The following is a 144,179-nucleotide window of genomic DNA, read 5'->3' on the forward strand; positions in this document are numbered from 1 at the left end:
CTTGGAAAAGAAGAAGGTAGACCACATGACGAGAGAAAAGTATACCCAGTTCCTTAGGGGGTTCACTATTAGTAAACTTTCTGTATCACACGCTGTGAATTTTTCACATGAATAAACATACCCTTTTTCTATTCAATCTATGAATACCCCCTTTAAATGGTACCCTTCTGTATGTAAAACATATGTAAAAAAGGAATTTTAAAAATCCACGTGCTACGCTTATATATTTATGAGTGATCCCCCGGTGCCTTGTTCAAATCGTTTTTGGGTTTTTTTCTAGTGTGTTACTAGCCTTGGGTCAGTAGAGCCAGGCTAGTAGCCAAGTGAGTATCACACTGAGAAAAAAAACAAAGAAAATACACATAGTTATAGGGCACTGCGCGCCTAGCTCCATTGTGTTGTAGTGTATGAAGATGTATAATATATATAACATATTTACTCTACTTCAAAATGTCTATACGTGTTTAGTTAATTTAGTAAACTCCCTAGAACATCCATATACCTAACACCTATTTGATAACTTATATACTTTCCCCTCTCTACCCTCTCATTTGCATAACAACAACAACATGGCCATCCTTCCCATCTTCTATAGTAGTACACTTATACATCAATCTACATGCTTAGCCCTCTTAACCTTTCCATATTCCATGAGAACAACATGACTGTGTCATTTTGTGTACCTTAAGGTGCTACCCAAATACATGGCTTCTAGAGCTATGTATGAAAGCAAGGGTTGTGTCTAGGAGCTAGTAGCTCGACCATAGCTTGTATCACAAGATGACATTCATGCAAAAAAAATGAGAAAAACGTTTATCCCTCCCTCTCCCTCCCCCCCAGAATCTTCTATAGAAGAACATGACTATCGTTTTGTGTGCTTTGAGATGAGTTTGAGATGCTACCCAAATATATGTCCTCTAGATCTATATATGATAGTAAGGGTTGTCTAGGAGCTAATGCAATAGCTCTTGTCTCATAAGAAGACATTCATGCAAGAAGATGACAATAGTATTTCTCTCTCTCTCTCTCTCTCTCTCTCTCTCTCTCTCTCTCTAAATTTAAAGGCATATAAATACATTTTAACTCCAAGAAGTCACATGGAGATTTAAAGATCAAAGTTCAAAGTTTTCGTACGGTAAATTTTCCATTTGTTATACATAAGTCCCAAAACCTCGGCGGGGATTTCACCTAAAACTATGTAAGTATAACACATGAGTTTTTCAAGAGGGGTATATTAACTTAAAAAATTACATAATTACATTTACATGATGGGTTTTTAAAACAAGTTTTGAAAAAAAAAGTAAGTTTATGAAGAAAAAGGGGTTATTTTATTCATAAAAGTATGCAAGTGTAAGGGGTTTTTTAAATACCCATTGAACTCACACGATACCTCTAGCCCAAAACACAAATTTAAACATTAAAGTCTAATTTGGCTCGCATTCTTGATTGGATTGAAGATTATTCTTCGATTACTTTCATGGGTTCTCTCCGCTAAAGATGGCATGGCACATTGATCAATATTTGAATTCAGTGATCCTTAGAGATTTATGAGAAAAACACATCACCTAGTTTATGAATCCTCACTTACAAAATTCATTATTGTTAATTACACTACAGTGCTATCAAAATAGAAACACCTTCGTCTTTATTCTTGGTTATATGAACTTCCGTTTTGTAGCTCATTATCACACTTCACCAACCAAAAAAAAAACACACACACACACAAAAAGAAATAAATGCGAAGCTAATGTAGGTACTGAAAAAAAAAGACCATAGGTTTCTAGTTTTTACGTTTAAGTCCATCAAAAAAAAAAGAAAGAGAGAGAAGAGGAAGGCTGTATCCTTTATAGTAACAGTCATCACAAGGTGGCAGTAATATAGAGATCCTCCTGCTCCAAAAAGAGTACTGGAAAGCATGTTCATATCTACAACAAGAAGAAGAAGCTTTGCTTTGGTGGTGGTGGGATAATAATGTGGTAACACACTCTTGCAGATGTCGCTGCCCAACGCATGAGCGCAGCGCATCATCATCGTATTGTTACTCCTCTGTATTATAACTGGGGAACAGCTCTAGCCTGCTGCCATTAAATCGCATGAGAATATTGGGTAGGAAGCACCATACAATATATTGAATAATAATGTGTACCCAATATATCAGAATTAGACGTACCCAAGCCGCAAAGAATCCTCTTCTTGGGCTGCAGATTCCGGAGCTCCCCTCCGCCGCCCACGCGAGCTGGCCGGAGCTGCTGCTGCTGCTGCTGCTGCTGCTGCTCTAGAGTGCGTGGAGGACGAGTTGTTACTCGGATCACTCTCTTGGATGGTACTCTGAGTGCACATGAAAACTCGCGAGGGAACGTTCATCCTAAATGCAGTAGCCTCCGCTAGCTGCACCCCCCCCCCCCCCCCCCCCCCCCCATATACACCTCCTTATATATCCATCTAGTTACTCCAATTAATACATAACTAGTTACTCCAATTAATACATAACCACCATAACTTCTTACCTTCAGTTTAAGCACATTGTTTTCCTCTAGAATTCTTGCTTCCTGCATGCACACACACACTCTCTCTTTAAAACAAACCAGAAGAGCGCTTACAATTTCCACAGACTTTGGCCAAACCAACCTAGATTTTATTTTAACGACCCTCAAGGCTCCATACTATCAAGTGCCATAGTACTCAAGTAGGGGTTCCGGATATTAATTTTAGTGAGCCTTACATCAATCCTTTTCATCATGGATTGAAGAGGAGATTGTCATTTTCAACAACAAGCTTTTTCTTTATACAAATCTAAATATAGCTAAATCTTGGATTCTTTCCTTCAATTTGAAAAGGTATTTTACAAAATGAATAAGTTCTAGGTTAAGACGAATTTGTCTTGTCTCGAACCCTCCACAAAGTAATACAACAAGGTACTAAAATCAGAGCCCAAGGCCAAATTTTCTATCTATCCATTGCATATTTATATATTCCAAACATAATTAATTAGCAAACCAAGTTCTTAGGGTAATTCCAGTTCTTCGCCACACTTTGTATTCTCCAAAACTCCTAATGTTAGGATTGGTGGGATATGGTAGGTGACCATCTTATTTATTCTTCTCTTCACGATATCAAATCATAATGGAAAATTTACACCACAAACTTAATAACAACCATCTGACTCCTCCATACCTCATGTATACTACTAAATTGTGTCTAGATTGAAAAGAGAAGAATATGCTTTTTTACTTTATGTGATCGTGTAGCTTTGATCTTCTGCTTCGCATGCCCTCCAAGAAAAATAAAATACTCATTGTTGCCATATCACAAGGTGTGTTATGAGAGAGATTGCTAATGGTGATTGATGCCATCTAGTTCTCAGGGCACTTGGGGTATGAAACAAGACTAATACAGATACAAAAACAATATGAGGTTGGATAAGATGTCTATCAATTGCAAAGCTAAAAGTCCTAGTATTGAAGGTGGGGCAAGATATTAAGGGTAGGATTAAGAAGTAATTAAGGTTAGCTCAATAAAGATGTGAGCGATTTAGGAGGCAGTACAGGGTTACTGAAGATGTCTATCGATTTGCAAAGGTAAATGTCTTAATATTAAAGGATGGGTAAGATATTAAGGGTATGATTATTAAGAAGTAAGTTCAGATCAATAATGATGTGAGGGTTTGTAGGAGATAGGCTTGTAGCCGAGCATGTATTGGTAAGGTTAAGTTTTTAGTACAAGAAGTAATTAAGATCAACTCAACATAGGTTACCTACATAATGGATAAGGGTTGTATATATAATGGATAAGGATTGTTATGCATAACTATGGGTAGGTAATATGCATAATGGATAATGATTGTTTCGCATAACTATGGGTAGGTAATATGCATAATGGATAAGGATTGTTGTGCATAAGACCTATGTCTAAGGCCTCATGCATCATGGATAGGGTTGTTGTGCATAAGAGCTATGTATAAGGCCTTATACATCATGCATAGTGCCTATACATATAGCCATTTTCATGGAGCAATTTATGTAAGGCTCTATGCATAAGGCTTTATGCATAGCCCTATGCATAATGCATAGCATCATGTGTAAAAGGATCTTTACATAAGGTCTTATGCACATAGCCTCATGCATAAGCTTTAAGCATTTGACCATATGCATATAGCATACTAGTTCTATGCACATGCTCTATGCATAGGGCCATATATATAGGGCATGCGTAAGACCTATGCATTGATCCTATGCAAAATCCCCAATACAATATATAATACTATGTTGGCCCAACATCGAGGCTATTTTTTGACATTATCTACAGACTTAACCAAAGTTTTTATAAAAGAATAAAATAATTGTAGGACTCTATATTCAAGGCGAGCCTTGAGGCTAATACTAAGGCATGTAATTACTATCCTTTTTAGCAGCTAATCATAATCATAGAGTTGACAATAATAGTGGTACACTATAAAAGGGTGGACAAATCCTCTCAATGATCTATTAAAAAGGGAGAATGCCAATAGTCCTTTCAAATCAAATTGAGAACATGTGTGTGGGACTCAAACTTGGTAAGATCCCCTTACCTTGTTCACAATATAAGTACTCCACTAAGAGACTACGAAAAAACTCGGAGGTCCATGTATGTAAATATGGTGGGGAGGTTGATACGAAATTATTAGATTTTAAAGAGTATCAATTATCAATACGTTCTTAATGACACATTTTTAAGATTATTTTACAATTACAAGTACTCTTTGTATCAATTAACTTTCTTATTGTAATTGAATAAGTATGGATCTTGTATATTCTTTTCACATAGGAAGACTCAACAATAATTGTAGTATTTTCAAGTGCAATTGAATTTAATTGAACTTGCACAATCTACAGGGTGGAAATGTGTCTCTAGAGACTTACAAGGAATGGAGAAAGGACAATGTCTCAGATGCTCGAGGAGCCATTATAGGAGATGTTAGCTTAATTCCCATCCTAAATCAAATATATTAGAGAAGGAGGTAAGGATATAAAGTCCAGCATTAGATGTTTTAATATGAAGGAGTAAAAACATCTAAGTTAAAAATGTGCCTCTTAAACCTTAACTTGCAGTCAATGTATGGACGATCCACAACACTAGTTTCTTTCTACTTTTTAGGTAAGTATTGATATCATTTTTGAATTCTTACAAATGTGAAATCAAATTTTCCCTTTCTTTCTTTCATAGAAAACTACAGAGTATATTTCTCAAATGTAATACCATGCTTGAGACATAAGATGAAGAAAAAATGATTCTAACTACTATATGTATGGATTATAATTTTTATTAAGGCATGACTAAATGGTTGCATTCTATTGCAACATGTCTTTGTGAATGATGTAATCTATCCAAAATATGGCACTCATTGGCATTTCCAAGGCTTGTAAGGAAAGAAAATTCTTACAAAGAATATTGAGACATGTATTTATTGATCATTCCTTGAAGAAAACACATATTCAAGTGCAAAACTCATAACAAGCCTAATATTATAGAACTACACAAAGCACTTTAGTAATTGTAACTTTGGCTAGGAATAGATGGTGTATATCTATTCTGATTAACCAGCATCTGATGCTTGCTCTTGTTGTGTTATGAACTAGAGAATATGAATGTATACATGGCACCATATGTAAGCCTTCTGGTAAGGCAATAATGTGCAACTTATGTCAAGATCTCATAGAAATCAAGGAGGTAAAATAATAATAAGAAGGTTATATTGATATGGACCTTTCACATATCCTCTCATCTCATTGTTCACATCCACATCCATTTCATTACATCACATCTTATCACATCCTATTTTCATCTTATCACATTCATTCGCATCCTATCGCATCCTATCACATCCATTCACATCCTATCACATCTCATACACATCTTATCACATCCATTCACATGCTATTCCCATTTAATAGCTTTTTCTAGGTTGATCCCGATAATGAAACTTTTTCTAAATTTTTGCCAATTGCTTGGCCTAATCAAAGGTTCTTTTTCTCGATGACTATTTTCATATTCCTTCTCAATTCCTCAATTGAATTATATTCAATATTCCTCTTTTGAATGAAATAATTCATGGGATTTGTAGAAATCAATCCTACCCATATTTTCACTTTTGGTAAATAATCATAAATTGAATTATACTAAAACTTTCTCTTCTTCCCATTTAATTTCTTGGATCTCAAATACCATGGGAATTCCTCTTTTTACATTTGATTATTTGCATTCCAATGTCATGGGAATTTCTCTTTTTTCATCAATTATTTCTCATAAATTTATCTAAAATAAAATATCCATTATTTCAATATGTTAGAAATTTCTCTTTTTCCATGTAAATGGTGGAATTCCAAATGTCATAGGAATTCCTCTTTGAACATTTAAATATTTCTCATAGATAAAATAAATTTATCTAAAATTTATCTTTGAATTTAATTAAAATACTCATTAATTTCAATATGATAGAAATTTCTCTTTTTCCATCTCAATGAATGGAATTCCAAATATCATAGGAATTTCTCTTTTAACATAAAAATATTTCTCATAGATAAAATAAATTTATCTAAATTTTATCTTTGAATTTAATTAAAATACTCATTAATTCCAATATGATAGGAATTTCTCTTTTCCCATCTCAATGATGGAATTTCAAATGTCATAGGAATTCCTCTTTAACAAAAAAATGAATTACTAGAAATTTCTCTTTTGCTAATTACTATTTATGCATAAACATAAAAATCAAATTTTCCATGATTATAATGAGAATCATTCAACTAATCTAGGATGATTAATCCTAGAATATGGTAGGAAGTCCTCTTTTCATAATATAAATGAAAATGATTTATGTATTTATTTTTCAAAAATTTTGTCATAGCTCCGGTGCTATTACTGATAATTCTCAATAAATTTGAAAGAATAAAGTTTAGTATTATTCATGTGACTAGAATAACCACTAATTGGATCATTATCTAATTTAGAAATTACTTTTAGATTAGAGAAATGCTTCATGAGAAGCTTCATTTGAATTGAGAATAGGTCATAGGAATGACCATTCTTTGGTGGAGAGAGAGAAATGCTTAAAAACCATTATAAACTAAGCATAAATGGAAATTTATGTATTTCTTCATTACAATACATTAAAGAGCTTCAATAGTATTCAAAAGCCATTCAAATTAATACTTCTCAAGCTTGAGAGGGATTGAGAAGAGAAACATTTAGAGATTTAAGAAAAAAAAGATAATAATCCACACTTTACCTCCTAAATTACTTGACTCTTTGATCACAGTAGAGGCCCCCAACCAATCAATTGGTTTGGTATGCTGTTGGAGTTACCAAGGAAGATTGAAGAGAGAGAGAAGCTCCAATCTCTTTAATTTGTAGAGGATTTTTAGAGAATAAAAGAAAATATCATTATTTCAGTATAATATTGGCTATAGTTCTCATATTTTATTACAAAGGGCTAAGATCTATTTATAGGTGAGGGAGTCCAACTAGTTTCTAGAATTTTTCAGGTTCAGTTTTGCTGAATTTGGACAAGATTTGGACCTAGTTTGGCTCCCTTTTGATTTGGTTTGATCTAGGAGAGAGGAGAGATAAAAATATCACAATATTTTTGAGTTTAAAACTCCACCACACAAGTGAAATAGGCGCCTCCTTGAAGAGCTCCCTTCTCCTTACCAAGGTGTCAAAATTGATTCATTATACCCAAAATATCTCATTTTTTTAGTAATACTCATGGTTTTTTACTAATAAGCCTTGTCCTTAGTCAACTCTTCATCTTATGTGAGCATTTACTCATTTTTGGGAGTTTTTCTTTTATAAATTGGATTTATCTCCTCCCCACAATTGGATTGATCCAATTGGCCTATAGGAATCTTAATTAGACTATAATTCAAAAATTTCTGAAAATCTAGACCCTTAGGCTAAGGTCCTTTATACTTCTTTTCAATTAATTCCAAATGCACATTGGAAAGTTCTTTTTGAATTTCTGTTTCAAGGGAAACCATTTTAGATACTAGGAGGATTTTTATATCCAAAAATATCTTAATTTTGGATTATCTCTCTCTCTAGATATTTTCTCTCTCTAGGTCAAAACAGGGTAAAATAGAATCTTTCTTTTATTTCAAAGAGGAAAATAATAACAAGATCAGAAGGGGAGGTTCTTACACATGTACACCTCAAAAGCTGGAGGGAGGAATCTTACAATGTGAATTGTGAATAGATGTGAATAGGAATGGTGTTGCTCTCCCTTCTCATTGCTCTCCACCTTGTCTTGTTTGCATATGATTGGCATGAGGTAGAGGTTAAGTTCTCCATATCTCCTTCCCTCTTGCTCCTACCTAGTTTACTTGGATCTCTCTTTGGGTGACACAAAGAGAGTGTAGAGAGTGAGCCCCTATAGTGGCCTCACATCGGGGAATTAACCCTAATAGGATTGGCCAAGTGCAAAGCACCGGATTTACCCCTTTCAAGCACTCTCTTCTTCTTCTCTCTTGTGTTTATGAGGTAGTATGTTAAACTATTAACATCTTTAGTGCCGTTCTAGGAATGACATTTAGCTTAGGGTCCTCTACTTGATTCATTAGCTAGAGCTTAATTTTTGCCGGTTGGTTGATTAACGTTATTTGTTTTGTGTTTTGTCAGAGATTACCCGAAGGTTGGATCATTGATTGAGCATCGGAGCATCCGAGTCTTCACCGAGAGCAGGGAAGAAGCAAGTAAGTGCCCCTATTTGCCCTCAACATTCAAGCAATTTTTAATTTTTATGTTTTTCATTATGTTTACACTTTTGTTTGATCATTCAATTAATCTCAATCCATTAGCTGAAACCATGCATTGTAGTTATCAATAAGTAGCTAGAGACTAGCTCTAACTCTTTGTAAAAACAAAAACATCAAAAGACCCTAGGAAGGTGCCTAAATCAGCTTCTTTTGCTCTGATTGGAGAGGTTTCTAGGAAAAATTCCATTCTGCCAAGCATCTCTAAGAGTCGAACGTCCTTGGCAAGTTTAGGGAATGCCCGTTCCAACTCTGCCAGGCCTGTTCCTTTTGCCTGCAACCTAAATCTGGTAGATTTACTGCCTAAATTTAGCAGGAGCATTAAAATTAGTTTAATTACATTTAATTAGGCCTCATGTGCATTGAAGTGCATTTAAATAAGAAGAATTTGTACTGTCTGAATGGCTGTTAAACCTGCAGAGCAGGATAGTTAACCTTAATATAACTCTTTGAGGATGGGAATGAGGAAGAAATCCTAGAGACTCCCACTTATGAAACCCGAGAGCCCATGAGTCCACCCTCACAAATTCGCAGTTATACAATGTTATTGTAAGATTCCTCTCCCAACCCCTCAAGATGTCCAGTTTCTCCCCCTGTAATCAATTCCCTTTTTAGAATAATAACAGATCTTGTTTCTATCTGTTTTGGCCTAGAGAGAGAAAATATTCTTGAGAGAGGTAATTCAGTTTCTAGATATCTTTGGATGCAAAAAATATCCTTTCTTGTTAAAATGATTTTCCATGAAACAGAAATTCAAAAAGAACTTTCCAGTGTGCAATTGGAATAAATTGAAAATAAGTAAAAAGGACCTTAGCCTGAGAGTCCAGATTTTTTTAAAATTTTGGATTAAGGTTTCTATGGACCAATAAAATTAATCCAAATGTAGGGAGAAGATAAATTGAAGAATAAAAGAAAATATCCCAAAAATGAGTAAATACTCACATAAGATGAAGAGTTGACTAAGAACAAGGTTTATTAGTTAAAAAAGAAGAGATATTTAGAGGAAATGATGCATTTTTGATACCTCAGTGTGGGGAATTCTCCTCATGAAGGAGGTGCCTATTTCACATGTGTGGATGGGTTTTAAACTCACAAATAATGAGATATTTTCATCTCTCCTCTCTCCTGTTTCAACTAGATCTAAAAAGTAAGCTAAACTGACCAAAAAATGATCAAAAAGTGACCAAACTGATCTGAAAAATTCTAGAATCAGTTTGCTTGATTAGAGGCTCACTCTTTCCTATAAATAGAAGCCTCCCCCTTTGTTACTCTGCTCCTCCACAGATACATTGAATTCACTTGATAATTTAATTATTTTTTACTAAATCCTCTCCAAAAGAACTGGTGGCCACTCTTGCTGCAAACAAGAGTAGAACCCTCAATCCCTCAAGCCAAAGAAAAGCTTACAAACTCCATGTAAGATTAATTCTTACTTATTGTGAATTTTAAATCTATGGTTTTCTTAAATTTTATGATTTAAAAATGTTTGAGTTAAAATCTCATGCTATGCCTTGATGGAAAGGCCACTCCCTTCTCTTCTTTACAATTCAGCCCTTCTTAATCCTAGAAAGTTTAATTAAATGATTGATTAAACTCTTTTCATTGTTTACTCTCTTAATTTTTAAAAAATGGAGTAGATTAGAGATATTAGAATTCAAATTGGATTAATTCAAGTCATAAATTGAATGTTAAAATTGAGAAATGGTCAGCCATACAAAGGAGGTTATGGTAAAATTTTCTTAAATTTTATGAAACTAAAGTTTATCATTAGGTTATTCTAAAAGAGTAATTCCTTCCGTTTGTGCATTCTAAAAGATTTATTTTATTTCAAAAGTGTCATTCTCAATAATTTTAATTTTATGCATAGAAAGATGCATAAAGAAATTTATTTTTATTTCAAAAGAGTTATTCTCCTTAATTTTAATTTTATGCATAGAAAGATGCATAAAGGAATTTATTTTTATTTCAAAAGAGTCATTCTCATTAATTTTGATTTTATGCATAGAAAGATGCATAAAAGAATTTATTTTTATTTCAAAAGTGTCATTCTCATTAATTTTGATTTTATGCATAGAAAGATGCATAAAGAAATTTATTTTTATTTCAAAAGTGTCATTCTCATTAAGATTGAATTTATACATAGAAAGATGCATAAAAGATTTATTTTTATTTTAAAAGTGTCATTCTCATTAAAATTAAATTTATGCATAAAAGATTTATTTTTAATTCAAAAGTGTCATTCTCATTAAAATTAAATTTATGCATAGAAAGATGCATAAAGAAATTTATTTTTATTTCAAAAGAGTCATTCTCATTAATTTTGATTTTATCCATAGAACGATGCATAAAAGATTTATTTTTATTTCAAAAGTGTCATTCTCATTAATTTTGATTTTATCCATAGAACGATGCATAAAAGATTTATTTTTATTTCAAAAGTGTCATTCTCATTAAAATTGAATTTATGCATAAAAGATTTATTTTTATTTCAAAAGTGTCATTCTCATTAAAATTGAATTTATGCATAATAAGATGCATAAAAGATTTATTTTTATTTCAAAAGAGTTATTCTCATTAAAATTGAATTTATGCATAAAAAGATGCATAAAAGATTTATTTTTATTTCAAAAGAGTTATTCTCATTAAAATTAAATTTATGCATAGAAAGATGCATAAAGGATTTAATTTTATTTCAAAAGTGTTATTTTTCTTAAATTTGAATTATGCATAAATAGATGCGTAAAGAATCTTTATATCAAAAAATTAGGATCCTCTTAAATTCTATGTTTAAATTCTGTGAATAGAGGTGAATAGATGTGATGAGATAAGATGTGAATCAGATAGGTAATTGGATAGATGTGATGTGAATAGAAGTGATGAGAATATGAGATGAATAGATGTAATAAGATGTCATGTGAATCAGATAGATGGGAATGAATGAATGGATAGATGTGATGTGAATAGAGATGATAAGAATGTGAGGAGAATAGATGTGAGGAGATGTGATGTGAATCAGATAGATGGGAATGAATGGATGGATGGATGTGATGTGAATAGAGATGATGAGAATGTGAGGAGAATAGATGTGATGAGATGTGATGTGAATGAGATAGATGGGAATGAATGGATGGATGGATGTGATGTGAATAGAGGTGATGAGATGTGATGTGAATCAGATAAATATGAATGAATGGATGAGATGTCATGTCATGTCATGTGAATCAGAATGTAAATAAATGATATGAGATGTGATGTGAATCAGATAAATATAAATGAATGGATGAGATGTCATGTCATGTCATGTGAATCAGAATGTAAATAAATGATATGAGATGTGAGTGAATGTATGTGATGATAATGGATGTGAATGTGTATGTGAGGAATGGATGTGAATGTGTATGTGAAGAATGGATGTGAATGAGTATGTGAAAGAATGGATAAGGATGTGTATGTGAAGAATGGATGTGAATGTGTATGAGAAGAATGGATGTGGATGAGTATGTGAAAGAATGGATGTGGATGTATGTGAAAGAATGGATATAGATGTGTATGTGAAAGAATATGATGTGATGTAAAGAGATGAGATGTGACATGAATATATGTGAATGTGAAGTGATAGATATAAATGTATGAATATAAAGATGTGTATGTGAAAGAATATGATGTGATGTAAAGAGGTGAGATGTGACATGAATATATGTGGATGTGAAGTGATAGATATAAATGTATGGATAGACGCGAGTAGTCGTACATGTGAATGATTGGATGGATGTGGATGAATGAGATGAGATGTGTATGAATAAGATATGATGTGGATAGAAGTGATGTGATGAGAATGAATGTAATGGATATGAATAAATGTGAATGTGATGGATATGAATGAATGTGATGTGATGGGGTGTGAATCGGGATAGATGTGAATGAATGAGATGTGAGGTAAAATGAATGAGATGTGATGTGAGTGAATGTGATGTGGTCTGAATGGATGAGATGTGAGTGAATGTGATGTGGTCTGACTGGATGAGATGTGAATGAATGTGATGTGATGAGATGTGGATATGGGTAGATGCGAGTGGATAAGAACTGATGAGAATAAATTGAGGAAAGATGTGATGAGATGAAAAATGATGTGATTGAATGAGAATAGAAATCCTTGTGAAATGGTTATGGAATTAAATAATGTGGGTTGATGAGGAGTAGTGTGGAAAGATGAGAGTTCGTTATAGAAGCTGTATTTTTGAACTGTTTTTAAATGGCTGTTTTATGTCCAGAATACTGGAGAAGCATTTTGACCATCTTGTGAATGAGATCGTGGTGGAGACCTAATCTGATAGTTGCAATAGCTGACAGAGAGTCAATGGAGGACGTCTCGTGTAGCAAGGTCGACCGAGGTCTTGACCAGCCTCGGTTTGATTAAAATGGCGAGCTTCCGGTACGGTGGATGAGGGACCAAGGAAGTGGCCTATGAGTGAAGCGCTAGGTCACTTGTGAAGAATCCTAGAGGGTGCTGACCATACGGTGCTCAGACTCTGGGTCGCTGACGATACCCACACATGCGTCGTGGAAGATATTGGAACAAGGAGTAAGAGTTGTTTTCTAAATTCGGGCATGGATCTGGTTGATTGACCTTGCTAGTCCTCAACGGATGAGTCCATGGCTCTTTATATGGATCCGTTGGTTGATCTTGCTGATCTTCAATGGAGATTCCATTTTGATGTATGAATATATTGCCAGTTACTATGAGCTAGGAACTATCGAAAAGGCCCCTGAGTGGACAGGTGCTGAGCGTTCTGGTTACCGATGATGCCATAGGTACACCGATGAAGGAATGATTGGAAATAAGGATTTAATAGGAGATTTTAAGGATTATGATCAATGACACAATGGTTTCATTAAATGATTGTTTTTAAAGATAGCTGATTTTGTGAAAAAGGCAATTTCATATTGGGTGTGTAAGTGGTGTGACTAGTTTTAAGTTTGCATGAATATCCGGCTAAGGGGCCTGGGAACTCTTTTCCTTGGTACCCAGGATAAAACCTAACCAAATTCCTAATTGGATCCCATCACTACAGTGGTTGGGTGGTTGGCTAACCCATGGGTGAAGTAAATCTCGGATAAAAATTGTTCTATGGAAAAGAATCAACGAATGTGCCTCTCTATAAGGAAAAAAGCGTTGGTATCTATGATCCAAGTGCAATCTTTTCCTTGATCTGACTTTGATACTATGGGCTCGGTCAGATCAGTTCACTTAGTTAAGGCTTTTTACTACGTTAGAGAAAAATTTATCCTGGAGGAATCGCCCGTGCTTTCTGGGCAAGGGAAGTTTTTTTGGTTTTGATTTTGGAAGAACCGATGGATTAGTCTCTTGTCCGGATATCCGTGGGCGAGGCCCCGAGTGTGGGACCCTACCCCACGTAAGAAGTGCTACTTCCGCTGCTAGCACCTTGAATTCATTGCGGAGTGGGAACAGGGATCTAACAGTTATGGAGGGTGATCAAATGTATCCTGTGTACTTAGCAGCCCTAATATCGCAGGCTAGGGATATGAATCGAACAACAAAAAGACTGCCCATACAGTGTTATGATTGTGGTGGACCTCACCGAGTGGCAGAGTGTCCCAACAGGAATAGCGCAGTGAGTGCCCCAACAGGTGCTCTAGCCCTTGACTCTGCTGTGCATTGGATATGGTATCGACCATATGTACAAAGACTGCCCGTGCTAAGATCCAAAACAACTCGAAAGTCTCATGAAATTAATCCCAACACCAGCCTTAACCTGTTGAGTGTTAGAGATGGTTTCATTCTAGCAGTCCCCCCCTTAACGTAGTAACCAAGCTGTAGAACAGGCAAAGGGCTGCAGCACATGCTGTTGCAGAGGCATCAACCTCTCAAAACTAGGAACAAGCAAGATCCTCTGAACAAGCCTGAATAATGCGGCGCTTACGAAAGAAAGCCACCAAGGTTGGGAAGGGAGAAAGCCGAGTGATTATCAAAAGCGGTTCTGACTTAGGCACAACAACTCATCCTTTAACTTCTTCATCTGAAGAAGAAGATATGCTACGTGTAGTCTCCCATGCCCAAGAACCCATTGACCCCCATCAGCTATCTAAAAAGCTTAAGGAATATCCCAATACTATTGAGGAAAAAGAAAGACTCCTAGCCATCCAAGAGTTAGTCTGTGAGAGTGCCAAGCTCAGATGGAAGATGATCCTCCTACTGCCTACCTTGAACCATGCCCGTCAATCTCAAACCCAAGACCAGTGCATGATGCTCAGGTTTATCCTTGCGAACTTCTACATCAACCAATCCCTCAAGAGATAACAAAAGAAGAATCTACCCCCAACTGAAAGACAGGGTGGCGAAATATCTTAAAGACCTAGGAGATGGACATCATAGGGGAACAGCAAGAGGGAAGGCACTATGGAGAGCTCAACCTCTACCTCATGCCAAAATCGTATATGCAAACAAGACAAGGTAGAGAGCAATGAGAAGTAAGAGAAACACCATTCCTATTCACATACACCAACAATCACAAGCAAACAAACTACCATAAGCTTAAGAGAGTGAGAGAGAGAGAAGGCAAGACTCAATTGAGACAAATGGGATTGTCCCTTTTCATTTTACATAAAATTTCTCACTTTTTGACAATGGTTGGCCGCCCAATTACAAATGGGGGAGAGCAACACCATTCCTATTCACATATACCAACAATCACAAGTATGCAAGAATCAAAAGCAAGCAAACTACCATAAGCTTAAGAGAGTGAGAGAGAGAGAAGGCAAGACTCAATTGAGACAAATGGGATTGTCCCTTTTCATATTCCATAAAATTTCTTGTATACATGAGTTCACCATTTACAATGGCCGGCTGCCCAAATGGGGGCCCAAAACTAGTCTTCTTAGTTTAACTAGCTCTATGTACATCAATTCCTTATTATGACCAGCATTACACAAGCCGTAAGTTTGGTCATCCCTTGTCTTATTTATAATTGGCGCTTATGGCGATTACAAAAAAGATAGATTACAAAGGTAATATGGTAGCCACGCAAAAAGGTCATGTTAACCAGAGTGGTTAACATACCCCCCTCTCTATTGCAGGTCCATCCTTGGAACTGGTCAAAAAAAGCTATCCGTAGAGTAGATAGAATATGTGCAGACGAAGTCCCATATCAAGGTAGGAGTGGGAGGGGCACGATGGAAGATGTTGTAGCTCATCCAGAATGTCATCTCCATAATGTCTTCGAAAGTCTAGGGCCACCACAAGTAGGCATCCACATGATGTGTTTGTAGTAGTTGAACAGCTGCTTGATTGTGGGCCCTTTGTTGTTGTCAAAGGTGAGGCATTGGGCTCCCTCGAAGTAGTGGTCCCATGTCGGGAAGGACTCTAGTAAAGTGAATATAAGGTTGAAGAAGCGGATGGTTGCAATCACGCTGGGTCCTAGTTGTAAACAGCGCATGAAATCGTTGAAGTGCTTGACCATGGTTGGAAGTTGAATTGCAACTTCGAGTTCTTTTGCTGTTCATCATGGAAAGTTTTCCAGGCCCATCGCCTACAGATGGGGAGGTAATCCGAGCTGATCCTCAGTGCTGTGCGCGGGGTGTGTTGCAATAGACCTCCCAAATAAATGGTCTGCTTAGGAAAGGCCATCTCGCCAGGCCGGTTGCTCGCTCATGAGATCAAAGGTGATGGGATGAGCAGCGGGTGGGTGGCGAGTGGTAGACGCTATGGGTGATTACGTTGCCATGTCATGTGTTTGGCATCAAGGTACAGGCGAAGGACATGGAGATCGAGGCTGTCGGTGATGCGGGTGATGGGGTGATGGTGGAGCTATCGACTAAGCAGGATGGCGATGGCCTACTCAAACTCCATACGGTCTAGGGGATCATGCCAATTCAAGGGGTTTGGCAGAGGGTAGATGGTGGCAGTGGTGGGATTTCCCCTTCTTTGAGTGGTGCATTAGTGGGTGGTGGAGCCGGCGACGAGGGTGGAGGGTGGTGGATGATGAAGGTCAGGTGTGGTGAGGCTCGCATTGAGGAAAGGTGGGGGTCTAGCGGAGGTGGGGGGATATCCATGAATGTTGTGTGCATTCCCAAGTTAAGGAATAGTGAAGGTGGCGAGGGGGGTGTGGGTGATGGGGGTGGAGTGGGAAAATGAAGGGGGGGAGAAGAAGTTGGGGCACCAAAAAGTGGAAGTGTGAAGGTTCTTGAGGGGGGTGGTGGGGGTGGGGGTTGTGTGTGAGGAGAGGCAGACAAGGGTCTTGATGGTGGAGGAGGGGGTGGTGGTTAAGAGGCTTGAGGTTCTTGACGGGGGTGGTGGGGGTGGGGGTTGTGTGTAAGGAGAGGCAGACGAGGGTCCTGATGGTGGAGGAGGGGGTGGTGGTGAAGAGGCTTGAGGGTGAAGAGGCTTGAGGGTTTGGAGGTGGCAAGTTGCCCTACCCATCTATGCCATCATCGTTGTCATTGGCCAGCTCTGTAGAGCGGTAGCCTGAGGACCGTGGGCGTAGAAGAAGTTGACTGCAAGTGCAGCCTTGGCTAAACTCCCATGGAAAAGCGATGTGTGTGTCATCAAACTGGCATATGCCAATGGCCTCCATGACCTTGATTTGGGTGAAGCAACAGTGGTAGAGAATGAGGAGGCCAGGTGCTGAGTAGGGTGGTAGAGGATCATTGAGGAGGGAGATGTAGGTTTCATGGATGACATGCCAACCAGCCCGGGTGGAGGTACTGCAGCGCGGCCTCGCTGAGAGGAGTGGGAAATAAGGGTAGGGACAGACTCCATGTGGTAAGGATAATTCAATGAGGTCAGATGGAGTTGAGGCAAGGAAACCATATCAAAGCAATAGGCTCCAGGCTGTTAGGGTGGCTTGAAGGGGGTTGAATTATCCTTACCAGACTCCATCTGGTAAGGATAATTCAATGAGGTCAGATGGAGTTGAGGCAAGGAAACCATATCAAAGCAATAGGCTCCAGGCTGTTAGGGTGAAGGGGGTGGAAAGGGAGTTCAAAGAAGTTATGAGGGTGTTGGAAAGTGATCAGCCCCCCCTGGAAGAAAAAATGGGGGATGAGGCATAGCTTGTCAAGGGGGATCTTGGAGAGAGCATAAGTAAACTGTTGACGGGATAGGGACTCCTCTATATAAATATCGTGTTGGAGGAGGTTGAGGGGCGGATGGCTTGATACTACAAGTTGAGGAGCTGACAAGGGGATTGGGGGGGGATGCCAAATTAGGGAGCTCTATTGTGGTCTCCATAAGTGTGTCCACCTTATGATCTACCAAGCTAGATGAAGGGGATGATGGAGTGGTTGGCAGCACAGCTGGGCGGCCCCAATCAAGTTGTGGTGCCTTCTTGCAAAATCCATGGGCGGTGCGGGCGAGAGCTTCCTCTGCTATTTGGGCCCAGCCCATGGCCTCCTGATGTAGTCCTTCTATGACAATGAGCTCCTTGTGGGCTATGCGGCCGTTGTATAGGCTTGGTTAGCCTATTGCTAAAGCTCAGTAATTCTAGCTATTCTATTTGTTGATCTAACTTTTTTTGGAGTTCCATAAACTGAACATTTGTCTAGTATAACTCCTCAGACACTGCCCTCTCCTAGGCTTTGGCTACTAACATTTCTCACTGAAATTTGTGCCACTTCTTGTTGTTGGGAGATGCAGTCTGGATGAGCTCTCGAGCCATATTAGCAAATCCTTGAGCAAAATTGGGCACGTCTCCTTGGGCCACATGGATGCTTTTTGCATAATTATGGCTAGAGCTGAAACTACCAAGCGCGAGCCCACCAACGGAGAGTGTTGATGGTATTTTGGGTGTCACCAGGGAATGAGGCCCCGGCTTGATCATGAGGTGGCATTTATGTGAACCTGTTAGAGGGTAGGGTCTCATAAAGACTTTTGTTAAGGAATTCTTGCCTCTAACGATCCTCTGCAGCCTTCTTGGGAGCTTCCTCAGCTAAGCGGCAATAATCTCTTCTTACGTGGGCCTGGGGCTTGGGGGTAGCTCTGCCTGTTCTGTAGGTGTGGGTTTATGGTGGGGCCTCTTGGCTAGTGGGGAAATGGGAGAGGTTGATGGAGGGTATAAAGAAGCGAATGCGGCATCTAGTCCGCTCAATCGGATGGCTTGGGCAGCTCATCCCATCCCACTGCATAGTAATACAAAACCCCAGGTAAGTAATGTGGCGACCGACAACTTGCCTTGGGGGTTGGAGCAGACTGCACGGAGCTCCCGGAAGAGATAGTTGGCCCAATTGACCCACTGGCCTTGGTGCACGCGAGCTAAGGTTGTCAGACGGCACCTACTAAACATGTCTGTCCACCTTATCGTAACTGCAAGGTGCGCAAGGCTGGCATTACAAGGTCATCCTGGGCAATGTTGCCCCACTCAGCTTCATTCGTGTTGGCATTCCCCTTGTACAGGTCACGAATGAGCTTAAGGGCGTTAATAAGACGGACATATGGTTGTTCCACTTTTGTGGTGGTAGTGCTAGTGCCTCCCGCACAAGTCCTATGCTTAGCTGGACTGGATGTCATCTCCCCTCTTGATATCCAAGATGATACATGTATGCTGGTTTGCATCATAGGTCTCAGTGAAATGTAATGCATTGTACAAATCTGGCCCCCAAGGCTCCAGTGTGCGTACTCGGCCTAGTCCAAGTAACTCCAACTTTTGGACCATAGCTCAGTCAGCTTATACAACAGCTCTATAGCATGGCCTTGTGTAGTAAAGGAGCTTGTTCTCAACTTTACGTCAACTTTACGATGGTTCTTCATCAAGGAATGGATAGTGTGTCCACATTAACCTGCTTCATCAGGGCTTCACCCATATGGGAGAGCTAGGTGGGGTGCTTCGCGTACTCCTCGAAGCGCTGGTAGGTCTCTTCCTCCTCACGGAAGTATGGTGGAGCACCTCCAGGGAGGAGTCGGAAGCTTCAGACATCTTGAAGGTTGGCTCTGAGAGTAGGGGTGTGCAAAAATTATTTACAAGAGTTTGGCTAGGTTGAGAGTGAAAAGTGAGAAATAGGAGGAGGGGGCCCATATTTATAGCTTTGTGGAGAAGAAAAGTCCATGACAAGTTCAGGGAACGAGCATGTGACTATAAGCGTACGGGTGTGGTAGGTTAGGCTACAAGCAAATGAGCGTGGTAAGAAAATCTAACGACCGTGGGCTCATGGGACTATCTGGAATGGCCGGGGGCTTTTGAATAGAGAGATGGCACGGCCGTGGTAGTGTGCAGGAGAGGGAACATCCATTCCAAACTGGGAACGTCTATGGCAAGTCAGATTTTGAGAAGGGAATGGCTGTGCAAAACTTGGAACGGTTGTGGGCTTTGTGGTTGAGGAAGGAATGGCCGTGGGGCAGTGTGGATTCTGAGAAGGGAACGACTATGGCACTTTTAATTTTGAGAAGGGAATGACCATGGCACTTTGATGGTTTTTTTTGGGTGTGTACCCTATCATAGGTTTTGTACACAAAGGCTATGTTGCCAGCACCAGATTGAAGGTTTTGTACTGACCACGTGCCAAATTCGCCAAAGAAAAGACTTTATGCCAATTAGGTGATGGCGAAGTAGGGGGGGTAGCACTTCTTTTGTGAAGAGATTTTGATGTGAGTGGCAAGGAAGTAGTTGAGGCTGAGGGAGTTGAAGGGGGTTTTACGGTCCTATCAAGTCTCTGAATGATAGGCGGAGGAATTGCTGACATTGAAGGCATATTTGTAATGAAGTTTGTGAGTGGTGGCTTGGAGGTGATTGTGTCACATACGACTTTTTGCTTCCCTTTGTCTTGAGGAATCTTAACTCTATAGATGTTGGCTTGGGTACCCATTGAAGGGTAGGTGATTGAGGTATGACATGAGGTATGATCTTAGATAACCCTAATAGGGTTGGCCAAGTGCAAATCACCGAATTCAACCCTTGCAAAAGCACTCTCTTCTTCTTCTCTCTTGTGTTTGTGAGGTAGCATGTTAAACCATTAACATCAAGGTACTTGGGAGTAACTAGGTGGAATGGGATGCCTAGTGATGTGTGCTATGCCAATGTACGACTAATCAAAAGGAGTTGACCGAGCAAGGTTGAGGTTGTCTCATCCAAAATAATTTCTCAATTGAGTCGACAATCAAGAAGTAAAAGGAATTGGCCAAGAGAGTAAATGGTTATTTTACTTTTCATTGCTTATGGTATGCAAGATCGGTCAACTAGTATGTAAGGTACTAAAAGGTAATAGAACAATCTTATTTGGGAATTGTGTCTCACAGAAAGGAGGTTATCCATAAAAGATTGATTCTAGTTAGTGTATACAAGTGTGCACTAGGAAAAGGGTTGATGGTAACTAAGTAAAGCTACTAAGTTATCACGACACTCAAAAAGAGCAATGAGAAGTCATTAACTGCATACAAGCCTCTGATCAAGGACATATGAAAAGTTGGTGGACATAATTATATTGGTTTTTCCTCATGTTTAGCATCAACTAGAACAAAATATTCATCTTAGAAGAAGGTGTTAAAGCCAACCTCGTTGTTCTAAGGGCAACATAAAGTTTAACACCGTGTTAAACTCATATGGTGTAAAGACACTTACATGGACAATAGGTGTTTTTAAAAATAAAAAGATACTCTCTCGTAGAAAGGGAGTTTAAGAACATATAAACGAGGAAATAATTTCCTCTACTAAAGGAAGTGTTTCTATGATTAAAATACTTATATTTAAGAGAACTTATTCCAAGTTGAGTAGCTACACTGAAGAAAAGGTTTTCTGAGTTTGTTTTTGAGGACGAAAACTTTTCTGTCAAGGGGAGGAAATTTTATGAGACTAATAGGAAACACTATAAGGTAAGACTAGAAAAGATTATTTATATGTAAAAGGTTTGCATATAAATAAGGTTCATGATGTGATTTCAAATTGGAAATACCTAAAGTAGTGGTTAATAGGCATTAAGATCAATGTAAAAGGGATGTAGATGGTGCATAAGGGAAGCCCAAAGGCCATAGAAGTAAGCGCCTCCTTCCAGGGGGGGTAAGGAGGCATTGAATAATGAAAGAGTCATGTCTAACCATATTGAAAGGTCAAGGGGCTGAAGTTGGAAGGTCATGCATCACCTAGGCCTATATAACCATGTGTTTAGGGTCCATTTGGAAGATGGTTGGGTGGAGAATAAAAGTTCTAGTATTACAAGTCCTCAAGATATTAATGCAAGGAGCATTACAAAAATGGTTTGTATGTTTGATTAAATATTCTCTTAAGACTACTTCTTTTGCTAATTATCTACCCATGAAGATATTTCAAAAATGTGGCCTAAACACTCAAAACCTAACCATAAAACCAAGATCCTAAACCCTAAACCTTAAACCCCAAACTTTAAATTCTATACCATAAAACCCTATAATCTAAATCGTCGTCTCGTAAAATCCTAAACTCTAAAACTAAAACCCAAGACCCAAACCTTAAACATGTAATCCAAAACTTGTAAACCCTAAGACCTAAAATTTAAAATCCTAAAGGCTAAAATCTAAACTATAAGCCCTAAATCCTAAAACCTTAACCATACAACCAAGACCCTATACCCATGCCTTAGTGATAGCATCTTAACGATTTTGGCCCATTGTGTAGAATGGAAACATATAGAGGAAAAATAGTGAGTTTAAGGAGAAGCTTGGGCACGTGAAACTTAGTTTAAGAGTGGATGGAATAAATCTATTTTATGACTTCATTCCACAACATAATCCACATGGCGAAGTGATCTTAGTGTGCTATAGTACCACTGAGGATGAGTATCAAGAATGGAAATTTGACACTTTATCTTCTTTTATTATGAAAGTATAAAGTGGAAATAAATGTATACATTGCACCAGTGACCATTCGTATTATGGAAATATGAATGTATACATGGCACCATTATAGAGGATCTTCAAACCTTGTGGCAAGACAATCATGTGCAAGATATGCCCAAATCTCCTAGAGATCAATGAGATATGAATATCAAGGTTGTATTGATGTGTACCATGCACAAATATCTAGGTGATTTCTTAAGTATGTAAGATATGAGTAACTATACATGTAACCATTATAGAGGAGCTTCAAACCTTCAAACCTTGTGGCAGGACAATCATGTGCAAGATATGCCCAAATCTCCTAGATATCAACGAGATATGAATATCAAGGTTGTATTGATGTGGACCATACACGAATATCTAGGTGAGTTCTTAAGTATGTAAGATGTGTCCAAATCTCCTAGAAATCAATGAGATATGAATATCGAGGTTGTATTGACGTGGACCATGCATGAATATCTAGGTGAGTGCTCAAGTACAATGTTGCAAGGATGGGATAATTTATATTTTTAAAGTTCAATATACATGTCAAGCATTTCCATCTCCTAAACATATTAGTTATCCATGCATGTCCAATTTGTGGACCACATTTGGATACTCGCTATTCTAAATATATCCTAAAATGATGGTATATTTAGGGCCATGTCTATTGCCTTCTAGAAGTCCATCGCTTGTAAGGATATGACAACATTGGTAAGAAACCACCATATTTGAAGGCAAGCGATGAACCATAGAAAGTTCAACATAAGTGTTATATGCACATTATGAGTGCATATACTAGGAGGCTAACCCACATTAGGCTTGTGAGCATGGGAGCATGGGAACAAGCTCTAGTGGAGCATGGGTTAGGACTAACCTTAAGGGTTAAGGTTAGGGTCAGGCATCAAAGGGTCACACATGGGAAATGGAGAGTTAAGAGTCACTTGAGGGCCCTCCTATTTAATAGGGGCATGGGACACACTCAAGGGAGGCTTGGGGGCTTGGAGTCTTAGGCTATGGTCTCTTGAGTAGAGGTCCATATCTACTCACCTACCATTTCACACTATCGCTACATGCTACTGGATTGGAGTTATACCTCTTCATGGTATGGGACATCAAGGTAGAGGTATGATGTATCTCATTTATAATTCATGTGTGCATCCCTTGGGCTCAGGGGTGGTTAGGTGGATGAGTTTATGCCTGATTTATGCATGTTTATGCATAACTATCTGGAGAGATCTTAGGGTTTTAACAATAAGGGAGGTAATCAAAGAAGGAAAGTCAAAGCCCACTCACTACACAAGTGTAGTTAGAAGAAGGCTTTGTCTGAAAATGAGTAAACACATGTACGCACAATAAAAACAAGATTAAGATCGTACACACATACACACAAAGAAGGAAAGTCACACATACACACAAACACACACGCATGTGTGTATACACTTGATGCATACTTTGTAAATATATATTCAACATTTCATATAAAATTTGATAATGAGCCATGATTAAACACAGGAAGAATACATGCACACCTTTAGGAGAGGCACAAATTCCTTGTTGAATAAGCTACGGAGGGAAGGCATCAAGCTAGATTAGACCATCATAGTAAACTACACGAGTGATTTTTCAAATCCACTTTTTGAGTATGTACCTAATGCTTAATGAGTTCTCATGTTCCTTTATTTTTCATTATAATAGGGTATCTCAATTGATGAAGAAGAGAAAGGTGAAGGAGATAATGAAGGAATTTATGAGGAGTAGCATTATAGATAGAGCAAGTGGCTCGTCAAAATTTTTAGTTTGTATAGAAACCCCACTAGTGAAAAATATAGTTTTGAATGTATTCCATCTTAATTACAAACTTTGCTAAAAGGACCATGACTTGAAAAACCTTGATCAAGCCTTTAGTTCTAGTATTCCAAGGTTGAGAGTAGAGGGACATGGTAGCATCGTATGACTTTACCTAACAAGTTTTTTTGTATTTACACTTTTGTACAAGACACTAGGCCCTTACTTCTTTCTAACATAAATAATAAATTGGATTTCTTTACCATGGTAGTCCTCCATAATAAATATTGTAATGTAGGAAATTATGTTCTTGGTTGTACTACACATGCACATGTGGAATGAGGGCCTACGCACATGATATAGGGCATATGACTTGGGTTTATGGACAGCCCATGTGTAAAAGATCCACAAACTATCCCATAAGTGACTTATATAGTCACTTACTCCTAGGACATTTCACACATGGGATGCCCATAAACCCAAGTCCTATACCTTTATAATGTAGGAGATTACGTGCTTGGTTGTACTACACATGCACATGTGGGATGAGGACCTAAGCACATGATATAGGGCATAGGACAGGTTTATGGTCAGCCCATGTGTGAAAGGTCTTTTACATCTTTTTTGACATGTTTGGATATATCAACCATTGGGTCATATTCTTGCCTAGATCAAGCTTCCATGGTGAGCTTATCCCTTCTTGAGATCCTAGGATGGTGACCAATACTCTTATTTCTTACTCCAAGTATTGAGTGGGCCACCATCTTGCAGTGGTATATGAGAGCTCTTGTTTGATCCATTGTTTTTTCTATTTTCCACCATTTGTCATCATTTTTTGTATTTTCTTGATTTTATTGATCAAGAAGATGACTATGGTGATTGAGTGGTGGAATTCCCATTTCTATGGTCAATTCCTAAAGATTTTGGGCTTTGGACTTATTGTGAACCAAATTTAGAAATGAAAAGATGCAGGGGGAAGAGAGCTTGAGCTCTTGCAAGCACACACACACACTCACAAAACCCTAATAGAGAACACACAAGGTGAGAGGCTGAAATCTTCTTCTTCTTCACTCAACACTCAACACACCATATACAAGATAAGAGTACACAATAATATGAAAGGGTACTCAACCAATACATACACAGGTCCTCTATAGTGTGAACCCAACTAAATGAGCTGGCGCTATAACTATGCCAGTCTCTAGAATGGCTGTCACACAGCCTATCATCCCACTAGCCGCATATCACCCATGATCTCACCAACTATGCCAGTGGTGTAAGTGTGGGGCCTATCCCCCAGGCGGGTCATCAGTGTCCACCGCCTTACTAGACGAGCTCAATATCTCAACACTCCCCCTCGAGCTCAACTCCATCTCATTACATGGGCAATTGGATGAGCAGTGTCATCCCCTATTTCCACAAAACCTGGTCTTTCAAGGTTTTTCATCTCCTTGAACCACTCCCCATGACTTGTTATGTGGTTCGAAGTACCTGAATCAACATACCATACATCATCTTTATGTGCTGCTTCAATATTTTCAGACATGGCATTAACGATATGCTGCATAACAAATAATCTTTCATTATCCTCATTATTTCTGCTCGAGGATGCATAGTTGTTTTGCTGCAATTTCCTATTTTGCATGTCAACCTACTTCTTATAACAATCTGCCTGTGTATGTCTAGGCTTACCACAGTAAAAGCATCCACGTGTATCATTATACTGCCTTTGCCAATTTCCACGACCTCTTTGACTCCCCCGGCCTCTGAATTGGCCTCTTCCACTTGCATGTTGTTGTTGTGAATTCTGGGACTGTTGTTGCTGTTGCTTGCCATAATTCTGATTACCTATTTGGCCACCTCCTTGGCTACGTCCACGGCCACCTCCTTGGCCACCTCCTCTACCTTGTCCTCTTCCTGAACTTATGTAGAAGGCCTGTTGCTCTGAGCTATTTTTGTTTTTTGAAGACTGTTGGTCTTCACCCAAGCTCTTCTCTTCTGTAATCAACACAGACACTAAATTTGTGAAATTGGGAATGTTTTCCTGAGTTTGAATAGACGTTTTGAATGCCTTGTGTTGTGGCCTGAGACCACATAGATAGACTTCCACCTTGTCGTTTTCATCTACTATTGAAATGCCAATAGATGCAAGGGATTCCACAATACCCTTGATCTTCAATGCATATTCATTCACAGACATACTCTTTTTCTCCACGGTATGAAGTTCATTCTTTAACTGTATCTTTCGTGCCTTGGTATTTGTTTCATAGAGCTTTACCAAGGTGTCCCATCATACCTCCTCGGGGGACTTGGCATCCTGTGTCCTGTATACTAATAGAGAGCCAATACATAACTTTGTTGGCTCCTTAGTTCCGATCCTTGAACTCTTTCACATCTGCAACAGTCGGATTGATCTCCGGTATTTTCGATGCCTCTTCATGCTCACCTTCTATGTAGTCCCAGTAACCCTTTCCCATCAAGAAATTTGTCAACCTGAATCTCCAAGCATGGAAGTTATTCTTATCAAGCTTCTCAGCAACAATCTGGTTTATGCCATCATTTTACATCTTGCCAGACACACAAATTTACCAAAAACAACACTCTCGTTTGTCCTGCACAAACTGCTATATTTTTTGCAACGGTACTGTACTATACTCAAATTGTCACAACCAGTGACCTCAATGTACATACATACACCCAATGGCAACTATTGACCTTCTTGCAGCACACACAATGTCTGCACAACCAGTCTATCTTGCAGTTCTTAAAACAAAGTTCTACATAGAAACGATGACTTACCCACAGTGCTCGAAATCACCTGCTTTCTGAAAAACAGAGGTCCTAACGCGCCCAAAACGCGTTATTGGCCTGCAAAATGTCGTCCGATAAGAAAGTATAGTTTTCCTATAGCTTTACTCCCGCAAAAAAAGCTCCTCAATCAGAGATCGTTTGTCTGTGCCTCCCATAGAGCTCCCGACAAGGGTGTAGTCGCCAACACAATTAGGGAAGAGTAGTTGAAGCTCTTACCCTCATACCACTTCCTGTGCTTCTCTTGTTTGCAGCTCAGCCCTTAACATGAACCAGGCTCTGATACCATGAAGAGATGCAGGGGAGAAGAGAGCTTGAGCTCTTGCAAGCACACACACACTTACAAAACCCTAAAAGAGAACACACAAGGTGAGAGACTGAAAATCTTCTTCTTCTTCACACAACACTCAATACACCATATACAAAGATAAGAGTACACACAATATGAAAAGGTACTTAACCAAATATATACTAGGATTTTGTATAGTGTGAACCCAACTAAATGAGCTGGCGCTATAACTATGCCAGTCTCTAGAATGACTCACACAGCCTTTCATCCCACTGCCCGCATATCACACATGATCTCACCAACCATGCCAGTGGTGTAAGTGTGGGACCTATCCCCTAGGCGGGTCATCAGTGTCCACTGCCTTACTAGATGAGCTCAATATCTCAACACATCTCACGGAACTCCCCTTCACGTAACCACCTTTCATGTGACAAACTCTCACGGAACCTCATTTCATGAAACTAACTCTCACGAGATTCCATATTACGGAACTACCTTTCACGAAACTAACTTTCATAATAAAACTACCTCTCATAGGATTCCATCTCACGGAACTCCCTTTCACGTAACCACCTTTCACGTGACAACTTCTCATGACCTGTAAGTTCATGGGACTACTAAGATCTTACACCTTCATGCCATAACATTCACCTGTCAATTAACACACCTTGTTTATTTCTCCTACACTAACACACTTCTCATCTCAACTAACCGATTTACCATTAACACAAAAAAAAAGGTGAAAAGAAAAGGAATGGTACCTACCCCACTAGTCTGGAGACTGATGTTATTTTTATGTACAGATGTCAGCCTCAGAAACAAAAGCCATAGAGACCCCAGGAGGAGTCACCCAAGCCAGGGCTACAGGCTCCCCAGCAAGTCAGAAGAAGAAACCAGTTCGGGTACCATATGTCCAAGCCTTCCATGGGGCCATCATTAGCAAGGAGATCCTTATGATCCATGGAAAAATTGAACTGCATTACCACAGTCCCCTAGAGTGACTCCCAATCCTAGAAGAGACAGAGGTCAAGGAAAAGCTGGAGAAAGTGGGCCTAAGAAAAATCGTGCAAATACTTCCAAAGAAACATCGACACAAAGCTCTATGCTGAATATATCAAGACTTATGACAAAGGCACCAAACATGCCACCATCACGAAGGCCAACGGCACAATAGAGCAGCTCTCCTGATCATAGAAGAACTCATCCGTGATGCTCTGCAGCTCCCACCAGCAGTCAAAGTCCATGCTCACTCATTCAACAAAATACCTTTGGACGCTATGCTGAAGAAGAGTTTGTATAAGTCTAATGAGACAGAGTATGAGAATATCCTGGATGAGGTTACAGAGAAACCAAGCTGCCTTGGTGGAAACACAAGTCATTATGAAGAAGATAAAGAAAGGGAGGAAGAAGAAGAAAAAAAGAAAAATGAGAAGCATCATTCTAGACATAGCTGAGGAATCACAAAGACTAGAGGCTGAGCTGGCACAGGAAATCAAATCTTACCAAGAAGCATTGACAATGCAAGAAGCCATAGCCAGCCAGGCCACTCAAGAGCAAACGCGCAAGTTACTCCCCCAATGAGCTCGGCACAACTAATCTTCACGAACTTGTCCCCACTTTTAAGGATTCAGCCTTGGCAGACACACACGCAAGATAGAACCACAATCAGCAACATCAATTCCAATGCCGGCTAAGGAACCACAGGAAATTGAGAGAACAACGGTTCTAGTTCAAGATCCAACAGACCACATGGATACAAGTAAAAGGACAAGAGATGAAGAGCCATCAAGCCCAAGCAAAAGAAGGCATTTGGAAGATGAGGGAAGAATACCCCAGTAGTCCTTCCTACAAAATGTCAATTATAAATAGTTCATGTAGGAAACAATGGAAGGTTTGGATGAACTGTTAAACCTACCGCCTGCTGGAAGGCGTAAGCATAAGTGCACCATGGGAGCAAGATCAAAAAGTATGGCGTTGCCACCTCCCCACAACACACATACTGCATGATCATAATGCTACACTTTGGAAGCAGGTTAATGAGTCAAACACACAAGTGTGAACTTTAAAGGACCACTTGGTAGCAGAGACCATGCGCAGGGATGTCATAATGAAGAGTTTGAAGGACACTGAGGAGAAAGAGACAAGATACAAGGCACTGGAAAGCAATAATATGGTTCTTAGCCAAACCATTATTCAGAGAATCAAGGAAAATACAGACCTTAAGGCAAAGTTGGAATAGGCTAAAGAGCAGCACTAGAAGAAGGTCACCCACAACCACGAGCTCACAGCCCTTCATGCCTAGAAAGTACAAGAATTCTAGCAAAAGTCCATGGCCAAAGAAGAACAGTTGCAATGCAAGATTCAACAGTTATCCTCAAGTCTTAAAGAAGCAAAAGGCAGAACCACTCACTTACAACAAGAAAGAGAACAAGCAAACAAGGCACATGCAAAAAAAAGTGAGAGCACTTAACGATGCCATCGGTGCCAATCAAGTTGAGATGGATGCAAAAGATGGTATTAGCACACCAAGAGGCGATGGCACAAGTCACCAAAAGCAATTACAAACAGTCAGAAACTGGCTGTAGAAAGACTTTAGAAAATCATAGAAGCTCAAGAAAGAGAAGCTATAGTGTTATATGCACATTATGTGTGCATATACTAGGAGGCTAACCCACATTAGGCTTGTGAGCATGGGAGAACAAGCTCTAGTGGAGCATGGGTTAGGAGTAACCTTAAGGGTTAAGGTTAGGGTCAAGCATCCAAGGGTCACACATGGGGAATGGAAAGTCAAGAGTCACTTGAGGGCCCTCCTATATAATAGGGACATGGGGCACACTCAAGGGGACTTGGAGGCTTGGAGGCTTATGCTATGGTCTCTTGTGTAGAGGTCCATATCTACTCACCTACCATTTCACACTATAGCTACATGCTATTGGATTGTGTTATACCTCTTGATGGTATGGGACATCAAGGTAGAGGTATGATGTATTTCATTTATGATTCAAGTGTGCATCCCTTGGGCTCGGGGGTGGTTGGGTGGCTGAGTTTATGCCTGATTTATGCATGTTCATGCATAACAATTATCTAGAGAGATCTTAGGGTTTTAACATTGGTATCAGAGCAATCTCTATTTAATTATTGTTGATATTTTTTAGTAAATTATAATATTTTTTAATTTTTTAATTATTGTTGATATTTTTTAATAAATTTTAATATTTACTAACAAAAATATTATTTTATTGATTTGTGTTGATGAATTGCATGTGGATCGTCGATATGGTGATTGGAATGCGTGGTACTTCAATTCAATGGACGAATCGACGTTGCGCGGGAATTTCGTGAGTTTAATGCTATTTTTTCTTATTTTTATGGTTTAAAATAAGCATTAATGAAATTTTTACAAAAATACCACATATTTTATCGTAGATATTTTTGGTAGAATGGATTTCTTGAATCTCTAGAATTTTTAGGAATTTTTTTCTAATTTTTTAGAAATTTTTTGAGCATTTTTTTGATTTAAAATGAATTTTTTATACATTTTTGCGGGTTTTTCCATGGATATGCAATCAAATTTCTGTCGATTTTCTGCTGAAATGTAATAGGGGACAGTATGTTGATGCATTAAATGCTCTCCCATGTGTGTGGGACTCTCTCCACCTCTCAATTCTGATTTTTCCTTCCTTTTTTCGTGAGAATCTCTTAAAAATGGTTTTTTAAACATTAATCATAATTAATGTTAATTATGATTAAGTGAAGTTTAATTAAAAACTTTAATCAAAAGATTAAAGTTAACAGTTAATAGAGGAGAGAGGGGAGAGGAGGAAGGAGTGTTGGATGGAGAAGGAGAGGAGAGAGGGGAGAGGGAGAATTACCTCTTTTTCAAAAAAGCTTGGAAAAAAGCTAGAAAATGTGAAATTTGAGATAAAAATTCTCTAAAAATTTTCTGAAAATTTCTTCTTGAAACTTTTTGGCTATTCATCTTCCGGAAAACCTTTGGTTTTTCGTTTTCCTTTTCGTTTTCCCGAAACCTTTTGGCTTTCCGAATTCCGGAAAAACTTTTGGCCTTCCGTATTCCGGAAACCTTTGACCTTTCACATTCCGATTTTTTTTTTCTTTTCATTTTCCCAAAACTTTTGGCTTTCCATATTTTGGGAAAACCGTTGGAATTCCAAAATTTTTTGACCGTTCGTATTCTAAATGCATTCGGGGTAATTTAAAAATTTTAAAAAATTCTTAAAAATTAGTGAAAAATTAGACAAAAGGTTATTTTAAATTTTGGAAAAATGTGGGGTTGGTGTGGTGTGTCCATTCGGGCGGCCGTGACCATTCAAATTCCTTTAAAAATATATTTTTGATCCAAAAAAAATAAAAATACATTAAAATTATAAATTTTCATTGGATTTGAGAATTGTCAGGCAGAATTGAAAATTTCGTGAACGATGGGATTCTCAGGAAAAATTAGGAATTTTCTAGAAATTATTTTTAGAAATCCTGAAAATTTAGTATTTTTAAAATATCAATGGTATTTTGGTAAATTAAATTGCTAGATTTTTTTTAGAAAAATATAGGTTTGGAATGCCATAAGATAGGTTTGGTGGAATTCAAAATTATCGTATTTTGAGACCCTATAAAATTAGGAAAAATTAGAAAAAAAATCATGATAATTTTTTTTCTCGAGAATTTAATATTTTCGAGGGTTATTTAATGTTGAAGTACGTTTTCTCGTGCTGACAAGATGCGGGTTATTCGCATATTATTAATACGATTATATCTCGTATTAATGGATATTTATGTTTGGATTAATTCTAAACGATGTGTATTCATGATTTTTTACCATTGTATTCTTTTTGGATATGTTCCTTAATTTCTTTTGATGGTTATAATTTGTGTTCAAAGTGTGTTTCACCTTTAACACTTTTCCATGATAACTTATTCCACACTTGTTTAAGTGTGGATTGTGCTTAATTTCTTAAGCCTAAGATAAAATCTATCATGGATTAATTGATCCATTTGTTTTGGTGGATTTTTATTGGATGTTTTCCAAGTTTTATATGGACTCATCAGGTTTCGCCTAGATCACTTGTGTCTAGGGGTTTTTTATTGAGTGCTACATATATGTGTTTCACTTGCTTACTTTGGAGTTTTGCTTGAACGACTCAATGTTCATATACTCCGGATTGATGAGTTGCCCACCAATTTTAATGCTTCTTTTGGCATGATTAATGTCCATTAGATGGTATGCATTGATTTTTATGATCAACTATGGTCTTTATGGATTCGAGGAGCTTCCATGCTTTTATCCATGGTTTTATAAGGATCTTTTGATCTTTTGAATAATTACATGTGCTTTGAAGGTAGCATTTGCCTTCATTTTTTGCATGTAATTTTAGACTATGTTCCTTGTACTCTTGTACATATTCCAACTCGGATACCTAGTTGCTTATGTATCTAGGTGAGTTATTTTTTCTATCCTAACTTTATTGTGTTTTGGGTAGTTATCATTAGAAAGGTGGCCAATAATTCAATTTCTTTTCTAATGATGTACTCAGAAGGAGTTATTCCTTGATGTAGTCTCAAGTATATAGAGACGGGTTTAGTATGTGAAAGTCTAGATAAGGCCATCTTATTCCTTTTATACAAGATTTTATTCATATTTTCTAGATGGCATACTAGGGAGTTTTCAAATTGTTAAGGTATGTATGGGTGGTATCATGGTGGTATGGGACGCTAGTGATCCCTCACATATATTATCTTATGAAATAATTTGGGCTCAAGATTGTTGCTTTGCTTACATCACTTAGCATGTTGTCCTCAACATTCAAAGACAATCTTATTTTCTAAATTCACTAGAAGTTATAGTGTGGGCATTGTCTAGATAAACTTCTTTTATCTATAGCCTGCATGTTTTGATGAGGGTAATCTCGTCGACATTTTCACGTGTTGAAATCTCTTTCTTTAGAGTTCAAACAAATTTATCTTGTTGTGAGAAAATTTGGATTCTTCCTTTATTGGCATTTCTTTCTCTAGTTCCGTACTTTAGGTGATTTATATAGTCAACCTGATTGTTTATGGATGGACATATGTGACTCATCGAGATGCTGATGACTCTCTATGTTGATATGGGTAACTCGAGACGTCGATTATTCCATATGCAGATGTGGATATGTCGGGGCACCGATGAATCCCTGGTTTCTGCTGTTATAATGCCATGTTTTCCTACTTTATTCCGGTTTACAATGAGGAAGTTACTTTGAATATGAATTGCTATGATTATCTGTAATTTGATGGGCAAACAGAGCGTATGAATCAGATTGTAGAGTATATGCTTCGTGCATATGTCTCTAGCATAGTTGTCACGGTACGAAAATACGATACGGTACGGTACGATACCGTACGGGAATATTCGGTACGATATGAAATTTTGGGATACGGTACGATAAAATACGGTTTTTATTTTTTACACTTACAAGCTATGGAGCTTCAAGCTTGAATGTGAGGGAAGGTTGGGAGGGGAGGAGTCTACAGTGCTTGAGAAACCAGTACATGGATATGTGTCTCTCCCGGTTGGATCTCCCGATTGTCTCCAAAAAAGAACCTGGATGGGTAATGCAATACCAAAGGTCTCCCAGTGTAGCGTTTATGACTAAGGGACCATCCTTGCACAAATACGAGGAGTGCATCTAGGGTGATAAGTTTAGGGACTCCTCTCTAGATCAAAATGGCCATGTCCAAATGTTCTCCCTTGTGCATAACTTGAGAATCTAATTGTCTAGCCTACCTATACCAGGGATCCCCAAGTGATGTAGCAAGATTCTCTCATCCTACCAATCAAGTGTACACTACCAGTCTACCTCGCCAGATTTTTTAGGTCTCTCCACAACCCCATATGGAATACTGAGTGGACACGAAAGTTGCGAAGTATTGCGAGCATTTGGGATCTTCGTACAGCAGGGTTTCTATTTTTTTTTTGCATTTGGAATTTTTTTTTCAAGGAAAAAAAAATTTTGGGGGGGGGGGGGAAAAAAACCTAACTCGTACCGTACGATACCGTACGAATTCGTACGGTATCGTACCGTACGACTCGTACGTACGAATAGGTTCGTACGCGTACGAGAAACAACTATGGTCTCTAGAAAATCATCATATTGGGAAAAATATCTTTCAATGATGGAATTTGCCTATAACAGTTTTAAATATACGGCTATTGGTTTTAGTCCCTGCATACTTATGTATGGGTATCAACCCAGGGCACCTATTGATGTTGGTCTTAAGGACATCGAGCTTGATGTATCGAGGGATTTCTTGCGTGATATGTAGGAAATGCTGATCGAAGCTCGAGATTCTATCAAGAGTGCTCAAGATAGGGCACAGTTTTATGCTGATAGGGGACTCCCATCTCGGTCTTTTGAACCAGGAGCATTGGTTTATTTTAATGTTCCTAAAGACTCTCAATCTCTTTGTCAATAGAAAAATGCTCGAATTTATCTCCTAGATATTGTGGTCCATTTTCGAGTTATACATTGGATTGGCACGGTTGTGTTTGAACTTAAAACTACCTCCACATGTTAAAGTTCATCCAGTCTTTCATATCAATAGATTGAAAGGGAAATTGGGAGGTGAGGATAACACAATTACTCCTCAAGAACTCGTTTTGAAGTCGAAGATTTATCCTATGTTCCACAAGAACCTGATAAAGTTCTTGAATTCAGGGAAAGGAAACTTTCTAGTTGACTAATCCCTGAGGTTAAAATTAGGTGGAAAGATAGGAAAATTGAGGATTCGACTTGGGAGTCTGTTGAGATTATTCAGCGCAGTTCTCCTTCTTTTTATTGCAAGAGTGCAATGTTTTGAGAGAGGGGAGGTATGTTATATGTACATTATGTGTGCTATGTTATATGCACATTATGTGTGCATATACTAGGAGGCTAACCCACATTAGGCTTGTGAGCATGGGAGCATGGGAACAAGCTCTAGTGGAGCATGGGCTAGGAGTAACCTTAAGGGTTAAGGTTAGGGTCAAGCATCCAAGGGTCACACATGGGGAATGGAAAGTCAAGAGTCACTTGAGGACCCTCCTACATAATAGGAGCATGGGACACACTCAAGGGGGGTTGGAGGCTTGGAGGCTTATACTATGGTCTCTTGTGTAGAGGTCCATATCTACTCACCTACCATTTCACACTATAGCTACATGCTATTGGATTGTGTTATACCTCTTGATGGTATGGGACATCAAGGTAGAGGTATGATGTATTTCATTTATGATTCTTGTGTCTATCCCTTGGGCTCGGGGGTGGTTAGGTGGTTGAGTTTATGCCTGATTTATGCATGTTTATGCATAACAATTATCTAGAGAGATCTTAGGATTTTAACAGTGGTATCAGAGCAATCTCTATTTAATTATTATTGATTTTTTTAGTAAATTTTAATATTTACTAACAAAAATGTTATTTTGTTGATTTGTGTTAATGAATTGCACATGGATCATCAATATGGCAATTGGAATGCGTGGTACTTCAATTCAATGAATGAATCGACATTGCGGGGGAATTCCGTGAGTTTAATGCTATTTTTTATAGTTTAAAATAAGCATTAATGGAATTTTTTACAAAAATACCACATATTTTATGGTAGATATTTTTGGTAGAATGGATTCCCTAAATCTTTAGAATTTTTAGGAATTTTTTCTTGGACCTCTACATAATAGGAGCATGGGACACACTCAAGGGGGGTTGGAGGCTTGGAGGCTTATACTATGGTCTCTTGTGTAGAGGTCCATATCTACTCACCTACCATTTCACACTATAGCTACATGCTATTGAATTGTGTTATACCTCTTGATGGTATGGGACATCAAGGTAGAGGTATGATGTATTTCATTTATGATTCTTGTGTCTATCCCTTGGGCTCGGGGGTGGTTAGGTGGTTGAGTTTATGCCTGATTTATGCATGTTTATGCATAACAATTATCTAGAGAGATCTTAGGATTTTAACAGTGGTATCAGAGCAATCTCTATTTAATTATTATTGATTTTTTTAGTAAATTTTAATATTTACTAACAAAAATGTTATTTTGTTGATTTGTGTTAATGAATTGCACATGGATCATCGATATGACAATTGGAATGCGTGGTACTTCAATTCAATGGATGAATCGACATTGCGGGGGAATTCTATGAGTTTAATGCTATTTTTTATAGTTTAAAATAAGCATTAATGAAATTTTTTACAAAAATACCACATATTTTATGGTAGATATTTTTGGTAGAATGGATTCCCTAAATCTTTAGAATTTTTAGGAATTTTTTCTTGATTTTTTAGAAATTTTTTAAATATTTTTTTTATTTAAAAAATATTTTTAATACATTTTTACGGGTTTTTCCATGGGTATGCGATCAAATTTCTGTCGATTTTTTGCTGAAATGCAGTAGGGAACAGTATGTTGATGCATAAAATGCTCTCTTGTGTGCGTGGGACTCTCTCCACCTCTCAATTCTGGTTTTTCCTTCCTTTTTTCGTGAGAATCTCTTAAAAATAATTTTTTAAAACATTAATCATAATTAATGTCAATTATGATTAAGTGAAGTTTAATTAAAAACTTTAATCAAAAGATTAAAGTTAATCAACTGTTAACAGTTAACAGAGGAGAGAGGGGAGAGGAGGAAGGAGTGTTGGATGGAGAAGGAGGGGAGAGAGAGAAGAGGGAGAATTACCTCTCCCTCAATTCCATCAGGCGCAACGCGAAAGGGGGGGGGCTGCGCTACAGCCTGCCGGGCGAAAAACGCTCCCCCTCCTAAAAAAATCAAAACCAAGAAAAGCTTAAAGCTTTTTTTATTTTTTTATTTTTTTAAAAAAATAAGTTTTTTATTATTTAAAAAAAGCTTTTGAAATCTTTTTCAAAAAAGCTTGGAAAAAAGCCAGAAAATGTGAAATTTGAGATAAAAATTCTCTGAAAAATTTTCTAAAAATTTCTTCTTGAAACTTTTTGGGAAATTGGAATTCGACTTGGGAGTCCGTTGAGATTATTCAGCGCAGTTCTCCTTCTTTTCATTGCAAGAGTGCAATGTTTTTAGAGAGGGGAAGTATGTTATATGTACATTATGTGTGCTATGTTATATGCACATTATGTGTGCATATACTAGGAGGCTAACCCACATTAGTCTTGTGAGCATGGGAGCATGGGAACAAGCTCTAGTGGAGCATGGGTTAGGACTAACCTTAAGGGTTAAGGTTAGGGTCAGGCATCCAAGGGTCACACATGGGGAATGGAAAGTCAAGAGTCGCTTGAGGGCCCTCCTATATAATAGGGGCATGGGGCACACTCGTCGAGGGGGCTTGGAGGCTTGGAGGCTTATGCTATGGTCTCTTGTGTATAGGTCCATATCTACTCACCTACCATTTCACACTATAGCTACATGCTATTGGATTGTGTTATACCTCTTGATGGTATGGGACATCAAGGTAGAGGTATGATGTATTTCATTTATGATTCATGTGTGCATCCCTTGGGTTCGGGGGTGGTTGGGTGGTTGAGTTTATGCCTGATTTATGCATGTTTATGCATAACAATTATTTAGAGAGATCTTAGGGTTTTAACAGCCTACTCCTTGAGCGTGCCTCGGAGTTGGGTCAGTTTTGCCACCAGTAACTCCTCGGCCCCTCCTTAAACCCTTTCTCTATTTTTGTCTACACTAACCGTCTCCCTACTTCAATACAATATAAACCTGTCTGAGGACTAACCCTCATTAAGCAAAATACTGAACGCGATGCTGACCCCATAATTATAATGGGAGTTTTACGAGGGGACATAGTCTTATCTAATCCACAAGATATCTTCTTTTACCCATTACTTCCTATTGTGTTAAACCTTCGTAGTTGTTGGTGTCGGGTACTCCAAAACTCTAAAATTCTGGACAACAATGTCAAAAAATTAGACCTGTTTGTTCCAGATGACATTCCCGAGACACCGGCCAACCGAGGTGGTAGCACATAGTATCAGTGGATTATAAGCCATGGGTGGCTTGAAGTTTACAATACTCACCAACATCTTAACTTATGTGAGTCTACCTTATATCATCCATTTGGAATTCTAAAACTATACTCTAATATCTATAGCCACTTAGAATCCATGTTAACCAATGTACTCTACAATTTTTATGCCACCCATATTGAATATCCTACCATAAATCCTAAGGATATCCCTGACCTACAAGAGTTTATGAAATCTCACAAGCCTAGCTACCCACCCCCTAGCACAAGTCATGGTTAGGAAGAAGCCTCATCCTCATCTTCAATTTCCACTTACCCTGTATATTCTAATGTCGCTAGTAAACTCCTTAATCCCTATCCTAATGCCCCACCTACTAACACATCTCAGGCCGCCTACATATTCTCTACTTTTACTCCTCAACAGATAAATTTTTCCACTAACCCTCTCGCTCCCGAGGAGATACTAGCCCCTCACCCATCTCCCCAACGGCAACCTCAGGGAGGTATGCTGTCCTATTCCCCAAGAAAATATTAAAGCTTTCACTGATGATACAATTTTGGAATCATTGTCTAGTGCAGAATATGAGGGCTTCATTCGCGCTGGTAATCCTCTATTAATGCCCAAGTTGATGCTCAAAGTGCTAATGTAAGTAACACCCTTTGAACCAACTCAAAGGATTCTTCCAGAAGCCTAATCCAAGGTCACACCAACAAAAAAACATTATGTGCCATACCCTCTACGAGCACCTCGCCCGGATTTAGAGAAGAATTACTTCCCTTGGTTGGAGAAGGCACATTATGGGCTAATGTGGCAGGACACACAAAATTGGCCAATCCCCAATTGGCTGACCTACTGGAAAGGAGGATTGTCACTTTCATGATTAGCTATTGCTTTCATAAGTGGAGAAAGGCTCACGCCATACACACAAGAGACGGCTATGCCACAATTGTCACAGATGACGCACAACCCAAACTAGAGGATTTTGGAATACAGCCAGACTGGTGGAAAAAGTACTCATTAGGACTTGTTTGGGGTCTTCTTGGGCCCTTTAATTTGCCCCAAGCCTAATGACAGTCATTAAGGAATGGTGCAATGGGAGAAGGCCATGTGGAGAAAAATGTTGGGTTTCCCTGCCCCTAATATGTAGGGGTCAAACTTGAATCATACGTTTTTTTTTTTAAGAAATTGGGCTGAAAATGCAAAATCTTTCAATAAAATCAGATTTCCCACCTTTTTTTAATAAAGACAGCTCAAATTGGCATAAATGACCCCACCTCAAAAAGTGGGCTAGGGCCAGAAACGCCCCCCCATCATTATCCCTCATTTAAAGCTACTTTTCCCTCTCCCCACTCCCTCTTCCTCTCTCTAAAACTAGCAATTCGGTTTTGAGTCTCTCTCTAACTAAAAGAATCTTTTTTGGCCTCCTCCCTCCCCATTCTGCCTTCCCCTTCCCTCCTAAAGTTAGATCTATCTTTCTGTGCCTTCTTGGCTATGGAAAGCTTGGAAAACAGTCCACTTTTTCCCCCATCAAGTCCATCCTCTCTTGCTTGCACACATTCTTCACTCTCCTCTTGCTAGCTTATACACATTCTTGACTCCTCTTGCCAGCTTATATGCTCTGCTAGCATTAGGTTGCAGAGATCTTCTTGGCTATGGAAAGCTTGGAAAACAGTCCTTTTTTCCCCATCAAGTCCATCCTCTCTTGCTTGCACACATTCTTCACTCTCCTCTTGCTAGCTTATACACATTCTTGACTCCTCTTGCCAGCTTATATGCTCTGCTAGCATTAGGTTGCAGAGATCTTCTCACACACCTACAACTTCATAGCATTTAGCTTAGTCGGTTAGCCAAGCACAATGAGTCGCCGACCTCGTTCAAGGGTGGAGTCCTTTAGCAGCAGCAACGAACAAGATGACACTGGCTTGTGGGTTACAAGCACCTTTGCAAAAGGAATGTGGGTGACGATGCGTCCAAGCACAAGGGGAGCCCACAAAGTCTCTCGCAGATACATAGGGTTAAAGTCACACCATTGGAAGGGTCGCATAGTGGATCTCAAGCAGGGGGCTGACGGAAGCAAGCAAGTGATGATCCAACACGTCTACAAGGCATCGCAACTCCGTGTTGACAATGCCAATCACAAACGCTTTCCTGCAAATTGTAAGTTTTATTTGTGCTTCTTGTTTTATGGGCTGCACTGAGACATGCTAATATCATTTCATGTTACGGAAGCTTGATTTTTTCAAGTGTGTTCTTGTAATGTTCTGTGCAGACATCTTTCCGTCGACATTTGTGGAATGGGAGCCTTTAGAGGCCCTTTCTGGAACCTTTGAGGTGCACCACTTTGAAATTGGCAAGCTACTATATACTGGTTGTTCAACATCAGAGCTTTTAGAGCGCTCAGTTTTCTTCTTTCATGCAGAGTATATTATACCCACGTCAAGAGATGGTTCTGGGACTCTACGGAGGCTCCCTACACCAAGTCTCACGGACCATGATTTGCCAAAGCCCGACAATACTTTGGTTGCACTAACCAGACATCGGATTGAGATTGATGTGTGCAATGCAATGAAGTGCACCTATGGGTCACATCGTGCGACTCTCACGTTCTTCATGCCTTTACATTTGTTTGTGTTTTTGTTCAAGGAGGCTGATGTTCACCGGACTCCTACAATGTGGATTGCAAAGGGAGGCACAGTAATGAGTGCCTTTTTGCCACCTTCGTGGGATTTGAAGGTTATTCAACATCAGGGTGACAAGATAAAGTGCATGGTGGTGTCGGAGAAGATGGTCGTTCGGTACCAGCTTGGAAAGCAACAACTCTCTATTATCTTTCCTTACAGACGTTGGAAGCTGACTGGAGGCGAATGGCAAGCACTCGATTCGGACATCAACGATGCAGAACAACTTGATGTACATGTTAGCACGCAAGATGATGTGTGGGATATCGTAGTAAATGTTGATTAGAATATGGCGAACCTAAGGGAGTACTTAGGCCTTAAAGGTGACTTTTCATTTGTGATTGATAACACACCTCTACGTAAGAGGAAAGAGGCATCTTACTTTTGTAAAAGCATTCCCTTCCCCAGATGTATCCATATCAAGCAAGCTATGTAACAGATTTTGAGAGATTAATTCAAAACAATTTTGGCTACTCGCAATTTGCGTTCAATTTTGTGCACTTTTAAGTTTTGTCGCGTGTTTTTATTTTTTTGGAGGTTTTAAGTGAGTTTTTAAACATAAAAAAAGTTTTAAAGACCTCTTTATAAGTCACTTTTGGCCACTTTGAGTTCATCTCCTCACTCTCGGCATCTTTGCGGTCCCCTCGCCTTCTTCGCTACTCAAGCATGGCCACCCCCGCCCAAGCTCTCCTATCTCAATTGCACAAGCTTGACCTCGGTCACTTGATCGAGAAGCTTGCACCCATCTTTCAGACATCTATTGACATGGAAGGCACCGCCGAACTCCATAATGACGTGTTTGGGGCGTTCACTAGCTACATGGACACATACATGGCTGAATATTGTGTCAACTTTGAAGACGAGGAGGGAACTTGGGTGCCTGTGGATCTTATCAAGCATACCTACAAAGCGGACAAAAATTTCAGGTTCAGGCTTGCAAGATTCCTCAAAGGCCTTAGTAGCGCATATCTAAGGGAGGAGGAAGAAGATAACCTGGTAGGTCTTGGAATGGGCAACATTGGCACAAGTTTTTTGAGGTGGGACATGACTCTTGCCCTCCTGATCTTAGAGGGAACAGAGAAAAGCAAGGGAAAGAGGAAGGCCACTCCTCCAAAGAAAGCCACACCTTATCTCTTGATTAAGGAAGCTAACCCAAAGGAGGAGATTGTCACCCCAGTGCAAGAAGCATCTCTTGCACTTGTGACTCTGGCGGAAGAGCCGCAAGCTGAGGCTGTGAAACGGGACATCGAAGGGGACGATGTCATGGATGAAGTTCCAGAGCTCGAAGTGCGAACTCTACACCCCATCATAGTAGAAGGTGTAGAGTTCTTATTTTTGGATGACATCGCCCATGTCCTTGGGCTGCACCAAGATGAAACTCTCTCAGTCATTGCTATGTACGCGGGCATGCGAGACACACAACAGCCGTCCAAAGATGATGACATCCACATTGACTTCAGTTCCGCAGATGTCACAAAGGTGCTTGCTCTCCCGGAAAATCATGCCTCAATAGAGTCCCTTGTGGCAGAGACTCTTGTACAAATATCCCAGTGCAAGGATTTCTACGAGAGTGTGCCAGAAACTAGCTTTGCCCCTCACAAGCCGCTTGCCATTTCGGATTCCGTCAGCCTCGGGAGCATCAATATTAGTGATGCAGACCTTGCGGATCATGATGATGCCACTGAGGTAGTACACCCAATTTCTTCCCTTCTTAATTTGTAATTTTTTGAAGTCAACTCATTCTTCTATCTACTTTGTAGACCGCAAGAGAAATGGACTGGTTCGCAAGCCGAAAGGGTGGAGCACGAAAGGAGGTGGAGGGGAAAGATGCTGCGCTATGGCACTACATCCCGAGCTTCAATGCCGAGATGCTTCGCGTAATTCACAACGACTTTTCAAATGATGCGCAAGCTGAATTTTTGAAGTGCAGAGCCCTAAGCGCCATCCTGTCTGAAGCCCCTATAGCCCAAAATGCCCATAAATGTATTCTTGTAAATAGGGAAGCAGCTATCTATAGCTTTGGTGATAAAGGTGCAGGATCTTTCCTAGGATTTTGTGGCCTTAGCCTTGGACAAGGCATCACTGATGCCAAAGAGATAGCCGAACTCATTGGTGACAAACCATCAGTAAAGACTCTCACCCACGAGGCTTTCACCAAGCTCATCAAGCAAGTTGGCTAGATCCAATGTACTCATTTGCCTTCTGTGAAAATCAAACAATTAATGACATCAAGATGTTTTTCGAGCTGATTTTAAGTTTTATCTTCTTGATGTGTTTATATGTTGTTGTCGTATCCTGTCATGATGTTTCAATCAATTTTTGTGAACGCTCGTCTGTGAAAATCAAACAATTAATGACATCAAGATGTTTTTCGAGCTGATTTTAAGTTTTATCTTCTTGATGTGTTTATATGTTGTTGTCGTGTCCTGTTATGATGTTTCAATCAATTTTTGTGAACGCTCGTCTGCCACCGCCCGTCCGACTTTGGCTCGACTCGACGGGCCGATTTCTCCCGCGTATGGCCCCAGAAGGGTATATCAGCTGTGCGGGGTGCGCCGGGGCCGAGGGGGGGGGGCCGGTGCCGAGGGGGGGGGGCCGGTGGTCGCTCCGTGGAGCCTGTGTGCCACGGAGCAACTTTTGGCTGTTTGACCAGGAGTACGGAAAAGATTCTATTCGAGGCAAATGGAATTAGAAAACCCTATCAGTGACTATTTTCTTAGCTCCTTCACAAATTAGGATTAACCCTTCTCTCTCTTGATTCGATAAACAAGGGGCTAATGAGTAGTCGTTCGAGCCGTATGAGGTAGGAAACTCTCAAGTTCGGTTCTAAGGGAGGAGATCGTGAAAGAATCTATCCATCCTGACCGAGGGGAACAGGCCATTCAACAAGGAGATTCGGAGGTTTCAGAAGCTTGGTTCGATCAAGCTGCTGAGTATTGGAAACAAGCAATAGCACTTTCCCCCAGTAATTACATTGAAGCACAAACCAGGTCAAACAGCCAAAAGTTGCTCCGTGGCACACAGGCTCCACGGAGCGACCACCGGCCCCCCCCCTCGGCCCCGGCGCACCCCGCACAGCTGATATACCCTTCTGGGGCCATACGCAGGAGAAATCGGCCCGTCGAGTCGAGCCAAAGTCGGACGGGCGGTGGCAGACGAGCGTTCACATGAGGTCGAATGTACATAGCGACAACAATTACATGCAAAAGACTACAATTACCTTGACAAGACAACAATCACTTGCAATAGAAAATAACTTTTTTGAAAATAGACATGGTTTTTCATTAATCAAATTGAGATTACAAAACACGGTTTGTTGCATTACAAGGCTTCCCCTATCTAGTGAAAGAGAGCTTCCTCTCCACGGATACGCCTAGCTAGATGAAGATCAGATGGCTTCAAAGTGACACGTTTTGCATGCACCATGCACAAAACCGTGTCTTGGAAAAGCGAAACCAAAATATCCTCAGCACCTTGTTGCAGAGCGCCTAGTGCCGCCGCTTGCACACGATTGACATCCTGGCGCTGGTCGTGGATAATCTCTTTGACGAGACGCCCAAAAGGTGCCTTTGGAATAATTGCTGTGCAGGTCTTTTGATATTTGCGAATTTCTCTAAGGGCAACTGTCCCTGGTCTCCACCTTTGCTTCTTCTGCGTTGTTGGGGGCGGTGGTGCTTGCGCGTGGCGAGTCCAAGCTGGCGTGTCATTTTTAAACTTCTGTCGCTGCTCTTGGAAGTTATCGGAAGGGGGTTTTGTGCGTTTAGGAATGGTTTTCCCCTTCTTAGCCTTTGCAGGTGTTGGAGTTTTCTTTGCCTTTGCAGATGGAGTCTTCGGAGCTGCTCGCTGCTCTGCCTCCTTCCTTACTCGCTCCTCTTCATCTTTCCTGTCTTTTTCCTCACGAAGCCTCCGTGTGTTTGCTGCCCTGGCTTCTCGTTCAAGCTTCTGTCTCTTATTTTCTACTTCCTCAGCTGAGAGTTTTCTCTTTCCTTTACCAAGTGCACGAGCCAAGACTCTGTCTAGCATTGCATTGACAATCCTATTGCTCGGCAGGTGCTCCCTTTCTACTGTGTCTTCATTTCTCCTCTTTGTATATTCTGCTCGAAGACTTTGTATAGCCGCTTCCAAAATTGTGTCATCTTCGTATCCGGCCATTCGCAGGTCAGCAACAAATCCATGAGCTTTTCTGTTAAGCCAATCCTCCTCCGCAGCAAAGAATGCTAATCTTCTCTTGTTGCTTGCGGCGGCCTGAGCTTCTTCTACAGCCTTCTTATCTGCCTCCGCCTTCCTAACTGCCTCGTCTTCTTCCTCCTTCTTGGCAGCCTCATCCTCCTGTGCTTTCTTTGCTGCCTCGTCCTCTTGAGTTCTGACCGTCTCTTCGGCTTCTTTTCTTGCTCTCTCAGCTGCCTCCATGTCCTCTGCTTCTTTGTGTAATCTCTTCGCTTCTTGGCATTCTTGGGCTTCTTGGGCCTCTCGCTCAAGCCTCACACGCTCAGCTTCCAGATCCACTTGGGCTTGTGGGTAAATGTTTGGGATTGCAGTTCTATGTGCCACCAGTAAGGGCCCAAGGTCTTTGAAAATGTCATCCTGCGTATTGGAGGGAGGATCATTTGGGGGCTCCATGTGCGTGAGATATTAGTGCACGAGCGAGAGAGAGAGAGAGAGAGAGAGTGCGCGAGAGAGAGTGAAGGGGAGAGGAAGAGAGAGAGCTCACAAGTCAAGACTTTTAAAAATGACTATAAAACTCATTGATATTTATAGGGGGCCAAAATTACAAAAAAGTCAATTTACAAAATGAACGCGCCAAAAAGTGGCGAACAAGAATTATTGGGTGGGTAACCACACACGGCCATTTCTTAGTCGACCACTGTGCCATTGCCTCGCTCTTTCACGTGCCATTGACGCATTGCACCCTTCTCTTTCGCCTTGCACCTAACACCTTCATGATTTTGCGCCTCAAAGACAAATTTCTGGCGTGCTTTTGGGCCTTTCTCCCAGTAAGTGCACGGTAAAACCAATTGAACATTTCCTGAAATGCATTGCTGCGAACCTTGCCACCACCATGACCCGTGTTCTTAAAATAGGCCGCCTTGGCTTGGTAATGTGATCGTTCCATTCCTTGGTTGCTCCAGAGTGCAAGAGACCCATATTCATCTAGAAAGAAGGAACTGTGCGCATAGAGAATATGCATGTAGTGTGTTATATGAGTTTCCCCCCAAGCATCGATCATTTCTTCTGTGAATCTGTCAATCGAAGTCTTGAATGTAGCTATCTCTGCTTCATCAAGATACGCGCGCTCAAGAAGCCTCATCATCTCATCACAAGCTTCCCACACATGTGCACGCTTCAATCCTAGTGTCGCCTCATTACCTCGATAGGTTGTTACATCACAAATCTGCTTCCACAATTCAAAATGTGTATGGCTTTGAGCCTCACCATAGTTTGAGAGCAGGTGTCTTGCTTTTGCACCACCCATACATATCTTATTAGGGTTATCTTGGGTACTTGATGGGTTTTTGCGATCCTTAGAGAGGGTGACAGCACCTGCGTGAAGCCCCACGGATGATAAAACAACTTTAAGCTCTTGGATGCCCTGTTCTCGCCGTGACTCTGGCTCCATGTTCCAAGCATAATTGATGTGGAGCATCAACAATTTGTCCAGAATTCTAAGTCTTGCGTGCAAGGTACACACATGTACTCGCGACAGTGGAATTGAAAGAATAGGGTTCCAAGTAGCATCCTCCTCTGCGCGAGATGGTGCCTTGCTTTGATTGCAGCTCATAATTCCATTGAGCCAGATGTGCATACCCTTCCCTTTTTGTAATTGATTTGAGCCCTTTGCACTTGCCTGCTTACGACCTTTCACCTTGGTTGCTTGTTTGGCCTTCCCCACTGCGACACTTGGCATCCTTGGATGACAACAAAAGATGCATGGAAACAAAGTGTTAGCACCGCTTTTGGTTCCCAACATGCATTTGAGGGTCTTGAGATCACCACCAAGGTGCCACTCTATTTCAAAGTGACCAGTGCCAGGCACATGCAAGACTTCACCATTTGATTACCTGTGTATCACTCCTTGAATACCTGTACGGGTGAAGTACCACCTCAGACTGTCATGGTCCTCGTGCGGAAGGGTCCATGCCGCCTGCCACCATATGTTCTTCTCAGACTGCACTCCAAAGTAATCTTGCTTGCGTCGCTTTGTGTGCAAGTTATTCTCCGCATCACCTGTTTCATCTTCGCCGTCTAAGCTCTTTTGCTTCAATGCCCTGCTCATGAGTGTCAGACTTGTACGTTCCACCCTTTGGCCCTTTACAACCTGACATTCATCCAATTTGAGGACAAATATAGCCTTTCCATCCGTCTCCTCTAATGTCATATCATAAAACTGAATCATAGCTCGTTGAAGCGCCTCCACCTCGACGTAAACATTGTTAAACTTGTTGTAAGCAAAATCTTTTGAATTTGACATTGGCATGCTACCATCCACCCATCTGTAGCCGCCTAGCAAGTCGGCAATATTGTTGTTTGCTGACTTCCTTGCCATAACTATACTGTATGGTGTTGGAAGTATAGATCGTGTCATTCCTTTGCCTCGTAGACATGCTGTGATGCAAGTATACAAAGCCCTGTATCCCTTATCACTGATACCTGCTGTGTCGCACACAGTGAGCATGTCAATGGGACTGACAATCTGCTCGAATTCCTTGAGAAAATACTTTTGAATCCTGTCACGCAACGTACCATTTACTAGATTGGTTATCATATTGATTACTTTCTGCTCTGGAATAATGTGCTCAAGGATAGACTCCTCAGTATTGGAACAACCTAATATTGCTTTAGCACATTCCCTGGACATCACATAGTTCAGAGTCAATGACATAACTATATGAAAAAGGAATGTAATGCTAGTTTTGAAGCTGTGATTACCTTGTTTGACGCACACGTCGCTTGCGAGCCCCCCCATCTTTGGAAAGAAGACTCAGAGGCTTGCGCTTTCGCTGCCTTGCATTATATCCCACGGGGAGGTGAGTGAAATGATCGACACGTCGGCGAAGGTTCCGAGTTGAGTCTCGAAGACGGAGATAGTTCTCTATAGCTCGATCCCTCCTTTCCACACCTTTATCAAGCTTCATCTTCTGCTCTGCATCCTCCTTCTCTAGATCCTTGACTCGAGCCAGCATATGTTCCTTTGTGGCCATGAAAGTTGACGCACATTCTTCCTTTTCTGCCTTGCATAATTTTAGAAGCTTCCTGAGGTGATTTTGATTTGAGAGTTCCTGCAAGTACAAAGAATAGAGCCTCTGACAGTACCCTAAGAAACCATTATAACCATCACCCAAGAAGCGTACGACCTGCGTGATATTACGAAAAGGGGGAGGTGCACCAGTCTGTGGATCAAGGGGATAAATGCTTCCATCAGTCCAAAGATCAATGGCTTTTGCACCTTGAAGTCGTAGCACCTCAGCAGGAATACATCCCTTTGTTCGATTACTTCGCATTGTGGCATACTCCTCGTCTAAGTCCACGTGCAAGCGAAACTTTGATTGCTTGTTGGTGATGTCCCGTAGAGCCATTGTACCTAACAAATGGAGATGGAGATGTAGATGGATACAGAGATGGAAATGTGGATGGTGATGGAGATGGAGATGTAGATGGATACAGAGATGGAAATGTGGATGGTGATGGAGATGATGGAGATGGAGGATGGAGGTGGAGGATGGAAATGTGGATGGTGATGGAGGAGATGAAGATGGAGATGGTGATGGAGATGGAGGTGGAGGAGATGCAGATGGATATAGAGAAATGGAGGCCTTGAGGAGATAGATATGGAGAGCTTGTTAGTGATGGAGATGGAGAGCTTCAGCTTGCAAGGATGTGTAGATCTGTACCTTCACAAGAGGGGATGGTGAGCTCTTCCATGAGAGCTGGTGGAGAGGATGATAGATATGGAGAGCTTGCTAGTGATGGAGATGGAGAGCTTCAGCTTGCAAGGATGTGTAGATCTGTACCTTCACAAGAGGGGATGGTGAGATCTTCCATGAGAGCTGGTGGAGAGGATGATGGAGTAGGAGGTCCAGATCTGCAGGCCATGGCTCCTAGAGAGAGAAAAAGAAGCCCTTACCCAAGTAAAACACCCTAAATGCGTTTTAGAGAGAGAGTGTAGAGAGAGAGTGAGATCTGCAGCACCTCCAAAAAGGGAGGGAACAAAGTGACGAAAATTTTCAAACATTCTTTGTGAAAGGTACTTCACTACAAGACAAAAAGGCAGTTAGGTCCATATTCCTTCCCAAGGACAGAAGATCTAATGATTAGACTACCTTTAGGCCTATTTTCTTTTTTGTAGAAAAGGAAAAATGCATTTTCAGGCCTAGGCCACTAGCTTGGTCAAAGCTTGATTAGCATTTTAAGCATTTCACTAAGTGTCCAAATAAAAGGGCCCAAGAAAACCCCAAACAAGTCCTAATGTAGCGGGTTGACCCATTGTACATGCCCCTTAAGAGAATATGGACTCCACTAGAGTTTCATGAGGCCAAGTGGTATGACTCCCATGTCTGTTACAATTTTCTGGTCTTCATGCCAGCAACCTTTCCAGACATATGGGAGCAAAGGAAACAAATGCTTACTTGGATACAAGCATGGCGACGTCTCCCGGACCCAATAATCATGGCAAGTGTTTGATTTTTAAAATTGCTACTGGTCTTGATTGATCAACCCAAAGAGCCCTATGATGACTGTGAAGCTGAGCAATTGAAATTCGACATGAATTAAGGCCCATCTGATCGGGACATGATGCTGTAATACCATCGTCTAAGGTGTCTTCCAGCCTTACATGCATGTCACGTTCGAAGACATGGTGGACACAGGATTCTGGCACTCCCACTCAGCCTTGAGACGCACCCTCAGGAAGCTTCAGTTACAAAGAAATTTCTACTGACATGAGTTTGGTGACCAGGTCTTTAGACCTCGGTAACAAGTTCTGAGGACAAAACCCACATTAGGTGTAGGAGAGACGTTAATCCCATTTTGGATAAACAAGCATGCTCCTCCAATTGAGAACATTAATAAGTGTCATGAAATGGCACTATAAAAGTTGTACATTATGAGATATTGGCCATCCAAGGCCTAGTTAAGTAAGTTTTGGGTGTCCAAGTGTGAATAAGGACCAAATGTATATAAGGCATTTTCTCAAAAATAATGAAAAGACACAATCCCCCTTTGTGCTATAGACAGCTCTTCTTTGTGTCTTGAGAGAGATTGAGAGAGAGAGAGCATTCTAGCATTATGCCTCTTCTATGCTTGTGTCAGGAGTGAGAGAGAGTGATTGCCTTATGCGACGGTGAGAGCAACTCTACAATGACAGCATGGATGTGGAGCTTAACAAGTGAGCTTGAAGGCCTCAAGGGACTCAAGTTCGAAGCATTGGTAAGTGCCCTACGATGGTTATGATCTATTAGTCATCTTTTAGGTGAATGCATTGAGTTTCCTCTTGGAGGTGTGGTAGCCCATAACACTCATTCTTCATCGAATCTTGCTAGCTTGTGTTCTTGTAGCTCTTATGGCAAAATGGTGTGACACTAATAAGTTTATCAAATCTTCTTTATTTAATCAATGTCTATTAAAAATTCATTATTTTTAGAAAAACCACTTTAGTATGAGGAAGAGTACTATCATGTCTTTCCTCTATTACCTCACACTAAATCTCTTGATACTCTTTTGTCTACTTGTCTTGACCATAGGCAAGTCCTTTATTTCCTTTTTTAATATCCCAATAGAAGCACTCCAAGCTAATCCACCTCTTGTTATCTAAAAACGTTTTTTTCCCTAATAGTAATACTATTAAAAAACATATGAATTCATGATTTAAAAATACATTTACCAGTTTGTAATGTACATTTAGAAAATGAATCTTACCCTTTCACGCATGTTTTGTGCTTCTTCTTGCAGTAGTTGCACCTACATCGTCCAATATATAAACCATTGCAATTGAAGCTGTTAAAAAAAAATTTAGGGACACTTTTTCTCATGTATAAATCCCTATGTTGAAGTGCAAAAACCACTTGCCTTCCTGTATCTTATCTTGTTGAGTGCAATTTCAAGTCGAGTTTGAATCTTTTGAATCTCATTGAGATTCAAAGATATGAGATTCTCGCCCAACATGTAGCTGTGAAATTCTCAGAAAAATGACATATAATGTAACTTGCTTGAAACATGGTGACTTATAAATATACAAATGCTTTATAATTAAAACTTGGTTAAGTTATACAAAGGTGTTTTGGTACCTTTGTAGATTCTTGAGGTAGCATATTTGCTCCCTTAAAAGAACAACTTCACGTCTCCAATACTGTTTCAAAAAATAAATAAATTAATTAAGGCTCTAAATTTATTCAAGCTAATAAGATTATCTGATGATTTATGTGTTATGCATGTACTATTGTATAGAGAATATTTCTCAATAATGTCACCATAAAATAAATAATAAGAAGGTGGTTATCCCACATAAGGTACTGATAAATATTGTGTTGTGTGTTCTTTTCATTGAATGGTACTATATGGCCACCTAGTTATGAAATAAACATATATCCACCAATCTAGCATGCACATATAGAAATGAACATATATCCACCAATCAAGCATGAAATTAAGTAGCATATGTATGAACTCACTACAAAGTAGTGCTTCATTTGAATTATTAGCTAAATAAAATAGATATGTTCGTTTCATAAACAACGATATATATATATATATATATATATATATATATATATAGAGAGAGAGAGAGAGAGAGAGAGAGAGAGATCGTGTATATGCTTTTACGCACACCTGTCTATTTCACTCAATAGAACTTCAATAAAAGATTCTTTTAAAGAAATGAATATGCATTCAATATAAAAAATTATGATAACTCAAAACTATTTTTGAGCGAGCGAGCGAGCGAGAGAGAGAGAGAGAGAGAGAGAGAGAGAGAGAGAGAGAGAGAGAGAAGGGGGGGCAGAGATACCATGTATAAGCTTTTTACTAACAACTATCCATTTCACTTGAATAGAACTTCAATCAAAGAACCTTTTGAAACAAATAATATACATTCAATGTAAGAACGTATGATAATAAATTATATCTCAAAACCAATTTTGAACGAGAGAGAGAAACACACACACATATATATCAGTGTTCAGGGTGAATATTTTTTTTCTCAGATCTTAAAACTTGCAATTTTATAATTTACAAGTTTTTCTTCAATATTTACAATTTTTTTCACTAAAATGCTTAAAATTTTATCGATCTTTAAAATTTCAAAAATAAAATTCACAAGTGAGATCATGCATTTCGCAAGTGCGAACGTTTGCTGGTTTTTTGTGAACTTTGATATATATATATATAGAGAGAGAGAGAGAGCTGTAAATGCTTTTACTTACTCTTGAAACAAAGAGTATGCATTCATCAATGTAAGCACTTGTGATAATAAATGATATTTCAAAACCAATTTTGAGCTTGTGCTAACCATCCTTAAATTAGAAATTGCATTTTTCTTTAACATCTAATACTAATATGTGATCTAAAACAAGTTGATACTCAACAATATATAATACGAGGATTTTATAATCTACATTCAAACAATATAAGTTTGCAACATAAGTGTGTTGTGATGAGTGCTATAAACTTATATCATCATATACTATATGTTTCATAGAGTAAAGTGAAGATAAACAATAAATTACCGATTAGCTTTTATTGTAAATTATAATTAAGGAGGTTGGTTGAGATGTACCCTTTTTTTGGTAGGATAGGCAAAATGTTATTCCTTTGAGGGTAGTTTATCATACCTTATATAGCATGTAAGATATATGAGGATAGTTTACTAGAAGTAATTAGTGTGTCCTACCTAATAATAGTAAACATTTTAATAACTACCTAATCAGTAGTTTGTCCTACCTAATAATAGTAAGAATTTTAATATAAACCTAACTTACACATTATGAAATGATTTCATTATTTTATATAAGATTATTTCACAAATATTTCTTTGACCAATACAATGATCTTATACCTTAGACATGATAAAATGATACTTGGGTTCGAGGATATAAAGAAGTGATTTTTATTAATATCTTGTAATGATTTTATTATCGTATAAAGACATTATTTAAAAATAGTCATTTGACCAGTAGAGTGGCATCTACATAATCAAATGTTATGAGGGTTTGAAAGGATATGTAATCCTAATAGTGGCTTCAAAAAGAGGGGTTCATTTTATCTATTAAATATGTTACAAGAATCAAAAGTTTTTTTAATGCTTATTCTTTAAAAAATCCATTTTCTTTCAATATAAGAGATCATTTAAAGGACTACTCAAGAAATTTGACACATAAGTACATAAGGACTCAAGAGTTTAAGGATCATTTTAAGGAATCAAGGACTCAAAATTTACAAATAAAGGATAATTAAATACTGTTTTAGTGCATATGGTATGCAAGATTTAAAAAAACATGAATGATTATATATACATACGTACATATACTCTTAATAAAAATTAAACCATATAAACTTTATACTTATTTGCATGTATTTAAAGAAATACTACAAATAGAAATATCCAAAGAAAACTATCTAAGTTTAGTCTTTTGTGAATACATTTTGAGAAGAGAAGTGTCAACTATGTCTTCCACATCAACTCTAGTATAGCTTCTAAATCCACTCTAGTATGGCTTCCAAAGCCACTCTAGTATGTTTAAATCCACATGAAACTTCTTGTTAACTAGAAAAAAGTGTAAATATAATAAAAAGTATACCAACATGAGAAGTTATACTTCACTCGATAAAAAAGCAAGCATGATATAAGGTTCTATCCTCACAGTACAATTAAAAACTATGAAAATGGATGATTTACAACCTTGTACTCTTGTATTACAAAATGGATGATTTACAACATTGTACTCTTGTATTAGAAAATGGATGAGTTACAATCTTGTACTCTTGTATTAAAATTTTAAAATCCAATGGAAGTGGAAACAAATGTGTACATACATTACATATTTCTCACATACACAAACAGATATTTTATCACTTTTCTTAAGGCCCATATTTGCTTTATTTTAATCAACATCTTTGTTTTATGTGAAATCTCTATAATCCTAGTATGATTCTTGAAGTACTTACAAACTCTTAGATTAGCCTTTTCATATCTAGGTTTTACATCAACACCTATCTTATTGCATGGGCCCAAGCTCAATATTACCTTATTTATGTCTAGTAAATCTTTATTTTTTATAACTAATCCATGCCATGTAAGAGGATACAACATATATAAGAGAACACTCACAAGAAATGGGAGCTTTCACATTACAAAAGTTAAAGCTCAAATTCCATAATATCAAAGATAGACAAGAATATAGTATTATTGAAGTGATATAATAGTTGTAAAGCCCCACACCCATGTGCTCTAATGAACGCAAGATTTTAATGTGGTTGATCTATAATTGCTAAGATGGAGGTTGTATGGTAGTCTAGGGAGCAAACTCATAGTGATGGCTGTGTCGAGGAAGAGTTTACCATGTACCTATTTAGGCCTCTATATGTGGGGCAACCATGACATGACCATGTAGGTCTCCACAACCATAGTTTGTTCCCCCATACATAGTGTAGAATCGATCCATAAGGATGAAATACAAACTACTCTTATGTAGTTTCCACCTTCCATGGCCATATGGGCTCATTTTGGGCCCCAATTGACGGGCTCTGTAATGTCTAGACAAGAAATGTTAGAAAATAAATTTTTAGAATAAAGTCTACCAACTTCTTCATAAGGATGAAATGCAAACTACTCTTATGTAGTTTCCATCTTCCATGGCCATATGGGCTCATTTTGATCTCTGATTGGGCTCCGTAATGTCTAAACAAGAAATGTCAAAAAATAATTTTTTAGAATAAAGTCTACCAACTCCATGTTTAAACCATTATGAGCTAATGATCTAATGTTTCATGTAGCCTATTTGGTAGTGTGTTATCTAAAGTTGCCTTTAAAACCATCTAACCTCTTAGGCTACCTTCTTATGTTAATGCGATGATATTGAGGATGTGTTGAGACTGCTCAACTAACACTCCTCATAATGGAGTGTTAGAAAAACATTTTCTCAATGCTCCACCCTTGTGATGTTTTTGTGGGTGTGATAAATGTGCCCTATTTTGTAAGGCCCCCTTTATGAGGAGTAGCCATTATGGTGAGCACTCACGCACTTGACAGTTTCCAGTTAAGACACTGGATGGTGGTATGCTAGCTAAGTGTGGCCAGGTGGTTAGGAGATGGCTTATGTAGACTTGGCACCTTCATGCTTATAGAGAGTAAGTGATTGCATTATGTGGGCAAGTCTAGATAGAAAACCCAAGACATACTATGCTCGGGTTGTGGGAAGTTTATACTTCATAGTTCATATATCCCGTTAGTAGATACATGTGGTTGGGGGTAGGTTCTAGTAGGACCAACCTACAATATGGGATACTATATATGGAGGGATTTTTGGAACTCCATAATCAACAAGTTCATTGTTTTTAGCACTCTTGTTAGCAAGACATCCTCCATCCGGAGTCTTTCTAGATCACCATCAAATCTCCTTACTCAAAGCACACAAGTGGGCAGAATCCATTAGTTTGTAAATCAAGTTTTTACAAGCAATAATTTTGTTCAGTCTCCACTTCTTGCTTTAATTCAGTGCTTTATAATGTGTTGATCTAGCTTCTACTATAGTAAATTCTTATATAGTATCAGATTATAGACTCTACGCAAAGCTTTTTTTGGGTTGATCTAGCTTCTACTATAGTAAATTCTTATATAGTATCAGATTATAGACTCTACGCAAAGCATTTTTTTGGGTAGTTTTCTATTTAAATGTAGATTTGGAGAGATGTCCCAACTTCAAAATGTAACACAACCGCTCATGCCTACCCCCAAACTTTTGGTGATGAGAAGTTGGATGGGATAATTTACACTCTTTGGAAGTTCAAGATTAGGTTTATTCTTGATTCTAGGAAACCACAATAAGGGTTGAACAAAGCTGGGTCCTACTCTAGATCCAGTAGATCCACTACAGACTATACCACCAGATTTTATTCTCGCATAAAGGTGAAGGAATACAGATACACTATGCACCATTGTCACACCAGTGTCACTCATTTGGTGATGACCCTATATCAACACACTACTGTAGCTTTTGAAGCATGACAAGTTATAAAGAACTAGTATGAGACGAGAAATCAAACATGGATTCAAAACCTTGAGAATCATTTTGATAGAGAAGTAGCAAAGCTGCTCATATCATAGATGAAGAATCTATAAGATTAGATGTTGGTGGTGGAGATCACTAAGTCCAGTGAGGAGCTAGCACGTAGGTGCATTAGAGTGTTACCCCCAAACTTTGATATTTTGGTGACCTCACACTGAACATGTAGGTGCGCAATTTTCCTCTTACTTTTGAGGAGTTATGCATAATGCTGGTGGAGGAGGATATGTATTTCAAAGTGAGAGATGGTAGTGACACAACATTCTTTGTAAATGCAAAGAAAGGCAATGAGAAGGTATCTGGTAACCTCAATGCTTATGTAAAGAAGAAGAAATCTATGGCAAAATGTTTCTACTACGACAAGCCTAGTCACGTGGCCAAAGCATGTACATTGAAAGAAGCAGATGAGAAGAATGGCACTTAAAAGCCTTGGAAGGAGTCAAGGAACAATGATGAACTAGAATTGGAGCTATTTTTGGCAATAGAAAAAATCTGTGTAAAAGCAAAACATTTCTCAGCATCCCATGGTTCATGGATCATCCACAGTAAATCACCCTGACATATGATCTAGTAGTGGTTATGAACAATGCCAAATTTTCATCCATGTGTTGAAGTACCATTTCATTTGTTTCTAGCAATGGTGATACTAAGATGTTATCCAATTTCCTTTCTATTCCCGGACCTCAAGGGAAATTTGCTATTTGTTAACGGTCATGGCTGGACCATAACTTAAAGGTTTTCTTTTGATAAGGCAAGTGTGTGTAGTCATTATAGATGCCAGCAATCTAGCATAACAACTTGTATGAGATGTCAAGTTTTACAGCCCAAGTGGATAAAGAGATTTGATAGTTTCTCATATTCTTAACAAAACGGTGTTGCAGTTTTATAACTTGCAAAGCATAAGAATCACATAGTGGTGGAGATGGCACACAATATGCTCAAAGGTAAAGTATTACATAATTCTTATTGGGCCGAGGCAGTTAACATGCAATGTGATCTTCATATGTAATACACAACCTAACATTAGCTTTGTAGTTGGTTTCCTTTAAGGTTCTCAAATCAGTCTCGAGAAAACCATGAAAAGGTAGGGATGTAGGTGTTGAAGTATATTAAAGGCACCATTGGGTATGGCATCACTTACAAGTCACACAATCCGTATCATTATGTGTGCGAGCTTATCATGGCTAGAGAGATAGAGATTGTCTACTAATCGAGAAAAGAGAATTGTGAAAATATCTTCACAAAGGCTCTTGGGAGAGATTTACTAAAGTGCTATTTTCATTGACTTGGCATTTGATCAAAGAGGTAGTTCACCTATGGGGGGTGTTGGAAAAGCATTTGCTCAATGCTCCACTGTCATGATGTTTCTATGGGTAATGGATGTGTGGAGTAGTCATTGTGGTGAGCACCTGATAGTTCCTAATTTAAACACTAGATGGTGGCCAAATATGGCCAATTGGTTAGGAGATTACTTATGTATACTTGGAACTCTTCCAAGTAGTATGTACATTTACTCTTCTTTTCATACAATTTGTTGGCCCTCAAATCATCAAAAATGGCCTTTACATGTTTGAAGTGCTCTTTCTCACTCTCGCTATATATCAAGATGTCATCAAAGAACACAAATATCCACTTGTAAAAAGGAAGGGTTGAAGCACTTTATTCATTAATGCTTGAAATGTGGCCGGTGCATTACAGAATCCAAATAGAATAACCAAAGTAATGAGACAAAGGATTCTTTTATTACAAAAGCCATTTTAATCTCATTACCCTCTTTGATCCTTAACTGATGATATCCCAATGTTAGGTCAATATTAGAGAAGTAGCATGCACTCTTTAACTTGTCAAAACCAAATCATCAATCCATGGGATAGGGAATCTATTCTTGAGTGTGCACTTGTTTAGATCCTTAAAATCCACACATTTGAAATATGCCATCTTTTTTCTTAACTAAGAGTACGGGGGATGAAAAGGGTGATTGACTACTATGAGTGACCCATCCTATATCAATGAGCTCTTGTACATTCTTTTCTACTTCATCTTTTGTAACCTTTGACAACCTATATGGTGGTTTGTTTATGGGCTTAGCATGTGTCTTAAGCTCCATCCTATGATCCGCCTCTCTATGGTTGGCAAAGACATTTGTAATATGTCTTTATACTCCTTGAGTACCCTCTTCATGACTTCATGCATTTTTTTGTCCTTGTCACCATTGTCTTATTCCTTACAAATCTCTAACATGTATATACATCCCATACTCTTAATCTCCCTCTTGAGCTGTGTGGCATTAATCCACTTTACCCTTGGCATATGAGTTCTGATCAATGTAACCTCTTCATTACCATGTATACAACTCACATACCCAAGCTACAAATTTATTTATAAAAGACCAAAGAATAGCCAATTAATCACATCCCAATACAATGTCAATAGGACCCATGTCTAGTATAAGTAAATAAGTCTTGCAAGTGTAATCATTTGTGAGTATCAAACCCACATATTTTCACACCAATCACATCCCAATACAATGTCAATGGGACCTATCTCTAATAATCAATCTTGTAAGTGTAATCATTTATTACGAGTTCAAATCCACATATTTTCACAATAATGTGCAATCCATCTTTGCCCCATAAGCATAGTTATCATGGTCAAAAATACCATACCATACGATACGATACCGTATGAGAATTTTTAGTATGATATGAAATTTTCATATACCGTACGATAAAATACAGTTTTTTTTTAACTCTTACAACCTATGGAGCTTCAAGCTTGAATGTGAGGGAAGGTTGGGAGGGGAGGAGTCTACAATGCTTGAGGAACCAGAACATGGATATGTGTCTCTCCGAGTTGGATCTCCCGATTGTCTCCAAAAAAGAACCTGGATGGGTAATGCAATACCAAAGGTCTCCCAGTGTAGCGTTTATGACTAAGGGACCATCCTTGCACAAATACCAGTGCATCTAGGGTGATAGGTTTAGGGGCTCCTCTCTAGATCAAAATGGCCATGTCCAAATCTTCTCTCTCATACATAACTTGAGAATCTAACTGTCTAGCCTACCTATACCAGGGATCTCCAAGTGATGTAGCAAAATTCTCTCATCCTACCAATCAAGTGTACACTATCAGTCTACCTTGCTAGATTTTTTAGGTCTCTCAATAACCCCATATGGAATACTGAGTGGATAAGAAAGTTGCGAAGTATTGTGAGCATTTGGGATCTTTGTTGAGCAGGGTTTCTATATTTTTTTAAAGCATTTGGAATTTGTTTTTCAAGGAAAAAAAATTTTGGGAAAAAAAAAAACAAACTCGTATCGTACGGTACGAATGGGTTCGTACCGGTACGAGAAATAACTATGCCCATAAGCTAATTAAACTTCATGCTATCTTGACAGTAAAGCTATGAACTTCATGTTGCCACCATGAGAATGCACATAGATTTTGTGTTGATGAAGCTATGTGTGCTCTTGCTATCAACCAAAACATGTGCCACCCTTTCATTCGTGCATGCATTAATCCTCAATGTACTTGCACCCTTGCAAATGGCATAGGTATCACTTGAAATATTGCACAAAGTTTCTATATTGTCCTTGTTATCTCAAAAACACATAGAAAATGGTAATCCACAATCACAATTAACTTTCCTCTTCTTTGACCCACCCGGATGAAAAGGAAATTCACTCTCATTCTCTATATGTTTAACTTTCTTGGCATCTTCAAGAAATCCCTCATACTCCTCCACATCCTCTTTTGTGCCTTCATTGCAAGATTTGGTGAGGATCATGCCTAATGCCAATCTTCTTGGCTTTACAAACCTTCCAATAATCCTTATTTCATTTGTCACACCACACCTGAGGAACAATTATTGCTCTTTAAGTCATTGATTCGATCTTCACCAATGATCTTGCTCTTCTTGGCTCCTTTAGGAAGAGATGTACCAAATCTAAAATTTTATCTCCCACCTCTTCCATACTTGGTAGGGAATCTAGGAGGCCCAGGTATAAGGTGTAATAACTCTTGAAGGTTTGAACATGGGACTGAAAGCAAGAAAAGGTGGACCACTTACACAACTTTTTAACATTTTAAAAATCACCTTGAAAGTGGTCCACCCTACCTTTGCTTTAAGATTTATTAGAGTGTTTATGATGCTTTGAAAGTATAATAGATCCTAAAAGCACATTACCTTATGTGGATTTGTAGTTTAAGTACCCTAAATCACCAAAAAAAGTAGTGTAAAAGCAGTGTGGACACAGCTTTTAAGTCCACCTTACATTGCTTTCACCCATGTACGGAGTGTTTGAATTAAGCATCGCTCCTTACCTTGCCTGTCTTACATGTGCATATTTTGCCGCATAATCTTTTTCAAGTAGCATTGCCTCTTTGATATTGTCTAGTCTTTGAGAATCACCATCAACTTTGATGTTGTTTTACGACCCTTTTATTAACTTTCTCAATCTATACTCCTCACTCAAGCCTTCCACATGGATTGAAAACTTCATAATCCTTGATATTTCCCACTTGAGAGAGATCATCCCATTTATCCACCATCCTAGATTGGCTTAGGGATGAAATGAACATACATCTCATCTTATTCTTAAAATCCATGCAAGTAGTGATCATGAGCATTCAAGTGTTTCCATCGCATATGAGCATAACAAATAACACTTTGGCTCTATCACTCTACGAGGACTAAGCTCAAAGTAAAGCTCCATCTTATCGATCCATTCTTCAAATGCCTCAGTAGAAGAGCCTTTGCCTTTGAAATTTAAGAAGGTAATTTTATGCTTTATCCCTTTAAGCTCATCCCCATCATGTTCGCGTGGTCTAACCTGATTATTGCCACCAAACTCAATGAAGTGATGACCGACCATAGGTGATGCCTTCCAAGTTCCATGTATAGTTGGCTCATCTAAAGCTAAGCCCTTACCCTTGTCAATGCTTCTTCCTTGCATTCATAATGAGCCTTGTATCATAGTAATTTGTTGCATAGGCATTCCTTACATGCATGACCCACTGTAATGCATTGATTGTGGAGGAAAATTCACTTTTCCATGTGTAAAACCATCATTGACCTTTTGACCGTGGTCAAAAGGCCAACTAGCTTGTAAAGTAATTGATCCATTTGTATGCCTTGCATCCACAAATGGCATATGACGGCAAGATCACATTGGTCCAGTCCTTCTTACACAATGGAAGGGTGAGGGGAATCCACTAATATAGCATGGGGAGGTCGAATGAATGTCGGCCATGTCAATCCGCCACCACTAGTAATTGTCTAGCTTCTGCTACCAACTAAAACCCCCACCAACTTCATCGGGTCGGGCTATATTCTCTAACTTTACCTACTAGATAATAGATAGCCAGTTACCTACTAGATAACGGCTGGATATGATGAATGATTTTCTCTAGCCACTACCTACAAGCCACTAGAAGACAGGTATACTAGATAAGTAGTGTTAATCACTAGATATGTAGTACAATCTGGACGGAGTACTAAAAGACTAGATAAGTCATGCTAATTGCTAAAAACTAGAGCAGGTTACTCCAAATGATCTGCACCATTATAGATGGTTAAGCCACCACCTCCAACGCTAGTAGACAAGTATATAAAAAGCCATTCAATAGTGCCGATAAGTATGCATCTAGACCGATAAGTATGTAGTTGGGACCATCCTGAATCCCACCCCGATAAGTAGTTGGTTATGATCTTGTTCCATCGCGTTGAAAAAGGCTCTTCTCACCAATTAAGTTCTCAGTTCACCTCATGAGGTTACTTTTCATTCTTAAGCATGGATTATTCTATGATAATCTTTGTTTTCTTTTTTACTACTTTCCTACCAAACTACAAGATGGGAATGTTTCCCATTCTTAAGCATGGATTATTATATGATAATCTTTGTATGCTTTTTTACTACTCACAGCATTACATGCGGGGGTAGAGTTTCAACATACAATCTTTAGTTCATGAGCTTGACGATTTGGCCAAAAGAAAAGGAGAGGGAAAAGATACTACATTTGAAATAAAAATCAAAGGAAGAAGCTGAGAGAATCGTGGAATCCACTAGGAATGAGATCAAAAGGTTTTCTCCTGATGAGAAGAAGACTAGAAATAAGAAGACTGTCTCTAGAAAAAGAATGGAAAGAAGATAATCATTGTCTCTGGAAAAAGAATGGAAAGAAGATAATCATTGTTTTTGGAAAAAGTAATTAAAAAAAGACATTCATTTTAGGGGCGATCACAAATAAATTATCCGTCCTAAAACAAGACCTTACCTTATCATCAAATTTGCACAACAAGCTTAAGCTCTGGTGAAGCTAGATTGTCAATGAACGGGTGATCGCTCAGGCTTCCTTTGGGGAATCCTTTCACTTGCTAATGATCGCTCCCTTAAAGACCCCAAAAATGAATGTTTGAGAAGATTTGGTGCCACGTTTCATTGACTTGAAAGAAAGCCAACATGTCAAAGGTTCTTTAAAGGCAAGCTTGCCGAACAAGCAAGTTTGACCTTTTCATGAAAGAGTCTAAAGTTGATTTGTCGGTGGAATTGAACAGTAGAAGCCCACAAATGCAGGTCAGCAAGCTCTTCCAACTTTCTTTGGACTCCCTCCAATAGCCTTTCACTACGATCATTGGTCTCTGTAAATGACCCACTCTTGGCCAATTCGAAGAGCAAACTTGGAGGTGAAAGGTGATTGGATAATTGAAAGGTGGTCGTTTCGCTCAAGCTTCCTTTGGGGAAGCGATTTGCTCTGCTTGCCAGTGATCACTTTGGATTTTGGGGAACAGTTTGTTGATCCAGATCTATTTACTCAATTTTTTTGCATTGCAAAAAACTTACTTGTCAAGCTTGTGTAAATTTGTTACTAAGGGCAAGCTTGCCTTTGCGTTTGCCGGAACGACAGATACAATGCAAAAAATAGATCATTTCGAATCAACAAATAATTAAGGAAATCTCCCATCGCATTCATGGGAATCCAAAGCTTGCCCCAGTGAAAGGTGATTGCTCCGCTCAGGCTTCCTTTGGCTTCCACTTCCTTCTATCCCATCTCGGCTTTCATCGAAATGTAGAGCTTGCCATTTACACTTGCCTTCTAGTTCATCCCCACCTTCCACCTTTAAGGGGAGAGCTTTAGCCCTGATTTCCCCCACATGCCGAACCTTTTTTCATGAATGAAGAGATGCGTATAGCTTTTGAACTAATCATTAAATTAGCTTCATAACCAATTTTTAAATGCTAGGCCACGAAGGGGGTGGGAATTAAGTGAGAGGGTGGATTTGCTCTATGAGACTTTCGCAAGTGGTGAAATTGACATGGGCGTGGCAGTGAAGGGAACACATTGGAACGGGCATACGCTTTTGGGAAGGAACAAACATGGCACAAATGGAATGGCCGTTCACTTCCAATTCTCAAAGATGTTTTAGAGAATTTAATGCTGCAGGTCTAACTACCACCTACAATATTCTCTGACAGTGCAACTATACCCCCTTGGTTAAATGCAATTTATGCCTACTTAATGTAAATATTCTCTTTTTAATCCTAACTGCTAAATTAATGTCTGAAGATTTCCCAAGATTTTCCTAGGAGGAAAGGAAATGGCATGGCAAGTTTTCCATTACCGTGTCCTGCAAATGGAACAAGCGTTTGCTCTAGGAAGAGTGCGGGAGAGGAAGGCTTGCTTCTTTTCAGTGCCAACTTGGCAGAGGTGGGATAGGATTCGCACAACCCTGGTCCCCAAGGGAAGTGACAGTAGGCCAAGGGAGGTGTAAGCTTTATCCCATATATGAGTGAAATGTTAGCCCGAGAAGTGCGAATTTGATGTTCTTTATTTTTGTTCTTCAAAAGCCAAGAGCAACCCAAGCAAGCACTTTTATTTGAATTTGACTCGTTTCTGTCATGCTCTTGAGTTCGATGATTGAGATTTTATTGAGTGTAGGCCATCCGGATATAGAAGTGTTCCTTTGCTCGTCATCCCTCGATACCACAGATTTGTTTTTTGGTTGCTTATGAGAGCTTATATTTGTGTTTGATCGCATTGTTCAATTGCAGTAAGAAGGCAGGTCGTATTTGCCTAATATGATTGCACTGTGTTCTAGTCAGTGGCATATAGTCTTGTGTACCACTAACTTATAATTTTTTTATGCATATGCATGCTTTGTTAGCTTGAATGAGTTTTAAACTAAAAAAGAATGTGACATTTTTATCTCTCCTCTCTCTTGGATCAAACCGAATCAAAAAGGAACCAAACTAGGTCCAAATCAGTCCAAATTCAACCAAACTAAAATTTAGAAAATTCTAGAAATTAGTTGGACTTGGTTAGAGTCTTCCTCTCCTATAAATAGAACTTGAGTCTTTGTAAAAAAATAGGAGAATTATACTATGCCAAAATTATGCTTAAATAATGCTAATTTTTACTATTCTCTAAAATTCTCTCCAAATTGAAGAAATTGGAGCTTCCCTCTTTCTTCAATCTCCATTGGTGACTCCATCAGCACAGCAAACCAATTGATTGGTTGGGGGCCTCTACCGTGAACAAAGAATCAAGCAATTTGTAAGGTAAATGGTGAATTTTGATCTTTTCTATAAATTCTCAATGTTTCTCTCTTCTCAACCCCTCTCAAGTTTGAGAAGCTTAATTGGAATGGTTTTTGAATACTATTGAAGTTAATTGATGAATGGTAGTAAAGAATTACATAAATTTCCATTCATACTTGATTTTAATGGTTTTTATGTAATTTCTCTCACTCAAAGAATGGTCATTCTCATGACCTATTCTCAATCCAAATGAAGCTTTTCATAAAGCTTTTCCTTAATCCAAGATTAATCTATGCTTGAGACCAAATAAATAGCTTTTTTCTATGCTTTTAGTTTATTTATTTCATGAATATTGATGATTCAATCCATTATGGGTTAATGATCCAATTAAGAATCATTCTAATCATTCTCTTAATGATAAGCTTTATCCTTTAAAATAATTGAGATTTATTAGTCATAGCAGCAGAGCTATGGTAAAATTTTTGTAAAAATTACACATAAAATAATTTCATTCAATGCATGAAAAGAGGACTTCCTACCATATTCTAGGAATTATCATCCGAGATTAATTGAAAGAATTTCATTGAAATCATGGAGAAATTGATTTTTATGTTATGCATAATTGATGAATTAAGAAAAAGAGGATTTCTAGTAATTAAATTTTATGTTAAAAAGAGTAATCTCCATCGTATGAGTATTCTTAAAGGGTTATTTTCATTCTAGACATAGAAAAATGTATACTAGAAATATTTATTTATAAAAGTGTGATTTTCATCATAATTGATTTGTATGCATAAGCATATGCATAAAAGATTTTTTTATAGTGAGATTTTCATCCATAAATGAATTTTATACACAAATTAGATGCATAAGAGAAATTCTTTTATTCTAAAAGTGTAATTCCTACTAAATTGAATTTATGCATGGAAAGATGCATAAAGAAATTATTTTAACCCAAAAGTGTTATTCTCATCAATTTTGATTTTATGCATAGAAAGATGTATGAAGAATTTTATTTTTAATTCAAAAGAGTTATTCTTATCAGTTTTGATTTTATGCATAAAAGATTTATTCTAAAAGTGTTAATTTCATTAAGATAAAAATTTATGCATAGAAAGATGTATAAAAGATTTATTTTTATTTTGAAAGTATTATTCTCATTAAATTAGAATTTATGCATCGTAAAATGCATAAAAGGATTATTATAAAAGTGTTATTCCTACTAAAGTTATCTTTATGCTAATAAGATGCGTATGAGATGTGATAGGATGTGATAAGATGTGTATGAGAAGTAATAGGATATGATAAGATGCGTATGAGATGTGATAGGATGTGATAAGAGGTGTAAGATGTGCTAGGATGTGATAAGAGGAGCATGAGATGTGCTAGGATGTGATAAGAGGTGTATGAGATATACTAGGATGTGATAAGAGGAGCATGAGATGTGATAGGATATGATAAGAGGTGTATGAGATGTGATAGGATGTAATAAGATGCGTATGGAAAGTGCTAAGATGTGGTAAGATGTATATGAGAAGTGATAGGATGTGATAAGAGGTGTATGAGATGTGATAGGATGTGATAAGATGCATATGGGATGAGTTAGAATGTGATAAGATGTGTATGGGATGAGGTAAGAAGTGTATCTGATGGGATAAGATGTATATGGGTTGTGATAGGGCAAGAATGGATGTGATGTAAAAGAATAAATGTGAAGGCGTATGTGGTTATATGAATGAAAATGTAGAAATGGATGTATGGATGTGAATGTATGAATGTGAACGCGGATGTGAATGTATGATATAGATGTATGGATGTGGATATGGATGTGGATGTATAGATGTAGATGTGAATATGGATGTATGAATGTGGATGTAGATGTGAAAATGGATGTATGGATGTAGATGTGGATGTGGATGTGGATGTATGGATGTGGATGTGGATGTATGAATATGAATATGAATGTGAAAATAGATGTATGGATGTGGATGTGGATGTATGAATATGGATGCGAAAATGGATGTATGGATGTGGATGTGGATGTGGATGTGGATGTGGATGTATGAATGTGAATGGGGATATGGATGTATGAATGTGGATGTGGATATGGATGTGTATGAATGTGGATGTGGATGTGTATGTATGAATGTAGATGTGAATGTGGATGTAGATGTGAAAATGGATGTATGGATGTAGATGTGGATGTGGATGTATGGATCTGAATGTGGATGTATGAATATGGATGTGAAAATGGATGTATCGATGTGGATGTATGAATGTGGATGTGAAAATGGATGTATGGATGTAGATGTGAATGTGGATGTATGAATGTGGATGTGGCTGTGGATGTATGAATGTGAATGTGAAAATGGATGTATGGATGTAGATGTGAATGTGGATGTACGAATGTGGATGTGTATGTGGAATAATGAATGCAAAAATGTATGTGAATGGATATGAAGTCGATATGAGTGAATGGATGAGATAAGATATCATGTGAATCAGAATGTGAATGAATAATATAAGATGTGAAGAACGAATGAGATGTAATGAGAAATGGATGTGATGAGACGTAATGTAAATTAAGAAAGATAGGAATGGATGTTATGTGAAGTGAATGAATCTGATGTGATGGGATGGAAAATGATATATCTGGTCAAGAATGGATACATATATGAATTGAAATTGGGTTAAGTAATATGGATTGATGTGGAATAATCTGGAAAGACGTGAGTTCATTATAGAAACTGTATTTGTAACCTGTTTGTAAATGAGTGTTTTATGTCAAGAATGCTGGGGAAGCATTTTTGACCATCTTGTGATTAAGGTCGTGGAGACCTAACTGATAAAGTTGCAACTACTGAGATGGAGAGTCAATGGAGGACGTCTCGCGTAGCAAGGTCGGCCGAGGTCTTGACCAGCCTCGGTTCGATTTAAATGGTAAGCTTTCGGTACGGTGGATGAGAAACCAAGGAAGCGGCCTATGAGTGAAGCGCTAGGTGAGTGCAAATGATCCTAGAGGGTGCTGACTATACGGTGCTCGGCGGGCTTTGGGTCGCCGAAGATACCCATACGTGTGTCGTGGAAGATATTGGAACAAGGAGTAAGAATTGTTTTCTGAAACCGAGTATGGATCTAGTTGATTGACCTTGCTGGTCCTCAACTGATGAGTCCATAGCTCTCTTTTATGGATCTGTTGGTTGATCTTGCTGATCTTCAACGAGGATTCCATCTTGATTTTTATAAGTGATTATCTGCCGGGTACTATGAGCTAGGAACTATAGAAAAGACCCCTGAGTAAACAGGTGGTGAGCGTTCTGGTTGCCAATGATGCTATAGATACTCCGATTAAGGAATGATTAGAAATTAAGATTCAACCGGATACTTGAAAGTTTATGATCAGTAACACTATGATTTTATTAAATGACTCAATTAAATACATTGAATCTAGGAAAAGGGCAATTTCATATTGGGTGTGTAAGTGGTGTGACTGGAGTTAAATTTGCTTGAAAATCTGGCTAGGGACCCTGGAAACTCTTTTCCCTGGTACCCGAGACAAAACCTAACCAAATTCCTAATTGGATCCCAGGTTGGGCGGTTGGCTAACCCATGGGACTGGATGGGGTTAGGCTGGACTAATGGATCCGTAAATCGAGACTCAATTTCTGTTTAGTTCGATAGATGAAGTAAATCCCGGACAAAAATTGTTTTATGGAAAAGAATCAACGGTTGTGCCTCTCAATGAGGAAAAAAGCGTTGATCTCTATGATCCAAGTACAGTCTTTTTCCCTGATCTGACTATGGGACTTACGGGTTCGGTCAGATGAGCTCAGTTAGTTAAGGCTTTTGACTACGTTAGAGAAAAGTTATCCTGGTGGAATCGCCTGTGCTTTCCAGACAAGAGAAGTTTTTTCGAGTTCGGTTTAGAAGAATCGAGGAATTAGTCACCTGTCCGGATATCCGTGCATGAGGCCTCGAGTGTGGGACCCTACCCGTGCAAGATGTGCTACTTCCGCTGCTAGCACCCCGAATCCGTTGCGCGGTGGGGACAAGGATCTTACAAGGCGAGTCATCAATGTCTGCCATAGCACTAGTTGAGCTCGATATCTCAACACTCCCCCTTGAGCTCAACTCCACACACTGTACTCCAAGTAAGCTCCTAAACCTGTGGAGCTTCCATGTGCCCAATGCCTTTATGAAGATGTCAACCACCTGATCCCCTATGCTGACATGTACCAGATCTACATCTCTTGCTAGAACCTTCTCCCTCACAAAGTGATAATTCACCTCAATGTGCTTCGTTCTAGTATGATATACTGGGTTGGGTTACTAGCCAACTGTATGCTACTCATGTTGTCACAATATATGACAATTGCCCTATCTACGGGCTCTCCCATATCACTAAGTAGCTTCTGAAACCAAGCTGCCTCACAAGCTGCCATAGCAGCACCCCTGTACTCTGTCTCTGTACTCAACAAGGTAACTGTTAGTTGCTTCTTACTTCTCCAACTCACAGCAGCACTCACAAATGAGAACATAAAACCACTGATAGATCTCCTGTCTACAATACTACCAACCCAATCAGTATCTGTGTACCCATGCAACTGTATCTCTGTACAAGCCTCATAGAAAAGTCCATAATTAACTGTGGACTTTATGTACCTGAGGATCCATCTAGTCGTATCCAAGTGAGGCTTCCTAGGGGCCTGTATAAACTGACTCACAAGTCCAACAACATAGCTCAAGTCTGGCCTTGTAATAATGTTTATGTAGATCAAACTATCCACTATGCACATATATGTAGTGGGGTCCTCCAAAAGCTCACCTGTATCTACAGAAATCTTTGTGTTCTGCTCCAATGGCACTGAAATAGGCTTACAGCCTGTCATACCATACTTGGACAACATGTCCAAGCCATATTGTCTTTGCAATAGCAAAATGCCATGAGGTGATCTCACCACCTCTATTCTCAAGAAATACCGCAGCTCACCCAAATCCTTCATCTCAAACTTCTGCTTCAAAAGCATCATAACATCATGTATGTCTGCATCACTATCACCAGTGATAATCAAGTCATCCACATAGATGACTAATAGCATAATCCCTCTATCTATCTTTTTCACATATAGTGAAAAATCTACATTGGATATCTGAAATCCAATGGTAACAAGATACTCCCCGATCTTGTTTGACCATGCTCTAGGTGCCTACTTCAAGCCATACAAGGCTTTGCACAACCTACACACAAAATCTGGATGTGCATCACTCTCATAACCTGGTGGCTGCATCATGTACACTTGTTCTTGCAAATCACAAGGCAAGAAAGCATTCTTTACATCTATTTGATGTAAAGACCAACCCTTCGCTCAGCCATAGCAATGAAAGCTCTCACAATTGCCATTCTTGCAACCGGGTTGAATGTCTCTTCATAGTCTATGCCATAAGTCTGCGCATAGCCCTTGGCAACCAATCTTGCCTTGTACCTGCTCACTAAACCATCAGCATTGTGCTTGACTTTATACACCCACTTACATCCAATTTCCTTCTTTTCCTTAGACAAAGGCACTAACTCCCATGTTGCATTTGCATCCAATGCTGCCATCTCCTCATCCATGGCATCTTCCCATTTCTTATTTTCATCAATTGTTTGCTCAAAGCACGTGGCCTCAACCTCATATATTGCTCTTACCATGTAAGCATAATGATGGGCTGTATATCGATCATATCTCAACTTGTCAACAGGGTATCTAACCCTCGTAGACCTGCATAGTACATACACCTGGATAACTGTCAGGCGTTCTTAAAAAAGCCCTGGTTCTTCTACACTAGGACTAACCACAAACGGAATGCCAAGCTCCTTATCAAGGCTCTGCTCAGAGCCACTAGAGTCACCCACATATGGGTGACCTGCTGACAGATCAGGCACAAAAGGTTGATCTACCAAGTTCCTTCCCTTTCCATGATATATGTGTACTTGCATCATTCCTCAACCTGCTTGCTAACCATGGGCTAACATTGGATCCACTGTTCGAGAACTCCCCAGGTCCACTCAACACATGGGATTGCTGCTCTACATGTGGTGCAACATCAGCACTTCTTACATTTATATCTTCTATTGCCTTCACTACTAGTACATACCAGCTACTCATCTCATCGAAGACAACACATCTATATCTTCTATTGCCTTCAACTACTAGTACATACCAGCTACTCATCTCATCGAAGGCAACATCGCTGCTTACTCGCATCTCACAAGTGGGAGGGTTATAGCATCTCACAAGTGGGAGGGTTATAGCATCTCTAACCTTTTTTCTCCATAGCATAACTAATGAAGATGCATTTCTCTGCCTTTGGATCCAACTTTGTTCTCACTTCATCAGGAACATGTACATATGCAATATGTCCAAACACTTTCAAGTAAGACACATCTGGTCTTATGCTTATAAACTTCTGTTCAAGAGTCATACCATGAATAGCTGCAGTGAGTGTCTTGTTCATAATGTACAGCTACTACTTCTTCCCAAAAGTAATGTGGCATATTCTTTTCAGCCATCAAGGCACGTGCCACGTCTGCAGTGTGCATGTATTTCCTTTCTGTAACACCATTATGTTGCGGAGTGTACCTGCACGTAAACTACCTCTTGATTCCCTACTTTCTTAGAAAAGCGCTGAACTCATTCGAGAAATATTCTCCCCTACCATCTAATCTTAGGCATTTTATTTGTATACCTTTTTCCTTCTCGACTAAGGTTTTAAATCTCTGAAAGTGAGCAAACACCTCACTTTTTTCCTTCATGAAATAAACCCACACTTTCCTAGTGTGGTTATCAATGAATGTAACATAGTACCTGCAACCTATAATTGTTGCAGTCTTGGTCGGCAGTCCCCATACATCTGAATGTATGACATCCAATGGCCTTGCAGCACTGACATGCTTTTCATGTGGGAAAGTATGTTTGGCCTGCTTACCAAGTTGGCATGCTTCACATACCTTATGTATACTATCAACCTTAAACTTTGGTGACCTTACAACAATATTTTGAGCCTGCATAGACTTCAATCACTGTACATTCACATGACCAATGCACTTATGCGATATGTCAATATCTACAATGACACCTATTCCATGTGCAAACATGACTGCCATCTCATGCATGTTCACATATCTAAAGTAATATCCTGCCATTTCTATTACCCTTTACAACCAAGCGACACTTATTTTTAAAGTCTTCTACAAAACATCTTTGAGGATTAAACCTCACTTGTTGTTTGTAGACCCTGCTCAACCATCTATCCAACAAAAACTAGGTTCTTTGTAATATTCAGATATGAAGTACATCACCCAAGTACATCATTTTGTCATCCTACATAGACAATGGCACTTTACCAACATGCGTAATGGGATGCGCAGTATCATCACATGTTTCTACATAACCTGGTTTTTTCATTTTTTGCATATCTCTAAACCACTCAGTATGACTGGTCATGTGGTTAGAGGCACCAAAATCCACATACCATATATCTTGAGATCCTGAAACATCTCCTATTATGGAGCTAAGCATGTGCTGCATCACAAACAGCTGCTCACTTCTGTTATCACCTCCATGTTTGCTATAGATGATGCATAGTTATCTTACTACAACTTCCCACTTTTAATGTCATTTTGCTTTTTGTAGCACTCCTTTGTCATGTGTCATGGTTTGCCATAGTAAAATAACACTCTATGCTATTTGCATTTTGATTTCTTTACCAACCACCTTGGCCTATTGGTCTTCCCCCGCCTCTAGACTGGCCTCTTCCACCTATGTATGATTGTTGTTTGTGAATCATTAGACTATTGTTGTCCAGAATTCTGATTTCCTTGTCGGCCACCACCTTGGCCTCGTTCGACCACGGCCTTTACCTCTACCTCTACCTCTACCTCTACCTGAATTAGAGTAGAAGGCATGTTCCGATGTGTTCTTGCTTTGTGAAGAAGAATCCTCACCTAAAGCCTTTTCTTCTATGATCAACATAGATATCAAGTCTCGAAAGTTGGGAATATTCTCCCTAACTATAATGGAGGTCTTGAAGGGCTTGTTCTCTTTGCCAAGCCCATTTAGACACACTCACCAAATCATCAGCTCCACTAATACATATGTAGACCCAAGGGATTCAACAATGCCCTTGATCTTTAAGGCATATTGATTGATGGACATGCTTTTCTTTTCCACAGTATGCAACTCTTGCTTTAACTGTAACTTCCTTGCCTTTGTGTTAGTCTGGAACATCTAAACCAGATTCTGCCATGCAACTGCTGGAGTGTTTACATCATGTATGTGTCCTATCACAGTGTCTGTGACTAATTGAAAGCCAGTACATGACTTTTCTTGCACCCTGGTTCCAATCCTTGAATGCCTTTATATCTCGAGGAGTGGAATTCTCCTCAAATAACTCTGGAGGCTCCTCATTATCTCCTTCTACATAATCCCAAAATCCTTTATCCATTAGGAAATTGGTCATTTTGAACTTCTAGGCATGAAAGCTATTCTTATCCAGCTTCTCACTAACAATCTGTTTGCAAATTATTTGCAGCAAAATAACCTGCAAACAGACAACTTATGTATGCAACCTATAATACAACAGTATCTCCTGTAACTGCTGCAGCAATATAGCGATACTTCAGCATAGCTTGTGTGTCACCAAATGTGACTAGAGCACATGTACATACACCCAGTATCAACAATACATGTGCAAACCCTATCTATACTTCCAAATGCACTGCTACAGTGCAATAGCTAGATTTTGAGCAGAAACAATTCTCTACCATAACTTCTAGAAAACTATCAAAAGTACCCTGTAAAAGTGACGAAACAGGGTCCATAACGCGTCCGAAACATGAATCTGGCTGAAACACTCCATCCAATAAGATAATATAATGTGTAGCTCCCAGAGCTACTACGGAGGTGCTATACCTAAACCAAAAAAAGGAAAGAGATGATGGTGCTCTTACCCGTGTAGTACTGCTTCCTTTCTTGCTTGTTCTTGCCTCTTGCTTGCATCCTTAGCTCTCACACAAACCAAGCTCTAATATCAGAAAGAGAATGTGGGGGAGAAGGAGAGCTTCAAACCCTAGCAAACAAACACACACACACAAGAGAGAGCAAGACACAAGAGAGAGATAGATACAAGAGAGAGTAAGACACACACAAGAGAGAGCGCGAAACAAGAGAGATAAATAGCTGAATTTTCTTCTATCTTCTTCTTCTCTACTCAGCCAACATAACATAAAGATAAGAGTACACACTATATGGGTTATTAATCAACTACTACAACATACAAGGGTCAGTCCATAATGTGAACCCAACTAAATGAGCTGGTACTATAACTATGCTAGTCTCTAGTAATCCAAAATGGCTGTCACACATACTATCATCCCACTAGCCGCATATCACCCATAATCTCACCAACCATGCTAGTGGTGTAGATGTGGAAGCTATCACCCAGGCAGGTCATCAATATCTCTCGTAGCACTAGTTGAGCTCGATATCTCAATATACAGAACATAGTGAAAGTGTCCTAAAATTGGCATAGTGCACTCAGCTATATTTTCCAATGCATCAAAATGTTATCCAGAAACCTTAGACATGTATTTAAGAATCCCAAACTCAATCCATAAGCATCATATATGTACTTTATACACAAAAATTTTAGCATAACCTCCTTTGGATTTGCAATCAATTTCAAATCAAAAAGTGCAATGTATCCAATATCAAGTGTCAACAGCCATCATGCGCCAAATGTTCATCAATTACATTTGCTAAATACCAAGAGTGATATGTCAAAGAAGCACTCTTGCTTTTGCTGATCTCCCAACCAAGCCTTCTCATCCCCTTACCAAAGTTTATAGTTTGATGGTAAGGATTGATACCATGTCTTCACACCATGTACCTAATCTTCCATCTATTCACTTTTCCAAAGCAATCATGAATAGATGGATTTAAGACACACTCCCTTTTGGCCTCTCCTCCTAATGTTGAAGGTACCCTTTCCACATTGCTAAATAGCTTGGAATGAAAATAGCTTTGCAAAAATGAAAATCGTAAGGTTTCAATCTTACTTATAATCCATAGCATGTACTCATGCTCAATTAATCATTTCATTCTCATTTGGCATGAGCTCTTCAACTCCACAAGTAATTTGGTTCAAAAATCCCTTTCCATTGAGATAGGACAAAATGACAACCACCAAAGCTTATGCCATATTTGCCAATTCTTATGCTATGCTTTGTAATTCATCTTCTCACCAAATCTTGCCAAAATTTCTTGCATCGAGAATCTCTTCCAAATGCATTCAAGAAATCCCCATCATGGCACAAATTTGAGCAAATAGCATGTTCAAGAATAATGATAAGATTTAGGAAAAATGCTCATTAACTTGCTTTCTATATACAAACAAGACATAGCTAGGGTTTGTGCATCAAGAAAGTTTCAATAATTATGAAGATGGTAAGATTCTATCATACCAACTCATTAATAATATATATAAAGCACTAATGATAAGATTATGACCAAAATACTTGAGGGACTTTCGTAATGTATCTAAAGCGTCTTTGTGCAATTTCCATAGCTAGGGTTTGCATCTAACCACCAAGAACTTGTAGCACAAATCTTCATGGAAAATGATGTATATGCTTCTAGATATCTCCAAAACACTCACCAATGTATTGTATGGTTGATACTTTTGCTTCATAATCCCTAATACTACATAGTCGATGTTGATTCATGGTCTCTTCCAAATATCCCCAAATCACTCATCTCACCAATGTATTGTATGGTTGATACTATTGCTTCACAATCCCTAATACATAGTTGATACTTATTTGTGGTCTCTTTCAGTTAAAAAACTACTGTCGGCCAGCCCCTAATTTCTTGTAGGAGAGAAGCTCATGTTACGTTTGACCACAAAAAGCTTTAAAAATGCTAAGAAATGCTCACATTAGCCTTCTCCAATCAAAATTTGGCATGCGGACAAGTTAGGGTTTGTGTAGAGGATAAAAAACGTGTACAAAAATTTTGCAAAAGAGAAAATTTTGAAAATTTTAAGAGCAAACATATGGCTAAAATCAAGGGGCATTTTTCTCAAGAAGACTCCCAAACATAGCTGAAGTATGGATCTTGAAGAAACTTGACAAAAAGATATATAAAATTAGGGTTTGTAGGTTTTGAGAGAGAGATTAGGTTTTCCCTACAGTAAAGCTAGCAAGACAAATCAAAGCATGACACCGATGACATTGAAAGAAAGGGGAACACTTATGAACTAGAGTTTACACGGTAGCACTCATAGAGGAGGGCTCACTCATATTCTCAAAGGGGATAAGCCACTATAGCTAGGATTAGTAAGTTGTAATTATTATTAGCAAGTTATTAGTCACATCACTACTCTTTTTTTTACTTATATATACACAACCACCCTTTTACACCACACTTAAAATTGTCCATGGGCATGTCCATCCTATCCCCTAGTCCGTGACCCCTTTTATATACACTTATTCTTGGCCTTCGACCCAAATAGACATGAGACTCTTCCACTTTGTGAAATTTCTAGGTAATAGTAGTTTTTAAGTATAAGAATAAAAGGAATGTTACATTCTAAATACGTGTACGAATCATAGATACATTATTGTGGAAAATATTTCTAATACTTTAAGAATTAACAACACAATAAGAAATAATAGTGAGTCTTATGTAAACAACTTAATAAATTTATCATGTGTATGAATGATAAATAAATTGCTATGAAAAATATTGCTAATATTTAATAATTAATGAAGAGATAAAAATAGTAGTAAGCCTTATGTAAAATCTTAATAAATCTATCAAGTAACATTACAAGCACTTGCGCCTAGGCTTGTGCAGAATGGAAGCATGTGAAGGAGTTTGAGAGGATACATGATTACAAACAAAATTTAAAAAGCATCTATGGGCGAGTAGTTATGTTTCCACTCTTTCCCTTAGATCACTTTGAGTATAAAATAGAAGGGAAATTGACTTAAAAAGAATATAATCAATGGAGGGATGTATATTCCCTAAGGAAAATGAATGACTAGAGAGGCATTATAACTAACATTTAAGATGTCAAATGAAGAGGAAAATATAGTCAAGAGTATGATGGCTAAATGGAAGATGGATCTAACAATGATCATACATATTATCTCCATTCCCTTTCCCTTTAAAACCCTTTTGTTTTAAAGGAGAAATAGGATTTCTTTTTTATCTCTTTGATTGAAAGAAAGTAGCTAGCCTCATTAGCCTAGATTAGCGTAGAAAACATGGATTAGTAAATATTACAACGATAAAAGAGATTATTCTATGATTACAAAAATTAATCATAGATTTCCATGAGGAAAGTGGTTATCAAAGTTAGTTAGAGATTATTCTATGATTACAAAGAGATTATTCTATGATTACAAAAATTAATGATGATTTCCATGAGGAAAGTGATTATCAAAGTTAGTTAGAGATTAGAACCCATATTCACTTATATACTATGCCACCCTTTCAAACTACACTTAAAAGTGTCCATGCATGATCAACCCTAGTCCTAACCCTTGGCCCCTTTTGCATCCCCTTCATCCCTTGGCCTTGGGCCAGATTGACTTGAAGTCCCTTTTACTTTGTTATAAACCATCTCCATCCAAGAGATTTTGTCCTCTAAACCTTAGATATACATGTATAAATTTGCATGGATAGAGAATACCATCAAAGACTCATGTCAAGCAGCATTGTCATACATGAGCCATGTATGTTAGAGAAGAAAATACATATGTATGGCTCTAAATTATCTCAAATGCCCTTAAATCAAGCCATATCACATAGTCCATAATGGTATATACACTTCATGACTCTTCCACGCATTACACATCGAAAACCAAAAGGTATAGGGATGTCCACTACAAAGCATAGAACATGCATCCTCATAATGAATATCTTCATCATTGAGGATACCATCATTGTATCTTCATAGAGATCCTCGTCCTCATGATAAATAGTAGTACCATAATTGTCAACATCAACCACCAACATATTGTCCACATGGGTAACCAATGCACCATACGGAACATCCTTGTAAAGCCTAAAATCATAAATGTTTCAATCCTTTGTGAAGGATTGCTCAAACAATGCATTGCAATAGATCTTCCATGTGCATGGGTCGGCATTAAGGTTGCATCCTCTACACATGATACCTCAATTAATGTGTCATCAAACACTTTATCAAACACTCCTCATGATCAAGCTTCCTTACATATCATAAGCTGAAAATGCATTCATAGAAGAATTTACATTGGTTGTCCAAACATTCCCACTTTCAACTTTCTTTTCTCCTTTGACCCACAGATGCATACGATGTGTGTGATGTCCTTAAACTTGACCTCAATGGTACCCAAGTAGAGGATTTTATTGCAATTCTCTCATAATTTCTAACCATAGAAACATTGCAAATCGGCATCCCCTTTGTTACCTCATTGGCCATTTCAACATTGGTTATAGGCAACCTTTCTTTGGCATTCCTTCCCCTCTTTAATCTTTCAGAAAGAACTGGCACAAAATTTTCATCATCTTGTTAAAGGATCCCGGGTTGTTTAATCACATAAACCACCGTATTTTGTATGTCACCTTCCTTGCATCTCTTTGAAGACTTGTGAGAATGGATGATCTCAAATGAGCCACTTGGTCCAACATAAGCACAATCATCACTAAGCATAAACCCATGTTAATTCAAGGTAATCAAAGACCCTTTGTATCTAATTTGTTTCATAGGTGTTCCATACATGTGTGACCTACCAACGTGATCTACTTGGCTATCCTCTTTGTGGAAATAGACCCATCATACCTTGAACCATTGTCCATGCCCTAACTCTCCAAAAGAGAGACCTCCACTTTCTCCTCTTGCACTTCATCTTCACTTAAGAAGTCAAGGTTGTCCAGAAGTTCATTTTCAACCACAAAGGCATACGCATAAAATCTACTTTGCATACCACATTGATATCACTATCTTATTTTTAAACCTCCTCATAATAATTCTAATGTTCCAAAGAAGCTATGGACTAAAGTGAGCTACATATGGTATTCCCACAAAGTGATGAATGTGGAAGAGTCCACACAATGCCAAGACTTTGCCCAACAGCATGTGATTATCTTTCTCCATAATGCAACAAGTCATTTTCTTGAATCATTTGCCTAATATTTGTAAAAGTTCTTCAATGCTTGCCTTCTCTGTGAGATATGTCTCAAAGAAGGAGAGATACCAAATAATTAGGTAAGGAATGATCATGTAGAAATGGCATACAACCCTTTATAAACTCATTTCCTCCCAACCATCCATAAAATTTGCACATCATAGTCTCAACTTTCCTTACACCATTCAAAATATTGGCTCACTTGCAACCACCACTTCTTAGCTTTGCCATAAAAATAATAAGTAATCATTTCAACTTGCTCTCAGTCAACACAAAGGAAAGAAAAGACATAAGATTCCTAACTCCACATCCAATCTATGAGATATGAGCATCTGACTTCTTCTTCATCAAATGCAAACTTAGCATGTTTAAATGACATTCCATAGTCAAATCAAAAGCTTATCGGTTTAGTGGTAACCATATATGCCACAAAGTCTTCAATACTCATTGGTGTCAGTACAATAGGGAACACAACTTCATACATCAAAACCATTCTTGCGTCCTTGCGCTTGCTTGCATCCTCAATAGTCATTTGGCTTGTGAAACACTAGCTTGAGGTGAGCATGCTACATTTAAATTTGGAGTACCAATGGATTTCCTAATAGGTTGTGGTCCCAAGCTTGAGACACCATTGGTTCACTGCAAACTTTATCTTTGCCCATATCTTGCCTTAGACCACTCAACCCTTGTCTTTGACTCAAGCATTCCATAATCTTTTTAAACCTTAGAAATTTGTTTTTCTTATCACGTTGCATTTTGGTAGAAAAGTGACATTTGATCTCAACCTACTACTGCTACTAGACCCTTGTAGTATAGGTGTCACTTGTTTCCTCTCCATATTTACTTGTGCATTGATATTCCCTTGGACATCTTGCCTTACATCCAATGTACCACCATCATTCTCAACAACCTATTTTAAATTCCTTTTCCTTTTGACTTTGTTGCTATCATGAAAATTGATCAATTTCTAGTTAGATATGCTCTCAAACTCCAATTTATGTGTTCCTTAGCTCTATGAAGAGGTAATGGAGTGTAAAATCCATTACCTCCAATTTCTAGTTAGATATGCTCTCAAACTCCAATTTATGTGCTCCTTAGCTCTATGAAGAGGTAATGGAGTGTAAAATCCACCTTTGTGATTGCTTTCACCTTTGTCAATATGAAAGTACACTCTATTTTTACTTTTACAAAAAGTGAGTTGGTGAGGATTTCCCTCTTTTGGCCATCAAAACGGAATCCAAATTTCAAGTCCTTTAGCTCTATGGATAGCCTTAAGAGAATGCTAGATATCCAACTTTACTTGAGTCTAAACAGCTCAAAATCTATAGAAAGAGGACAACTAGTACAAAGTTTAGCATAGTTGAATTTTCAATTGTCCAAATGGTGAGGTTAAGGGCTTGATACAAAGCTTAAGGATGAGAAAAAAAACCGTATGCTCAAATTCAATTGAGATCAAACCCTTTTTTACTGAATCAGGGTTTTGTATACGATTGAAAAATTATCAAAACTACTAAAGCCCTCAATTCACCCCACCAAAGCACTCCATTATCTTTGACACATGTGCATAGGCATCCTTTTATCAATAGGGCAACAAGAAATTACTCAAGCATACATCAATCCAATGCTCCCACATGAGATTTTGGAAAAAAATTACCATAACCTCCTTTGGTTTTGGAACAAAATCTCAATGAAAAAAAATCAAATACAAAGCTAATAGATCCACTTGTCCCATTATACCAATGTAATAACAATTGATTTGTGTCGATGAAGTGTGTTGAAGCTTGCCAATTTCCCAGTCCAGGGTCTTCCAACCCTCTTAAACAAGTTTGATATCCAAGGACGAGTTTGGGCCAAGTCTTCACTACCATTGTACCTAATCCCTTTCCATATCGCTTTTCTACGACACTCAGCATGGAAAGTTTAATACACACTCTCCTTATTGCCAAGATACCCTCACCACATATCTAGCTCTCTACTTATGCAAGAATCAAATGAAATCTTAGAAATGGATGAGTGTAAATCACTTAAAAATATCACTTAGAGATGCATGCCAAATCATTACAACTCATAAGCATAAGCTTTACAATATATCCTTCGGTACCAAATATTTCATCCAAGGCTTAAGGAAACACATGAAAGCCATCCATATGAGTCATAACATATCTTCTATACACCATTATGCATGCAATGTTCCATAATCATTTCCAAATTCACCAAAGTGTAATCAATCTTGCCCAAGTAAAGCCAATTTGATGTAGACTCAAATTCAAAGCATGCATGTATGGCTATGGTAAAAAGCCCTTAATGCTTCAAGAAACACCATGGAATCTCCATACTGGTGATTCTTTGATCAAACAAATGATTATTGAAGACCCCTACCACTCGCAAATGGGGTATTTGACAGGAGTATTTCCATATACATAACTAAATAGGCGTGGCTTCTATTGAAGTTTCTGGTTCGTGGTTCTTCATAAATTATTGTTTCTGAAGAATAGACACTAATTGCTGGGTCAATTTCTACCTCTTTTACAAGATCTAAGGGCTACTTGTACCGTCGAACTAATTAGACCCTGAATTGTCTGATATCTATCTATCTAAATAGATAGATAGATAAATAGAATCTACCTCAATGTGGTGAATTCACTAACAAGGACATACATATATCCAACAGCTATTAACCCACTAGTAAAGAAATATTTTTTTGCTTATTTTTTTTTCCTCATCATCCCAATAATTCTCCCCCAAGTTTTAATTTTCAATTAAGGGGTGTCATAGAAAGAACGGGTTCGATATCATGATCAATTCCTTTTTCAAACCTGACTGCTGGCTGCATGAGCCCTTCCCACGTGCCATAGGTGGCCTACAAAGAAAAAGAATCCTAGAACGAAATGAGAAGTTGCCAAACAACTCCGAGGAGATACATAGTTCACAGCATTGATCTCGGTAGCTACTCCACCCACGGAGTTGAGAGAGCCCAAGGATGCATGAGTCATATACTCCGCAGATCGTCGCTCCTACCACGGTTGTATATCCCTCTTTAGCTTACTCAAATCTAAACCATTAGGTGCATTTAATCTTACATTAACCCTATTTAGATACATGTAGATGCAATTAATCTTACATTGGTTCTATTTTGGAAACCCTAATGTGAGAGAAAACCCAAGTTTATGAAGGAACACGACAAAACTTGATCTTAAGTGCTCATTATGCATTATAATGATAAGAGTAAGCATTAAACTTGGCCATTAGTTGCCTCATTAGCCTAGATTAGCCTAGTAAACATGGATTAGTAAAGATTAGCAAAGTTAAAAAAGATTAGTCTATGAGTAGAGAAACAATAATAATTTCCATGAGAAAAGTGATTATCAAAGTTAACAAGAGATTAGGACTCATATTTACTTATATTCTAGGCCACCCTTTCACACCACACTTTAAAGTGTCCATAGGCATGCCCAACCCTAATCCTAACCTTTGGCCCTTTCACGTCCCCTTCATCCCTTGGCCTTTGGCCCAAATTTACCCTTTTACTTTGTTACATTGATCCTAGCTATTAATGATTTGTATGAGAATTGAACAAGAGATAGAGTCTTAAAGCCCCCTTTTTGATCTTGAAAACTTTATTTTAAGAAATTATAAATCGAATTAAGTGAAAACAGTAATGCTCTTGAATGGTTACTTTGCCAAAAGTCTATATGAATAGATAAATTAATACATACTAGAGAATTTAGAATTCTAGGATATAGGATATACACCAAAATCAAAATTTCATATATTTGATCATTATTAGAGAGCTGGTTTTACTCACTCTGTCCTAGAATAATGTTATCCTACATAAACCATATAAAAATAGGTGCTACTCTTATATGATATTTCTTCTATTCAACTTGCTTATTTTTTGTTAAAACGATGCATATTTTTAGTAAGATTAGCATGGTCATCGTTATTGTAGTTATACCTTTGAGAGAAATCTTATTACTTTTTTTAATTCTAGTTTTACAAAGACTACATGAGGACATTTAATTGCTGCATTCAAAAATAATGTGTCATAGTGTTTACTTGATTTGGGAGCTAATTTAAGGGAGAAGCTTCTGAGTTCATACTCATGTGTTTTGTTCTTGTAGTAAAATGACGTGCTTATTGAAAGCAAAACCTCTCAAAATCTATAGAGTTATGTGAAGTCTTAAATCTAAATTATTATTTGACTCCTTTTTGAGATGCGACAAAACTACATCTTTGAGTCATTCTACTTTAACTAGAGTATGTGCTTATAGTCATCAAAGTGGGTATTCTTAGAGATTATGAGTTTATTTTATTTTTTGAATTGATGAGCTAAGTCTGTTATTTCCTACCAAATGTAACTCAGTTTTTCTCATAAGAGAAGTTTTTTTTAAGTTTTTAATAATCAAAGTATGATATAATACATGGTTTTAGAGGATTACTTTTCCTTTTAAATTGACATATTTATTTATTATCTTCAATAAATTTTAATGGCATATATAAAAATGATCATTAATGAGAAACCACCAATCTAAACTAGTTAATTCTACTTAGATTTTTCACATTTTTGCTATTATATTTTAACACTAGTTTGATAGCTCAACGGAACATACATGTCTTTTCAAGGGTTTGCTATAAAAAATTTATATCTTGTGAATGGGGGTAATATTTTAGCATTTCTCTTCTAAGTCATGTCTTCATGAATGTGGCAACCTTCGAAAATTATTAGAATGATCACTACAACACATCGAGAGCGCAAGAGTGTTTTTTGGCAGCGTTTTTGTAACGTTTTCGATCAATGAGAGAAGAATAATCAACTTGAAAAACTTCACTGTGGTGGCTACTATAGCTAGATCTAAGATTGCCTTTGAGGCATGAACTATGGTGAGCATGAACTGCTTTTACTTGTTGAGAGTGTCTAATTAGTTATGCTTGCAGTAAGGAAAGTTGTATACGAAATGCGAATCATGAGCCCACCTTTTTTGAGAATCTCTAGCAATGAACTTTTATTTGATTTAGCATATAAAAGGGATCAATGCAAAGGTGTCATAGGGATGCTCTGAATATGCTATCATAGTCCTTTATGGCAAGAAATGGAATTTGCCAGGCTTGTTGAATACCAAAGTTGCCCATTGCAACCCCTCCCTTAATTATGCTACCTAAATGGTTTTTACTTGGTTGCATTAGCTCAAGGAGCTCTTCACCCTGATTAAAGTTAGTTGAACGGATCACCAAATTGGGATCTCATGTTTCATTTTTATATTGATGCATCAAACTTTGCAATTGGATGTGTTTTGGCGCAATTATAAGAGCACAAGTTAGACGACCCAATCTAATTTGCAAGTCAACAAGTCAATGAAGTTGAGATGAATTTTATACCATAACAAAGAGGGAAGGGTTAGCCATGGTGTGTAGTGAAAAATTATCGACACTGTCTATTGGCTCATACATTCTTCTTTATGGATCATCAAGCCTTACTGTATCTTCTCAACAACAAACCTTGCACATGACTATGCAAATAATCGATTGGGCTATTTCTATTGATGGCATTTAATTTTATTATCATAGTGAGAAGAAAATATTCACAACATATATATGCACATCACATGTTGAGAATACCTAATGGAGAACTTACCGCCATGTGTTAATGATGAACTACAAGATGTTGTGCTATTCAAATTAGATCTAGTATTGGAGTAGAGTGAATAAATCTTTGAATATCTTGTCTTTGAATTTCCATAAGACAAGCCCTTGAATAAGGATAAGATACAAGGACTTATCAAGTTGGTGGCACCTTACCAATTAATAGTAATTGGTCATTGTATAAGTTAGGCAAAGATCATTTGCTTAGGTGATGTGTTAGGGAGGATAAATTTCTGATTATTTAAGAGAGGCACATAGCGGGATTGTTGGTAGACATTTTATAGGCAAAGTAACTACTCAAAAGATATTTAAGTAGGCTTATGGTGGCCAACTATGTTTGATGATGCCATGGAATTCATCAAAAACACTGTGATGCATCACGACACTTTAACGTTCCTCATGGACAAGGCAGAATACCTTTGATTGTGAGCATTATGCAAAAACATTTTGAAAAATAGGGAATAAACTTTGTTGGATCTATTAGCCGAGGTGCGTGTCAAACGTGAGCCTGATATATAATTGTTTCCACAGTCTTTCACTATTAGTAGACAGAAGCAGAAGCCACACAAAAGGCATATTCTTGTACAATTATAACATTCTTTTATGAGCATATCATATAAAGATTTGGGTGTCCCTCCCTAGATCTAGTTAGCGATAAGGGTTTCCAATTAGTTCATTGAACATTTGTTGACTGGATTTTTGATGGTGCACCTAAATTCATCATTGTACTATCCTCAAGCCAATGGGAAGGTAGAAAGTACTAATAAAGTCCTTTTAATATCCTGGCCAAGACTATAGAGACCAGTCTCATAAAGATTGGGAGCAATTAACAATAGCAATGTGGGCCTATCAGACTTCCTATAAGGTAAACATAGGACATACTCCTTTTTGACTCGCTTACAGGATTGAGGCAGTGATTCCTATAGAACATTTAGTGCCCAGCTTGAGGATAGCAGTGAAGGAACGTCTCAAGGAAAATTCTCTAGCTAAAAGGCTGATTGAATTAAAAAATCTTCATGAAGCTAAAGTGGTTGCTCTCCCTGGGATGATAGTGGAGAAGCTCAGGCACAAACAATTGTTTAATCAAAACCTATAATCTAAAGAGAATAGGAAGGAGACCTAGTACTTATGACAGAGTGGGTTCTTCTCCAAGAGAAAAAAGTTGATCTATCAATGGCAAGGGCTAGGGCAATTTTGAGTTATAGATCTCACCTTCCAAGGCATGGCTTACATTGAAACCATTGATGGATTTGAATGCAAGGCCATATAAATGTTACCAAACTCCAAAAATACTATGAGCCCTTAACCCAAGATATGTGGGAACAATTGTGTAAAAAGAAACAAGAAAAGCTAAAACAAGAAAGACTAAAAAAAGAGACATAAGAAGAGGCTAAGGCAAGGGAAGCCAAAGCAAAACCAAAACAAAATGGACTAATACTATAAATAAATATGGGTATTCTAACCTTGATCAAAGAAGAAGACCTTGAGCTAGAGCCTACTTATACTGAACGCTGGACACATGAGTGTGGACACAAATTGCATATAGGATGCCAAGGGCCAAGAATAAGTTGTATTAGGCCAAGTGGCCAAGTGTAAGTGAGGGACATAGGCTTATGTTCTAAAGGTGAAGTAGGGTGGACATTAATAAGTATGTGTGAAAAGGAGGCCATGGTATAAAGGCCAATGTGAACTGTTAATCACAGTTAACTCATACTAATCAAGAATTAGAAGGTAATAAGCTTTCATAGCAATCTTGACCTTCTCCTTACTCATGGATGGTTCTCCTACACCCATATTATCACTCCATGCTTTGAGTGGTCAATCATAGTTCATTGCAGTGGTATGAGAGCTTCCTATTGATCCTATTTTTCCCAAATTTTACTATGGTTTGCAGAAATTTCTAGCCCTTATGTGCTTTAAGCAAACCCTAGTTTCAACATCTCTCTTGCTTGAATCATCTCACCTTTGAATCTTATCATTTAGGCAACATTAGGGGGAGATCATTGAGAATAATAATCACCTTATTTAGGATTTAGAGAGGTGACAGAAGGCCGTGGCCATTTTCTGACAGGGCATCATTTTCATGAAGTGGGACTCCATTCAAGTGTTAATACAAGCTTAAAAGTTTTCTCAAGCTTAGCAATGGAATCTTCTATCATTTTATACCATTTTGGAGCCTTGTTTCATGATGAATTAAGGCCATTTTATTTTTCGAAGTCTGCAAATAGAGATTCATGTTTTTCATCATGGGAAGAGCATTTATCAACCAACACTCAAGCTTGAGGCTTCTTGGTAACATTTGAGAAATTGCTTAACATTTTCTTGCATCGATTGATTGATTTCTTGAATCTACACTTGCAATTTGTGACTTTCTTCCAAGAGACTATAATTTCTCACCCATTAACCATTAATCCATGTCATTAGAACTGTTTAATCATCATTAAAACTAATTAATGATGACATTAAGCAAAGCTTCTCACCATATACCTAATTAATCAACCATTTCTCTTAAATTTAGAGAAATTTTGGTAATAATGAATCATTTGCATTCTCTTGAGAAGCCTTGTGGTTGATTGGCAAGCTTTTGGAAAGCATTATTTGCCTTGCTATTGCTTATTGGATGCTTCAAATGCTCAAATGCATATAAATGGTATGCCAAATGTGCAAAATCTTAGCAAACCCTATGCTATAAAGGGACTTTGAAGATCATTAATGGTATGCATCAAGGAAAATGCATTGGGAAATTTGATTTGTAATCACTATTGGATGTCATTTTGGATGTGTTGAATCATTGGTGATAATCGATGGAGCATGAGTACATACTTGAATTTATGAACAATTGTAAAAGTATGAGTCATGCTTAAAATCAATTTATAAGTGATCTCACCACCTATTTAAGTTCATTCACTCTCCACATCACTTTGTAATACACCTTCTATTTCTAGCAAACTAGTGATGTGTGAGGGTACCCCGGTATATGGAGGAGAGACAAGGGGGAGCATGTCTTGAACTCACCGTGTCATGAGTGTCATGGAAAAGCGGTATGGTGAGAGATTAGGTACATGGTGGTGAAGAAATAGCCCAAACCTTTTCCCTTTGATTGTAAACTTGGGTAAAGGGCTTGGAAGAGCTTGGAAAGATATTGGCAAGCTTTAACGCGCTCCACCAACATACATCCTTAAGACAACATCAAGGAAAAACATAAAGATAAATCTTGTGGAAAAATAATGCATGGGTGAGGTATTGGGAAAACGTATGCAGTGATTTAGGCATACAAAAAGCCACTTACAATGGTCAAATGCACATGCAATTGGATTTCATTGGACATTAAGGAAATTTTGCAATGAGTGTATAAGTGTTGTTCATTACATTGATATTTTTCTCCGATTTCAAAGGAGATGCTCTCCAATTTTCCTCAGAATTCATATGTAGCTATAACAAAACCCAATTCAATCATCACGATTTTGAGAAAGTGGAAAGATATCTACATCATTGCAAAGTGCTTCTCTAGAGCTTTGAAACACACTATTGACTATACCAATTACATACCGAAAGTGGACCTAATTTAGAATTTCATTGGATTCATAAAATCCTAATTTAGTCCAAGTTTTAGAGGTTAAAAAAAGTGTTTAGATATGATTATAGTACTCCCTAAGACCTACCAAATTGCACAAAAAAACTTAGAATTGGATATCGCATGCTTGGTCAACACACAGTTGACTTTTTTACAAAATTCAAAACAGTGAATACTTATACTTTGATTTAAGCAATGGGATTTGGTTTAGGAATATTACTACTCAAGAACTTTTGAAAAAGGTATTGCCAACAAAATTCCGACCACATTTTAGGTTTTGGAGCCAAATTACTTTTTTAGGAGCGTTATACAAACCCTAAAACGGAGAATATTAGAGCTATCCAAAAAAAACATTGTTTTTACATATTTGGATACTACGCAACAAGAGATATCCATAGAGCCCTTGATCACCAATTTCCAATGCCATTTGAGCCTTCTACAACCATTTTCCATTCTTTGCCACTATGCCAAAGGGGCGTCCATCCAACCAAGCGGTGGGACTTTAAGAGATAAGGGAAGACGAGAAGACAAGGAAATGGTGAATGAGAATCATGTGGAGAGGATATGAATTTATAAGGTGAAAACAATAATGCAAATATGGCACATAGGACAAATCATGTGCAAATTGGGCCAAGTTTTACAAATGTGGCCAATGCATCAAATCAATTGGAAGGAGAAAACGCACAAGCAATGCCCGCTATGACAAATGACATGTCACAAATGATGGTGATGAGAAGCATGATGGAAACCGTGATGCAACCACTTGTTGTGGGAAAGCATGATGCAACCAATTGTGCAAGAGATTAGGGGTATTTATGATGACATAAAGAGCAATGATGAAGATAAGGGTGGACCATCTTACAATGTTTGACAAGCTAATGCTGAAGACAAAGAGAATTATCAACCAAGTTTTCATTCTACTTATGGTGCTATGCACAATCCAATGTTTCCATACACACCCCCAATGAAGGCAAAGGAAAGGGTCATGCATTTCCAAATAAAGTCTCAAGAGTCCCGAGTGATGGTCATGTTCCATTCAAGGAGAATACTCATCGAGGCGGTGCTTCAAGACCTCATGTTAAGAAATATCTTGTTGGTGAGTTTGAGGATAATAATGATTATATTGATGGGCCTATGCGTAGGCATGGTGATTGTTTTGGGGATGGAGATTAATTCAAGGGTGTGAAAGATAAGATTATCCTTTTAAAGTTTTTAGTAGTGACGGCACTAACAATGACATTTTTGAAGAGTGGGTGAACAAATTGGATCTCTATTTTGCGATGAAACCTCGAAGCAAAAAATCTAAGGTTTACTTTACTACCTTACACTTGGAAGGGTATGCTCATGCATGGTGGAGACATCTCCAATCACAAGGTTATGAGGCCAGAAGTTGGGATGCATTCAAGGAAGATATGAGAGAAGCATTCACTTACAAGATGCACAAAGATAAAATGGTTTGTAAATGGGACGATCTACAACAAAGATGAGTGTGAAGAAGTACACACATAAGTTTCTCAAACTTATGCTTCATGTTGAAGGGTTTAGTGAAGAGTTTAAAATAGTGAAGTATATCAAGGGCTTAAAGAATGCAATTGGAATAGATGTGAAGACACAAAGACCAACAACTCTCAAGGATGCAATGATCTTATAAGCCAAGGTATATGAGAAAACGTATGCAAGTATATGGGTGAATTGTCGGCCAGATTATGGGTCAAATGCTTTCACAAAGCCACCTATTACCACTGCCAATGTACCTAAATTTCCTATTGTTTATGGTGCAGAGGTATTCCAGCAAACCGGTGAGAAATGAGAGGGGGGTACGGATAAGGGCAAACACCGTCAGGGAGAGATAGGTCAAGTAAATCGGCGCGTTGAGTGATGTCGGATGGGAAGCCGTAGCAAAGGAGGTGGCTCCAGGCAGTGAGGGTGGATTGAAGAGGGTGCAGGGGAAGTTCAAAAAGGTTGTGGGGGTGTTGGAAGGAGAGAAGTCCCTGGAAGAAAAAGTAGGGAATGAGGGTTAGGCTATCGATGAGCATAAGTATACTGCTAGCGGGAGAGTGGCTCGTTGACATAGATGTTATGCTAAAAAAGGTTAAGTCTGATGCTTCAGAATTGAAGATCAAGGAGTTGGTAAGGGGTTTATGGGGGGAATGCCAAAACCGGGAGCTCGTGGCGGTTCCATGAGAGCGTCCACCTTGTGGTCTAGTGTACTAGAGGAAGGATCCAATGGAGTGGATGAAGGTCGGGCCTCATCGTCTCCGAGCTTCTCTTGCAAGTGGTGGAGGGTGGCCTTTGTTAGGTCCCGATGCTTAGCAAAATCGACGAGGTAGTGTGGGCTAGAGAATCCTCCACTGTTTGTGCCCAATTCATGGCCTCCTGATGCAGGCCTTTGATGATTGTAAGCTCATGATAAGTTCTCTCAGCCGCTGCATGGGCTTGGGTAAACACTGGGGGAGGAAGGCTTGGCCTTAGCATAGGATGGCATCTCTATGAATCTTTCGGGAGGTGGGGTTTCAAATAGACTTCTATTAAAAAACTCTTGCTTTTGCCTCTCCTCTTCATCTTCGGTGACCTTTTTGGTGGCTTCAACAAGCTACAACTAGATCTTTGTGTGTTGGCCTAGGACTGCGGGGTGGTGGCATGATAGCGGCATCTAGCCCACTCAAGTGGATTGCCCATGGCAGTTCTTCCCACCCAGCTGCATAATGAAGGACCCTCGTCAATAAGGTTGTTGCCGCCAGCTTGCCTTGGGGGTTCGAACATATTGCATGCAGCTCACAGAAAAGGTAATCGGACCAGTTCACCATATGGCCTTGGTGCATCAAGCTAATGTGGTTAAGCTACATCTATTGAAGCGGTCCATCCACCTTGTAGTGAGTAAAAATTGTAATGCACGGGCGGCCATGACTAGATCTTCCTAGGCTATATTTCCCCACTCAACTCCATCCTTGTTGGCATTGCCCCTATACGGACTGTAGTGAGATTTGTGGTGTTCTTGAGGCGTACATATGGCTGCTCCATATGGGGAAGTGCAAGCGCATCTTACACAAGATCCAAACTTAGCTAGGCTTGGTGCCTCTGCCCCTTGTCCAAGACTCCGCATGTGTGTTGATTGGCATCGTAAGTCTATGTGAAATACAATGCGTTGTACAAGTCCAACCCCCAAGGCTCCAAGATGGGCAGTCTTCCCAAGCCAAGTTGTTCTAATTTTTGTGCCACAATGAGATCAGCTGCAATAGCTCTATAGCATGGACCTGTGTAGTAAAGGAGCTTATGCTCTACTTTACGGTTGTTCTTCATCAATGAGAATAGACGGTATGCCCATTGACCTGCTTCATTAGTGGTTCACCCAGGTGAGAGAACTGGGTGGGGTGCTTGGCATACTCTTCAAATCAGCCTCCACGACAGGTCTCTTTCTCCAGAGAGAGGTGTGATGAGCACTTCTTGGGAGTCAAAAGCATCATATATCTTGCTAGGAGCCAACTGTGAGTGTGAGAGCTTGGGAGAAAAATTTACAAGAGTTTGGCTAGGGTGAGAGGGAAAAGTGAGGAAATGGAGGGGGGCATATTTATAGGCATGACCATGGCAAGTCCAGGGAATGGACATGGCACGGTGAAGGAACGGCTGTGGTAAGTCAGGCAGTGTGAGTGAACTGGTGCAGCAAGTCGGGCGAACGAGCGTGGGAACTTCATTGAACGGCCACGGCTTCAGAGTGGCTGACCAAACATGTGTGGGAACTGACTTGGAAAAGTGAATGGGCGTGCACTAGTGGAAACAAAAGAAACATTCGCGGGCTTGAGAGAAATGGTTGGAACAGCTGCGGGCTCACACAGCAAACGGCCGCGACAATGGCGTAAAGATAGAATGGCCGTTCCAAACTTGGAATGTCCATGGAAATTCAAGATCTGAGAAGAGAACGGTCGTGGTGGAAAACTTAGTATGACCGTGGTAGTTTTTTTCTTTCTTTCTTTTTGGGTGCACCCTAAAACAGGTTTTGAACACAGAGGCTATGTTACAAGCACCCCATTGCAGGTTTTCTTCTAACCGCATGCCCAATTGGCCAAGCAGAGGACTCTATTCTAATTAGGCCATTAGGACCTCAATGGAAGGCTTCTTGGGCCCTTTTATCTGGCAGTTTAAGGAGTCAAACCTTTTCTCTTAAGAAGAAACGTTTTCTAATTAGAAGCTTCAAAACGACTACTTTATTCGAATTTAAATTTTGGAGAAAAAATGGAATTTAAAATCTAGCAGACAAAACCATATCATGTAACATATCTATGGAAAGCTCTTGATGCGTAGATCACGGATCTATAATCTCCGCTCAAATCGGAGCTTGTATGTAGAAGTTATGGAGGTCCGAAAATTGTAAAATTGCCTCCCCCCCTTTTTGGGAAAAAAAGTGTACCCTTTGACCACTCTTACACCTCTCTTACAAACCCAACATTTCAGTCCACATGGCAACCCCCCATTTGGCTATTCCTTAATCACCTTGATTAGGCTTGGGTAAATTAAAGGGCCTAAGAAGACCCCATTCACTTTCTAATGAATGGCAAGGTAGGGGTTAGAAATTCCTCAAGGGATTCTGATGAGGGTGGTAAGGAAGTAACTGAGGCTAAGGGAGTTGATTGTAGCTTTTTGTAGTACTGTCGAGCCTCTGAATGATAGGTGGGGGGATCGCCGACGTTGAAGATAAATTTGTAAGGAAGTTTTTCAGCGATAGCATGGGGATGGTTGTGTGTCATACAAGACCTTTTGCTTTCCTTTGTCCTGAGCAATATTCACTGTAGATGTTGCCTTGGGTACCCCATTGATGGTGGGTAGGCGATTGTGGTGTGACATGAGGTAGGGGTTTAGGTTGGAGAGGTTTGGGGATCCATATGTTATGATTTCTCTTATAGAAATTTTGGGCATGGAGAAGAGGTTTTGGGATCCACCGAAAGGTTGATTGCATGGGTTGAGGGTTCGATCGAGGGTCAGAATGCCTTGAAGAGCGCTTAGGCTAGCATCGATCCGATACCCTATAGGATTGAGGTTGGTGAATGGGGGGCCTACGTTGGTGACAAGGAGCTTTGGGTGCCTATTGAGACGAGGGGGATGGTGGGACCTTTTGGGAATCCACAACTAAGATTCACCTTCATAGTAACCTTGTCTTGCAAGAAGTTTCTTAGGTACCTAGTCATGAGATATCAAACTTTGTGTAGATTTGTTAGTATGGTTAGCAGTGTTAGTTGGGTTAGTGTGACTCGGTGGGGTAGCAATTGGTGATTTGGCAATGTGAGTGAGTTTTCACTGTGCGTGGTGGTAGTGTGGATGTGAGAGGCATTGATGTGGTTGGCATGAGAAGTGGCCTCTTATTTGGGGAAATGAAGTGAGAAGGGTGAGGTGCCGGGGTGATTGTGGGTGGTGGATTGGGGAGTGCTTGGCATGGGAAAGTATCAGGAACTAGATCTTCATCCATCATGAGATTAATGACTTGGCCAAAAGCCAGTTGTAGGGTCACCGTCCATGCATCCTAGTCGATGCTGCATCTATTATGGTCCATCCATCCCCTACCTAGGAGGGTCTCTTCACGCATTGTTCTTGCAGGCATCACATAAAACTTCCCTTCCAAGGGATTATTTCCAATGTGGAATAAAAGTGTGACTGTGCCAATGCAATCAACATGCTGTGAGGCAACTATTGTGACAATGGCAAGGGTTACTTTTAGTGTAGGTTCCTCGAGGGAACGCCATGTTTCATATGACATTCAATTGTAGCTAGCCCCTATATCAACAAGAGCTAATTTTTGGACAAATCTGGTTGGGGTGATCATTCCTAACCACAACCGAGCTGGCTTCACCTCCCAATCTTCTTCTTCTAAATCGACCACTTGGGCCATATTGACCATGATATGTTTTTGCCTAAGCTTGGCTTGCCTTGCTTTGACCTCTTCTTGCGCGGCTTTTTTTATATCCTCATGGTATTTCTTTCTTTGTTTTTTTATCATGGATAGATTTTAAGGTGGCCTTTGTGAGAGGTCCCTAGTAGTGTTTAAGTTTTCTACCATTCAAGTAACCAGCCATCTCAACACCATCAAGTGTTTCAATGCGCACTCCGTCGTGTGGGGTTATCTCAAAGACTAGGAAAGTTCCTAAGCCTCTAAGCTTGAGCTTTTTCTTGTGTGTTTTGGTATTGAATAAGAGGACCATGTCGCCCTCATTCATCTATTTATCCTTTAGTTGGTCGTCAAACCACTGTTTGTGCCTTAACTTCTCTACAATCATGCTATAGACTACAAAGAGGCATGTTTCATCGAGATTTTCAAGCTCGAAGAGGCAACAACTTAGAGCATTTTCGGTGAGTTTTTCATGCTTGCGACACGTTGACTTGGGACTATGAACTCTATGGGCATGGCCGCTTCAATATCGTAGGTTAAACTAAAAGGGGTAGCGTTGGTTGTTGCTTTGTATGAAGTTCTATAAGCCAACGTGCAGCCGACAACTTTTGTTCCCAATCGTTGTGGCGGCTGGCCTCCACGGTTTTGGTGAGAATGGCACATAAGGTTTTGTTTGTGCTTTCGGCTTGGCCATTCGCTTGAGGATAGTAGGGAGAGGACTTTCTGTGGGTGACCAGGAACTCTTGCAAGAGGAATTTGATTACCTCATTGATGAAATGCATTCCATTGTCGCTGACAAGCTCAAGGGGGCAAGCGAAGCGTGTGATCCACAGACTCATAGAGAAATTTGGTCGTCAATCGTGCATCGAGCAATCTGAGGGGAAGGGAAAGAAGCTTGTATTATACAAAGGGTCATCAATGGACATAATCCCCAATGATGAGCTACGAGAGCATGTTTGGGCGGTCACAAAGTATCTAGAAGAAAGGGCTGACAATGAGGCTGCACTTAGGGCCCAAAACAAAGAGAACTAGATGGCTTGATGGAAGAGTTCAAGGAACAACAACGACAAGATGTGTTGACAATAAAAGCCCTCAAGAAGAAATTAGAATCCACAACCCCTGCTTGGAATACAAGAGGAAAAGGAGGAAGAATGACGATTAATGAGCTGAATGTCACTCCGACAACAACCCATGCCAATCTAAAGAACAAACAAGATCAGCTGGATGCCACAAGAAAAACACATGCACACGAGATGAAGGCATCCAGGGCCAAACCCAAGAAAAGGCAAGAACAGGTGGAGCCCTCAAGAAGAAATTAGAATCCACAACCCCAACTTGGAATACAAGAGGAAAAGGAGGAAGAATGACGATTAATGAGCTGAATGTCACTCCGACAACAACCCATGCCAATCTAAAGAACAAACAAGATCAGCTGGATGCCACAAGAAAAACACATGCACACGAGATGAAGGCATCCAGGGCCAAACCCAAGAAAAGGCAAGAATAGGTGGAGCCCATGAGGAAAGCACATGCTATAGAAGTGAAAAATAAAGAACAGTTGGATGCCACAAGAAAAACACACACAGGAGCTGAAGGCATCCAAGGCTAAACTTAAGAAAATTCAAGAACACGTGGAGGCCATGAGGAATGCTGCAGAAAAGAAAAATAAAGAAAAGATGATTGAAGACTTCCAAGGATGGGCCAAAAGAGAGAAAAGGAAAAAAAAAGCCCTGCAGCAAAGACTCCAAAAAGAGAGGGCACAAAAGAGCACAATTGTCTAGAAAGAGATAGCCCTCAGCCACATGCAAAGCCTAATTCAGGCTGCTAAGCAGGCAAGAGATGTAAGACCATCTAATTGGGATGACATTTTGCAGAATTTATAAACTAGTTGGACGCATATCAGGCAAAGAAACAAGGGAAAAGCAGCTCCTAGGTAGAAGACTTAGCGCTAGGAATAAGCCCCTCATCTGGATCTCGAGCAGTGTAGAAAGTGGTAGGATCTTGTGATGCAAGGATTTGGGTGAGGAGGCAACAACTCATGCACAAAACAGGACTACTGGTGCCCCTTGCCAATAGTGCTACTTGGCAAAAAGAGAGAGGACACACTCCAGATCAGAGAACTAACAGACAGACCATCATACAGGTGGAAGTAGAGTTATGGTGGGAGAAAAAGACCAAGAAATCCTAAACAGACTGTATTCGAGGATGCAGCCATTACCCCATAAAAGACAGAGCCATGTTTGTAGTAGGAATGGCCATCAATGCAATAGAAAGGGCTAGGAAAATGTATCCACATGCCAAACCCATTGATGTACAATTTCATCATGCAGATGACAAGACTAGGCTTGCGCATACCTGGGTGAGTAGCAAGAAGAGGGCTTACAATCCTAGATATGCCTAGGACAAGCCCATTAATTTTTGTGTCAGTAGGTCTTGCCATGGAGAGAAAACTAGAAGAAGGGGACTGGAACACGCGTTAGGTAATTGGACTGCAAAGTTCAAATACGGCTTCTGGATACAAAATTTTGATCATTCAAGAAGAAAGTTGTTCTGGTTGCACAGGATTAAGGCCACGTTCATCCAATGCTGTCTCCATCAAGCGAAGGACATCACTCAACTTGGACAGTAACAACAATAAGCTATTCTAGGCTTTGCTATTGGCACATCATCCCTCATGATCGCCAAGTATTGGAGACCATCCAATCGTCAGCGCCTGGTGTATTTGTTGGGAAACAAACTCTTGGATTGGAATCTTCCTTCGTGTAAAAACTTTGTAATTGATCTTACCAATGAGTAGTTTTCAGGCAAAGGGAAAAAAAGGAAGTAAGGGAAAGTATCCAAGGTTGAGATACGTGATAGAGAAGAGAGATTTGATAGTGACAACTGAGGTGCTACTACATTGTAGTGTTGGGCTATGCCTTCACTCTAGTGATATAGTGGTTCGTCTATGCAATTCTCTATTCTATCTGTACAAGTCTATTTGATTCCTAGTTTGTATTACGTGCTTTCCGATCTAGACATGTCTTCTAACTGTAATCTAAATCTAGAGTTATTCTTATGTGGACGTGACTCCTATCTGGAAACAAGATCAAGAGACATATAAAGAATCTTGTCAAATGTAGGAACTAACCTATGCACTGTCAGACTAACTCCCTTAGCTTAGGCAAATTGGCGGAGCAACGCATGAGTGTTAGCTTATTCTTGGTTCTTTTATTCTTGGTGCACAATCCCTTCCAGAAGTTTTCTTGGATGATGCGGTTAGCCTTCACTTCCTACGGCTTTGGAGGACTAGTTGTCGTGGTACCGCATTGCACTACTTGAGCTTTCTTCATTGTCTATGCATTGTCCATTTCACTCCTATGACTCCCTCGTGAACATAACTGACACAAGAATGTGCACACTTCCTCTCTTGATATACTTCATCTATCTTTTCTATTCAAACTTCTTGTGCCAAGCTAACCTCAAAACTAACCTATACCTTCCCACTCCCCTTCTTGGCGTACCATTAGCGAGACGAGTAAGATTTCCAGAAGTGTTGGTGTCCGATTAATTCCCAGAATTTGTGTGGTTTCAAACCACTTAGTCAACTCCTAAAGAGTAGCGACTCATACAATTGTGCTCAATGCAACATGCTAATGCTACCGCTTTGAGCTACCGGTCTACCTAAGCTTACGGAGTTAGTCGCCGTGACTACAAGCAAGTTAATCCCTAGGTACTTCATGATTTTGGATAGGATTTTGCATCTAGACAAGAATAAGATTAACATAGAATCCTGGGGGATTTACTCTTAGAAAACTTATGATATTACATGAGTGTACAAGAGGGGGGGGTTTTTGAAATGAGGCATAATCTTATAAGGTAGGGGTAAGACCATATATTTAGGTGAATACTAAATCTTAAATTTAAGTTAGGGAGAGAGAACCTTGGTACTACCTACTTTCATGATACATGTATGGGAATGATCTAATGATATCAAGAAATGATCACAACATGCTTAAATAATGATTCAAGTAGGTTGTGGTGGTTTATAGTGATGATCTCCCAATACTTCACATCTATTTCTTGGTAGCATGCATGAAGTACTTATGTTCACTCAAAAATGTTCAAAGTAACATATTTTAATCTAAGAAGAGGGGGTGTGTAAATGCTAGAGAAAAAACATAGATATAAGGAAGGAAAGTGACACAATCATTTTTAAAGGTATCCTTATAAGCTTAAATAGGGGATGTTATCATCTTATGAGCATCATATATAGAGGTTTTTCACGAGGTTTGTACACGTAGGTGACGTCTCCCTTTATTGTGAGTGTATCCCCCAAGCACATAATAGACATAACTATGTAGGGTAGAATGGAGATAAGTTAGTGACCAACCCATGAGATATTAATGAATATTAGCTTAGACTCTCCACAGTATAATACACTAGTAAAACTCAGCTCATGAACTTCTGATCTCAACTATCCACTTAGTTGTATATCCTCTAATCCACACATATGGGAATAATCCCTTTGTTTCTTACATCCATCCGAGTACTACTTGTTGGCAAGAAACCGTTACAAAGTTATTACAAAGTAAGAAAGCTTAACCCATAATAGTACGTTTGTTTTACAAAATTGGATAATTTGGGCGGTGAGACTTGAGCAACCAAACAAGCTCATTGGCTACCAATAGAGCTAACAACATGTAGTCATGCATCCTTGTGTCTCTAACTCCCCAATGGAAGCATGGAAGAATTCTTTATCTATTAAATTTTCCCTAGGATTACACCTTGAGCTCAAGTTTTTTAGACGTGAGATATAATATCTCATAGAGTCATGTACCTCTTGCTTAATGTTATATAATTGAACCACAAGGCTTCACTCATCTCCACTTCATACAAAACTAGGTACGAACACACCTCTAAGCTTTGCAAAATGAATCATGTCATGGTGCACTTTTTCTTTGAGTATAAGGAGAACACAAATATTTTTATTTGGTCACAGATCAGACTACAAGTTTCGCACACTAATTTGAATATCTTGAGATGTTGTATGGCATTACCATCACCTAAGAGTTTTGGCATTAGTCTTGCCACATGGTTGGACTTGACCAATGTTGCGCTTTGTGATGCTAGTGTGGTACCTAACTCCCTAGCAACCCCTCTTCCTATTTCTTCAGCCATTCCTTGCTACATGGTTGGGCTTTTGATCGGTGTTGCACTTTGTGGTGCCAGTGTGGTACCTAACTCCCTAGCAACCCCTCTTCCTATTTCTTCATCCATTCCTAATAAATCTATAGGTGTTGTGCTTCCATGTGAGGGGCTACTCTAATTAGCTCCCTAGTAGGGCCTTGTATACCATCCTTTCTATGGCTATCCGCCCCTCTTATGACTCCAGCATGAAAATTTACATATCTTAGGTGAGGTAATATCGAAACACCTCCCACATTCCTAATCATATCATCATCCAAGACTATTTCTCCTAGGTTTCCTTTGTGTAACAACATACCTCCCATGTACTCTCAAAAATTTGGGATTCTTAACATTGCATGAGTTTTCTCCAAATTATCTCAACGAATCCTCATTGCTTGAGAGAGGTGCTACGAGGAGAGCAGTTCTGCTTGAGGCTCCTCCAAAATAGACTTTAGAGGTGACATAACCTCCTGCTTTGCCTATCCAATTTTCCTAGAATTGCCTCATATGCAACCCAGCCCTCATCATGCCTCAATCTATTGAGGTTGGAAGAACCTTCACCATGAATTGCCGTATCAAAGGCATATCTCTCTCGGCGGCCAACTCCTTTGCACAAATCTAAGTTGATCTTCTCTTGTTCAATCCTTCTAAGTTGGGCTTATGCTTCTCTCATTCTTTCCTCAATCTCTATCTCCTTGGAAGTGGGGAAATGCATTGCCTCTATTCTTTTGGTAGTTATAGAATCCTTTCGAATTTTGGGAGTAAGCTATATTACAGATTGAGGATTTCTCCCGTGGTATTGTTCCTTCCTCAATTTGAGGATTTCTCCCCTCGTAACTGTTCCTTTCTCAGATTATGACTCTCTTTTTCCAAGTCTTCTAGTGCTTATCACTTCTTTGTTCAAGCTCGATGGTTGTCCCCTAGCAGCTTGTGGAGCTTCCCTTTTAGGCTCATAATTGTATCATAGGATTCCTTGAGCTAAGCCTATGAACCCACCACCATAGCATTGGAAAAGAACATTAAGCAAAATTTGGACTAAAAAAAGAGCCCTCTAAGAAATGCTATTTCAGCTTTTTCTAGAAAAATAGACTAATAGCTAAAATTTTGCAATTCAAATCATTTTTTTTCGAAGATTGTATATTCGAAATCTACTGTTTGAGATCTTTCCAATTATATAAATCATGATGGAATTTTTTTCATATCCAAGAAGTTTCCAAATTAGTGAATCAGATGGTGTTACATGCCACATCATCACCAATTTGAGAACTTCGTAACATGCCACATCATCACCAATTAGAAAACTTTTTTAATATGAAAATTTCCCATCATACTATATACATTAGAAATATCTCGAAGAGTAGATTCCTAATCTACAATCTCTAAAAAAATTTGATTTGATTTGTGAAACTTTAGCCATCAGCCCATTTTTTTTAAAAAAGCTAACATGACATTTCTTAGAGGACCCTTTTTTCAGTCCAAATTTTGTCTAATGAGTACCCTTCTTCCCCCACGAATTTTACGTTAAGAGGATTCTCACTACTAGATGATTTAGAAGAATTCAACATTTGCAAAGAGAACACACTCCTTTGTGTACTGGCTGTGCAAGCTAACCCTAGGCTTCTCTAGCAGAATAATCTTAGTTAGATGCATTGTCATCAGCAGTGATGTCATCACCAACAAGCCTTCCCAACCTTATATATGCTCGCCATGCAAACGGAACCTAGGCTTCTCTGGTAGGATTAATTTCGTTATAGATGCAGTGTCATCAACAACGGTGATGTCATCACCAACAAGCCCTCTCAAACTTAAGTACATAAAATGGTTATAACTAGCCCAAATGTGGATTCACAAACAATTGAAATTATCAGATCTGCAATTACTAGATTTCTACAGAATCACAGTTAAATCACGGACATGATCATGATAGAAATCATTTAAAAAAAATATTTATTCCCAAATTTTTTCTTACCACTACTCTTAATATCAAGGAGACCTTAAAAATATCCCTAAGCACTTGTCTAAGATCTCAGCTAAGGTAATCTTATAGGATCAAGAATCACGATCATAATCCTCTACAAAATCACAATGATAATCTTCACTCAAAAGAGTTTAATGAGTATTTATATGGGCCCCTAATAGCTGTTTCAGATGTATGTTATTAAATTATCATGTTCTATCACTGTGATAACGTGATTTTTTATCATGGACATGATTCGAAGATGTGATTTATAATATGCCAATCACAATTATAATTAACAATCATGTCTGTGATTACAGTTGGATAAGATAAGATAACATGAAATCTATCATCAGAGATAAGTCACATTCAATATATGTAATCTCGAGATTGGTGAAAAGGTTGAAATTATTAGAGAATCACAACATAATCAAAAATCACGAGCATGATTAAAAATCACAGACGTGATTTTGCAAACTAAAGAATCACAACGATTTGATTTCATAGGTTTCAACAAAAAAACCACTGATTTGGGAGTGTAAATCTGAATTTTTTAGTTCACATTTCCCAAGATGTTTCTTTGTAATATAAATGTTTAAATGATATCAAGCAATAGGATCAATTACTCTTATTTTAAAAAAAATAAGATTTTCAAAAAACATAATAAATAAGTGTTTCATGCCATAATCACAACATGATTATGGAGTTACCACCATGTAAGTTTTGATGCAAATGTTTTGTTTCATTGCTTTTCTAACTCTTAAGCAATGCAAACACTTATGTCAAATGCTAAAATAATAAAAAGTAGCTCTTCATTTTCTTCTTTTTTTCTCTTCTCACACCACTTATCTTCTCAACCAATCACAACGCTTCATAAAGCCATATTAATAGACTTATAAAAAGATGACACGGAGTGCAAATGGAGTAGGAAGAGACCAGTGGCTTCTCTTCGTGCAACAATGCCAAAAATGTTAAAAGCTACACTATCCCTGTTCTATTACAATAAAAAATTCTTGACTAAACATATTGTGGACAACTTACCAATATATTCAAGCTCGTATCTTTGAAGACTCCAAGATATGCTAGTGGTAGCTAGCTCCACTGCTTTGCCTCCTCTTTAAGCTATCACCATAATATTATCTCTTCTCATACAAGGACACTCACTCCTCTCTATTGTCACTCATAAACTCAAGCAGAAAAGAAACATGCACCAAGATTGAAGCTCTCTCTCCTCTCAACTCTCTCTCTCTCTCATACCATAGACATAAGAGAGCAAGGAGATAAAACTAAAATCAATTAACACAAAAGAGAATTGTGTCTTACATTATGAGAATGTCTTATTTATACAACTGGTCCTTATTCACACTTGGGAACCCAAATTTTAAATAAATATGAAGTAAATGATTACAAGATACATGGATTTGTGGCATTGGCAACCATTCTTATAATTACAAGATACATAAAATTATGACATTGTCAACATTCTCAGAATTAGAACATTTATAGTATCCTTTCATGACACTTCTTGTGCTATCTTTCTTATGTAACAACAAAGAGATACTTGGTTAACCTCAAAATGATATTAACAAAAAATAATTGATTAAAATATAATTATGAGAATGACATTACCAATCATTCTCATAATTACAGCATTTATAATATCCTTTGATGACACTTATTATGTTATCTCTTTTATATAACAAAGAGAAATTAGAGACTGACCTCAAAATGAGATTAATAGAAGTTGACTAATTAAAGCCTTTGATTGAAATATAACCCAAACAGCTTTACATTATTATGATTGTAATTTGATCTATGAATTCTTATACAATTAAAAACTTTAGAAATCTCATTTTTTTATCACTATGTACTAATGATATGAGAAAAGAAAACGTTTGATTTTCATTAAACATGTGTTATAAATAATTCCATAAATTTGATCAGTAATAAGAACCAAATATATCCATAGACACATTTCTATCCTATTACCAAACTAGTACGTACTAATGATATGAGAAAACAAAACCTTTGATTTTCACTACACATGTGTTATAAATAATTCAATAAATTTAACTTTTTCTTAAGAACCAAATATGTCCATGGACACATTTATATCCTATTGCCAAACTAGTATTAAATCTCTCTAATCTATGCTGGAACAACATAAGAGTTATAAGTAGCTACATGCTATAATGAAATAATTTTATACATGTATTTTCATTCATTATTTCTATATAAGATGAGTTATATTCAATTTAAATAACCAATAGAACTTTATAAAAATGTGTATAACTATAAATATATACAATTTTAAAATATTCTAATAGTAGTAAAACTAATAAAATATATAATACGCTCATATCATTTGTAACTAATAGATTGATTTAATGTTGATAAATATAATTTTTTTAAATATCTATAATTTTTTCTATCTCCATTTAAGATCTTCTTGACAAGTTATGAACTCTAAAATATCTTTTAATCTCAGCCAACAAACTAATGTGTCAAAATTTATCACCAAGTAACAAGGAATTGAGCTACTTATCACTAAAGAAGATAATTACATAAGATACACAGAAGAGTAGAGTGTTACAAAAAGAGATTATGCAACTTAAAAAATATATATATATTTACATAAATATATTTGACAACTTTAAGAGATAGATTATGCAGAAGATAACAATCTCATTCAATGATAGAGTTTAAGTACATCCAATCATTAAAGATTTGATGAGAGATGATTTTTTTCATCTCTCAATATTTATATTCTTATGATACTTTAAAAACTAAAATTACTTATTTTTTTAAATATATTTAAATAATCATATTAATAATTAAATATAATAATTTAAAAATATTTATTTAATTAGTTATATTTAAAAAATATATTTATAATTATATTTAAAAAAATATTTATAATTATATTTAAAAAAGTATTTATCAATTATAATACTAACTAGATAACTTAAAAATATTTTTAAAATAAATCTTAAAATATTTTAATTTATTTTTTATCTAAAAATTATATATATATATTAAATAGATAAAAAATAATAATCTTATAATAATATCTAATTATTTTTTATTAATCACTAACATATCAATTAATGAATGATTAATCCTGTAATAAGAAAGAACCTTTAAACATTATCTTTTTCTTTTTTTTAAAATTTAAAAAAATTGCATCATAATACATTTGTATACATTATAATATATCAATCTATCCATAATCATCTACTACTAAATAAAGCTAAGGTAATTAACTATAAAGAAGGTTCAAATAAGTCATTAATTGTAGATTATATTTCCAACGTATAAATTTATCTCCTGAAGATATTTTATAACAAAGACATATCTTGTCGCCAAGCACTTAAAAAGGTAACAAGATATATAAAGAAGCTAAAAGAATCAAATGCAACTGTCTAAACAAGTCAAAAGAATTAAAATATAAACTCGATGACATGTGATGGTTCATCTCTTATGTATTTTACAAAAGATGAATTGACATGTTATAATGTATCTCTTGTCTATTTTACAAATGATGAATTGACATGTTACAATGCATCTCTTATGTATTTGTTGCATTTTGCAAGCCTCTAAAGATGTGCAAGTACGTAAAAATATTTCATATTTAAAAAAATATCTTTGAATTTCTATGTTTGACATACCTCAATATATTAAAGTAGGATCAGAGTTTAACATACCTCAACATCTTGAAGTAGAGATTGTTTAGATGATCTGCCGACTACATACTCTTGGTATCTTTCCATAATGTTCGACATGCTACACATTAAAATAATAAATATTACATTATGAAATAGTTATATCATTGTAGAAATAAAATAAAAATACAAATCTAACTCATTTTTTTAAAAAACAATCTAAAATAATTATGATTTTGAAATACAAAATAATAAATTTATCTAATATTGCTATTAAAATTATATCTTTAATTACTTCAACTAAAACATTAATCATTTCCACCATAAGAGTGCCACCATGTAGGTATATAAAACATACATAAGCTTGCACTTATATCTTTAATTACTTCAATTAAAACCATCTCCATAAGAGTGCTACCATCATGTAGATAGGTAAAACATACATGAACACTTGTATATTCAAGATAGAAATAATGTATGAAAAGATTTAATCATTGCCATAACTAGATTACTATTATGTAGATAGAAAAAACATCAAACATACATAAGCACACATATATTTAAGATAGAAATAATGCATGGAAGATTGACTTTAAGAGAGTATCTTAATTACTCATTAGAAAATCATTTAATTTTATATATATATATATATATATATATAGTTGTATAAATCTCTCTCTCTTTATGAGACTATGAGAAAATACCTCTTATTTTTTTAGAGATACATTTTTCCTTAGAGATATTGCATAGAATAAAGCTTACTTAACTCCTTAGTTATATCTGCAGAGTAAATATAATCGTTGACAAACTCATCGCTACACAATTCATTTAAATATCATATAAGGGAGTTTAGAAAAATGCCAAGTTCCATTTTGCAAGATTTAAAAAAATGAGAGCATGGTGAACCCTTTTAAGCTTTTGTCAAACTAGCTCATATGACATATCGTTACAAAGCTCTTGCGATGAGTAGATTCTAAATCCACATCCTCTAACAACTTTGGATTTGATATATTGAATATACACCAAAAAGTGTATTGAAAAGTAAATTTCCAAAGTAATGGGATTTTTCCAAACTCCCTAATATGGTATTTTTATAATATGGAGACTAAACTGGGTTTTTTCCATTTTCACTGTGTCCAAAAGCAATGAAAACTAAGAGTATGTATAGACTTAAAGAATGTCAATGATGTAATATGAGAATATTCCCTTAATTTATGAAATTTTTTAGTTCAAAGAGCTTATGTTGAAAGTTATATAATTGACACACACAAATACTAGTTGTAACATCATAGGCATCACATCCATTTGGTTAAATAAAAAGCCATAAGGGATCTTGGGTGGTTCTTTTTTAGAAATTTTAAGTTGAAGGAGATAAATAATCTCCTCTACTATCAAACACATTGTGTAATGAAGAAAATTACCTTTCACTTGGTGGTACTTTTGCATATTTACTATAATGAAGAGAAGAATACATGGACAAATCAAGCACGCTATATTTAATTTGGTTGAAAAATGTGTAAAGTTATCTAAACTAGATGAAGTTAATGCCAAGCCATTTCCTCAATAAAAAAACACAAATAGTTTTTAAAATCTCCCTCGTCTACTTTGTAAGGATTAAGAATATAATAACAATGTTTTTTCTCCATCTTGACATTTGTTTACTACACTTTGAATACCTTTTATTCTTCATCCAAGAAGGCTTTAGCTACTAACTTTTATTCTATCCCAAATGACTCTTATATTCTCCATTTATGCTCTAGATTTCAAAATTTTAGACTTAGTAGTTTTCCACTCCTTCAAACATAAAAACTAGACATGGAGGGATTCAAATTGTAGAGCTATTAGCTTCCATTCGTTCAAACTTGAAATTTTCAAAACTATATAGTAAGCAGCTATAGTGAATACTTTTTTTATTTGCATAGATTGCTAAGAATAATTTTTGAATTTCTAAATCACAAGCATGTTCTTATAGTCAACATTAATTATTGAAGTATTCAATTAATGTTTTTAACTGAAAGCATATTATATACTTTTTTTGTTTTAATAGTGTATTCACATATATTTATAATTTGAGTATTAGAGCTTGTGGAAGAACGTTTTCATTTAGAGACATCAATGCAATAGGGATGAGTAATATTTTGTTTTGTTTAATTAGTATGACTCTAACCAAAATGCATACTAATTTCACGTGTGGTTCTATCATATTTATAAACAAACAAGCTTTCAAATGAATCTTTTCACTTAACCCATCTTTATATTTGAGTTCAATGTAGCATATTATGTCCTTGAAATCCCTCAAGGAGCACTATATTGGAGTTCAATGTAGGATATTATCTCCTTAAAATCCATGAAGGAACACTAAATAGTGCTTCTTGAAATCCATCAAGGAACACTATATAGTACCCCTTGAAATACAACAAGGAACACTATAGTTTTCTTGATTTCTCTAGATCCTCTTTCCAATTAAAGAGATACTTATGAAAATCAATAACGTGATAATAATTTTAAGCACTATAGTTATTTCTCTAACAAAATAAATATATAAGAATGAATGCTTTTCCCCTGAGAAGAGTTTGGCTAGATCTATGGGTCAACATGGAAACAGGAGAAAGCCTTATACTGCTGCTTACAATGTATCAAAATTTTACAATTAATATTACCATTCACTACACAAACACACAATTTTACTTGGCTTTTTCTTTGTATTATACTTATTGACACAATATTTTAATTAGTTTTTTTCTTTAAAAAATTAGCAATATGCAACTTACCTTGCTAGAGGAATTGACTCCAACGTCCAATCCCTTGTAATCATTGAAAATTTATTTCCATAACATTTATAATCATCGCTTGTTGCAGAGTGGAGACCTCTATACTTTAGATGATTTTTCACCCAAGCAACCTGTATTTGTAATCTTGTGATAAAGGTGCATTTCTTGCAAGGCCTTTTGAAAAGTCTACAAATATCCCAAAAATTTCACCTATGCGTTGATGTTTGATAGCTCATTTAAGCCCAAGTCTTAAGTTATTGAGGATGAATTCATGGAATGTTTTATATTCCCATGTTGTGTAATTATGGATTCTTAAAAGAATTGATGGAATATTTATATTCCCAAGTTTTTATGTTATGAATTATCCTAGATGGATTTAGATTGGGACGCCTTTCTAAACCCGAGTAATCATAACTTACTTTATGCATACATGGATAAATCTGTACATGCTGAAAAGTATCGATTGAACTATCTTGTTGATATGAAATTTTATATGAATGTTTATTTTAATCAATTAATTTATTAATTGATTCACCAATTGATGCAAATGAATATCATTAGATCGAATAATGGAGTCAATCAAGAAATATACTTTGAGATGACAAATTTTGAATTCAACAAATAATATTTGATTTTGTGATGAGTGACAAGTATCATTAATTTATTTTATATTCCCATGTTGTGTAATTATGGATTCTTAAAAGAATTGATGGAATATTTATATTCCCAAGTTTTTTCAAATGGCACAACCTCTTTTCATTAAGAGATGTAGCATACTTTTGCTAAATAACACATCAAATGGATAGTTGTGATTTGAAGATACTTTTGAGATCTATAAATTACAAACTGCACCTCTTGATGGAGATGATTACAATGAAGGAAAGTTGTAAATCTTGATGAGATCCTTTCATGTGCCATCACTTAAGTAACCCACGCAAATACAAATCGCAAACATTTACACTTAGAGAAAACAACTTTCTTCTTCAGATATGAGAAAAATAGTTGGATCGTATATTTCATTATAAATTAGGATTGAAAACCTATAAGTTTGATATGAGAAGAATAGGTTGGTAGTATATTTGATTGTAAGTTAGGTTACAAAAGTTATCCAATTGAAAGAAAGCTAGCAACTAGATTAGCCTAAGATTAAGGAAAGCAAGAGAGATTAGTCTAGGTTTAGAACAAGAAGAGAAAGCAAAAGAATTTCATGTTCTTGATTATCAAAAGGTTCAAAAAGCTTCCTATGATATTGGCCCATATTCACTTATATACTAGGCCACCCTTTCACACTACACTTATTCATGTCCATGGGCATGCCCAACTAGCCCTTGGCTTTGGACCCAAATTGACTCGAGCCCTTTTAACTTTATTACAAACCATCCCCACCCAAGAGGTTTCGTCCTCGAAACCTTAAGTATACATATACAAACTTGCATGGGTGAAGTATACCATTAAGGACTCATATCAAGTAACATGCTCATACGTGAGCCATATATGTTGGAGCCAAAAAATACATATGTATGGCTACAAACTGTCCAAAATGCCCTCAAATCAAGCCATATTATGTACTCCATAATGACATATACACTTCATGAAGCTTCCACGCATTTTGCATCCAAAACCAAGAGATATAGAACAGTCCAAACAGTGATTTTCAAAAATTCTAGCAAGCCATAATCACTATTTTTATGCACCAATTGGTTCCTCATAGGTAGCCAAAGGATACCCTATCAAAAAATTTGACCTCCCAGATCAAAAGTCAAACCAAGAGACCAATAATCAAGCTTCCTCAAGCAGAAGTAGCCACACGAATCAAAAGGATAACTACTATAATTTCCAACCCACATAGATTGGCTACCACATATACCGAGGTCGAAAGGAAAGCATATCGGTATATCCATTAATCCGGAGCATAAATGTAATGTACCGTGTAAGAGTATTTTCTCCATCCAAAGGCAATACACCAAAACCATGGCATGCCACATAGTCTTGCACCATGCATCTCATATGATAAGGAATGCATTCGAAAGTAAATGCCCCAATCCCATAAGCCATAGAATCACTTTGGCATCCACAAAATCTAAAAATGCACACCTCAAACTCCATGTTTGTATGAACTTTATTGTCATTTTCAAAATCCCCTTGAATATTTGTTATATGCACATTATGTGTGCATATACTAGGAGGCTAACCCACATTAGGCTTGTGATCATGGGAGCATGGGAGGAGCATGCGAACAAGCTCTAGTGGAGCATGGGTTAGGACTAACCTTAAGGGTTAAGGTTAGGGTCAGGCATCCAGGGGTCACACATGAAAAATGGAGAGTCAAGAGTCACTTGAGAGCCCTCCTATATAATAGGGGCATGGGGCAGACGCAAGGGATGGTCTCTTGATGTTATCTTGAGGCCAAGGCTATGTTATCTTGAGGCTAAGGCTATGATATGATGTTCTCTGTATAGAGGATTATACCTACTCACCTACCATTTCATACTATAGCTTCATTACTGGATTGGAGTTATACCTCTTGATGGTATGGAACATCAAGGTAAAGGTATGATGTACTTCAGTATAATTCATGTGTGTATCCTTTGGGCTCAAGGGTGGTCGAGTGGATGAGATTATACCTGATTTATGCATGTTTATGCATAACAATTATCTAGAGAGATCTTAGGGTTTTAACAATATCTCCACTATAAAGCATAGAACATGCATTCTTATAATAAATATCTTCATTATCAAGGCTACCAACATCTGCATTTTCATAGACATACTTGTCCGCATGATGAATGATAGTACTATGATTATCAATATAAACCACCAAAATATCATCAATGCATGTGTGAAATTCTCATCATGAGAAAATTCTTCTTTATTTGCATCATGATCCATATCCTCTAAGCCTTCATAGTCAAATAATTGACAATCATATGTCTTCCAAACCGACCTCAAAAATGGATCATACAATGCATTTTCATGAACCTTCCATGAGCCACTCACTGCATCACCCAATGCATTTTTATCCAAAGCATGGTCATCACGTGTATCACCAACAAATAAGTCATCATCCCATTCGTCACCAACAAACAAGTACTCATCCAAAATGTCATCAATGACCATGTTCTCACAATCTCTTGGCATCCTGACATGAGCTGAAAATTCCTCAATCAGAGCACTTATAAAAGCTGTCCAATCATAATCATTTTCAGCCTACATATCCCCTTTGACCACGGATCCATTGGTAACTTGTCGAGAAAGATTCGACAACCAAGTATCTTCATCTTCTTGCTGTCCAAAAATTACAGCAAACATGCCCTCCAATTCAATACCCATAATGTGTGCATAAAGGCCGACATAGTCACTCCATGCGTTCGTCAATTATAAAAGTGAATGGAGATCCTCCATTGCTTTTGGCAAAGCTCAAATCTAGTAACATTGAGTGTATAATAGGTTTTCTATCCCCACTCAGTGCAATAGGAAAACCAAGAGTCGACACCAACAATTCACATACATTGATCCTTCTTATCTTGGCTTCACTTGTAGTAGCTTCACTATCAAACATTGTGCATTGCCTTTCTCCAATCACTCCTTTTGAAAAGAAGAGTGTTTGACAATGTGGCTCATTGATATTGTCGATGTCGGTACTATAGCCATCTTCTTCTCCATAGTCACTAGCAACCTCACTATCATAAGCATTCATGGCTTTCTAAGTATTACCCCGGATTTTTGGTTGAATTGGTTCTCGAACTCCAAATTGCGTATTCTTAAAATCTATAGAGAGGTATTTCAATGCTCTATTCACTTATGTAGTTTCTTTTGACTTGATCAACCCTTTACTATTCTCTGTTTTGACTTTTTTTTAAAGTCAACTTTATCACCAAAGTGACCAAATCTTGATCAAACGGAGGCCGAATTTGGAAGTCTTTAGCTTGATGGAATTCTCTCAACAAGCCCTATGCATCCATGTCAATGCCTTGACCACCTTTGACTGACAACTATCCTCTGTTTTGACCTCTTTGACTGGTAAACTATGGCTATTTGACTAAGTCAACGGTGCCAAAATAAAGAGCCCTTAGTTTTTTGAGAAGCTAATGATGTGTGCAATGTCCACACATGCTCAAATATCCTACTTAATTCTTTGTTTTTGACTGGACACACTTTTTGTCTTGTGGGTAGACTTGTCATTGGAGAAGTAAACAGAGTCCGAATCAAACATTTGATGGCTCTAAGCATATCCCTTGGAGAGTAGAATGAGACTATGCAAATGCCTTAAAAGCAACCCTAACCCTCTTAGGCTGAACTAGGGTTTAGTGACGTAGAAAAAAACTGTCAAGCTTCTCTTCAGTTACTATCCGCGCTTCTCCTTTGCAATGGTAATGTCTCGGACCTATTTAAAGGCATGAACCTTATCCATTGTAACTTGACATCCAAATGTAATCAAGTACCTTGCATAAGTGCTTTTTGAAAAAAAATTGACAATACCCCCCTTTGTTTTTACAACCAAATCTTAATATCAAATCAATTGTAAGACTAAATCCCATGCTTACCAAATCCTTGCCCAGTAAAATAAATCCTCAATAGACACCTGGAAATCAATGTAAAGCGTCGAAGCTTTCCAATCTCCCGGCCAAGCTCTTCCCACCCTCGTACCTAGGTGAAAACTAGGCACACGTTATGACCATTTCTTCACCACCGGTACTTAATCCTCCACCTTACTGCTTTTCCAAGGCACTCATAACAAAGTGGATTCAAGACATACTCCCCCCGAATTCTCCTCCAAATGTCGAGATACCCTCATACACTCACTAGAAATTAAAATGTGAATACAAGTATGTGTGAGTTGTATAGCATGAACTTGAAAGTGTATATGAATTTCACTTACAATTAGCACTTATAGTTACATGCCCCATCGTTACGATTCATAAGTATAAGCTTTCAATGTATCCGATACCAAATCCTTCATCAAAAGCTCAAGGAAACATATGAATGCCAATCATGTGAATCATAGCATATCTCCATGCACCATTCTGCATGCATTGTACTATAACCAACTCCAATATCACCACAATACACTCAATCTTGACCATGTGAGACCAATATTGCCAAAACAAATCATCAATATGAAGTACAAACCCCCAACGACAATATAGGCATATATGTAGCTTCCATGAGAATGACAAGAATGCTCAATTCTTGTTTATGACTTCTCTAATGCTTCAATTGAGAACATATGGTTACGTATAGTCTTCTTTGATAATCCCCACACAGTCAAGAAATGCCATGAAGATCTTATTACTCATATGTCATGACCAATTGGCTTACAAATGCATTCAATGGAGCCTAGATGGTGAGAAGAAGATCTTGTATTGAAAAATTAATGCTCTCTTTTCTTTTCTTAGTTGAAAGATGCAAAAAATTTCTACCTATAATAGAGTAGCTGGCTCACCATTGCAAAGTATGAGCATCCAAAGAAACAATCAATTGAAGTCATTTCAAGTAAAATCACTCACTTAAAGGTTGATGTGAAGCTTAACGACTTGAATCAATACCAAACGCAGCTTGAAGAGACCTGAAACGCGCACAATCAGTTGAATAGAAACACCATCATTGCTAGAAAAATCACTACCATTGTCGCCTTCAATGGTGTCTTAGGATTGACTTGAGCCTTGTACAAGCGTAAGTAGACCATATAATTTATATGGCCTTGGGACTCTTTAACGACTGAAAATAGACGATCGCGATCTACAGGTTTCAAACGAGTCGATACATAAAGAAAATGCCACAATCGTTTGTTAATCGCCCACGAATAGGAAGTTTAAGGCTTGCTTAATCTTAGACAAATCTTAAGTAAGCTTGAGCTTAGCTCTTAGGCTACAAAACTTTTTTTAAAAAAATACTCGCGAAATCGCACTTGATTACAATATACCACAACAACGAATAATGACAGATTCGTGGCATTAAAAGGCTCAAAGAAAAGCTTGTAATATGGCTAATCCTCCAAAATACTCAATGGTTAAGATTTCCCACACAGAGAAGGCTCCATAGCCATCCAAATCAAGCACACAAAAGGAGAAAACAAGGTAAATATTTTGAATTAAAGAAAGTTAATCATGATTAATAAAATTTCTTCCAATTTTAGTTCTTTCCATTCAAATTTGGAACGACTACCCTAGATTTTGATCCACAGTGATCCATAGCTCCCTCCTAAAGCTTAGGACCACTAGAAATCAAAGAGATTTCCATCATCCCATAATTAATATACCCATTTCTTGATCAAGAAAATAAAAAAAGTCCAAGAAAATCAAAAAAATTCAAGAAATTTAAAAAAAATTCAAGAGATTAGATCAAAGACATGGCTCTGATACCATTAAAAAAAAGCTAGCAATTAGATTAGCCTAGGATTAAAGAAAACAAGAGAGATTAGCGTAAGTTTAGAACAAGAAGAGAAAGCAAGAGACTTGTATGTTCTTGATTATCAAAGGTTCAAAAAAGTTCCTATAACATTAGCCCATATTCACTTATAAACTAGGCCACCCTGTCACACTACACTTATTTCATGTCCATGGGCATGCCCAACCCTAGTCCTAGCCCTTGGCTTTTTAGGCCCAAATTGACTTGAGTCCCTTTTAACTTTGTTACACCAATCATCAACTTGATCCCAATGCCAAGGTGGAAGTGAATCTAGAGGACAATGTTTTGATGTGCACCCGCCAAGAGAATGTAGACATATGTAGTAGCATGCATCCCCTGTTTATGAAAGTGGGCATTCGTGGAGTGAAAGAGGAAAAGAGAGGGAGTGTCCGGGTGTATATAAGATGTAGGGAACAATAATCACGAATATACCTTTGGGTAAGAAGATTAACATAAGTACGCGAGGAGAAAACATCGGGCCTTCAAATTTCAGGAGGTCGAATTACAAGCAACAATGAGTCCCTATTTGGCGTGCCAAGGTGGAACACAGGCGGTGATTCTAAGGTCGGGGGTTTAACATAGGTGGCTCTGCACTGTCGCTACTAGCTTTCCCTGGGTCTCGCGAGTGAGCTGGGGAGAGGGGGCGGGGGCGGGGGTGCGGGTGGGGGGTATGGGTTGATTCTGCTTGAAGTGTGTCTGCTGCGCAGAGGGGTTGCACCTGACGTATTCTCAACCGTAATTAAAAGTAACTCACTGTACAGCGGGCAATTCAAATGTCTGAAGGCGTACCTTGAGCTCGCGAACTCGGAGAGCTTTCCAGTGGCGGAGAAGATCACGACGCCCACCTCCGCATCGCAGAGGATGGAAAGCTCGTAAGCCTTCTTGAGTAGTCCGTTGCGTCGCTTGGAGAAGGTGACTTGGCGGCTGGTGGGGTTGTCGATCCGACGGATGGGGATGCTGCCGCGGCTCTGGGGGGTGGACATCGGCCCCGACGATGGCCTGTTTTCCTGACCGGGATCAACCAGAAGCTGCATGGGCTACGATGCGGGAAGACGTGATGATTTTGGGCTGGAAGATCTTACAGAGGGCTAAGAGAATAGAGCTGTTTCCTAGCTGTTGAATACTGGCCATTTCCAATACTGCGCTGCTAGCGGCAACTGCGAGGGTGGCGGTCCAACTCCTCCATAAAGGCATGAAAGCGCCAGGAGAGTAAAGGGGAGATGGCGAGGGAGTTCAGAAGGGGACCGCGACTTATAGGGTAACTTAGTTTTACTAAGGTTGCTATTTTTAGGATGGTGAGAGGAGCGCCACTCGAGACACGAAAAGGGGGGTGATGGCGACCTCGGCACTCCTGAGAGGCTAACACGTTCGGCCCGCCCCACTGCCGCATGGCCGGAACCTCCGCTTTCCATCGCCATCTTACTCTTTCCGTGACCACCCTGCCTGCCACTTGCCCCTTCGAAAACCTAAACGCCTCTGCCGGACGGACGGAGCTTTCAAGTTTCTATGATTTTCCTCCACAGCTAAAAAAGAGCGCCTCCTCTTACGTCCGGAGTCCGCCACGTAGTCGCTATCGCACTCGTTCAATGAAACACGTTCCATAACAACTCTCTTTCCATAGATCCTGCCCCATCCCCCGCGCGATCCATTTCTCCTCCTTTGTGTCAAATTGTGTCTGAGTGAAGAAACAACAGCTCACATGTGTTGACTTAAACTCCCACATGCCCGAATACGAACTCTATATGGTCTATTACACCACGTAGTACGGAGATGCTTCACCTCCAACTTTTCTTGCAACCCCCTAAAATTATGTCGTTCTGTAAACATTTCTCTTCAATACCTTTTTTTTTTTTAAGATGCCCCTTTGCATTCCTAGTCGCACACTGGAATTTCACCCTACTACATATACCATACAACTCACCTTGGTATGCCCGCGGGATATTCACCCTCGCAGTGGACAAGCCGCGGAACGAACCCCATAAGTTAGTCGCTCGGCTGATTGGAGTGAAGAGCCTGCACAACTTTGGCAGAACTAGGCATCGGAAGTTGAGTCGTGATCTTTGATGTCCATGGCAACAATCTTCCATGATATCTAGAGCCTGAGCTTAAAGGGCAACACATTGTTGTGGCCCACAGGATTACCACAGAGGAGGCTAGAAGTAAGCGTCAAGATGTTCGAATGACAACAACCTAAGGTGTATGGATAGTAGCCTACATGCCCACCTGCATACGAACACACCCTTATCCCCAAAGGGGATTTAAACCTAAGACCTCCCGTATAAAGTCCAAAGCCTTATCCTCCACTAGGCTACCGCCTTAAAGACACAATAAGCAACAAATTTCATTATTCTAATATCATGAGTGACGAAAGTAATGGAGACTTGGAATGAAAGATGGTATTCGAACATGCGATCACTGGCTTTGCCCCCCTCTCTTCTGATATCGGGTCCTAAGTCTAGCTTATAGGCATAGGGGATTCCGTCCTCCTTTCTATAAACACATACACACACACACCCGAGTACCACAAGGGGATACCACCCTTCCAAACATTGGTCACTTTTGAAGGCGATAGGCAAAAGCTTCGAGACGAGCCTCGAAAAAAGCGAGTCGCTTTGCGATCATCTCAGCGAGATCACTCGAATTTCCATATGGGTCCTTATGATTGTCATCCTTTTCAAAAAGGGAATCTGACCTGCAGCACTCCTATCACCACTGACCAATGCCCTTTCTCCTCAAGCTAATTAGTTGTTGTCAAGATTTCTACACTCCTTCAATCACCATCAGCATTCCCTTTCCACCACAAGGAATCTGATGTACCTCAATATAGGGGAATTTTCCTTAGGAAGGCCACTCTCCTCCAAAAACCTTCTCATGGAATTGATGCTCTTAGGAGTTTTTAGAGGTGAATGTCCTCCCCAAGGGCATTTTCTTAAACATTATGCCCCACCGAAGAAGGGCCCTCGAGGAAAGAGACTAAGAAATGTAATAAACTCCTTTACATAAGAAAGTGTGATATTACAAATGTGCTATAGATTACAATGTAATAAAATCATTTTGTACATAGAAAGTGCGATATTACCATATGGGTCCTTGTGATCGTCATCCTTTTCAAAAAGGGAATCTGACCTGCAGCACTCCTATCTCACCACCACTAACCAATGCCCTTTCCCCTCAAGCTAATTAGTTGTCAAGATTTCTACACTCCTTCAATCACCATCGGCATTCCCTTTCCACCATAGGGAATCTGATGTACCTCAATATAGGGGAGTTTTCCTTAGGAAGGCCACTCTCCTCCAAAAATCTTCTCATGGAATTGATGCTCTTAGGAGTTTTTAGAGGTGAATGTCCTCCCCAAGGGCATTTTCTTAAACGTTATTCTCACCAAAGAAGGGCCCGAGGAAAGAGACTAAGAAGTGTAATAATCTCCTTTACATAAGAAAGTGTGATATTACAAATGTGCTATAGATTACAATGTAATAAAATCATTTTGTACATAGAAAGTGCGATATTACCAATGTGAGATGTTTGACGTACTCTACCTTATCTCAAAATCCCTCTCTCAAGCTAATGTGAGTAGAAGTGCTAAGGTGTATGTGAAGAATTAGGTACTATAGTGTGCTTTGTGCCATCAAAGAAAGCAAGTGGAGCATATTGGATCATACTCCAAATTCATATCTACCATTTGCACTAAACCAATTACTTCTTGCCAGTACATAGTTGGTACTCTCATTAGTCTCATTTCTTTAGACCCTTTAATATGAGTTGTGAGGGTGTGAAATCTCAAACCAATATTTTTTACAGAGTTGATGGGAAAACTTAAACCAATGTTTTTAGGGATTGACCGGAGAAGCTTAACAAGTGAGACTACTAGTTTCTCTACCATTACATAGTGGTGGTTTTGATGCTTATTCAAAAAAAGAACCACCTTACATGGTTCTGAAAGCAATGGAGCCATAAGAAAAACAAAATGACTTTATTGACATACATGATACACATCATCACAAGCCTTTTATAACAGAGCCTATAATAATAAAAGATAGGGTGACCTAAAAATTGCATCATACCATGTGGTTTTTCAAGGTAAAATTTTGGAATTGATCTATAATAAATTAAAAGCACACCTTCAAAAGTGGATGCATGTATGTATCTTGTTTTTAACTTTGTAGGTCCCTTGCCTATATTACGGGTGCCTTGGCAACAAAGAGGAACGAAACAACTCAATTTCATGGTCTCAAAAATTGCATGATTGGCACAAAATGTTGAAGGTGTGTCAAGTGACAAGCATGTAAGAAGAGAAGTTTTAGCTCAAAAGTAGCTCTTTCACTAGCTCTATGAATGGCCTCACGGTATATGAAAGATTCTAGTATGGTACATGAATTTCTTACCCCTTTATGCATTCACACAAAAGAAACATAGGATATTTAAGAGGACTAATAAAACTGCATTAACAAGACATATGAAGATCTAGTAAAAAACACAAATAATAAAAGAGAGTCACCTTTATTCACTCAAGCACCCTAAAAAATAGCCTAAAAATGGGCCTTTCTTAACTTTTATTATCTAATCACAAAAGGAATTTCATTACAAGATCTTGTAATGAAACATCACACATGAAGTCAAGCACCTAATGATATAATTGGATTGAGAATTGGATACCTATAAGTACATATTTCCTTTTGCACACTCTTAGTAGGTACCTCATGTCATAGATTTATGATGTAGGATAGTATATCCTTAAAATGCTTATAACTTTTGTATCTTAGCTTTAATCCACGAGCCACTTTAAACATAATATATTCACCTAATATAGAGCTTAACTTGATTTATTGGTATTTTTAAGTTTTATATCTTAGATCCAATACACAAGACACAAGCCACTTTGAAGATTGAGAATAACTTGATTTATTGGGTTTTTAAAGTTTTGTTCCTACTTACGAGTGCTAAAAAAATACATTACTTTTTGTGCACATAAAATCAACAACTCACAATACTCAATTTCAGAGATCCAAAGATCACCTTCATACATGGCAACAATCACCACGCCACATCATCATCCATCCCACCCATGGCTCCAATTCATGCATGCATCTAAACTTTAGGTGATTTTTTAACATATAAAAATATTCTTAAAATAAAATATATTTCCAATCAACTCCAAATAAAATTAGCTATAATGTTCCATATTTGAAATTAAAAATATCTATTAATAATTAAAAACTCCACTAGAATATATTAAATATAATATATATTAATTATAAAATTTATATATTATTTATAAACATATAAAAATATTAAATATTGAAACCATATGATAATGAAAAAACATATTACTTATTAAAATAAAAATATATTTATAAGGATAAAAGAATTTATATAAATAAAAAATATTAAAAATAGTAATCTAGAATCTTCTATCTACCTCTACTTCATGTTATTGCTTGCTTCGGCTTCTCCTCCTACAAACATATTCACAAGACATTATCGTAACCGTTGTATTTTTCTAATGGCCGACGAGCTTGAGTACATTACCTTTAAGAGCTCCACACCTCCTTGGGGAGCACATTTTGTCATCATCTCCCACAAGTGTTATCACACCATCACATTGGTCTATAATGGGTACTTGTCCCTCCTCTTATCTCACAACACTCATACAAGCTCACTAGCATGAATTAGAGAATAAGGTTAGAGGGAGGATTAGCACAAGACCATGACTCTATTGTTGCACATACTCTCCCATTGTTGCACATACTCTATTGTTGCACATACTCTCCCATTGTTGCACAATGGGAGAGTATGTTGCATTATGAGAGAAAATGACTTATATACAAGGCCATACGTCTTAACACACACTTAAACTAAGGTCAGTCGGGTGCCCAAGTCTCATAAGTGGCCTATTGCTTATATAATACTTAATCTCTTAATATGTGCATGTACATTTATAGGGAATCCATTCTACCTTGTTTCCATGTGCTTTTAGAGCGGGAATTGCCATAAATACACCGTCATGCCCATCCAACTTGTAGATTGACACCATTGCTTCATAGATTAATCATATGTACTTTTGGTATTTTTGTGTTTACTATTTTGATGTAGAATTATAGTGATAACTCCTGTTAATCCTAAAATGAGTTAACATTCCCCCTTCCTGACGTCGAATATATTTGTTATTGACGCTTATTCATGTGACGATGCATGAATGTTCAATGGTCATTGTTCCTCTAAAAGGAATGGGAAGGGTTAGTTAGTAAGTGATGAAGGCAAAAAAATAAATGGAGTTGAAAAATTTACAAGTGATTGCATTTTTTGTATCCTCTTTTTTTTTGGCAATCCCAATTTGGTTTTACAATGGATAATTCAAGTTCATGGTGATTCAAAGGCTTTTTAGAAGTGGAGGAACATTGACACATTTATCATAATGAGGGAGTGAATCTTAGTTCCTTATTTGGTAAATTGAAGTGATGCAAATGTAGCTTCTTGGTGGTTATTACTTTCTCTATTTTGTAGGACTTTGTTAAATGATCTTAAACTTACCTTAAAGTGAACATATCCCTACAATATTCATCCTATGTTCTTAATGTATAAATATGTTTTGTGCTCTTATAGGCAAATATAAAATGAATTATAATAACACTAGTTTTGTTTTTAAAAAGCCACTTTAGTGGCATTTGAATCCTTTTCTTAAAAAATCATAACACATATAGCGTAAATAATTATGGAAGAACCTCTTAGTATGATAACATAGTCACTTAATATTAGTAGAAAAAAAATAGTTAGCCTTTTTTAGAGACTCCTATACAAGTGACTATGTTGCAAGCATCGTAATAAATTTTACTTTTCACAAAATTTTCAATCTTCACATAGACATCAATCTTAAAAGACTTTTTACCATAATCGTTTTCACATGAAAAAATCCTCTTATGTGTATGTAATCATATCGGCATTACACTATCTCGCTTGTACTTGCAACTGTTTATGGTATGTTCTCAAAAGTGAGTGGTATTTTCATGTGTGAAGCACCTTTTGTGGCTATTTTTGTTCATTTTGGTCATCGCACTACTAAACATGCATGAAGAAAATGACTATGATACTCATTTTTCAAATTGTTTAGACATTTTGAGAGTTTAAAAAATAATATAATTTAAAAATGTGTTAAAAAATATGTGATCATATAAAAAATTTCTTTGATCACAATTGCAACTAGTGGCAATTCAAAAAGAACCATACATTGCATAAATGGGCTAAAATAAACTTCTCAGTACATAAAAGTCATGAAGAAGAATGAATATCCAAGTCATAGGAATCTTCATGGCAATCTTGGTGATGTACAAAATCCTATAAACCAAACCTGCAAAACAAAACACATAAATGAGGATATAGTCATGGTTATCAAAAAGTGAAACTAAATTATAGAAAGATGAGAATAAACCTCATAATGGAAATCTAACAAGTAGCAAATTTCATTGTGATACATTGAACTCTTATTAGCATAGCACACTATCCTAGAGCAAAAAAATTCTTCTTTGTGATTAAGTAATGAAGTATATTGAAGAACAAAACATAAACCTAATTGAAAGAAAATATTAGAATTGTGAGAGTAGAGTACTTACCCAAAAAAATGAGATTGTTGAAGCAATTGAACAGTATATAGTCGGCATAAGCTCTGTATGGAAGTGCACAAAGCATTCAAGTGGAATCTATTGCCATCTGTGTCGCTGGAGTTAGCCAACATTGGTTGTCGAAATGAAATAGAGAAAGAGAGTTAGCCTATGTACTAATGTTGTCTTTGTAGTTTGTGTTGCCGAGATTACATAACATAGTCCACATAAGCTCCTTATGGAAGTGTACAAAGCATTCATGTGGAAAATGTTGTCATCTATGTCGCTAGATTTAGCCAACACTGGCTTCCGAAATGAATTGGAGAGAGAGAGAGAGAGTTAGCCTATGCACTGATGTTGTCTGTGTCTTCTGTGTTGCTGAGATTAGTCATAAAAGTAGGAGAGTACTTACCCAAAAAATAAGATTATTGAAGCAATTGATCATTACATAGTCTGCATAATCTAAGTTACGGAAGTGCAAAAAGCATTACGGAAGTGCAAAAAGCATTACGGAAATGATCTCATATGAATATATGAATAATGGGCCTAAGGTAATGATAGTGTGAAAGGGGTGGTCATGCCCATGGACAATATTAATGATAGTCTAAAAGGGGTGGTCATGTATATATATACTAACATAGGCCATTGTATAATTTTATAAAAAAACACAATTACATGGTTTTTATTTTTAAACTTTATTTTTATAAATAAAGGAGCTTGTGGCTAGCACCAACCACCATCTCTCCCTCCATTTTTCTTCTTGGCGCAGGCCCCCCTTGTCTTCCTCCATCGCTACTTCATTAGGACTCTCATTATGGTGGGCTTCAATATATTTTATTGATTTTCTTCTGACTACTGGGGATGATTTGCTACGTAAACTAGTCGTTGTCTTCTTTCATTGGCTCCTTATCAGCCAGTCTAGTTGGCATTCTCATATCTCTTGCGAGGTGGTGTTGACATCTTCTCCCACACGCTCAACCCCTTATGCTCTTAAAGCCCCCCTATCCCTTCATTCAAGCAGCCACCTCTCATCATTATTGTTTTTCGCTTAAGCAATCCCCACCACCTTTACATCTCCTCACACCACCCCTGATCACATACTCTCTCCTTTCTCAGTCCTTGTTGCAGCCTCTCCCATCCCTTTTGACGACCCCCTTTCTAGGCTTAATCGCTCATACTCATACTCCCTCTGCCTCGCTTACCTTTGCATGGCACCTCACTCTCTCGGATCCAACCAACCACCCTCTCAACACCCTTTCTCTCCTCTCCTTGCCAACCCCCTTGCTACCTTTTGATCCCTTCACCCCCAACTGTCCCCTCACCACCCCTCTCGTGTGTTGTCTGCCCCTCTCTAACTCTCGTAGCCTCTCCCTCCCTTTTTGCGACCCTCTAGTCGAGGTCTCACTTGCTCTCCCTATCTCTTGAGCTCACCCCTATCAACTACCTCATTCCCTCTACTCACTAACCTCGCTACCCTCACCTTCGCTTCGTCAGAGTCCTCTCCCAATCACTAGTTAGCAACCAGCCCCCTCACTCTCCTTTCTTCACTCATGTGTAGTCTTTCACCACCCTCGCTAATACTCACCCCCTCTCTTGCATCCCTTGTCACCACTCTTACACTCTCTTTTACTAGAGAACTCCCCCACCACTCACATACTGCTTTCTCCCTCCAAGATTCTCTATCATAGTCTCCTTCACATTCTCTCTCAATCCCTAGTCCCTCTCTCACTCTCTGAGTCTCTCTCTATCTCTCTTGATCTTCCACTCCCGTATCTCTTGCTCTCTTTCAATCAATATCCCTCTCGATTTCTTCCATTTCTCTCTATTAAGATAAAGAAAATAATTACATCTTAATTTTTAGTTGTATATCATGCATAAAGCCTAATGGTGGGAGAATGAATTGAGAAATTAGAGGTTCTAACTTAAAGAAGTTCGCAATATGCTCTACCTAAGAGAGGGTTTCTGTTCAACTCCCAAGCCGTGTGAGTTACTTCTCGGCAGCAAGAAAAGGTTCAACCATGACAAAGAATAATGGCTCGTGGGAGGATTTGGGCGTCCTAGCGTAGTTGATTATGATGAGGATGCCACTGAACCTCAAATAGCGTTAGCTATAAATGTTCCTCCCTAAGGAAGTGGAGGACTAGCCCACCTTCCCGTAAAACCACGAATATTGGACCTCCATGTCGCCATGTAAGTAGACCAACCCTAGAGGTTTTGATTAAGAAAACAAAATTATCTTATGCATTTCACTCAAGAATTTTTCTTTATGAAAATAGAAAAAGATTATCTCCCTCATGTGAATATGTGGTAGGGTCCACCCTACCTCATAGTTATCTCAAATCTAGAAAGTGGGTGTGGTAGGGTGGACCCAATTATTTGGGTACTTTCCAAAGAAGAAAAATATGGATAAATATTAGGTAAGACTCCCAAGACCATGAATGTATTCGTACATCATCGGATAGTCAAGAATTGTCTCCTGATTAGGTGATCTTCATAAATCTTGGGATGTTACTTACCAGTGAGATCCCTCCCTACCACAAAGAATAGAAGGGTACGAGAGGTATCTTACAGGTGGTATCAAAGTCATTCTAGGAGTAGAAAATAATAATAATAATTAATTGAGACAATTGAATTACAGGTATGATCCCATATGGGAATTGATCGAACACTAGAAATACTCAAATTAACTTTTGATCACTTAGCAATCAAAAGAATTGACGAATGGAGAGACTGGGAAAGTCACTTTTTAGACTTCTATCAGACTGAAAGCATCGAGGATGAAGTTTCTACAATTTTCCTCTACCCGTGAATGTATATTTGCTAGTAGATTCGAACTTATGGATGTCGAGTTGTGCATCCTTTAGATTTTAGAGAAGCTTAGAGTATTAAAATACTTTGTATTCTATGGGACTCTTTTCCCAGATCAAATTGTCATTGCAAATGGGGAGCCTCATTACGTATCCCAACATATCCTATGATCAAATCACTCAATTCATCTCTGAGAGTAGAGTTTATTGTTGTGGTAGATTTCACCCAAGATTCTCAGGGATCACTGATTCCACAAAAATCTATGACTTGGATCTTACCAAGAAACCTCCCAGATTCATCCTAGGGATAAATAATCTTTAAGAAAGTATTCTAAATCAACACATAACCATGTTCACAAAATGTAATAGAAAGTGAATATTATCTTTTTGACATCTTTGGACTTCCTTAAATTGGCATTGAAGTGTGTTCTCTATTTTCACGCCAAGAGAGATGACGAAGCTAAAAGGAAATTCCTGCTTAAGTAGATGCAACCCTCTTCCTTCTCAGGAGAAGGAAAATATGTGGCTAAAGATGCAGCGGCATGGATAGATTCCATGACTGACTACTTCTCTCTAGTTGGTGCTAATGAAGCCAACCAATGTTGGCCCGATTTTGACTAACTAGGGATGCTAATCTATGGTGGAAGGAGTGGTGTAGAGAAAAGGATGTCCAAGAAAGCACTATCACCTGGGAACAAATCAAGGGAGATGTCAAGGAAAGGTACTTGCCCTTAGACTTTGAAACACTAAAGATAAATGAGTTCTATAGTTTGACCCAAATGATGAATGAGTTCTATAGTACTTTGACCCAAAAGAATTCATCTAGATACCTATTACTCACAGTTTGTTAAACTCAAGAATTATTCTCCAACTATGGCCTTGGCTCAATCCATTATTCAATTTGTGAAAGGCTTAAACCCTCCCCTCCTCAAGCATTGGCTAGAATCCATGCGGCCGACCGACAACCTTTCGGATGCAGTTTTTTGAGCCAAACCTTTAGAAGAAGAACTAAAGGATAAAAATAACAATAACTTGAGGAAGAGACCTTACCCCAAATCAGCCAATTCAGGGTGACCCTCTGGATTACCCTTTAACCATCCGATCAGTGGTGGTTAAAATTCACGACCAATCTTACCTTAGCCCCCGTGCCAGAGACCCCACATAATGACCTAGCATGGTGAAGCTGAGTATGCTACAATTGCCATAAACCAGATCATCACCATGCTAAATGACCTAGCATGGTGAAGCTGAGTATGCTACAATTGCCATAAACCAGATCATCGCCATGCTAAATGACCTAGCATGGTGAAGCTGAGTATGCTACAATTGCCATAAACCAGATCATCACCATGCTAAATGCCCTCACCCACCCAAGGCTCTTAACCTTTCAAAATTTCCTCCCCTAAACTTTCCTAGGAACCCTCAAGCTAATCCTAGGGGAAGAGCTACTTCCATTCAACAACCCAATCAAGTAAGAAACATAGTTCAAATCCCCAAAGGAAGATATCATGGACGAGGTCATGGAAGAGGAAGAGTTGCTATGATCCAATCTGAAGAAGAAACCCTTGAAGATGAAGAGGAAGTTAGAGCCCAAGTTCACGCTACAGTAGAGCACCAAGGTCAAAATTAACAATTTTCAATGATCCAAACACGAGCATCTCATCATGGTAAACATTTTAAATTTCTTATTGATTCTGGAAGTAGTCATTCATTTATTTCACCAAAGTGCATCAAAAAATCAGGTCTTAATAAAAAAGCATCCAAAATAATGGTCATTGATCTAGCTAGTGGTAAGTTGGAAGTAATTTTCCATCACACCATAGGGGATATAGAGTTTGATCTCAATGGTAAACCAATCAACTGCTACTTCCATGTGATGGTCCTGGTAACTTATGATCGCACCATAGGGGATATAGAGTTTGATCTCAATGGTAAACCAATCAACTGCTACTTCCATGTGATGGTCCTAGTAACTTATGATCGCATTCTTGGAATGGATTGGATAAAAGAAAAAAAGGCTACTATCCACTGTGAGACTGGGCAAATCTCATTCAAGGATGTCATAAACGAAGAAATCGTAGCTTCAGGGAGGAATGGTAGACCCAACTTACAACTACTAAAGGGTAGTAAGTTCCTAAAGGGTCTCAAAAAAAATTAAAAGTTTGTAGTAAAGCTCAACAAGGTAGATAAATATGCTATCGAAAGTGAACGTGATTGGCTGTAGAATTACAAAGATCTTTTTCCAGAGGAGCTTACCTAAATGCCTCCATAAAGGGAAATAGACCACCAGATTGAGATTATTTATGGAGCTCAATCGGGGCAAAAAGGGCATATAAAATGTTAGTCCCATAATCAATAGAACTTAAGGAACAACTTTGACTGATGTTAGAACAAGGATTCATCAGGTCGAGTGTATCGCATTGGGGAGTCTCAGTCTTATTTCAAAAGAAGAAGGATGGCACCTTAAGGTTATGCATTGACTATAGGGGTTTAAATCAACTCATTCATGAAGAATAAATATCCAATTCCTAGGATCAATGAACTTCTAGATCGAATTTACGAAGCCCAAGTCTTCACAAAGATTTATTTGAAATTTGGAGATTATCAGATTAGGGTTAAGGAGGAAGACATCCCAAAGACAGCATTCAACTCCAGATATGGGCATTATGAACACACCGTGATGCCATTTGGATTGACTAATTCCCCAATAACATTTAACATGCTCATGCAAGATATATTCTCAAGAAGTAACTTGACAATCATGTCTTGATGTTCTTTAATGATATTCTACTTAAAGGAGGAGAAAGATCATGAAGCCCAAGCTAGAGAAGTTCTAGAAATTCTAAGAGAACACCAACTCTTTACTAAAAAGAGTAAGTGTACCTTCCTTACAGACAAAATTGAATATTTGGGATTCATTGTCTCCAAGGATGGGATTTTAGTAGATCCAGCAAAGGTGCAAGATATAGTGGAATGGCATGAACCATCCAACATCAAGGAGATTCAAGGATCTGTTAATCCCATGTTGGATTAACAAATATGCTCCTCCATTTGAGGACATACTATAGAAGTTGTACATTATGAGATATTGGCCACCCAAGGCCTTAGTTAGTATGTTTTAGGCACCCAACTTGAAGTGTGAATAAGGACTGGTTAGTATGTTTTAGGCACCCAAGTGTGAATAAGGACTAGTTGTATATAAGGTATTTTCTCAAATGAATGGACACAATCCCCCTTTGTGCTACGAGAGAAATTGTCTTGTCTTGTGAGAGAGTGAGAGACATCGTCCTACATTCATTCACATCATTCCACATCCATTCACATCATATCACATCCATTCACATCATATCAAATCCATTTACATCCATTCACATCATATCAAATCCATTCACATAATATCTCATCCATTCACATAATATTTACATCCATTCACATAATATCTCATCCATTCACATCATATCAAATCCATTCACATAATATCTCATCCATTCACATAATATTTACATCCATTCACATAATATTTACATCCATTCACATAATATCTCATCCATTCACATCATATCAAATCCATTCACATAATATTTACATCCATTCACATAATATCTCATCCATTCACATCATATCAAATCCATTCACACACTACAAGACAATGCTGCCATACACGCGTTTCATACACGCGATAAATTACGAACGCGTGTATGGTCGCGCCTGTATTTGAATAGAATCGGGCGCGTGTATTTTTGCATTTAAATTCGCGTGTATATTTGCATTAATAAACGCGTGTATAAAAGCGTCTATATACACGCAGTAATACACGCACCTATACACGATAATATTTACGGGGTAATACTCGCTATTATACACGGATAAATACACGCTACTATACACGGATTAATACACGCATGGCAGAGAAAAACTGAAAAAAAACTGAATTCCTTTACAAAATTAAAAACTATTTTCCTTAAACCATGTCATAGTACATTACAGTATACATCATTACACAATCCCACTACATGCATTTACAACAATGAAATATATTCAAGAATAAATCATATTGCATATGAGATGATGGAAATGTCATCAATTTAGAACATACAGTGACGGATTGGTTAGGGTTCGATCTCATCTTCAATAAGATCCATCCTTGCCAAACGATCAACATCAATATCCATTTGATCAATTGGTAAGGCTACGATTAAATTTATTCCACTATCGATATTCTGTACTCCATTGATAATGGTATCGATGTCCTGATCATCCTCATCAACATCACCATCATCCTCAATGGTAGGGTCATTCTCATGATCATGAGAAATGGCATGCTCATCCTCATTATCACGATCATCTCTTATTTCTTGATCATCGATCACAACATCTTCAATGGCATGTTCGACGTCATCTTCATTGCGGCTTGTTACATCCTCCATATGCTCCATATCAGTGAATGTATTATACATCACTTTGGAACGTGGTGCAATAGGGATGACGTACCACCATTTGATGTCATGCACCATTGGTAGATAGATAACCTACTCAAATACACACAGTACAGTAATTAATTAGCATATCAAAAGTCAAGGGGTACGCGAGCTTAGATATATATGTACATGAAACACATTAGTAAAAAAATGCATACCTGCTCACATTGTTGTGGCAATACGAGCCTATCTTTCTTTGTTTGCCAGAACTTTGTAGAGTCAATAGTTACATATCCACTTGCATGGCGTTTTATCGTTGCATCAGGCCCTTTTTCCACCACGTTCATTTGCCATTTGACATCCAAAACATACACAAAGAAGCGACGAAAGTCAAGCCTAAATATGTCTTGGATTATGCCACAATAATCATCCATTTTTCCATTAGCTCCCTCAAAGCTACTAATGACACCGCAATCTTGTGTATTTCTCTTTTCATCAATTCTTTGTGTTCGAAAATGCTTGCCTTCACACCATATAGCATTGAACATAGTGCACTGGACCAAAATAGAAACAATATTTGTGTAAGCAATGTGAATAAATATTAAAAGAAAATCACTTACAACTAATGCAAAACATTAGTTCTATGTACCTTTGACATGCATCCTCGTGCATACTCCCATTCTTCCGCCGTGATATGCAGCCCCTCGTCACTCTCTGCTCTCTCCATTTCCTCATGCAACCAATCAACATGGATATCATTCGGAAGTGTTGCTAGATGCTTAGGGTACGCCTTCCGAGAGCCATGTTGCCTCCGAAAGAGAGCTCTTTCTGCTTGCCTTTTTGTCTTTGCATCCTCATATCTTGTAACCCATCTGCTCATCACATCACTATTAAGGATACAAGTGAAATTGAGATCATCAATCAACGTTCTGTCAATTACTTTACTCTGTCCTTTTCCTTGAGGCACAATAGAGGTCATTAGATTAGATCCCGCTCATCTCTGACATTAGATCCCGAAGCTCCAGCATCATCTCGTCGACGCTTTACGTGCTCTCGTCGCGCGTAGGGTACCATGTTAGGGTGTGGTACTGCATCCTGCTTCAATTTATCAAATTATATGTTACAACTCTATTAATTTAATTTGGATACCATGAGTCATTTGAATACCATCAATTTACATCTACTCACCTCCAAACCTGTTTGATTCCATTCTCCATACATGGAGATATGATTCAAGGTAATTCGACGTGCTCGTACAATGCATCCTTGACATCGATTACACATACATTTGATCCGTTGTCCCAACCACACATCGCGATTACGATGACGCATTGTCTCATCTTCCTCAGAACTGCTTGAAGAGGTTGATGACATCCTGTGTACAAATCAGAAAACACAAACTCATTATATATTTTTAATGAAAGCATAAAAACGCGTGTATTCACGCGGCTATCTCCTACAATTTGCGTGTATAAACGCGGCTACTTCCTAAAAAACGCGTGTATTCACGCGGCTAATATCTGCAAAACGCGTGTATAAACGCAGCTAAAATCATGTACACGCGAATATACCTGCGTTTATATACGCGAACATAAACGCACCCATAAACGCGGCGGCATATTTAAACTAAACATAGCCCGCCTTCCCCAAATATAGATTTTGAACTTAGAAATCAACAGTGCGCCTGTTTTCGCCTCTTCCAACAGCAAAGAGGGAGCAGAGAAAGGAGCACACACACGGGAGAAGGAGGGAGCAGAGAAGGAGCAGAGAGGACTCACTTTTTCAGAGGTGAGTCACTTTGTCCTGTGCCTTGTCTCTTTTGTCAGATTTGTTTACTTTGCTCTTTGCTCTTTGGGTTTGTCTTTTTGCACACGATTGGGTTGCTGCATCCTGACAGGGGCGACAATGGCTGGTCCTTTTGTAAGGACATTCTGTTTTTGTCGGGGGGTCGGTCTTTTCGAGAAATTTTTTTCTCAGGTCGCGTGTAGGAACGCGTGTAGGAGCGCGTGTAACCTGTCTGCAGAGTTTTTCCACGCGCATATACACGCGTTTTTTGCCGGGTATATACACGCGTTTTTTGCCGGGTGTATACACGCGTTTCTGCAGACAAAAAACTGCCGCGTTTCAGATTTCAGGGTTTGCAGGCATTTGACTTGTGTAATGACAATGTGTGAGTCAAGAGACAGCCCATGATGTACATGATGATGTTTGTTGCAGGTTCTTTATGGATATTCCAGGTTCTTCATCCGATCCATTTGCGTACAGCAATTGGTTGATGGAGATGATGAATCACTTTGGGCGCCAACCTGGTCCGGTTGAGCTTACAGAGTATATGTATGTCCATCCCCCTCCTTCCCTGCCTGGTGTCTATACCCCTGTCGCGAGTATCCAGGGCACTCCAGTGCCGTCTATTCCTCCGAGTCCGACGAGACGGCATGCAGCTTCTCCTCTTCCACGTCCACCGAGGAGACATACCTCGTCCCAGACACACTCACGTACACCCTCACAGCCACCATCACGTGCTCCCTCAGAGCCACCGTCACGTCAGGGCTCACAGCCACCGTCACGTAGACAATCCCCCAGTCGTGACTCCACCCGCAGCAGTAGGAAGAGTGGGAGTGGGGGAGGATGCGGCGGGTGCTTTGGTGGGGGAGGTGGGGGAGGTGGGGGAGGTAGTAGGGCACGGGGTGAGAGAGGAGATAGAGGGAGAAGAGTTAGAGGAGACAGTTCGGAAGAGGAGGAGATGAGAGAGATGGAGAGAGTGGTTTGCTATGATGTGACGGATAGGGGCGGGATAGTGATGGATGCGAGGGGGAGGGAGGTAATGGAATACATGCGTGGGGTAGTATCAAACTCATATAGAAATTGTTTTATTAAATTCAAAGATCAAAATAGCCGATTAGTTGGGGAGGTGATAGAGGCTGTACACAGTCGGTACCCCAATCCCCCACATGCTACATTCTCGGATGTATGGGGAAGGACGCGAATAAGGGAGATCTTAAGTAATAAAAGATCTCACCTTAAAAAACTCGCGTACGATGACCGGCTAAATGTAGCTGCGGGTGGCTATCCTGCCGAGAAACCTGCCACTGCGCACAAACGCGAGTGGAAGGAGGCAAAGAAACGAGCAGAGGGTGGCGTGAAGAGCAGGCAGCATGTGGAGGCACGACGGATCCAGATGGAGACCGTTGGATCTTCGCATTTCGGATCTGGCGGCGTCGAGTCATGGGAGGCAGAGTTCGTAAGTATCCTGTCACTTTATTTGATTGTTTACTTAATTCATTGATTCTATGAATTGTTTTAATCTTACAAATTGTGTTGATTATGATACAGCGACGGGTTACGGGAAGGAAGCCCACAACCCACGATACTGCGTATGCTCGCCGGCATAGCAGACGTGACACGTGGGCCATCTTCAGAGCCGAGGGACGTATTACGGACGCGCAGTTTGAGTTGGCCATGAGACCATACGGTCGACAGGTACTTGAAAATTCGTAACGAATGGTTTTGGTTTATTGAATTGCATATATATATATATATATACTTATATACTATATATTACTTGAACAGGCACAAGCTGCTGATGATCCACCGGCCGCCGCTGCAGGCTGCAGAGGGTGGACGTGAGCACTACTCCTCGGACATTCCGACCGATGCGAGCTCATCTGAGCATGAGGGGAGCACCGAGTCATCATCTGGGTCTGAGTAGTACTCAGATTTGTAGTATCACATTCCATATTTAGGATGTGATTGTATATATTTTTTTGTAAACTCAAGCCATGGGCTACTTCGAGATATGGACTCCCTTGTATACATGTATGAAATTTTGATAGTAATATTGAATTGATTGATCGATAGTATTACATTCATGGCTGTCTTGAATCGTGTAATGACAATGTATGCATTCATGTCGTTCTTGTCTTAATCTCCCTCGTGCATATGTTCTTCGTGGATGGTCTAATGCACCAAAAACCCTAAACCAGAGAGTGCTATTGGGTGCTGGAATGCTGGAACAGTATTCAGGCACCAAATAGCACTCTCTGGATTTTTTTTTTGCTCTCTGTTCGCGTGTATAAACGCGTCAAAACTGCTAAAAATTGCGTGTATCTGCGTGGATACACTGGAAATAACGCGTGTATACACGCGTATAAACTGGCAGTAACGCGTGTATAAGCGCATCTAAATAAAAGAAACGCGTGTACAGACGCAAGTAAAAACGCGGCTGGGACATTGGAACTGAACAGGATGCGGCTATACACCCGTGTATAACCGCGTCTAATAGAATAAGACGCGTGTATATTGGCGTGTATTAACGCGTCTGAAAAAAAAAACGCGGCTAAACACCCGTGTATACGCGCGTCTGAGAGGCACTGTACACGCGTTTTTACACGCATGTCTCTGGCCGCGAGAATACACGCGCTGATACACGGGCCCGCTACTTTTTTTCACAAGTCATTTTTAGCGGCTAAGAGCGCGGGTATGAGCCCAATCCCTTGTAGTGACATAATATCTCATCCATTCACATAATATCTCATCCATACACATAATATTTACATCCATTCACATAATATTTACATCCATACACATAATATTTACATCCATTCACATAATATCTCATCCATTCACATCATATCAAATCCATTCACATAATATCTCATCCATTCACATAATATCTCATCCATTCACATAATATTTACATCCATTCACATAATATCTCATCCATTCACATCATATCAAATCCATTCACATAATATCTCATCCATTCACATAATATTTACATCCATTCACATAATATCTCATCCATTCACATCATATCAAATCCATTCACATAATATTTACATCCATTCACATAATATCTCATCCATTCACATCATATCAAATCCATTCACATAATATCTCATCCATTCACATAATATCTCATCCATTCACATCATATCAAATCCATTCACATCATATCAAATCCATTCACATAATATCTCATCCATTCACATAATATCTCATCCATTCACATCATATCAAATCCATTCACATCATCATACTCAACCAGATCCATACCCGTGTTTAGAAAACAACTCCAACTCATTTTCTTCCCCGATGCATGTGTGGGTATCGTGGAGCACCGTATGGTCAGCACCCTCTAGGCTTCTTTACAGGTCACATAGTGCTTCACTCATAGGCCGCTTCCATGGTCCCTCATCCACCGTACCGAAAGCTCACCATTTTAATCGAACCAAGGCTAGTCAAGACCTCGGCTGACCTTGCCATGCGAGACATCCTTCATTGACTCTCCGTCTCACAGCTATTGAAACCTTTTCACTTAGGTCCTCACGACCTTATTCCACAAGATAGTCAAAATGCTTCCCCAGCATTCTTGACATAAAACAATCTTTAAAAACAAATTTTATATACAAATACAGTTTCTAACAAACTCCCATTATTCCACATCATTTCTGATTATTCCACATTCTTCTACATCAATTCACATCGTATCATTCCACATCCATTCATATCCATTCACATCATCCTACATCCATTCACATCATTCCACATCCATTCACATCGTATCACATCTATTCACATCGTATCACATTCCACATCCATTCACATCGTATCACATCTATTCACATCGTCCTACATCATTCCACATCCATTCACATCGTATCACATCTATTCACATCGTCCTACATCTATTCACATCATATCAAATCTATTTACATCATATCGCATCCATTCACATCCTTCACATCATATCGCATCCATTCGCATCGTATTCACATCATATCGCATCCATTTGCATCCATTCACATCGTATCGCATCCATTCGCATCCATTCACATCGTATCGCATCCATTTGCATCCATTCACATCGTATCGCATCCATTCGCATCCATTCGCATCGTATTACATCCATTCGCATCCATTCACATCATTCCATTCCACATCGTATCACATCCATTCGCATCCATTCACATCTCATCACATCTCATCACATCTATTCACATCATATTAAATCTATTTACATCATATCGCATCCATTCACATCCTTCACATCATATTAAATCTATTTACATCATATCGCATCCATTCACATCCTTCACATCATATCGCATCCATTCACATCCATTCACATCCTTCACGTCATATCGCATCCATTCACATCATATCGCATCCATTCGCATCCATTCGCATCCATTCACATCCATTCGCATCCATTCACATCCATTCACATCCTTCACATCATATTACATCCATTCGCATCTATTCGCATCATATCGCATCCATTCGCATCCATTCACATCCTTCACATCATATTACATCCATTCGCATCATATCACATCCATTCGCATCTATTCGCATCCTTCACATCATATCGCATCCATTCGCATCATTCACATCATATCGCATCCATTCACATCCTTCACATCATATCGCATTCATTCACATCCATTCATATCCATTCAAATCATATCACATACATTTACATCCATTCACATCATATTGCATCCATTCACATCATATCACATCCATTCACATCATATCGCATCCATTCACATCCATTTACATCATTCCTTATCCAATCACATCCATGTTTTCTCGATGTATTCATATGAATATTTTCACATTCTTTCTCAAGATAAAATATGCTCAATATTCTTCTTTTTGAATAAAAGGTTCATGGGATTTACAAAATCAATTATACCCATATTTCTATAAACATTAATCCATTTATATAAATGAATCATTTCCATAATTCGCATAAATTGAATGATTCTAGAAAATTTATGCATAACCTTGTTTATTTTCCTGACAATTGAATAATGCTCAAAACTTCACTTTTAGCATAAAATTTATCATGCATAAATTCATTCTCTAATGATATAAAATTTTCCATAGCTTTTCCATATTTTCTAATAAATGATAATACTCAAAATTTCACTTTTAAATAAATAAAAATACCTATATTTTGAAATATACCAAAAATTTCTCTTTTAATATTCAAAATATTTATACCTAGAATATCGTGGAAATTCCTCTTTTTGCATCTAAATTTTTATGCATGTAAAAATACATATAACAAAAAATTCTCTTTTTTTTATTTAAATAATTATGCATAAATACTATAAAAGTATTTTCCATAAATATGACAAAAATAATTCTTTTAGCATAAAAATATCTATGCCTGGAATATGATGGGAATTCCTCTTTTTGCTTTATTAAATTTATGCATAAAAATAAGATTTATCTTTTTTAAAAAAAAATTTACCATAGCTTAGCTGCAACTTTTGAGAATGTTCAATTTTCTAACTTTAAATGAATATTCATAATTGAAATATGATAAGACCTCCTCTTTTACACTAAAATTTATTTATGCATACATAACATAATTATAAGCATGATTAAATCTCTTGATTATTCTTAAATATCTATTTCTCATTTCCAAAAATGTTAGCATAATCCTCTTTCAACTTAAAATGAATTAATATGATTTTATTAATCATAAACAAGCTTAAAGAAATTAATTATAATTTTTAACTAGATTAAAATCATAAAAATACATAATCTTTTTCTCTAGCTTGTCAAGCCTAGAGTTTTGTTTAAGATAATGAGTTTATTATTAAGAACCATCCTTCTAACAACGATCTAACCATAAAGATGATTAATCTTTTCAAAAAGAGAGATTTACTAATAAAAATACTATAATTAAGTATAAAGATTAGTATTAAACATTTAAACATTATGAATACTATAATTAAGTATAAAGATTAGTATTAAACCATTTAAACATTATGAATCATTAGAAAGCTTGATTTCAAGAAGAAACCATTTAATTGAAAGCTTCCCAAACATTAGAGGGGTTGGGAAAGAGATAACCATTGAGAAAGATAGAAAAATCATTGGATTAAGGCAAGCTTTGGCGGGGAGGGTAACCTCTAAGAGAGGATGGAGAATTGTGAAGCTCCAAAGCTTCCAAAAGTAGAGGCAAAATAGAGGGATAATAGAATCACACTAAAATAAAGATAATACGGGCATGTAATTACTCAAAGATGAAAATACAAAGGAATGAGGGTCTATTTATAGGTGAGGGAGGCCACTAACCAAGTCCAACTGGGTTCTAGAGGTTTCCAATTTCAGTTTAATCTAATTTAGACAAGATTTGGATCAGTTTGGCTCACTTTTTGATCTAGTTTACAGAAGGAGAGAGGAGAGATAAAAATATCTCATTTTTTTGAATTAAAAATGCAAGGTAAAAAAAAGGTGCCTCCTTCATGAGCCCTTTCCCTCCTTGAGGTGTCAAAATTTGATTTTTTTTTACTAATAAACCTTAATTTTTAACTAATAAACCCAGTACTTGGTTAACTCTTCATCTTATGTGAGCATTTACTCATTTTTAGGAGATTTTCTTTTATTCTTTGTATTTTTGTGATCCCAACACTTGGATTAATCCTATTGGCCCTTTGGAACCTTATTTGGATCTTCATCAAAGAAATTTAAAAATATGGACCCTTAGGCTAAGGTCTCTTATACATATTCAATAAATTTATAATGCACATTGGAAAATTCTTTTTGAACTTCTATTTCAGGGAAATTCATCTTAGATATTAGGAGAACTTTGTATCAACTATCTTAATTTCGTATTACCTCTCTCTATAATAGTTTCTCTCTCTAGGCCAAAAACAAGAAAAAATAATATTTTCTCGTATTAAAAAATAGGGGATGATTACAGAAACTGAAGGGGAGGTTTTACATCTTTACATCTCAAAAGATGGAGGGAGGAACCTTACATAGCCAAGGGATTTTTTGGTCTCTAACCTAGCAATGATAATGAAGCACAATCTGCCAGGTTAGGCTCGTCAACCAGCATCGCAAAAAGCTCCAAGACTGGAATAACCTAACCAACCTTTGAGTTCTATGCTATTTAACACTGTGAGGATCAGTGGAACCCCCAGGGTGAGGAGAGACAAAGAAAGTGCGGCCAGGACTGGTCAAGTCTTCTTTCCAACTTGAGAAAAAGTAGAATTGCACTTGAAGAGAGTTGAAGTAGAGCGACAACTACGAGTATTGAGCTTAAGGAAACAAGATCTTGATACTCGAAGAACAAGGGATGAACAAAAGGAAATGAAAAATGTAAATCCATTTCAATCACATGGTAAGGAACCATAAATGTTTAGGAATATCACTGATGGTATGAAAATGGGTACGATTGAGGGAGCAATCCAAAATCTAGAACCCATTAATGAAGAGCCAAGAGCGGAGAAAGGATTTGATACCCAAGATGAAGGGGATAATTTACCCAGGGAAACTATTGAAGTTGAGAATTGCCTGTACACAAAGGAAAATATAGAGTAAATGATCAATCATCCCACGTTCTTACAATACATGGAGCTCTTAATTCAACAAAAATGGGAGGAGGCTGCTAATAATGAGCCAGGCCATGATGAGTTGGAGGGACCTACCCATCGATCGAAGATGCCTAGAAGAGGAAATGCAAGAAGAGGATGAGGACCAAGTAGGGGGGGAGTAGATTCAAAGACTAATGGCGGACCCAAATGTGGATCTTAATGCGACCAAAAGGGCAGATTTGCTTAATATGGCTGCAAAAATGGGTTGAGAATGGTTAGGAAACTAGGCACTGCTCTAGAATCCAGACCATCCCACATGAAGCCACACATCGTTTCCAAGCTTATACAAAAGTTCTGAAGGAATGGGGACCCAATCCAACGTGTTGAGATTTTTGAATCCACATGCGAAACCTATGAGCCAATGAGTGACGTGACCATGATTCATGCCTTTTCACTGACCTTAGAAAATAAGGTCATCAATAGTTTCGAACTCTAAAGCTAGAAGATAAGATCAACTTCATTTGGCTTAAGAATGTGTTCGTGCTAAACTTTGCCCAAAGTTGTGACGGATGGAGTCATGTGGCATAGTTGCATAATATCAAACAAAAACAAAACAAGTCTATGTGAGACTATGTATCTCGGCTCAAACACTTGAATTCAAGATGTAAGGTACGAGAGAGGCTAATTGATGTGATCAGTTATTACCTTGCTTTCGAAGAGGAGTCCGAGATCATAAAAAGCATGATTATCTAGTCTTGGCCTGATCAGCCACTCTGGATGCCTGCTTCTATAAGTTGGCAATCGAATATGAAGACTGAGATCATGGGTGATATATGGCCAGTGGGATGACAGGCTGTGTGACAGCCATTCTAGAGACTGGCATAGTTATACCGCCAGCTCATTTAGTTGGGTTCATACTATAGAGAACCCCAGTATGTATTTGGTTGAGTACCTTTCATATGGTGTGTACTCTTATCTTTGTATATGGTGTGTTGAGTGTTGAGTGAAGAAGAAGAAGATTTTCAGCCTCTCACCTTGTGTGTTCTCTTTTAGGGTTTTGTGAGTGTGTGTGCTTGCAAGAGCTCAAGCTCTCTTCTCCTCTGCATCTTTTCAAGGTATCAGAGCCTGGTTCATGCTAAGGGCTGAGCTGCAAGCAAGAGAAGCACAGGAAGCGGTACGAGGGTAAGAGCTTTAACTACTCTTCCCTATTTGTGTTAGCGACTACACCCTTGTTGGGAGCTCTACGGGAGGCACCGGGCGGCAAAACGATCTCTGATTGAGGAGATTTCTTCGGCGGGAGTAAAGCTATAGGGTAACCATATTTCCTATATCGGACAAAATTTTTTGGGCCGAAAACGCATTTCGGGTGCGTCAGGACCTCCGTTTTTCAGAAAGCAGGCGATTCGAGCACTACGGGTAAGTCATCGATTCTCTGCAGAACTCTGTTTTAAGAACTGCAGGAAGATAGATTGGCTGTGCAGACACTGTGTATGCAGACTAAAGGAATTGTGACAGGGCTGCCAAAGTTTAATGTTGAAGGTATGTAGAAAATATGTGAAGCATGCCAATTTGGAAAGCAAACAAAGCATGTATTTCCACATAACAAAAATGTGAGCAGAAATGCACTAGATGTTGTGCATTCACATGTATGGGGTCCTACGAAGACCATGTCTATGGGAGGCTGCAGGTATTATGTGATTTATTGATGACCACACAAGGAAAGTGTGGGTATACTTCATGAAGGAGAAGGGTGAGGTGTTCACTCATTTTCAGAATTTCAGAGTTATGGTTGAAAAGCAAACAGGGAAATATGTAAAGTGCCTAAGGTCAGATGGAGGGGGAGAGTACTTCTCCAATGAGTTCTCTGAATTTTTGAAGAAGAATGGTATTCGGAGACAGTTTACATGCAGATACACTCTGCAGAGCAAAATGGAGTTGCTGAGCAAAAAAATAGGCACATTGCTGAAATTGCGCAAGCATTGATGATGGGAGAGAAGAATATGCCACATAGCTATTGGGCTGAGGCTGTTTCTATAGCACTTTACATCATGAACAGGACTCCAACTGTAGCCATACATGATGTAACTCTAGAGGAGAGGTTTATTGGCAGAAAACCTGATTTGTCTCATCTGAAAGTCTTTGGATGCATTGCATATGTGCATGTGCCAGATGAGCTGAGAACTAAGCTGGATCAAAAAGCTAAAAAATATGTGTTTATTGGGTATTCCCTTGAGCAAAAGGGATACAGATGTTATAACCCTGCTACACGTGAGTTGAGGGTAAGCAAGGACGTTGTTTTTAATGATATGAGCAGCTGGTATGTGTTTATGGGTATTCCCTTGAGCAAAAGGGATACAGATGTTATAACCCTGCTACACGTGAGTTGAGGGTAAGCAGGGATGTTGTTTTTAATGAGATGAGCAGCTGGTATGTTGCTGAAAAAGAAGCTGTTGGGGCTGATGTGAGTGGAAATGTGGTTGCACAGAATACAAGTCAGCAATCACAGTCTTTGAGTGGACTAGGAGAGTCCTCATCTAGTGGTCCAATTGATAGACCATGGAGTGGCAGGCTGTATCATAATACCAGTCCTGCAAATGTGATTAGTACATCACATAAACGCAAAGAGAAAGTGGTTGAGCCCCTTAGTATGCCTGACATTTCTGCAAGGCATTCTCATGTTGATGGAGGGTCTAGTGGCTTAAAGATGAGCCTTGATGAGGAACTTGGGATACCAGCTATAGAACACCTGGTGTAAAGAAGGCTATGGAAGCCATGAATGCAAAGCTGCAAAGATCTGGGAGAGTGAAGAATCCTATGCAGAGGTTTACCTATGATGGTTATGTGGCACATCACTATGCATACATGGTAAAAGTTGTGTAGGTTGTAGAGCCCACATGCATTGTTGAGGCTGTTGGGAAATGTGTGTTGGGAGAAAGCTATGGATGAGGAGATGCATGCACTATATGGAAATGAGACTTGGGATTTAGTGCAATTGCCTGAAGACAAGAAAGCCATTGGATGCAAGTGGGTGTACAAAGTAAAACATAATAGTGATGGAAGCATAAGCACGGTACAAGGCTAGATTAGTAGCCAAAGGATATGTGCAGACATATGGCATTGATTATGAGGAAACTTTCAGCCCAGTTGCCAAGATGGCAACAGTGAGAGAGGATTGATAGCAGTGTGGCTGCGTCAAAGCAATGGTCTTTTACATCAGATGGATGTATGCATTTTTGCATGGGGATTTGAGACTTGGGATTTAGTGCAATTGCCTGAAGACAAGAAAGCCATTGGATGCAAGTGGGTGTACAAAGTAAAACATAATAGTGATGGAAGCATAAGCAAGGTACAAGGCTAGATTAGTAGCCAAAGGATATGTGCAGACATATGGCATTGATTATGAGGAAACTTTCAGCCCAATTGCCAAGATGGCAACAGTGAGAGAGGATTGATAGCAGTGTGGCTGCGTCAAAGCAATGGTCTTTTACATCAGATGGATGTATGCATTTTTGCATGGGGATTTGTAGGAAGAGGTGTATATGTTGCAGCCACCTGGTTATGAGGATGTGAGTCACCCCGAGCATGTTTGCAGGTTGAAGAAAGCCTTGTATGGCTTAAAACAAGCACCAAGAGCATGGTCTAACAAGATTTTTGAATATCTTGTCACTATTGGCTTTCATGTAGCCACCAATGTAGATTTCTCGCTATATGTGAGACATAGTGATAGAGGGGTTATGCTTGTTGTCATCTATGTAGATGACAATAATGTAGATTTCTCGCTATATGTGAGACATAGTGATAGAGGGGTTATGCTTGTTGTCATCTATGTAGATGACTTGATCATTACGGGGGACCATGATACAGCGATCTTTGATGTAAATATCTTGCTTAGACAGAAGTTTGAGATGAAGGATCTGGGAGAGCTCAGATATTTCTTGGGCACTGAGGTGATTAGGTCACCACATGGTATTGGATTACTGCAGAGACAGTATGGCTTGGACATGTTGTCCAAGTATGGTATGACAGGCTGTAAGCCTATCTCAGTGCCATTGGATCAGAATGGCAAGTTGAGTGCAAGTTTAGGAGAGATTTTGGAGGATCCTACTATGTATAGGCACATAGTAGGAAGCTTGATCTACATAACGATCACTAGGTCAGATTTGAGCTGGGTTGGTGAGTCAGTTTATGCAGGTTCCTCAAAAGTTGCATTTGGATGCATTGAGATGCATACTGAGGTATGTGAGGTCTACTTTGCATTGTGGACTATTTTATGAAACTGGGATAGAGATATGTGTACATGGGTACACATGCTGATTGGGCTGGTAGTATCTCAGATAGAAGATCTACTAGTGGATTCATGTTTTCTTTGGGGACTGCTGGAGTGACTTGGAGCAGCAAGAAGCAGCCTACGGTTTCTCTATCTAGTACTACAGAGGCCGAGTACAGAGGTGCTACTATGGCAGCATGTGAGGTAGCTTGGTTGAGAAAGCTACTTGTAGATTTGGGTTTATCAGTGGATAGACAAGTCATTTTCTGTGACAACATTAGCAGTATACAGTTGGCCAAGAACCCAATTTTTCATGCTCGCACGAAGCATATAAAGGTCCACTACCATTTTGTCAGAGAGAGAAGGTTTTGGCAGGAGACGTTGACCTTGTTTATGTCAGCACACAGGATCAGGTTGCTGACATCTTCACCAAAGCATTGGGTACAGAGAAGCTCCGTAGATTCAGGGCTTTGCTTGGTGTAAATGAGATGGAGTTGAGCTCGAGGGGGAGTGTTAAGATATCGAGCTCATCTAGTGAGGTGGTGGACACTGATGACCAGCTTGGGGGATAGGCCCCACACTTACACCATGGTTGGTGAGATCATGGGTGATATGCGGCTAGTGGGATGACAGGCTGTGTGGTGACAGCCATTCTAGAGACTGGCATAGTTATAGCGCCAGCTCATTTAGTTGGGTTCATACTATAGAGAACCCTAGTATGTATTTGGTTGAGTACCTTTCATATGGTGTGTACTCTTATCTTTGTATATGGTGTGTTGAGTGTTGAGTGAAGAAGAAGAAGATTTTCAGCCTCTCACCTTGTGTGTTCTCTTTTAGGGTTTTGTGAGTGTGTGTGCGCTTGCAAGAGCTCAAAGACAATATGCTTGAATTGCCACAACATGAAGATGTCATTGCAGCTTCTGCAGCAACAACAACATCGCGAGTCTTGAGTCACCAAGACATAGGAACCCAGAGCAAACAAGTTGGGAACATGACTATGGACGACAAACTCAGTAATGCTATACTAGACAAAATAAAAGTCAAGGATGAAAGAGAAGCATTAGGGCATTGGCATGCTCATCTCTACCCTCGGAGATATTTGGTATGGTGTACTATGTGTAGAATAAAACACATGACTACTGAATGCTCTCAATTAAGAGTAAGGCCATTACTCTATTGTGCTCATTGTGTGAAATTAGGAAACCATGACACTTCCATGTGTAGGTATCCAAGACTCCAAACTATAGCACAACTTCTGGCACCTAGAATGCCACTGGCCTTATCACAGCACCACTAGTACAAATCATTGCGGCGGCTGTAGGCTAGCCAAACCCATCCTATTTACCTAGAGGGATGTTTCGGATACAGAATACATGGAATGTCACCTCTACCACCACCTGTTCTGCCTCGCCCCATAACCACCACAAACTAAAATCAACCAAGTATTGATTGAGGAGCCATCAGATGATGGTGAAATGGTGCGTGAGGTAGAAATCAATAGTGAGTACTATGAGGAAGCCGTAGAGATTGCACC

General features: G+C 38.4%; 2 protein-coding genes across 2 annotated transcripts; one reads left to right on the forward strand and one right to left on the reverse strand.

Annotated features, from left to right (window-relative positions):
* Window positions 1–1,776: 1,776 nt before the first annotated feature.
* Window positions 1,777–115,458, reverse strand: LOC147622922 (MADS-box transcription factor 23-like). The gene is made up of 8 exons (XM_086822536.1): window positions 115,007–115,458; window positions 105,081–105,159; window positions 51,415–51,476; window positions 51,197–51,296; window positions 51,047–51,088; window positions 2,508–2,549; window positions 2,171–2,388; window positions 1,777–2,075 (listed from the first exon to the last, which is right to left on the reverse strand). Exons 1-8 carry the CDS (start codon window positions 115,249–115,251, stop codon window positions 2,039–2,041), a joined length of 825 nt encoding a protein of 274 aa, XP_086678662.1. The 5' UTR covers window positions 115,252–115,458; the 3' UTR covers window positions 1,777–2,038.
* Window positions 115,459–131,730: 16,272 nt separating this feature from the next.
* LOC147622923 (uncharacterized) lies at window positions 131,731–132,535 on the forward strand. The gene is made up of 2 exons (XM_086822637.1): window positions 131,731–132,278; window positions 132,371–132,535. Exons 1-2 carry the CDS (start codon window positions 131,781–131,783, stop codon window positions 132,533–132,535), a joined length of 663 nt encoding a protein of 220 aa, XP_086678763.1. The 5' UTR covers window positions 131,731–131,780.
* Window positions 132,536–144,179: the final 11,644 nt, after the last annotated feature.

Source organism: Cibotium barometz, chromosome 28, assembly GCF_041138505.1.
Source record: "Cibotium barometz isolate CiBa-2024 chromosome 28, ASM4113850v1, whole genome shotgun sequence".
Lineage (NCBI taxonomy): Eukaryota > Viridiplantae > Streptophyta > Polypodiopsida > Cyatheales > Cibotiaceae > Cibotium > Cibotium barometz.

Bases quoted from the DNA above. Each gene is read 5' to 3' on its own strand.
- LOC147622922 (XM_086822536.1), bottom strand. From the start codon at position 115,251: ATGCAGCTTCTGGTTGATCCCGGTCAGGAAAACAGGCCATCGTCGGGG. The intron at 51,477-105,080 runs GTATGTTAAACT...TTTTTGAAACAG, and splicing joins CTCTACTTCAAGATGTTGAG to TATTGGAGACGTGAAGTTGT. The intron at 2,076-2,170 runs GTACGTCTAATT...TAATGGCAGCAG, and splicing joins GAGGATTCTTTGCGGCTTGG to GCTAGAGCTGTTCCCCAGTT.
- LOC147622923 (XM_086822637.1), top strand. From the start codon at position 131,781: ATGAGAGAGATGGAGAGAGTGGTTTGCTATGATGTGACGGATAGGGGC. The intron at 132,279-132,370 runs GTAAGTATCCTG...ATTATGATACAG, and splicing joins AGTCATGGGAGGCAGAGTTC to CGACGGGTTACGGGAAGGAA.